Consider the following 144179-nt stretch of genomic DNA (forward strand, 5'->3'; position numbering starts at 1 on the left):
CATTTCTATAGTATGTGGCTGGCATTGCTCTATGCCTCTTACATGTATGAACTAAATTAGTCCTCATAACAATCCTATGAGGAGTTTACTATTATTATTCCCACTTTACAAATGAGGAAATTGAAGCAGAGGTTAAATTACTTGGCCCAAAACCCCATGGCTAGTAAGTGGCAGAGCTATGATTTGGACCTACACAATTTGACTGTAGAAACTTGTGTTTTTGATTATTACATGACACTGCCTCTTGCACTGATTTAATAGATTAGTGGATATGCAGATTCAAATTGCTCTGACCTGTAATTTCAATGTATCATAATGAGCTATTGGGAGATTAATTACAGTGATTAACACAAATGTGAAGAATACAGCAAAGTCAAACTCATGATCACACATAAGTAAAAGGAAAAATGTCTGCCAACCGTGAGGCACTGATGTTACCTGTCATTTTCAAGTTGCCTTTCTTTTTTCCTTTCTAAAATGCCCACTAAGACTGCAAGCACCATAGGGGTGGGACCCATCTTTCTTGTCTGTTTTTTCATAATAATCTCTGCATCTAGCATGGTACCTGGTACCTAGTGGGCACTCAAATATTTGACCTACTGCAGATTCAAGGGCCTCAGGGAATGCTCTTTCAAGGGGCCGTTTACTATCTTTGATTAAGTTAGTTATTTTTGGTCCTTTTTAAGACTACAGAAGACCTTCATAAATTCTCACTGTTAAAGATTTAAAAACATGTAAGTAGACACAATAAAACTTGAAAATTCACTTTCTAATCACCAACACATACTCTTTTCCAGTTGACAACTGTCCTGTTTGGTGTGATCTGAGTTCTCTTTCTATGCATCTACATGCACATATGCCAGTACACGTTTATATAAATATACAAATGTAACCACAAATACACATTTTTCTCCTGTCAGTTTCTCATGTCTCTATAAACCTACTTCATTTCTTTTAACAGTTATCTAGTATTTCGTAGTATGGCCATATTAAACTTTATGTAATTACTCCCTATTCATGGACGTTTACCTGGATTCTTACTAGTATCTATTAAAAACCATGCAGCAATGAACACTGCTGTGCAAATACTTGTAGACACGTAGCCTTACTGGGTAACACGGATCCTTGTTCACCGAAAAGCCAGTTAGTGGGTAGGTACCTTTTAGAACCCACTTAAACAGCGCTTCTTCTTCCCCCCTGCCTTTTTAAGAAGAGGTGGGTAGAGAGCCGGTGAGCGCAATATTAGCAGAGAAGTAAAATTCCTCGCTTAAGGTGTTCGTAAACTCCTCCTCTTGCACACGGCTTTTTTTCTCAAGAACAATCTGCATAAGGCGTGCAGAACAAGAGGTCGGACGGTGACTACCGGGAAGACGTAGGATAAACGGGCTTCTGGGAAGAAGCGCCTGGACGGCGACGTCCTAGAGAACCGCGTCTGCTGAGCCCCGACCCCATCAATTTTGCCCTTTTTAGGCTAGACTGAGGGAGCACTTCTCCTAGTATTAAAAATGGCCCGAAGATAGCAGAGCGAAATTGAAGGTATTGATGTGGCGTGAAAAGTGAACTGAACAGTGGCGAGGCCCAAACAGCAACGGGAGGACACCGCGAGGACCACCGCCGGCGCCGCGGCAGCCTCCTCGAGCCACCACGGAGGACTCACTTTCCCAGCGGCCCCCGCGACCCGCCGGGGCAACGAGCCCGGCCGGCCCTCGCGAGTGGGGGCGGGACTGAAGCCGGAAGTCACGTGCGGTTACAGCCGCCCGGGTGAGGCCGCCGTCGTCGCCAAGGCTGTTTGGGGCTGTGACTGTGGGAGGCACCGGAGTGATGGCCGTGGAGACTCTGTCCCCGGACTGGGAGTTCGACCGCGTTGACGACGGCTCACAGAGTAAGGGAGCGGCAGGCAAGGGTTGCGGGTGGACGCTCCCCGGCCCGCCTCAGCCCCGGCAGCGCTCCTGCGGGAGGGCTCTGCGTCGCTGTGGGCGCGCAGCCGTCCGCTTCGGGACATTTTCTGCGCCTCGGGGTGTGAGAGGGACGCGCTCGCGAACCTAACTTTCCGGGTTGGGATCCCCGGCGATGCTGGGTCAGTCCCGGCCACGGCTCGGCCTTCGGGGCGGTGACTGTCCTGGGGAGCCCGCTGTGGTCCTGGGGAGCCCGCTGTGGCCCGGGGGGGCGCGGCGTCCACTTCGTGCAGCCGGGGGCTCGGGCGGGGCGCGCCCGGGGAGGGCCCGCAGCCCGGGGAGCGGAGGCTGCCTTGTCTCTGGCCGCCCGGGGCTTTTGCCAGATCTTCAAAGCGTGCAGTGGTAGGTGAGGCTGAGGTCCAGGTTCCTGTTTCGGTTTCCTGTCTTTCTTCGTTTTCCTCCCAAACCAACTTTTGGAAGTTTGAGTGTTTTTACCTTCATATTCATATGCTTATCTTCTCTAGAAGATAGCGAAAAAGAACTCATTTCGCGGTAAAAAAATAAACACGTGAATGTCAAGTTTATCTCCTCCCATGCCTTTTATTTACGTTAAGTGGTATTTTTCAAAAGTGATGTCCTGTAGTTTCCAGCGCACCTAAAAAGAAATTACAGCAAATCTGCTTCCGATTTTACTTAATAAAATTGGATTGTCTCATTTTAACCTAGCAAATTCAGTTCCACGCAGCAAAATTTAGAGGCCAAACTATTTCAGTGAAACTTTACCTAAGATGAATGCAAATTGGTGATCTGTTTCTGACCTTTGGTGATATGAATCTGCGTAGGTGATATAAGAGAGATTGGAACATACTGCTTGTGAATTTGTTTTTTTAATGTAGTTTTCTCAAAAGGTGAATGTAATTTTTAAAAATTAGGGGTAGGGCTTCCCTGGTGGTGCAGTGGTTAAGAATCTGCCTGCCAATGCAGGGGACACTGGTTCCATCCCTGGTCCGGGAGGATCCCACATGCCGCAGAGCAACTAAGCCCGTGCGCCACAAGTACTGAGCCTGCGCTCCAGAGCCCGCGAGCCACAACTACTGAAGCCTGCGCGCCACAGCTATTGAAGCCCGCGCGCCTAGAGCCCGTGCTCTGTAGCAAGAGAAGCCACTGCAGTGAGAAGCCCACACACCGCAACGAAGAAGAGTAGCCCCCCGCTTGCTGCAACTAGAGAAAGCCTGCGCGCAGCAACGAAGACCCATTGCAGCCCAAAATAATAATAAAATAAATAAATTTATTCTAAAAAATTACGTGTAAATTTTGCATAATTTTACAAAAGACAGGCACATTAGATGTAATTAGGTTTTATTAGCCTCTCAAAGAAGCTTGAGCTTAATTCAGGATGGTTAGCAGTTTTTCACAAAACATTCCATAAGTTATAAGCTCCTATGCAGCATGAAAAAATGATCCTGGTGGTATTGAATCTTTCAACTTGTTTACAGAGAAGATAACTGTACTTACTGTTAAAGTGAACTGCACCTTGTCATGTATGAAGTTTTATGGACAGAGGTTCCCTACTTTAGTATCTGCAAAATATTGGAATGAAAATATGTTTTGGGTTTGAAAAATGGTTCAATCAGAATGATCTGATTCACTCAAAAGACTTTTTCCACATGCCAGGAACTGTGGTAGGTATTAGGGATACAAAGATAAAACAAGGAATTAAGTCTGTTGGAAGAGATAAGCATGTAAATAGGTTTTTGCATTTTTTACTCTTGAAGAATCATTATGGAGTTCTTATTTCAAATCTTTTTATTTTAACTTTTACCAACTTAAAAATTTATCAGCAAGGAATGTTAATGTTATTACAGGTGTTCTCTTGCCTGCTACTTTATGAATTTCCAAACAGACTAAATGAATAATTCATTGGCATGTTTTTCTAGCATTGCCATTAAGAACTCATTTGCTGTTTAAACGCAGCTTTGGTCATTTCCCACGTAACTGAAAATTAGACATGTACTTGGGATTTCGAGAATCTTAATGCAGTTTTAAAAATTTAAGCTGTAGGGAAGAGAGGACTTCTCTTCTCTGTGCCTTGTTTTCATTAATTTTTGGAATATGAATCATATCTAGACTAATTTTTTTCCAGAATTGCCTAGATTAATACTATAATGAGATGGGAACCATAATGAACTAATTGATCCACCTGATTTGGAGCATTAGTTGCAAAATAGTGGAGAATGTGAAGCTAGGTCTTTATCCTTAATGAGTTAGAACATACCTTATCTTAGAGTTGCTTGGCATTGCTAATTTGAGGAGAGAAAATTTTTACTTTTTTTTAGAAGACAGCGATGGAATAAAGTAATTCACATCAATAAAAGAAACTGAGTTGGAGTTGAATTTGCTGCCTTTGGAATGAGTAATGAATTCTTATGTTTAATTCTTTATGTTTAATTCTTATGTTTAAAACCTTATGTTTAAGGTGGAATATTTACTGTCATTAACTTCGCTGAGTAGGCAAACTTTTATTGTCCAGTTTATTCCAGTGAGTTCCTAGAGTCATCTATTAATGTGTAAATTCTGTAAATATCAGCACAGTATTCTGTACTCACTGTCCTTTAGTGGCTTTTCCAATTCTGTTATGATAGTTAAATAATTAAAACAAAATATCTTGGTAAATTTGAGGCATTACAGGAATAATATGATGAAGCAGGTCTAAAACCATTTAAAAAACAATATTTAGGTGTATTTTTAGATGTAGTTTACTGTGTAATTAAGCATTACATTTTAAAATTTTGCTTCTATGACAACACAGATTTTTGCACCTAAATCAGGTCATGATTTTTTTTTTTTTTTTGCACAAAAAAGTTGTTTATGACTGAAACATAGAATCAGGACATTGAATTGTCTAAGGCATTATTCACATATTTTAGATTTTGGAGTAAACGGTATAGTAACTTTTTCATAGTATTTTAAAGTTGCAGTTTTAAGATGATATCTCTAAGTGGTAACATCTACTGTTTTTTACAATTATCGTATCTGTTTGGAAAAGATTGAAAGTTCAGTTATTGTTTAACTTTAAAACTTTATTTTCAAGAAGTCCAGACATTCCGAAGTGATACATTAACAATGCTTAGTATCTACTTTGCTGTGACTTTTGAGATTATTTGAAGTAAATGTCTTGTAATTCATTACTTATACTTCTTACAAACTTTTAAAATTTAAATTTAGAAATTCATGCTGAAGTCCAGCTTAAGAATTATGGGAAATTTCTTGAGGAGTATACCTCTCAGTTGAGAAGAATTGAGGACGCACTGGATGATTCAATTGGAGATGTTTGGGATTTCAATCTTGATCCTATAGCATTAAAGGTTTGATTTTGTTTTATTTTTTAATTTATGTATACTTTTTAGAGGACATACTGTATCTTGAAAACAGTTTTCAAAATTGGGATATGTATTTTTATTATTTGGAATCTAAAAGAACTAAAATAAACTTGGAGAAGAATGGTTAATTTCCGTTTCTCTAAGCCATGCATGTGTTTTTGTTTTCCTTTTTAAAGAATGACACAAACTCAAAGTCTTCAGTGTCAAAGAATGACACGAACTCCAACTCTTTGAGCTAACTTGTTTTTCATTATCAAGAAAATGAAGAGGATTGGAATAGCATATTGAAGCTTTACTTGTTTTTTTTATTGAGGTTATTTTACATACAGTGAGAAGCATAGATTTAAAATACTGTTCAGTGAATTTTACCAAGCACCTATTCCCATGTATCTCATATCCCAATCAAGATACTGAATATTTCCATGATTTCCCAAAAGCTCCCTTATGCTATTTAGGGGACCTTAATATGGGAGTGATTTTTTTAAGATATAAGATAAGTCACTCCTGCTCTGTTCCATTTTGAGGTAGTTCTGTTTTATCTTTGAAACTGTTGGCGCTTAAGTCATAGCTAACATTTATTGAGTACTTATTATGTGCTAGACAACTGTCCTAAGTCGCATGTTGACTTACTTTAATAACAGCTTTCCTGAGATGTAATTCATATATCGTACAATTCTTTGGTTTTTACTGTATTCATAGAATTGTGTCACCATCACCAGAGTCAACTTTAGAACATTTTCACCAGCCCAAAAAGAAATCCCATAGCCATTAGCAGTCACTGCCCATCTGGTGTGGTGCTAGTGCTGAGTACAGGGTCGAACACAAATTTCCGTAGAAGAGAGATAGTCTCTCAGTTTGTGTATTTAGAATTTTCATGATTTTTTTCAAATTAAAAAGAAATTTTATTTTCCTTTGTTTCTATAGCTTTTGCCTTATGAACAGTCTTCCCTTTTGGAACTCATAAAGACTGAAAACAAGGTACAGATTCCTAAACCTAAAAATTTATTTTTAAAATGCTTTAGTTATCTGCTATAATTTACTTTTTTCCTTTTGTGTTTTTACTCATGAAACTAGGTCTTAAACAAAGTCATCACTGTTTATGCTGCACTTTGTTGTGAAATCAAGAAATTAAAATATGAGGTAATTATTTGTACTCTTAAGACCTTAAAAACATGATTTAAAAGCAAATATGTGCTTATATGTGTACAGTGTGCATAGATATTTAGTGAATGTTGAATGAACTGTATATTTATAATAGTAGTAATAATGAGTACCATTCACTGGGTGTTTACTGTGTACCAAACATCATGCTAACCCCGTTAATGCTAATAACCACCCAGGAGGTACGTGAGGAATAGATGAGGAAACCGAAGCTGAAAGAGTGTCACTCAACCTAACATTTTACTGGTAATAATGGTTTGAGTCTGGGTCTGCATTCCTTCTGTGTTACTTGTCATATATAATGACTTTCTGGATATAACTGATTTTTTTTTAAAGCTTTGCATTTTTAATATGTTCTGTGTTTCCTCACCCATGAGCCATTAAAACTCTGGTAGAAGATGGTAAACTTCATCTTTTTTTCTCTACCTTTTTGATACTATGTGGTTGCTTTTTCTCTCATGAACTAGTGGGAGGATGTGGGAAATTACAGAGTGGTCAGATAAGACAAAGTAAAGGCTAAAGAAATCAAGAAATAAGGTTGAGTATCAGTAAGATCTTTGGTACTCTAAAGATAAATTACATTTACCTATATTGCAAGCAGTTTTTGAATTTAAGTGAATTTATGTATGTGATGTAGTCATCTGCTTACTATTAAATAGGGATAACTAAGAGCTTAGGAATTTAAAAACAAAATAGCAACCTTATAAAATTATTTTAATTTTTTTTAAACAGGCTGAAACTAAATTTTACAATGGTCTCTTGTTTTATGGAGAAGGAGGTAAGTTTTAAAATTTCACATTGTAATGTTGTGATGCTTTTTTTTGCGATTGAAATGAACAAAAAGTTAACTGGCAATTCTAGGACTGTCATGATCATGTGAAGTATTAGTGTGAGAAAATTAACATTCAGATTTTTTGTCGGTTTATATTTTTGTTTGGTAAACAGGTAAAAAAAACCTCAGTGATGAAGCAGCAGCAAATTCTGTATGAAGTTTATTTTGATATTTTTATAAATTACAAAGCACTGTAGCTAGATGAGGATTTTCCTTGAATTCATTAAATAGTGAAACAGATGGTTACTTTTAATTGTGTGATTAATGATTGTTTCATTTTTCTCTTCAGTGTAAAAATTCTGTTTTCAATACTATGCAGATTAGGAGATGTCCTAATGAATAAAAATCACATTTTTTCTTTTGGTGTTGATTAAAATAAAAAATTGAAATATTCTTCATGTTGCCTTTTAAAGCTACAGATTCCAGCATGCTGGAAGGCGATTGCCAAATTCAGATGGGGAGATTTATTTCATTCTTACAGGTAAATGGTTTTTACTTTTTATTGAGCCTTTTCTTTGAAAAGTTTGAGTAAATCACACATAATCAGAAAAGAGTTATGAAACCTTCAAATGCTAAGAATGTGTACTGTGAGGGTAAGATACTTAGTTGGAGATGGATTAAATTGATAGTTAAGGAGATTGTAATTCCTGGAAGATTTTCATAGCATTTTTAGTAAGATAAGCTATCAAAATAAGTTTCTTTGTATAATTTCATTTATGGACAGTTTATCACCATGCCTTTTAAAATAATTTAAATTTTGTACCTGGTAGGAAAGGATACTTTATGTTCGAAAAAGTTGTTAATGGAGATCATTAAGCTGTTATGTGAGCTATGATGAGGTTTAAAAGCAGCAGCACATGATGCTTCTAACCAGATGTTTCAGTTTAGATATGCTTTTCATCACTGCAAAGTTTTAGTTATTCTAGGTCTTTTGGTTTATCAAAAGAATGAAATAACTTCTGTTTCTCTGTTATAAAAGCAATGCTTATATAATATGAAAAAGGCAAACATTGGAGATAAGGGAACAGTACTCATAATCTCACTTACCTTTTGATGGTTGGATATAAGATTTGATATATTTCATTGAATCACGCATGCTACTATATTCAAATCTTTTATATCTTTACTACTTTTTTTGGTCTTCTTACCTAACAGAGCCTTTTGTTGAAAGTATCCTCTATGATGGTTTGTGTCAGTCAGGGTTCAGTCCAGAAAACAAATCACATGAGGTAGGGGAGATTTAATAGAGCTACCATATGATCCAGCAATGCCACTCCTGGGCATATATTCTGAAAGACAAAAACTCTAATTCAAAAAGATACATGCACCCCAGTGATACAGCATTATTTATAATTGCCAAGTTATGAAAGCAACCTAAGTGTCCATCAACAGATGAATGGATAAAGAAGATGTGGTACATATATACAAAAATGGAATAATACTCATCCATAGAAAAGAGTGAAATAATGCCATTTGCAGCAACAGAGCTGGACCTAGAGATTTTCATACTAAGTGAAGTAAGTCAGACAGAGAGAGACAAATATTATGTGATATCACTTATATGTGGAACCTAAAAAATAATACAAATGAATTTGTTTACAAAACTGAAACAAACTCACAAACAGAAAACAAACTTATGGTTGCCAAAGGGGAAAGGTGGTGGGGAGCGATTAATTAGGAGCTTGGGATTAACAGATACACAATACTATACATAAAATAGGTAAACAACAAGGATTTACTGTATAGCACAGGGAACTATACTCAATCTTTTGTAATAACCTATAATGGAAGAGAATCTGAAAAAAATATATATAATTGAATCACTTTGCTGTACATCTGAAACTAACAGTATTATAAATCAACTATACTTCAATTAAAGAAAGAGAAAAAAAAAAGGAGGAGATTTAATATAGAGAATTGGTTCCATAAGAATTGGAGGGCTGAAAGAAAAAACAGTGAGGTAAGCCAGAGGAAGCAGATATCACCTCTACATCTAGGGTAAAAAAGGGAAAAGGTTCGGGTTGCCAGAGTCTGGGAGCTATAGGAGGAGGAGCCCTAGGGAATTAGTATCATACCTCTGAGGAAGCAGTGCTGCCTGGTTGCTGCTGGTAGAGTTTAAAATTGAAGATTGGTTCTGTAGTGCTGAAAGAAGGAGGAGCCTGGGGCAAGCTGCCATTGCTGGGGTGAACTGCTTCTGCCTGGATTATGTTGATAAAAACAGCAAGAAATAGGAAGGATGTCCATTTCCTGCCTTCTAGTCTGCTTTTAATACCACCTGTTGGCAGAACCTAACAGGAAGCCTGCTGGGCAGGAGTCTAAGAAATGTTAATTTACAAGGTTGAAGTGAATGTGTCAGTTTCTCTAGTTTTGTCAAATTTTGCATTTCTTATTTTGAGGATGTTTTATTTGGTGCATACAAGTTTATAATTGTTCATAATTTCCAGTAAATGGAATCTTTTATTGTGTGGTGATCTTCTTAAGCTGTGATAATAATTATGTAGGTAATATATAGTTACATATATGGTCATTAGCTATAGTAATGCTAATAAAATCTGTTTGATATTAATATCATTGCCCCAGCTCTGTTTTAGTTAGCATTTTTTTTAAAATTCTTTTTATTCTTTCAGCCTTTCAGTGTCATTATGTTTTAGTTGTGTTTCTTTAAAACTGCATCTATCTGGATTTTGCTTTTTTATATAATCTGAAAATTTCTGTGTTTTAATTGGTTAATTCTATTTCTATTTCTGTCTTATATAAATAGTGTATTATGTATCTGGACTTATTTCTGCCTTTTTGTTTTGTGCTTTCTATTTGTCCTGCATTTTCTGTTCTTTCCTCTGCTTTTATTAGACTTTTAGAAGTTTAATAAGAAATGTAAAACTAGAGCTGTTTAAATAAAATTGAAATGTATTATTTTCACTTTCAAAAAATTTAAACTGTGGATCTAACAGCTGCATATGATTCCATTTTTAAACATTCAACAAATGTTTTATGAGCCTAGCATATGTTAGAAACTGTTCTTGGTGCTTTGGATACTGCAGTGCACAAAACCAACAGAAATTTCTGCCCTCATAGAGCTTACAGTTTAGAGCAGCCATAAGTTTAATTAGGTTCTAAATATTTTAGGATAGATGTGAGTTAACTAATGACAAACATATTCCTGGGATAATTAATATTTCACTTGATGTGTGCCAAGCCTGTTCATAGATAAGGTTCAAGGTAATAAACGTTTGAAGTTATTTCAGAGTGACTTCTGAAGACCCCTTCCCCTCATTGTCATACTTTCTAAACTGGCAGCTTCTGAGCTTCTTCATTCATTCAGATGTTCACTCATTTATTCATTTAATAGGCAGACATTTATTGAGAAGCAGTTGAGGGTTAGCCACCATACTGGGCAGTGGCCATTCAAAGAAGGAATAAGACAGTCTCTGTCAGTTAGGAGTTATATGAGTAATGAAAACAAGACTTAAAATAGAAGGATGAATGAAATGCTGTAGGGGCAAAGAGGTAGAAATAACGTTGGGAGGTGAATTAAGAACTGATTGCTTGAAGGATGCTTGAAGTTGTCTTTCTGCAGGTTAACTGGAGATTTTTAGTAGAAAACTATTTTGTTTAGCATTGTTACCATAAAAATTCAGTCAGAAATAGTGACATTTACTCAACTTGTAACATATACTCAACTTGTCATTTCAGGAACTGTCTTGTTTTGTTACGAGGTGCTATGAAGTGGTGATGAATGTAGTCCATCAGTTGGCTGCCCTCTATATCAGTAACAAGTAATGGATTTTAGAAATGTTTTTACATTTTTAATAGAGATGCAGGAAATGTTTTTCTTAAACTAGCTAAATATCTGAAAGTTTTTCATTTGTTCACTCACTTATTCACTCATTCCTTCATTCACTTATTCAGCGTTCTTTGAACACTCATGATGTTTTAAACACTACTTGATGTGTGTAATCCATAGGTTAGTAAGACAGTTTCTGCCATGGTGAATGAGCCCATTATCTGTCTGAACGAGAATGTTGACAGAATAATCTTAAAGAAATCTGATTGTATAGAAAAGGCTAATATAGAATTAGTATATGTACCAAGTTGTCTCTACTTATTTCCTCTTTCCTTTACATTGAAGGGTCCTTGGATTAGAATCATGTGACACTTTTCTTAAACTACAGAATCTTGGGGAGTGGGGCTAGGTAATCTACCCTGAAAAATTTTTGTGAGTAATTCTAATGCTCTTCCAAGTTTGGAGACCACTGCCCTAAATCAAGAAAAAGACCACATTTTCATAGAGCCCTTAGTATTCTTAACCACCACAAAGTAATATCTTGCATTTGATTAAAACTGTATATTTAAAAATTTCCCCATTTATTACTTAATTATAATGTTACAAAACTTTGTTGAGGTATATGACTAGGGAGTCTCAATTATGAGAAGAGAGATAACTGAAGCCCAAAGGAATTATTTGCCAAGATTCCATAGCAAGTTAGGTACTGCTTTTTTGGTCACCAGTCCATTCATTGTTGTTCTTACTATACCATGCTGCATCTCAACTCTCTTTATAAAGTGAAAGACTGTGTTAACTGTTTCTCATTCTCATGTTTTTCCAGTCAGTCAGTTATTTATTTTATGTTCGTGCTCTCACTGAAGTTCTCCTCATGGCAGAAGCGAATGAGAGCACAGCTCCCCCCAACCCCTGCTGTACTTGGTGTGTAATTCAAAGAGACTCCCCACTACCACACTGCTGCCCTTGAAAGAGGAAATTTGTCTGAATTTTGTGTTTAATTTTTTAAATATTCTATCTTGTGGGATATTTATATATGCTTTGATAAGTATTAATTTATTTACTGTTGAGTAGATTGACTCTCTAGGAAGTAAAATTGAATTATCCTGGGGCTTTTGACTTTGGTATAATCCCATTTGTATGCATTGTTTTTTCAGTAGGAATGAGAATGCTAGCAATAAATCCAACTGAACAGAAGTCTAGTTCCCAAATGCCAGTTTGGGTGGGATAAAGATTCTAGTTGAAAATTGCGAAATTCTGATAGTTTAGAAAGAAATAAATACCAGTTTTGTTATTTCTTTAGCTCCATCCCAAGTTAGATCCTTTAGGTTTGAATGGCTAGGGGTTATTCATGGGCTGCCTATTGACATATACCTACCCACTGAGGAGTTGGGTGTAGGCAAGGAGAGCCCAGACTCTGTATGTACAAGTTATCTGCTTGGGAAAGTGGAATACGATAATAATTCTTTGGGTCGTGTAAATTTTAGTGACTAAAGCCTAAATAAAAATAAATACATATTAAAATTCCAAGAGCTTCTGCTGTTATGTGTTTTCCTTAAACATGAACTGTGACAAAAAAGGAGATTTTTTTTTTTTAACTTGGGTGTTATTTTATTACAGGATTGCACCCAAAATTATAGAGACAACTGGAGTTCATTTTCAGGTAAAAGTAATTTAACTTGACCTGTAAAATTGTAATTTTTAGTATATTTTACTTTGGAGTTTGTATGATTGGGGAGTACAACAATTATTGCAAGGCTCTTAAAGGAGTTCTTGTTTTTGCTTTTGTTCTCTTTTATCTGTGAAGTTGATGAGGCATTACTGACCCACTATCAGTGTAACTCTTCCTAGTATTGGCCCAATGCAGACTCTCCAGGTGGTCTCTTCAGAGAATCTACAGTATCACGATCAAGGATGAAATATTGGGTGAAGGGTTTCCCAATTTAAGGTTGATGGTTCCATCTGAGGATTAACAGTTTCATCTGTAGTTTAATTTACCCACTGCTTTAATTTAGTAATTAGCCCAAGTGTGTTTAACTTAAAAAATCCACATGAAGCTTAACTTCTAACTAGTGATTAAATGATAATCATTTAAGGTTTTTTAACAGACTATGTATGAGCACTTGGGAGAGCTGCTAACAGTTCTGCTTACCCTGGATGAAATTATTGACAATCATATCACACTGAAAGACCACTGGACTATGTACAAAAGGTGAGCCAATTAGAATGTTTAAAATACTCTTACTTTGTATAGGTAATGTATTAGTAAAAAATAAATAAATATAAATAGTACAGATCCGTTAGGAGACCTGAAGATCTGTACTTAGAAGGATCTCATGTCAGATTTTCTTTGAAGACAGTAACCATTCTTTTAATTTCAGGTAGGCTTTTTGAGCGTATGATATACTTGTACAAAGCATCCTAATTCTTAAAGTGTAGTTGTTAATTTGACTATCTTAGGACTCAGATTCATTTTTTCCTTGTTCTATACGAATGATAGTTGTTTATTCTCCGCTTGGTTTTATTTTATACTCCAGAACTTTTAAAAGTCAAGGCATTTTGTTTTATTCAATCTATAAGCATTCACTTAAATGTCTTATCTAGAGAGCACCAGATATCTGAATTTAAGATGATATAAAAAGGTATGATTAGAAAACTAAATATGTTAGGATTGTTTTTGTTCAAATTTTCAAATGTGTAGAGCCAAACAAGTGATACAAATATAAAACTTTGATTTCTGGGAATATTTTTAATACAATAATTTATTAGGCAAATCAAAGGTCTTTCTCCTACTTTTCTACAAGGTTACTGAAATCTGTCCATCACAACCCTTCAAAATTTGGAATTCAGGAAGAAAAACTAAAGCCATTTGAAAAGTTCTTGCTGAAGCTAGAAGGACAGTTACTTGATGGAATGATATTTCAGGTATGAGTGCTGTATCAGGCTATAGTAAATGGGCTTATATTAGTAGACCCATCTCAGAATTGTTGTGGGTCACTTTTATAGCATATTGTTGTGACTATATTTTTCTTTAAAAGTGCTTAGGCTTAAAACATGGTTAATGTACTAAAATATAGTTATATCAGTATCTAGTAGGAAATGAAATTAATAGTATACTGGTTGTATTTGTGATAAGGGTTTTTTAAATTACGTAAAAGGATAAAACTGTTCAAGGGTTAGTATCTGAGTAGTTGTGTCAAGCATTTTGTTTATTGTTAACCTCTAGATTCAGGTTTGTAAGACAGCCTTTTATAAGTCTGTTTTAATTTCCTACTCGGAATATAATTTGTATCTGCATAATCCAGGTAGCTTCTAACCACGTGTGGCTGTTTAAATGTAAATTAGTTAAAAAAAATAAAAATTCATTTCTTCTGCTACACTAGCAACATGTCAAATTCTTAATAGCTGCATGTAATCTCATTATCACACTGTGCACCTTAAACTTATATATGTTATATGCCAGTGATATCTCAGTAAAGCTGGGAGAAAAGCCAGCTGTGGCTAACAATCATATCAGACAGCACAGATATAAAACATTTTCATCATCACAGAAAGTTCTGTTGGATGGCACAGCTTTGGGTAGTATCCACCAGAAATTGCATTACAGTACCCTTGAACAATATGGGTTTGAACTGCACAGGTCCACTTAAATATGTATATTTTTCAATAGTAAACGCTATAGTATTACACAGTCCACGGTTGGCTGAATGCAAGTGTGCGGAGAAACCGTGGATGCAGAGGGCTAGCTCTAAATTATACGGGGATTAACCCCCACTTGTTCAAGGGTCAACTGTGTGTTCCATTTAAAATCTGATTCAAGGTTACCTTTAATTTATATTTTAGATGATCACAGTTTTTACAGAATGATCACAACTCTTGTTTATACCAACTTAACTGTTAATCTGTTAATTTCAGAAGAATTTTTTTGTTGATTCTTTTTCCAGGAGCCATTTCTACACATAATGTAATAAAGTGTTAGGAAAGTAATTGTAAACAGAAAAAGTCTCCTCTTAAAATTGCAAATTAAAATAATAAAGCATGCTTTCCCATGCTTCATCAGATACACCTTCTGTAATCACTTGTGTGTATCTCTTCATGTAGAATTATAGATTTTGGTTCAGTTTTATTACTTTCACATAAGGGGTACTCAAATATGTAAGTACATATACATTTCCCATTCAGAAGGATTTAGATATTAGGTTAAGGTTAAAAACCTGAGCCTCAGTGTTAGTAAAATCAAAATGATGAATGTAGGAGTTTATCACTCTATATTTAAATCTGTTTAAAGCATATTAAGTCATAATAGCTTATGAGAGTGTAAATTTCTCTAAATGTTTCCTGTCTAGGCCTGTATAGAACAGCAGTTTGATTCTCTCAATGGAGGAGTATCTGTGTCAAAAAATAGCACTTTTGCTGAAGAATTTGCACATAGTATTCGCTCAATTTTTGCAAATGTAGAAGCCAAACTTGGTAATGTAACATGCATTTTTTGGTTTTCATTTAAAAGTTTTCATTTCCTTTAAAGCAGAATTTTAAGTATATTCTGTTTTTCTCTCATGTTATTGTTTTATAAGGCGAACCTTCTGAAATTGACCAGAGAGACAAGTATGTAGGAATTTGTGGACTCTTTGTATTGCACTTTCAAATTTTTCGAACGGTTGATAAAAAGTTTTACAAGTCTTTATTGGACATTTGTAAGAAGGTAAGAACTTGGAACTTCTATTTTTTTCAATTTGAATAGATGGAAAAGATTTGGGATAAAATTGGGTATTTTAAAATGTATTTTATTCCTGCTTACAAAAATAATAATTTTTATAATATTTTGTAATAATAATTACAAAAATAATATCATAATATTCATTTTAAAGAATATTTAAAATATTTAAGCATTCCAGAAATAAGTAACATAGTAAATGAAAATACCCCATAATTCCACATTGTATAAATACATATTAGTGGATGCTTTTCCACATTTTTTCCTGTACATTAACTTGCTATTACTACTTTTTCCTCTTTCTTTTCCTTCGCTTTCTCTTCTTGCCACCCATTCTCATTATTGAAGTAGGAAGAAATTTAAAACAATTTTTTTCTCTGTCTTTGCTGTTTCCATGATGTGGCACCTGTTTTCAAAATTGAAAATTTAGATGGTTTATATAATCAAGTGATATATGACCATGAGAACCCAGCCATCTTGGATATTTATTTTGTATTTTTTCACTAAAATAGAGTGAAAGTAAAGGTCATGAAGACTCAAGTTTCTGTTTAATTTTTGCATATTTTTGTTCATCTGAAAATCTGTGAGAGTGTGTGTGTGTGTTGTTTAATATTTAGACAGAATAAAATTAGTGTCATGCTCCACACCAGATATAGGAATGCCTTTACTCTGTGCCACATTAACATAATTTATCTCATATTAATGAGTATCTTTTTATCATTATTTTTCTTGAAATAGGTTGTTTTCCATTGCATGTTGTAGGATTATTAAACAGTTTGTTGCTTAACCTGCATTTAATGATTTTCCTCCTCTTTCATTTCCTGTTTCAGGTACCAGCCATCACTCTGACTGCTAATATTATTTGGTTTCCTGACAATTTTTTGATCCAGAAAATACCAGCAGCTGCCAAACTTCTGGATAGAAAAAGTCTTCAAGCCATTAAAATCTACAGAGATACTTTCCTACAGCAGAAAGCTCAGTCCCTTACCAAGTAGGTTTTATAAGTACCCATAATGTAAATATTTAGATAGTTTATATTTTCAAATTTTATACTGATTCTAAATATGCAGAAAGTATTTGAATTATAAGATCAGACATAGTTACTCATTACCAGAGAAAACGTTGGGCAGTCTCAAGGAGATTTATTTTCTAGGAGTGTTTTTTGTTTTAAATGTTGTAGGCTTAAACTCAATTTAAGATGTAGGCAAATTATACTTTATGGAAACATAGATATGTGTGCATACATTCATATACTTTTTGTCAGGTGCATTAAATATTTTTGTGTGTAAAGTGAAGTCTCTGCAGTAGATGCCAGTTGATGACATTTAGAACATTGTGTGTACATGACTCAATGTTGATTTTTGCAGGAGTTGACTTCAGTTTAATGCACTCCTTTTTTTTATTTTTATGAAAGTAATGTATGCACATATTTAAGAAGTTAAGAAGTACTAAAGGTTCAGAGGAAAAAAATGATTGTCCTCTGCCCCATTCCCCCCTGTGCCTTCGTCCTGCTTCCTAAAAGAACACTTTTAACTCTTAGTTTCTTCTGATACTTACATCTTTTAGCTTATCTTACTGTGTAAAATTTCAGATATACACAAAATAGAGAAAATAGTATAATGAGCCCCCATGTTCTCATCACATAGCCTTAACAATTAAATTTACTGTACATTGTCACTTGAGTATACTGCTAAAATTTCACGTTGACTGGGATGAAGATTTTAAGTGAAGCGACACAGGACTCTGCCAGTGGCCCTGTACTGGACAGTTTTTAACTGTAACATGGTTAAAGGGTAATAGGGATATTTACCTACTTTCTGTTAATCTTGACTATTGAGGGGAAATTGGGTCACTCCTGTACAGTGGGGCAAAGAGGAGTATATCTGGAATATACGAGATCCCCTAAAGCACCTCTTAGTACTCCCAAGTCCTATAATTAAAGTAGGTGGAGAGTGACAAGTCAATTCAGGCAGGACTACTCATGGCAGAGATTTCAGGGCTCTCCAATACACTCTGAAACAGAGTTGAGGAGGGATAAAGACATAAGTTTGGATTTAGATTAAAGAGATGAGCTCAGTAGGATAGAGAGACAGGACCAGGCTTGGTAGCAGTGATTTTAAAAAAGATGTGTATGTTTTAGTTATCAGAGACTTCATATTCTTTAACAGTATGATGCAGTTGCTAAAACTGTCAGTTTGTACTTAGATTACATTAATAACTATACCCAAGTTATGGAAGCTAGTAGTTATAATATCTAGGCTAGGGGAATTGGTAGTTCCATTAAATTCTTATTGGTCAGATTATAATGAGTGTTTGGTGGTGCCACATTTTAAGAGTGTCACAAACGGTAGCATCTTCAGATGAACCTGATCAGGATGTTAGATCTGAGAACCATGACCTTTGAAGACTCACTGAAAAGTCTCTATATAGTTTGGCCTTTAAAAGAGAAATCTGAGGAATGATGTATTAGATTTCTTTAAATATTTGAAGGGCATTCAGGTTGAAGAGGGAACAGATTTGATCTCTGTTGGCTCCAGGAAGTTGAATTAGAACCAGAAGATGAATGTGACAGATATTAATAATAATTGCCAACATTATCAAGCTTGTAACTATGTAGTAGGCATTATGCTAAAGCTTTAAACACATTGTCTTTTGTAAACCCTGTAACAGTCTTCTCATACGGGAAATAACAAAGTCACAACTAGTATTTACCCTATGCTTTCTATAAGCCAATAACTATTCCAGGAACTTCATGTGTATCATCTTTTTTAATCATCAGAAAATCCTATGAGGTAGGTACTGTTGTCATGTCCATTTTATAGGTGAGAAAATTGAGACACAGAGGGATTGAACTTACCCAAATTGAAACAACTAATATGTGGCAGAGCTGGGAAGTCTAACTCTAGAGCACAAGCTCTTAACACTACCCTATAGTGTTTCTCTATATTTTTATCCCATTTTCAGGTAAGGAAAATGAGGTTTAGAGAAATGAACTTTGCCAGGTCACACAGCTGGGTACGTATCAGAGAAGGCATGCAAACCCACGCCCGTCCTACTCTAGAGCCTTTGCGACAGAGTTGTGTAGGCTGCCCTGAGAGGTAATGTACCCTTTCACTAGAGCTACGCAGGCAGAATAGAGATGACCATCAGTCCAGGGTGCTGGAGGAACTGAGTCTTATTATGTAAAAGATTGAATAAGTTGACTTTCAAAGACACCCCTCCCTCCCCCGTGTGATAACATTTCAATATTTCTAAATTCTTTAATTTCAAAAACATACCTCTCTGCAGTCACTATAGAGCTCCTTTGAGCTGAAGAGGGCAATGTCTTTTTCATTCTCCTCATTAACTTCCAAAGAAACCTAAAATTCACAACACTAAAATGCAACCCAGGAGAGAGGAGATGGTGTGATCAACATGAGCTTTGTCTGACATTTTAGAAGAAGTTGAGGAAGTGACTAAGGGCTGTCCCAGTCAGGCTCCAGAGTTCATTATGGAGGAAGAGGAAACAGTGGGGGACAGTTTTCCTGCCTCCGCACCATACATTAGACCCCACGTGGCCAAGTGCCCCCAGCCACCTCTTTGACTAGGGTCCAAGGTTTGTAGGTTGCTGCATTTTGCTTTTTGTTCACAACCATTTTGATGCTGGGGATACTGCCCTTGGAGGGTAGAGGTATGAACCTTTGTTTCAAACCCCCAGTTGACGTACAAGTGTTGACACTGTTGAGTGCTTTATATTAGGACAGGAGATTTGTTCTTTCTCCCTAGTGTTAGTCCTATTTGTACTTTGAAATGAAGCTGACAATCTGACAGGACCCTTTTTGGACTCACTTTGTCAATTAACTTGGCTTTTTAAAACTTGAAGCAGTTTCATTTTTATATATTTACAGGAGATAAAGATTATCTGGTGTCTGGATGTAGGAATGATGGGTGGAGTGACAGACCTCTGCTTTATCCCGTGTAGTGTGACCTAAAACTCAGTGATTCTTGACTGCCCTTGACTGTGTATTAGCCTTCTTAATGTTACTGACTGGATTGCCATCAACTTGATTGCTGTTGTAGGCCTCTTCCTTCTGTCTCTGCTTGTGACTTTACTGTTCCCTTCTGTACATGGTATCCCTGCTTGGGTCCTGATCACAGCCTCTTCCTTAACGTGCAGGCATTGCCCTAAGACTCTGCTCTTACTCTGCATTCCAGACTTCTAAATCAAATCATCCACAAGTCAAATAATACATTTTAGTGCCATTTGAGGCAAAGCCAGAAGTGCAGCTATTGGTTTCTTTTGTATAATGGAATCCTGGCTCAGAAGAAATAATTTTTATCAGATTTGATTGAATTAATTAAAATTAAACTTAATTTTTTTTTTTTTTTTTTTTTTTTGCGGTATGCGGGCTTCTCACTGCTGTGGCCCCTCCCGTCACGGAGCACAGTCTCCGGACACGCAGGCTCAGCGGCCATGGCCCATGGGCCCAGCCGCTCCGCGGCATGTGGGATCCTCCCGGACCGGGGCACGAACCCGTGTCCCCTGCATCGGCAGGCGGACTCCCAACCACTGCGCCGCCAGGGAAGCCCAAACTTAATTGTTTTTAAAATAAAAGAAGTATAGCTTAAACAGCTTGTGGGCTAAAAGTTCTCATCTTGAGTAATTTGAAATGCATTGATACAGTGATTTAGTGTTAGTAAGCAGCCTGCATAGTAGAATTATATTATTGATTTAGTTTTTCCACGATGGGAAAGCTTCCTAGGTTTGGGCTGAAGTCCTGGCTCGGCTGTGACCTAGTTATATGATGTTGGGCACATTACTTCTCTGTGTGTCAGTTTCCTCTTCTGTAAAATGGAGATCGTAATACTTAACCTCATAAGGTTAATGTGAGGATTTAATGAGTTAATTTGTGTAAAGTGCTTATAACAGTGGCTGGGCATATAGTAAGCATTCAGTAAATGTTAGCTTTTATATTCAGATTCTGACAGCTTCCATTCATCTCTGGTTCAAGCTGTCATCCCCTTTTTCCTGCATTATCACAGGAGCTTCCTAAGTGGTTTTCCTGCTTTTACCATTGTCCCCTTTATAGTTTATTTTCAACATACCAGTCAAAGTGATATTGATCCTCTTCAGAGTTAGAGTAGGTCACTCTGCCCAAATCCTCTAGAGGCTTTCCACTGAAGTCCTTACTGCCCTACCAGGCATTACACAAACCCCCTTTCCACTCTCCACTTTCCTATTCCTCCACCCCCGCCAACCCCTGTATCTCTCTGATCTTTTCTGTTCTCATCTCTGCCCTCTGTGCTCCTGTCATACTGACTTCTTTGTTATTACTTGAACATGCCAGACAGACTGCTGTTTTGGGATGATTGCATTTGTTATTTACTTTCCTAAAATTCTCCTATATATTTGCAATGGATTACTTATTCAACTTCAAATCTTGACTCAAAATCAGCTTTACAATAGGCCTACTTTGATCACTGTGTTTAAAATTGTACTTACCACCCCAGTGGCTCTTTTCCCTGCTATATTTTTTCCATAGCACATATCTGACATCTTACAGATTTCAGTTTCTGATTTCTTTATTATACAAGTCTCCTTTCTAGAATGTAAGCTTCGTGGGGGCAGAGATTTTTGTTTATTGTGTTTACTGCCCTTTTTTGTTTTTAGTACTGAGAAACAGTGCCTGGCATGTATAGGCATTCAGTAAATATTTGCTGCTTAAGTAAATTATATTTGTATATATGATATATGTATATATTGAAAGCCAGAAAGATGAAGTGGCTGCTGCAGAGAAATACTCCATCCAGTATGAAGAAATGGAAGTAAATTTTCTTTCCTATGCTGAATAACCTCAATATTTTCCTTTGTTAGAGATGTACAGTCTTACTACGTCTTTGTGAGCTCATGGATGATGAAAATGGAATCTATTTTATCTAAAGAGCAGAGAATGGATAAATTTGCTGAAGACCTTACCAATAGATGTAATGTTTTTATACAGGTAGTTGCATCTTCTTACTTAGAATATTGGGGGGGGGTCATTTCTTTGTTAATCCAGTGTACAGAAGGTGCACTTAGAAAAAACTGTAAAGGGTAGGATGTGTTTTTGTTTTTAAAACTGAAAATTGATTTGGTTATGTATGTTTGGATCTGTTTGACTTTAATTAATGAATTTAGATTTTCTAATATATGCATTTAAATCTCTACACTCCCTCCAAGGCATGACTTTTTTGCTGTATCCCATAAGTTTTTTTTTGTTTTTTTTTTATCCCATAAGTTTTGATGTGTTGTATTTTTATTATTCTTTAGTTCAGAATATTAAAAAACATTTATTGTGATTTTTACTTTGCTCTCTTGGTAATTTTGAAATAGAATTCTTAGTTTCTAAATGCATGAGGGTTTCCTAGTTATCTTTTTATTATTGATTTCTAGCAGTACTAAGATACTTGCAGTATTTTGAAGTTTGTTGAGGCCCATTGTGGCCCAGCCTATGGACAGCTTTGGCAAACATTTCATGTATACTTAAAAAGAATGTAATTTGCTTTTTGTTGGTTGTGGTGTTATATATATATCAAGTAGGGTCATGTTTGTTAATGATTTTGTCTGAATATTCTATCAGTTACTGAGACAGCTGGGTTAGAATCTCCCACTATTATTGTGGATTTTTCTATTTATCCTTCGTAGCTTTGTCAGCTTTTGTTTTATATATTTTGAGACGAAGTAAGTGCATAACATTTAGAATTGTTATAGTTTACTGGTGAGTCAAACCTTTTATCATTGTGACATGTCCCTTTTTATCTCTAGTAATGCTTTTTGTCATAGGTCTTTTGTGTGTGATAGTAACATAGCTGTACCAGTTTTCTTTTAATTAAGGTCTATATGGTCCATCTGTTGTCATCCTTTTACTTGCAGCCTGTTTGACTTCTTTATTTAATGTGTGTCTCCTATAAGCAGCCTGTATTTCTCCCCAATAAAACCGTTTTCTGTATATGTCAATACTGATATTTAGATTTTAAATTAGCACCTGATTAGTTGTTTTCTATTTGTCTCACTTGTTCTGTGTCCCTATCCTTTTCCTTTCTTGCTCTCTTTTGAATTATTTTTATTATTTCATTCTTCCTTCTATTGGTTTGTTAATTCAGTATTTTACTCTTTTTTTAGTGGTTAATGTAGAGATATTAAGATGCATTATTGAACATTCAACTCCAATATAAATTAGTAGTTTCACCACTTTCCAGACAGTATAAGGATCTTAAGCCACTTGAATTCTACTTATCCCTCTCTCACCTGTGCTGCTGCTGTGTATTTTGATTCTGTATATATTTTAAATCTTATAAGGCATTGTTGCTGTTGTTTTTAATAGTATTCATTTAGATTTACCCATGTATTTACCCATTCTGTTGTTTTTTATCCTTCATGCATCTCCTCATCTTTCTACTTGCAGTATATCTGTTAGTATTTCATTTAATTTTGTTTTTGTTGAGAAGTCAGCTGTCAGTTTTGTTGCTTTTTCAATATGTATCTTTGTGTAATTGCTTATAAGATTTACTTTTTGGTTTTTAGCGATATTATTACTTTGATGAACCTATGTGTGGTTTTCTTTGTGTTTGTGCTGCTTGGGATTTGTAGAGCTTCTGGAAAATTCTCAGTCATTAACTCTTTAAGTACTATTTCTGTTCTCTTTCTGTTCTAATTATTTTTTCAGTTACATCTAACCTGCTATTAAACCCATCTGCTGACTTATTTTTTTCTGAGTTCTTAATTTTAATTATTTTACTTTTCAGTTTGTTTCTTTTTTATAGTTTCCAGTTGTTTTCTGAAATAATTTTGTGTTTTATTTCTTCAGCATATTCAACATAACTATTTTGAAGCCCATGTCTAATAATTTCATTATCTAGGTCTTTCTGTTATCTATTTTTTGTTGTTGTTTGTTTTTGGATATGTCTTATATCTTTGTATGCCTTGTTATTTTTAATAACGCATGTTGTACATGGAAAAACTGTAGATATAATTGAGGATCTGGGTATTGTTTTTCTTCCTCCAGAGAGGATTTAATTTTTGCTTCTGATACACAGCTAGTCTAGGACAAGCAGCACCCAGATCACCTCAGCCCAGTCATAGATTGAGATGACTTAAAGTGGGACCTAAATTCTATGATGGCTGTCTTTTCTAGTTCATGCTTACTTTCTAGGGGGAGTTTTTAAGAACCCAACTCAGAGCCTAGGTGATTTGCCAGGACCCCGTCCCCTCCTTGATGGGCCATGGACTCATATTTTTACCCTCCTTCCCTTGTGGGTTTGGCTTCTGTCTTTACTACTCTCTTTGGGAATGGGCAGATGCCTCTGTGGGAAAGCAGCCACAAATGGCAGGCTCTTATCTTTGGGTTTCTGTCTTCTCCCAGGTCTTGGCCTTGTATTTTCTTATTTTCTTGATAGCTCTTTGATGCTTTTCAAGAGATTTTAAAAATGTTTTGCCCAGATTTCCTAGTTGTTTTCTGTGGAAAGGTTGGTCCAAATTATTCTGCAGTTAACGGAAACAGACCCCAGACCTTCCCGCTCCCCATTTAGATGTTTAAAATACATCTTTTGTCAATGTCCTTCACAAATTAATGACCATCAAGGAATGGTGTGGTATTGGCCCGTGAGTTCTCTGCCCCCTTTCCCCCACAAAAAAGAAACTCTCTTTTTTTTTTTACCTGCCTTAGAGTTATACTTTTGCTGTTCCTTGTCTCTGCTTTTTAACTTTTCCCAGTGCTGCGCTAGGGCAGAGTCTGGTGTAATAGTCCTGTAGCTGACAAGGTAAGACTTGTGGCTCTTTCCTGCATGTATGCCCCAAGCTTTGGTCTTATTGTCACCTCTTAGGATGCTACCTTCTCTCTCATTTCTTAGTTCTCTTAATTTTATCACATCTCTTCACCACAGAGCTATTGCTGGTTCACAAAAATCCCCTCTCCCCCCATTGGGTATCACTCCTTTAGTGAGCCATTGTTACTGATGGTAGAGCAGGAGAAAAAGGTTGAGAATCACTGGCATATAGCTTCTGCCCTGGCTCATTGGATATATTCACAATAACGTAGTTCATCTCTAAACCGTACATGTATCTTTTTTTGGTCCTTCTTTATAAACCTAAAGAATCTCCATCGTTATGTTTCTCTGTGTCCTTTTTGGATCTAAATGAAAATATATGTGAGAGGTAATACCGTTTTTCCTGTTTTGTATTCTATACTGTTTCCCTGGGTTTACTAGCACTAAATTTTTTTTTTTAAACCTTAGAAGACCTGTGGCTTCCTTCATAAATAGAAGGATAGGAGAGAATCTGTTCTTATTGGGCTGGAAAGAGAGAAAGACTGAATAGCACCAGCATAGCAGGGACATGGTAGCAGATGGCTAGTAGGGATTGTCCTGGGTGAAAAAGAAACGGGGATTCGCTTGGAACTGAGAAATACTGTTGGATATCTGTACTGGCCAGAGAGCAGCTCTCTTTCTCCTTCTCATTTTTCAATTCCTACTTCCTTAGAGTCCTCAGCTCTTGTCTTAAGCTGCAGCAGATAGGAGTCTTTATCCTCTTGCCTGGCAGGTAAGATAAGGATGAATAGATATCTTCCTGACATCCAAATCGTTCCTCTGAAAGTCTTGTTTTAATGGAAAGATTCTTTAACTGTGGTTATATGCTGTAATGTCAACCTTACTAAACTTCTGGTAAGTGATAGGTTACATAACTTTTAAGGGCTGCTTTGAAACTTAACAACCATGTATAACATTGTGTAAGAAAGAATATTTCAAAATCTTAAGAGCTGACTTTAAAATGAACTTTAAAAACACTAGTTATTGGCAAGTTGAAGAATTATTATTACATAGAGAATGAACTCTTGAAGAAATGAAACCTTTTCTTGTGATTATAATCAATGTTTTATATTATTTTTTATAGGGCTTTTTATATGCATACAGTATTAGTACCATTATTAAAACCACAATGAATCTCTACATGTCCATGCAAAAGCCAATGACCAAAACATCAGTTAAGGCATTATGCAGGCTTGTTGAACTTCTCAAGGTAGGTTTTAGATTATTTTACCTTGCCATTATAATTGAGAAATGACCCGAGCTTAAAGCAGGATTTTTTCTTTTGGTTAAGATTTGACTTCTTGATTATGAAAATAAAAAAATTATGGAAAAGTGTACTCATCTCTCAGTTGGATAACAGAACTAGCCACTGAAAGAAATTTCTGAGTAGTTTTCTATGAATGGCCAATAAACTTTATTAAAAGTTAACATGTAGTGAAAGAGAAAAGAAGGAAAATGAAAAGGTATTAGCCTAAGTATTGGTAAAGTTTTACTCACGGAAGTTTTAAGCATGTTGCATGAGTTTTAAAAATACATGAGACAGGCTTCCCTGGTGGCGCAGTGGTTGAGAGTCCGCCTGCCGATGCAGGGGACGCGGGTTCGTGCCCCAGTCCGGGAAGATCCCACATGCCGCGGAGCGGCTGGGCCCGTGAGCCATGGCTGCTGAGCCTGCGCGTCCGGAGCCTGTGCTCCGCAACGGGAGAGGCCACAACAGTGAGAGGCCTGCATACCGCAAAGAAAAGAAAAAAAAACATGAGACGTTAATATTATTCTATAGTATTCTAATGCATATGAGGCTAGTCAGCAGAGGCTGTTTATTTTGTAATTTAGAGAAAGTGTTATAATTTTGGGATTTGAATACTTTTGAAAATGTGGTAAAATGCTTCTTAGCATACTCTGTATAAATAAAAAAAAGAAACTCCTTACAGGCAGGAGAGCCCACTTTTAACCTTTTGTAAAAACTGAAATAAAGATTTGCTAGTAAATTTCTGCTAATAGTGGCTTTAGATTTGCTTAGGAAATAAAGATAGTTTGGAGATTGTGTGTTTAGATTTTTAGCATTTTTTCTTTAAGGTATTACCAGTTATATTTATTTTTTATGAAATACAAATACAGAAGTATATATATGTATAGATGCATATATATCTTATATCTAATATATAAGCATAATTTTAAAAATAATAAACACTTAAAAACCTATCATCCCACTTAGGAAATAGAATGTTACCAGTATTTTCAAAGCCCCTGTGTTGTCCCTCCCTGATCGCATCCTATCCTACCTCCTCAGAGGAACCACAGTCCTGAATTTTATCATTCCCTTGTTTCTTTTTAGTTTGCCACATATGAATGAATCTGTCAACCATTCATTGTTTAGTTATGTTTTTGAAATTTGTATCAATGTATTCTTCATGTATTCTTTGGCTTGGTTCATTTTACTCAAAATTTTTTATTTGAACTTAACCATGTTGGGATGAATAGCTGTAGTTCATTAATTTTCTTTACTGTGTAGCTTTCCTGGGGATGGACTTTTGGGTTTTTTTTCCAGTTTTTGCTATTATAAAAATGTTGCCATTTTTGTATATGTCTCTTGGTGTAATTGTGCAGAAGTTTTTCTGAAGTATTGTATATCTGTGAGTGGATTGCTGGGTTCTGTGATATGTACATAATCAGCTTTTCAAGATGATGCCAGATTGTTTTCCCAAGTAGTTCTATCAGTTTACACACCTTCCACAATATATTAGACTTCCCATTGTTCCCTAACTGACCAACATTAGTATCATCGGCCTTTTGTGTGTGTGTGCACGTGCACATTGGTGTTTATAAATGATTTTATACTTAACATTCATTTCTCTGATTGTAAATGATGGTATCTTGTCTAATACTGTTAACTGTGTTTCTTTTGTGAAAAATATATTCATGTCTTTTGTTCAGTTATCTATTGAAATTTTTGCCTTTTTTAAAAAAAAGTGTTTAATTTGTTTGGTGTCTTTACATATTCTGTGTACTAATCCCTTGTGTGTGGCAGATATTTTCTCATACGTTGGCTTGTCTTTTAATTTTCTTTATAGTGACTTTTGATAAATAGAAATCATTAATTTAATATAGTTGAATTTACCAGTCTTATCCTTTATGGTAGTGCTTTTTGCATCTCATTTACAAATGTCTTACCTAGCTCAAGGTTATAAAGATATGCTATAATTTTACCTAAACGTTTTGAGTTGATTTTCATAAAATCACTTGTGATTCTTTTTAGGCAATAGAACATATGTTCTACAGGAGAAGCCTGGTTGTGGCTGATTCAGTCTCACATATAACACAGCACCTTCAGCATCAGGCTCTTAATTCTATTTCCGTGGCCAAGGTATGAAAGTTCGTATGTATTCAGCATAATTATATCATCTTTCTATTTTGCCCTTCCTGTTGTTTTATTTGTGTTTTCTAGTTAAACCTGTGTACTCCATTTCTTCAAACACAGTATTCTTGGTTATTATCTCCATGGTATTTTATGATTTTACTTAGAGTGAGCAGGGTTATCTTTACTCTGAACTTGTAGCATTAATACAGTTCTATTAAAAAATGACATATTATGCATTTTTAAAATATGATGCATCTTCTTTTAAGAAATGATTTTGTTATTACATCAATACGGTAATTTTGAAGTATGCCTAGTAATTTGCTGTCCCTGACAGTGATCAGCGATAATGTTATGGCAGTAAAGCATCTAACATTATCACAAGAAGCTGAACGGGGAAAGTATTTGTCTAAGTGCTCTTAAATTGAATCATGGAAAAGATAACTGAGAAATTTTTCTTCTGCATCTTTTGTTATTGCCTCGGATTTAAAGCTGATATTTCCTGTTTTCTTTTATCTTTAAGAAAAGAGTAATTTCTGACAAAAAATATAGTGAACAGCGTCTTGATGTGCTCTCTGCTCTAGTTTTGGCTGAAAACACTCTAAATGGACCAAGCACAAAGCAACGACGACTTATTGTTTCTTTGGCACTAAGTGTTGGCACACAAATGGTAAGTGTATTGCTATTATTTATGGAATAAAAGTGAGATCTGAGGTTTCACACTTCCCTTATTACTGACCTAAGAAACCTGTCTTACAAGTGCAATTTCTCTGCCTTTTTCCCCTCCCTGATAGAAAACATTTAAAGATGAAGAACTCTTTCCACTTCAAGTAGTCATGAAAAAGCTGGATCTTATCAGTGAACTTAGAGAAAGGTAAGTAGGTATATGTAATGATACTCAAAAGATAGGGGTAATGGAAACATCAGGGCTTTTTTTTTTTTTTAAGGATAGCAAGACAAGGAATATAACTTAGGTAGACCATTAGTTCCTTTTCATAACTTCTTTAGCGTGACTAAAAGTAGACTGTGACAAGCGATCATATTTCTTTAACTTTGCTTCTACAGTAAGGATGTAGCTTTTGGAAGAACTCACATGAGAAAATATGATATAGCCCTTAGAGCATCTGGTAGACCCTGGAACATTATTGTGATTGTTGTGATGTGTATCTGTGATGGACTTAAAATTGCTGCTTTATAACAAGACTTCATCTATTTGTGAGAGACTTAGAGCCATCTGACATAGTCTTCTGTAATTTTATTTGGGGCATGAATTTGAATTACATTGTTGGGTAGCCAATCACTAAGATGAATTAGGTTTTGGAAGCGTTATTTATATAGCTCCTGTGGCTTTATTGTTTTCTTTTTATTAAGCAAGCAGTAAGTTTCTTAATGGGAAAGTGGGTCTTCTGAATTTTGATTCCCAGCCGAATTAAGGTTTCAGCACAATTTGTATTTAATGCTCATATTTGTAACATGATGTTTTTGTTGTTCTGAGAAGCTCAGATTTTTGTAGTTAGTGGCATTTAACTTTCCACCCTTGGTAGAAATACTGAGCCTTCTTTACTCTAAGATACTTAATGATCATTTTGTTGCCTGATAATGTGTGAGATAGTCACTTAGCACAGATTATAGACAGGTTGAGTGCGACTGGTTTTTGTTGTTGTTGTCATTGTTTTGGTCACAGTTTTTTGAAAAGTCTCCGTTTCAGCTTTGAGACAGGTGCATGTGATGCAGGTCTTGTAAGTCTAGTCATATCAAATAATATTGAAAATAAATTTATTTTAAACTCAAAGTTATCTGTATATATTTTTTAATACCTTTATTGGAGTATAATTGCTTTATAATGTTGTGTTAGTTTCTGCTGCACAACAAAGTGAAAGAGCTGTAAGTATACATATATCTCCATATCCCCTCCCTCTTTAGCCTCCCTCCCACTCTCCCTATCCCACCCTATATTGTTTCTTAAGTATGCTTTAAAACTGAAGTGTATTTGCAGAATTCTGACAGTGTCGGGTATTGGAGTGTTTTGTTACTGTTGTTCAATTTGAAAAATACTTATTTTGTGGCTTTTCTATACTAATTTTGGGTTAAATGATGTAAGGAAAACAAAAGAGTAAGACAGAGCTTTTACCCTTATGATACATAATGTCATTCCTCTTATTATTTTTTGGGGTTACTTCAATTTTGGTACCACTAATTATTACTTTACATTGTAGAGTACAAACACAATGTGACTGTTGTTTTTTATACTGGCATCGAGCTGTCTTCCCAATTTATTTAGACGATGTATATGAAAATGCTGTTGATGCAGCCAGATTACATGTAAGTAAAGAATAATGTAAAGAATAAACCCATCATTTTTTTTGTCACTGTGTAAACCACTTTAATTAATTTTAAAATAGATCATTTAATAAACTGTTTTAAAACTGCTGATGCTGTTTTTTAATAGTGCTATGCATATTCAATAAAATTTATATAGTCTTAGATAAATTTTATATTACTACTAATGAATTAATATATATTTCACTCTTCTCATATTCCTAATCATTCTCATTGCACTGGGTTTTAGTTTGTGTCAAAATAATATGACTTATTTGTCAGTAAGTTATATGTTGTTCAGATCTTTCCATTTCTTTATGGAAATGAGTGTATTTGAATGATCAAGGTAGGAAAAGGATAAGTTAATGTGCATTTTTTGTATACTTAAAGTATATGCTTCTGAGAATAAAATTCAACTCTTACTTAGGAAAGTAAGATAGTCATGTGTAAAAAAGCCTTCAGATTGAGGTTTTGTCTTTTAAGGCAGGTGATTAACCTTTGTAATATAATTTAGAAATGTAATTTTTCTAAATTCATGTACATTCTACTTTTCATCTTAGTACATGTTCAGTGCTTTACGTGACTGTGTACCTGCTATGATGCATGCAAGGCATTTAGAGTCCTATGAAGTACTTCTGGATTGCTATGACAAGGAAATCATGGAAATTTTAAATGAGGTAACATATTTTGAGATTGAAAAGCTTAAAACATGTCTAGAATGCAATGTTTAGAAAAACTTTTTGGATTGAAGCAGGCTTTCACAAATTTAAGATTATTATTGTAAATCACAAAGGAACTATCACTATTGTGCTAAATTGGTCTTTAATTCCTAATTTTTAATATAGAAATCCAGGAATTTGGAAAACTTTTTTTTACTTTAGTAAGTAGTATATTTGAATTTAAAGTTCTGTTTGTTAGAAGAATACAAATGGAAAAGTTGGTTTGACTATTGTCTGCAGCTAATGGTCATATAGTTAAGGTAACTTAACTATTAATGTTTTATTGAATTTCATTTGGAAAGCTAATGACTGAAATATTTTATCTTTAAAAGTATAAAGCCTATTACTTGTGTAACAGATAATTTGCAATATAGTACATCCGTCCCTGTTTTAATGAAGTGTGTATTATAAACACTGATATCTTTAAAATTAAATTTCCAACTAGCAGTATTTTTATATGGAGGGAGGAATTAAAAATGAGTAAACTTCACAATATAAACCTTATATAGGTTTGATAAAATTGTGCAATTTTTAAATATAATTTCTCATATTAAATACTTGTATTTAGAAAATAAGATACATGTCTGGCCAGTACTTAGAACCCCGTGGTACACCAGAAAAAATGATTAATTTCATTGCCTTTAGCTCAATGAGTTTTGTGATTTTTTTTTTAATGATTATTACAAGGAAGCTTTAAAAAATTTTTCTCTCTTGCATATTCTCAGGACCTTTCCTCCTTTGTTGCCAGTTTCTATAAATTTTTTGCTTTAAATTGTATATTCATGTTCCTTGTAATGAAGCCATCCGACGTTAGCTTTTGATTTCTTTTTCAAGGGTGTTATACTTAAAATACTAATGAATTCATTAGAACTCATCTAACTGCTCCCTGGTCAAAAATAATCATTGATTTCAATAGATAGCAAAATAATTTCACTCTCCCAATAAAATAATATTTTACCATAGAGTATTTAGACTCTTAAACCAGTTTGACACATTTTTTCATCATTGCACAGATATTAAAGCTCTAACAGTGAGAACATAGACACCTAGAAGAATAATACAATTATAATATTAACTTTGAAAAATTAAGATAGCAATTCTTTTGTGAATAGCATTTGCTGGACAAGTTGTGCAAAGAAATAGAGAAGGACCTGCGACTTTCTGTGCATACTCATTTAAAGCTGGATGACAGAAACCCTTTCAAAGTTGGCATGAAAGACCTGGCCCTTTTTTTCTCTCTGAATCCAATTCGGTTTTTCAATCGTTTCATTGACATTCGAGGTGAGTGTTCTGGTTTCCTTCTTAGGGTCATATTCTGTATCTGTTTGCCCTGTTAAAGAGCAAATAACAAAAACGAAACCTTGAGAAAATCTTTCTTTGTATTAGTGCATTTATTCTTGAATTCCTTTTTGTTTCTTCATTTTTATTTTCCTAGCACCTTATTTTAAAGGAAGAAATTTAATGTTCAAAGACAGGTTGTTTCCTTTTTAGTTTCATTTCTCTTCCTTTCCTGCTGTTCATGAATCAGAAAAGTTTTGATTGGTTTTTTTTTTTAAGCTTATGTAACTCACTACCTAGACAAGACTTTCTACAATCTAACGACAGTAGCTCTTCACGACTGGGCCACTTACAGTGAAATGAGAAATTTAGCTACTCAGCGTTATGGATTGGTTATGACCGAGGCACATCTTCCTAGTCAGACTTTGGAACAGGTACAGTATAAACTGTTCTTGGTATAGTCTGATTGTAGCATGGTAACAGTATTTCTCTAAGAAAAATTCTTTCTTTTTACTTTATTTAGTACATGTTTATATTCCAAGAAAAAACCTCACACTTGAGAAGAATAAAAAATTAGATGGTGCTAAATTGCTTTATGAAAGAATTTACCACAGCCTTCCAAATGTTTATACTTTTCCTTTTGTTGAAAATTTGAAATATACATAGATTTATATACAGCTTTTCGGAAATGTGTCGGGATAGTGAAGTGACTTCTGCCGAATTTTAAAAAGTTTAATCAAGGTGACAGTTAAGGATTTTAAACCTAAATACAATATATAAGCTTTAATGTCTTAGAAAATTGGTTAAACTTATGTAATTGTATTTGTCTTAAAATGAGGAGTGCAAACAAGTATTTAGGTTTACTAATTCAATAAGCTGATTTACAGTATGGCAGTATCTCATGAGTGCAAAGGTTTGTTTTCAGTTAATGTGCATGTAATTCTTTCTAAGATAATCCAGATAATATTTACCAAGAAATCGTAATTCAGTTCCAAAAGTTGAAGATCATAATTTTTCATTCATCTTACTGCATATATAGGGACCAATTGCAGGATCAGTTTGTATATCCTTTCATTCATTTATTTATAAATTTAATATTTACTGAAAACATGCTAGACACTGAACTACATTTAGGGATACAAAAATAAATAAAAACAGTCTCAGCTCATGTGGGAGAAAAAAAATGAGTAAATGAATTTTTAGATTAAAACATGAGAAAATTTATAATAAAAGCTTAATCAAAGGGGTATTGTGATATTACTTTGACCCCCAATTAGAAAAGCTGTGGAACAGTTTGTATGATACCATTAGGTATTAGAGTAATAACTGAAGAAAGAAGGATTCTTGTTAGGTAACTTGTATATTAAAAGTGGTCTAGTATGATTAAAAGAAGCATAAGGATTTGGAATTAGATTTTTTTAAATCCCTGGGTTCTGCCTCTTCCTAGTTTCCTTGCGGAACTCCCTTAGCTTCATTTTCTTCAGCTGTGGAATTAAGAATAATACCTTATATTGGCGAATTCCATATAAAGAACCTTGCACAATGCCTGAAAAATAGTATATATTTTATAAATGTATACTGTTTATATATAATACACATATTCTGGCTATTATATATAGAATAATAGCCAGAATCTGGCTGTTATTTTAGAATCTTTTAGAATCTAAAATAGAATTCTAAAATAATTAGAATTCTAAAATAGAATTTTAAAATAATTAGAATTCTAAAATAGAATTCTAAAATTCTAAAATCTAAAATAGATTCTAAAATCTATTTTTATAATCTGGCCGTTAGTTTACTTTGCAAAAAATATAGAAAAGATCCTTGGGAAGACAAATATTCTCAAGAGTGGTGGCAAAATGATTGTGAGTCATGGATCTTTGAAATTTTAAATTTAACTGTTCCTGTCTACACAAAAGGAATAAGATAACAAGCAGTCAGATTTCCCCAAGCAGATAGTCCTAACTGTACATGTCTGAAGGCTCTTTTTAACCTTTGGTTGTACTTTTTGTATAGTTGTTCTTTAAAATAATTTTAAAATATTGGGAGACTTGGTATAAGCAGTAAGTCACTATGTTGATATGTCTGATTACTTTAAACTAATAATAATAGAACTTCTTTGTGGATTGTTTTGTAGGGCCTGGATGTCTTGGAAATTATGAGAAACATTCATATATTTGTGTCTCGATACCTCTATAATCTCAACAATCAAGTGAGTGAGTTTCAGAAAAAAATTTTTTTATATCTTTATTGGAGTATAATTGCTTTACAATGTTGTGTTAGTTTCTGCTATACAGCAAAGTCAATCAGCTATGTGTATACATATATCCCCATATCCCCTCCCTCTTTAGCCTCCCTCCCACCCTCCCTATCCCACCCCTCTAGGTTGTCACAAAGCATTGAGGTGATCTCCCTGTGCTATGCACCAGCTTCCCACTAGCCATCCATTTTACATTTGGTAGTGTATATATGTCAGTGCTACTCTCTCACTTTGTCCCAGCTTCCCCTTCCCCCCACACCCATGTCCTCAAGTCCATTCTCTACGTCTGTGTCTTTATTCCTGCCCTGCCACTAGGTTCATCAGTACCATTTTTTTAGATTCCATATATGTGCATTGGCATATGCTATTTGTTTTTCTCTTTCTGACTGACTTCACTTTGTATGACAGAGTCTAGGTCCACCCACCTCATTACAAATAACCCAGTTTTGTTCCTTTTTACAACTGAATAATAGTCCATTGTATAAATGTGCCACATCTTCTTTATCTATTCATCTGTTGATGGAGATTTAGGTTGCTTCCATGACCTGGCTATTGTAAATAGTGCTGCAGTGAGCATTGTGGTACATGACTCTTTTTGAATTACGGTTTTCTCAGGGTATATGCCCAGTACTGGGATTGCTGGGTCATATGGTAGTTCTACTTTTAATTTTTTAAGGAACCTCCATACTGTTCTCCATAGTGGCTGTATCAATTTACATTCCCACCAACAGTGCAGGAGAGTTCCCTCCCTTTTCTCCACACCCTCTCCAGCATTTTTTGTTTGTAGATTTTTTGATGATGGCCATTCTGACTGGTGTGAGGTGATACCTCACTGTGGTTTTGATTAGCATTTCTCTAATGATTAGTGATGTTGAGCATTCTTTCATGTGTGTGTTGGCAATCTGTATGTCTTCTTTAGAGAAATGTCTGTTTAGGTCTTCTACCCATTTTTGGATTTGGTTGTTTGTTTTTTTGATATTGAGCTGCATGAGCTGCTTGTATATTTTGGAGATTAATCCTTTGTCAGTTGCTTTGTTTGCAAATATTTTCTCCCATTCTGCGGGTTGTCTTTTTGTCTTGTTTATGGTTTCGTTTGCGGTGCAAAAGCTTTTAAGTTTCATTAGGTCCCATTTGTTTATTTTTGGTTTTGTTTCCATTACTCTAGGAGGTGGGTCAAAAAGGATCTTGCTGTGATTTATGTCACAGAGTGTTTTCCTCTACGAGTTTTATAGTGTCTGGCCTTACATTTAGGTCTTTAATCCATTTTTGGATTTTTGTTTATTTTTGTGTATGGTGTTAGGAAGTGTTCTAATTTCATTCTTTTACATGTAGCTGCACCACTTATTGAAGAGGCTGTCTTTTCTCCATTGTGTATTCTTGCCTCCTTTGTCAAGGATAAGGTGACCATAATGTGCGTGCAAGAAAAATTTTTTTAATGTAGAAAGGCTGAGGAGCAAAGAATTGATTCTCAATAGTGCAAGTTAGTAAAATAAAGAATACAAAAAATAATTGTTTAGAGATCATCTTGTTTATTCTTTTGCTTTGACTGTATTATCATTTTGAATGACTTTTCAATTATCTTTAATAAAATAAAATTGTAAAATTCTTGGGTTAACTGGCCAGTGTTTGCTACTGATTGTGTTTGTTTCATTACAGATTTTTATTGAACGAACAAGCAATAACAAACATTTGAACACTATTAACATTCGGCATATTGCTAATTCAATTCGAACACATGGCACAGGAATCATGAATACAACAGTAAGAACCTTCTGGGAGGGAGGTTGTGTGGGTAATAGACCCCTGTTGAATTTGGTAGTTTGAAAAGTAGTTTTTTTCATCAAATATTCTGGTAAATATACATTATTGCTTGTTTATATTATACCTTAATCTCCATTTTTCTGTTTGGTATAATTAAAATGTCTGTCACTGAAATTGTGTTAGATGTCATGGAAGCTTTGTAATTCAAAAGGCACCTTAGGGACTTCCTTGGCGGGCCAGTGGCTAAGACTTCTCCTTCCAATGCAGGTGGTGTGAGTTTGATCCCTGGTCGGGGAGCTAAGATGCCACATGCCTCGCAGCCAAAAAATCCAAAACATAAAACAGAAGCAGTATTGTAACAAATTCAATAAAGACTTTAAAAATGGTCCACATCAAAAAAATCTTAAAAACAAAAAAAGGCACTTTAGAATGTTTTACTGTCTTAAGATCATCATTATAAATAACATTGGAGATTTGAGGACATCAGCATTAAGTATATATCTGGGTGGATTGTTTGATATTTTCTGTAAGTTGCTTCTGAAAGCAAATCATTGATAGTTTATTTAACATCAGTCATGTTCTTTTTTTGGGAGGGCGTTTACTAGTTATTTGATATCTATAAAAATAGCAATTTTCTGAAAAAATATCTTGAATCTTCTTAGAAATGGGCATTCAGTCACTTGCAAGAATCATTTGAGCTTATATGCTATGTTTCCTTCAATGGGAAAAGAGAAGTCTTTAAATTTACCTGGTTTTCAGGCCACAGTTTCTCCTTGAGGAAAGAAGAATGCAAATGTTTAAACAGTAAAGTGTTCTTAAGCATATTTGAGTAAGGGAATAGGAAGAAGTTACATGACTGGAAAGTTACATAGGGACCATTTTAGTGTAGTGGGGAAGCCATTGAAGTCTTTGAGCTGATAAGTAATGTGATTGGAGCTCTGTTAGTGGTTATCAATAGAGGAAGGGGCCATAGGTAGTCAGAGTTTCAAATTTAAAACAAGGAGTTATCCATGTAGAGATGTCTGAGCCTTTCAGGATGAATAAACTCTGAACCTTTAAGGATCAAACTCTTCTTTGACCTCATCTGTCAAACACTCATTCATGTAACAGATATAATTATGCTCATATTTTATGTGTCTCAGGCACTGTGCTGGGCACTGGGATAAGAAAAACAGACATTTCCTGCTGTCATAGTAATTGTACTCTAGCAGGAAAAACAGTTGTTAATCAGTTAACCACACTAATGAATGTAAATTCCTGATGTCTGGTGATGATGAGGTGAGCATAGAAGAAATAAGAGTTACCTGGCAGAGTTACCCACTCTTAAGAATGGAAAGGGTATGGGCTTCCCTGGTGGCACAGTGCTTAAGAATCTGCCTGCCAGTGCAGGAGACACGGGTTCGAGCCCTGGTCTGGGAAGATCCCACATGCCGCGGAGCAACTAAGCCCGTGCACCACAACTACTGAAGCCCGTGCACAACTACTGAAGCCCGTGCACCACAACTAGTGAAGCCCACGCACCATAGAGCCCGTGCTCGGCAACAAGAGAAGCCACCACAATGAGAAGCCTGCGCACCACAACGAAGCGTAGCCCCCGTTCGCCGCAACTAGAGAGAGCCCGTGCAGCAACAAAGACCCAACGCAGCCATGAATGAATAAATAAAGAAGTGTATGGAAAAGAATGGAAAGGGTAAAGAAGAGACTACTAAGACTACTACTGCTGAGGAGATCAAGAAAAAGCAATGTTTAAGCCACAAGAAAAGTTCTGAGAAAGCACGCATTTATATAACTGGGTGATGAAGACTTAAAAAGGGCATACTTGTGCAAAAATAATTAGTAATATTTGAGGGTGGTGGGGATGGAAATTAGTACAAGGCTTTCATCTATAGGTCAGAATTAATCTTGTTATTTTGACTTTAATCTCAGCTCCAATCCTACTTTTTCCAGTGTTTTCTGAGTCTAGGTCAGGGCCTTTTAACCCATTCTCAGAACACCTATACTTCTCATTTTAGAAATTATTGCAGTTGAGATATAATAGTTTATTTAACATATACTTGTCTTAAAATGCCTGTCCTGCTAGAATATACACTTCATGATGATGACCATGTCTAGCATGAGAGCAGGTACATTGCCTTGTACATAAGAGGTGCTCAAAATATTTATGGATAAATAATTGAATGTTTACCCTCTTCCTTCAGGAAAGGTCTCTTGCACCATGTTTCTTACTTTAGTATCGTTTTAGACATGTAGATTAGTAATAAGTAATCTTATGAATGGTGGAACATAGAAGCTTCTGAGTGTGGTTTATGACTTGAAAACTAGAGCGTCAAATCTGGTTTATGATTCTCACTATAGCTCTTAGTCTTATGAAAGTATTTTCCATTTTTTTAATTTCTTTTTTCCTTTTGTGTCATAAAAATAAGGGGAGCTTTTAGAAAGCTCTGTAAACTTGGGCAAAAAAAACTTCATTTATTTAAATAATTCAGGTCCAACATGAATTAGACTTTATAAATAGATTATTTTATTCAGTAATATTGATTTGAAATTAATTTTCATAACATTCTCCAATTTTTGAAATTTTAATTTTATAGGTTAATTTCACCTACCAGTTTTTGAAAAAGAAGTTCTATATATTTAGCCAATTTATGTATGATGAACATATCAAATCCAGATTGATTAAAGATATTCGGTTTTTCAGGGAAATCAAGGACCAAAATGATCATAAGGTATTTTTACGTCTTCTTTTTAAGGTAGTTTGATTTAACTGTTGAGTATATAAGCATACCTTATATTACTGTGCTCTGCTTTATTGTGCTTCTCAGATACTGCCTTTCTTACAAATTTGTTTGTGGCAAACCTGTGTTTTCAGATGATGGTTAGCATTTTTTAGTAATAAAGTATTTTTAAATTAAGGCATGTACATTTTTTTACACATAATGGTATTGCACACTTAATAGACTGCAGTGCAATGTAAACATAACTTTTATATGCACTGGGAAACCAAAAAATTCATGTTACTTTATTGCGATATTTGCTTCATTGTGGTGGTCTTGAACCAAACCTGCAGTATCTCCAAGGTTTGCCTGTATGGCAAATGTTTATGCTAAAATTCATTTTGGGTTTTTCTTCTCTTGGGTTTTTTTCTTTATTATTTTTCACATAACGTCTCCTTGATTTGGCTTCCTATTTTCTATATTTTCCCTTGCAATTTCTTACTCTTTGCATTCACTGTAAACAAAAGTGTAAGGAAAAATTAAATGATCAATGTAGTCAGGTGTTACCTTTCTTTCTTTTAAAATAATACACAAGCAGAACATACTCATTTTGAAACATTTAGGCAATATAGAGTGCATAAACTAAATCTCCTCCTTCATTTCTCTTTCCTTCCAGTTCCATTTTCTGGAGGCAGTTGCTATTAACAGTGTCATGTGATGCCCTCCAGATGTCTGTGTGATAAACATGTATTTGTGCATTACAAATACTGCTTTTTTTTCTTAACAAAAATGGACTAAAACTAAACATACTGTTTTGCGGTGTGCTTATCACATGTCAGTACCTATAGGTGTACCTCATTCTTTTAAAGAGTTGATAGTAAAGATGTATACTGTAACTCCTTTAACCTTCTCCTACTGAGTGGATATTTAGTTTTTTCTGTGTTACAAATGGTGCTACACATAACATCTTCGAACATTTATCTGTGTGTTCAAATATTTTTGAAAGATTCCTTGAAGAGGAAAAGGGCAAAGAATATGAGTATTTAGAATTCTGATACATATTGCCAAGTACTCTAAAAATACTGTACCAACTGACAGTCCCATCTATAATTTATAAGAATGTCATTTTCCCTTCACCCTCAGGGCTAAGTTTTCCCATAGTGAAATGAAGAATTGCAAGTGGTAACAGTACAGAGGCATATAGCCATGTGGATGGAGAACCAACAGGCTTAGATGGATCTTAACGTTTGATGTGCCGCATCCAGAACTGTCTTAAGCATCACCTAGTTCCAGCCCTTTTATACACTAGTTTAGTTCTTTTCAGTGTCAGAGCGGCAAAATATTACTTTCTGGTGAAATAATTATTAAAATTACAGATTACAGTTATCAGTACAAAATTATATTCACTCATCTTTATTGGAACAGAAGTTACTAGTGTTTAGAGAAATAAATAATAATACTGTTGTTGGATAAGTATTGTTTCCATTTTTTATTAATATAAAATGATTAATTTTCTAAATCTTTTAATGGGCTAAGACTTGAAAAATTATAAATCCCTGATACTTCTCAGGCCATGGAAACTTGGTCACACATTTCTGAACAAATGTTTCTAGGAGGAATTGATTTCTTTTATCTATCTGACAGAGTTGTTGGGTCTAGGGAGACAAATAATGTTGGTGGAAAACCTAAAGTTGGTGGCATTAATAATTATTCTCCTTATTTAATTTGTATTTACCTTGAATATTGGTAGTTTTTGTGCTATAAATTTTTTGTCATTAGACTTCAGTGACTTTTTTTAAGCACAATGGAAATACAAAATTAGAAAGGACAGTGGTATTGTCATGGTAGGCATTTTATGTTTTAGGGGTCTTTGTTAATAATGGTAGTCTTCAAATTATCTCTCTAGTATCCTTTTGAAAGAGCAGAAAAATTCAATCGAGGCATCAGAAAACTTGGAATAACCCCAGAGGGACAAAGCTACCTTGATCAGTTCAGGCAGCTCATCAGCCAGATTGGTAAGTTATTGTAAAAGTGTTGTTGGGAAATAAAGTACAAACCCCAAGAATCTATCGCATATTTTAAGTATCTCATACGAATAAACTTCAGTATGTGAGTGCCTGAGTTCAGCTTTATTCCACTAATAATGTCCTTTTCTTACTAAAAGTTTTTCAAGTATGATTAGACTGTTGGTGCATAATAATTAAGAGATTGTGGATTAATTTAAATGAAATATTTATAAATAAAATAATATAAATATTTTTGTGGATAAGTTCTTCAGTTAAATTAAAAATATAATAACTAACTCATCTCAAAGGCCATACTCATGGTAAATAGTCAACTGGTAACTATTTATTGGGTACCTACTCTGTTCAAGGCACTGTTTTAGACTTTTAAAAGTTAAGCCTAAATGCAAAGGTGTAAAATGTTTATGTGAAAAGTTAACTAATAATTTTTCTATGCTACATCATTTCATATTTATATATAATTTCTTGAGTTGTCCTTCTGCTTACAAGTAGAACTTGTCTTCTGAAATGTGTAATACTATATTTAAAAACAAGAACTGCATTTAAAAATAATCCTAGATTAAAAAAACTTTATGCTTACTAGAGCTTTTCACATGTATTATCTCTATTAATATCCACACAGTAACCCTTGAGATTGGCACGTAGTCATGTTTTTAAAGATGAAAAAAGAGAAACACAAGAGAGATAAGTGGCTTTGCTGGGACGTTTTTGGCTCCAAGTCCAAAGGTGTTTTGTATTCTTCACAGTTGCAGACACCAAGCAGTTAGTAAATTCTTACTGACTATAATTTGGTAAAATTGTGCCTCCTGAGATTCATTCATTCATTTATCAAACATTTATAAAGGCTCTGTTATACCAGATATTTTTCTAGATGCTGAGAATACAAATAGCCTTTGTTCTAAGGGGCTTTAAGTTTACTAGTGGGAAGGGTGTTATAAGCATTTAGTTAGGTAGTAAAGTCAGTGAGCACTAGCTTAAGTTTTATAAATTAATTGGTTTACATATTAGGCCTTTCTATTTTGTATTAGTACAAGAACTTAGAGAATTTTACCTTAGTAAATTTTTAATTTTAAACAATTTAATAATGAAGTATTTTTCAAATAAGTACTTTTTTATTCATAGTAATATTTGATGACATATTAGATTGTAAATGCTTGGAGCAATAGTTTTTAACCCTTTCTGAGAATCTGATGAAAACTCTGGATTGATTTTTGTTTTTCCCAGAACAATGCCCATATGCACGTCACGTACATTTTTGAGTATAGTATACTGGAGTTCAGATGCTCAAAGTCAGAGTCCATGGGCCTCAAATTAAGAGCTGTTTTTCTGGAGCAGTGTTGCTTAAAACTTCACTTAATTCATACACCAGTATGAGTTTTTTCCCCAATGTGAATACTGCCTGGTTGGATTCTGGCTACATTTTGAAGGTAGAGCCAACATAATTTGCCCATTGATTAGATATAAAGTGTGAGAGAAGGGAAAGAGTCAGGGATGACTTCAGCGCATTTGGCCTGAGCTACTGGAAGGATAGAATTGTCAGTTTCTAAGGTAGAAAATATAATTGGGGGTGAAGATCTTGAGTTTGAGTTGAACTTACTAAATTAAAATTTCTCTTAGACATGTAGGTGTAGGCATTGGATAAAAAAGCCTAGAGGAGTAGCCCAGGTTGGAGATATTAGTTTGGGAGGCATCAAATAAGGATTTCTGAATATCACTTCCATCTGTGTGTGTGTATGAGAGTGAGAGAGAGACACACACACATACTTAGTGTGAGTGAAGAAATTATTGATATAGTAATAAAGTGATTTTTTAAAATGTAGTCAGCATTTAATGACTTTACAAGTGAAAGTTACATTTATTTTAAAAATATTTAATATAGATGTATATATATACCTTTATATTTTAAGTGCACAAATATGTAAGTTTTATTTTTATGGAGCAAAAACTGAAGTGTAAAATACAGCAAAATTTCTTGCTACTTAGGAGTGGAAACCTTGTAATTGCTATAAATAACTGTATTCCTGATTATTAGAACTTAGAGTTATTTGTATAAACATCTGATTTTTTTTGTGTGTGGTTTTTAAGGTAATGCTATGGGCTACGTACGGATGATAAGATCTGGTGGGCTTCATTGTAGCAGCAATGCCATTAGGTATGGATGCAAACATATTTTTGCCTTGTTTATGCCATTTAGAAATTTTATGTCATTTAAATATGTCTTTTTTATAAGTAATATTGTAGAGAGGGTTTTTTCCTTTTCTGTTGATACATTTTGAGGTCAAATATGGAAGAAAATCATTAGTTGTACTAGTTAAATTTTTTCTCAAATTTTAAGACTACAGCAGACCGTTGAAAAGCTTTATTTAGTTAACTTATAAATAAAGCTTATAGTTAACTTAAAGTTATAATTTCTTTTATTGGTACAGTTTGTGAGTGGTTCTATAGATTACATGATTTTTAAGGATAATTTGATTATTCATATATCTAAAATTCAATTGTGGAACTAAAGTGGTTATATTAATAATATAACTGAAATGCAAAATTCTTTACAAAGATACAGTTGAAAAATTTAGAGTCTTATGGTACTGCTTTCATATCTGTGTCAGTTGCACATATTTAACTTAATAAATTCCTTCCCAAATTCTTATGTAGATTTGTACCTGATCTTGAAGATATTGTAAATTTTGAAGAACTAGTAAAAGAAGAAGGTCTTGCAGAAGAAACATTAAAAGCAGCTAGGTAATCTAATTTTGGAATAATTTAAATTTGGAGATTTGAAAAGTATATGTTCATTTAAATGTTAAAGACAAGACTAGAGGGTAATATATAAACTTATATGTCAGTGTTTTTACTCTGCAAGTAATGGTCTCAGTTTATGAAATATAATTTTTTCAAAACTACAGTATTCTGATGCCTTTCCAACTTCCCTAAAAGGAATCTTCTAGACCATGGGTTTCTAATACATGTGACTGTTGAACACTTGACACCTGGCTAGTCCGAATTGAAATGTGCTAAAGTGTAAAGTTCATAACTGATTTTGACGATTTAGTGTTTAAAAAAGAATGCCAAATATCTCATTAATAAAATTTATTTCACTTATTTCTTTTTACTCTTTTTAAATATTTCTATTTGCCAACTAGTATTTCTAGAATACTAGTCCTTCCTTTCATGTAATCTGTAGCAGCAGTGTCCAGTACAGTAGTCACTACCACATGTAGCTGTTGAATACTGGAAATAGGGCTAATGGGACTAGGGAACTGAATTAAAATTTTTATTTCATTTAAATTTAAATAGCTAATGACTATCTTATTGGACAGTGCAGATCTACAGACTTGAGTAAATGGTGATTTTGGAAAACAATTTAAAACTTGAGAGAGGCATGCAGAATTGTTAAGAAAGTCTTTAGAAAACTAAGTTATAGTATTAATAATTGTAACACTTATTGAGTCAGGCATGAAAGAGCACCCCTGGGCAAAGTGGAGACAATTTGAATATCAAAAAGAATAATGGTAGAAATTGCTTATAATACATTGAATTTAAAAAAGAAACCGTGAGTATAGTGATAATAAGAAAAGTTGGAGAAGCAGAGGGAAAGTTCCTTTTTACAGTGCTAGCCAGCTAGTAAATACAGAAGGGATGAGAAAATTTAGGAAAAAAAACAGTTTTGCAACCATCACTGTAATACTTGAAATGAGACAAATCGTCAGTGGGTTCTCAAACATTTTTGGAGAACAGAGTAGTCATTCACTATGAAAAAATTATCTCAGAAATTGATTATTAATCACAAAGGGAAAAAACATCTTCACAATGCAGAGACTGATGTATTCCACCTTAACCAAGTGATCAAACTTAGCATCACCAGTAACAGGACATGCTGACATTATAGGGCCCCCTGATGTAATGTAATGGCAAGTACCTATTTTGTATTCTCGCCCAAAATATTTACTCATCAAGTGAAGGAAAGTTCATGGCAGGTGAAGTCATGGAGTTATGAGGTTATGATAATGAATTGATTATCTAAGTGGACATTAAGTCTTCCAGAATGATGAGGAGAACTGGAGTAGGTCTCATAGTCCAAGATAAACACATGTAGAGCAGTGGTTAAAACTGTTATAGATGCCTGCTTTCAGGAGGGGGTAGTTGGATATAGTTGGATCATGAGTCTCAAAGGTGAGATTTCTAAGACCGTCTAGTGGTGGGGGAATAATAATTTGAAAGTGGTAATAGCTATACATAAGGGATGTAGGAGAAAAAGCAGTTAATGTTTCTGAAGGTTAAGTGGGAAGCTAAGTTCTTCAAAAGGAGATGGGTTTCAGTTGAGGTAAGGAGGTATAGAAGAAGTGTTAGTGAAGAGATTTAAGATGAAAACGAACTTATTCACAATGAAATGGAATTCTACAGGGCTTATTGTGAGAAGAAGAAATAGAAAATTCTATAAAGTTCCAAGAGGCCCTACATATTCTGTTTTAGGGACTAAGTTAATTAAATCATTGATTAGCCTCTGTCCATAAAAAAATGAGTTCATTCTGAACCCCAAGGAAGTTTACTTAGAGATGTCTTATATTTCACATTTTTGAGTGCTCTCATCTAAACTAATGAGAAGTGGATTTTAAAAGCCACATCTTCTTTTGAGAAAGGAACCAAGTAAATAATTTTTTTGCATTTTAGGCATTTGGATTCCGTCCTCAGTGATCACACACGAAATTCTGCCGAAGGCACAGAGTATTTCAAAATGCTTGTGGATGTTTTTGCTCCAGAATTTCGAAGGCCGAAGAATATACATCTCCGAAATTTCTATATCATTGTTCCACCTCTGGTGAGTATTTTTAGTACCCAAAATGAATTTTTTGAAAAAGTATTAATAAATAGATCCAGTTTTTATTACAGCAGGAAATGCAAACAGACTATATTGTTGACTTTCTGGTTGTAGATAAAACTAAATGTGGTCTCAGTGAATGCGGCCTAGAATTTTTACTTATTAGCTATGTAGAATGAGACTTATTCATAGTTCAGATAGATTCTTATTTGTTCATAACAGCCAGAGAAATCCTAGTGTGATTTAAATTACTTGAGCATACACTATTTTACACACACACACACACACAACACACACACACACACATATAATCTTTGGGCTGAATTATACCATATAGTCATTTTAAGTGATTAGTGTAGACTGTTACAATATGAAGTATTTCTTAAAAGCATACTATTTGAGGACAACTTCTTTCTTTTTGGTAGTAAATATGAACATCTAAGCTAAAATTTTAGTGCTTTCTTGTTGTAGTATATGGTATGTTTTGCTCTAATTCTGTAGTTGGCATCTTAAAAATAGCTCAAGTTAACCAAAATCGCAATATAAAAACAATTGTCACAGTGGGGAAAATGGAGTTAAGAGATGAGAGAGGTATATATAGCAATAAGAGTTATTTTTCTATAAAGGTTTCTATAACAAAGCTCTTGCTTAAAAAATTTGTAAATGGATAGCTCTAAAATCTAAATATCACTGAGCAGGCGTAGCTTTTGATTACATCTAACTTTGATCTAGTTATAACTTCACGTTGCTGCCTGAATTAACACATATGTTCTAACATATTTGAACCATTATTATCCATTGAAAGCAGCTGATGGTCTATGGACAGCTTTTTTCTTCACGCATTTTCCTTTCTACTGTTCTTTTTATACGTTAATTGTTAATGCTCTCTTATAATAATTGTTACGTAGCAAAAATGTCCACAGTTATCTGATAGGCATTATCTTTTCATCTTCAGATATGAATAGAAGTGTCAGATTGGAGGCGAGTCTATCTTAGTTATACTTTGATAATAGTAGTTAACTCATGGTGAGTTCTCACCATCTTTCTTTAATTTGAAGTCATGGTAAACAGCAATGGCAAACCGTTGTGGGATTGAGGAAGAGTCTAGTTTTGCAGAGCTGCTGTCAGATTTCAGTTAGTGATGGAGAAAACAAGAGGGATTACGAACACTACAAAGAAGAGAAGTATAGGACACTATTCTTGTGTCCTTGAGTTTATAATCTAATTCCAGAAAGAAGACAAACAAATGAGATATCTAAAGATTTAAGTAACAGTTGACAAAGATTTTATAAAATGTCATTAATTGCCAAGTAAGTTTTACAGGCAAAATAAGTGGAACTTGATAATCTTGTTTACAGTGTAGGCTATTATAGTACTTACCACACTGTACCATAATTATTTTTAAACAGGTCTCTCTATATCCCAGTGCTGTGCTATCCTTTTGTAGCCCCTAATGGCTACTTAAATGTAAATTAGTTAAAATTTTATGAAGAAATTCAGTTCAGTTCCTAAGTTTTACCATACACATTTCAAGTGCACAGTGGCCATATGTGGCTGGTGGCTTACTGTATCGGACAGTGTAGATACACAGCATTTCTGTCATTGCCAGGAGTGCTGCTCTGTAGAGTGTGAACTCTTTGATGGTATTCATTTTTTTTATTGTAATTATTTAATAATGCCTGGTATTATTATTAAGTTTCAGTAAATATTTGTTGAATAAATGCTATGATTAGATAAGGTATTTCAGAGGAGCTAAACTTTTAGGGAAGTGCTATTTTTGGGGGGAATTTGTTTATCCAAATGACTACTAAGCCTTTTAAACTGAGAATATGGTAAGAACTACTATTGTAAAATGAATTGGGTGGGCAGAAGTAAGGACTGCCATGCTTAAGAGTGCTTAAGCTTTTAAGTAAAGCAGGCCTACTTTTCTGACTACAACCTTGATTTAGAGTATGACTTTAGGCAAGTTACTAAACCACTCAAGTCTCAGTGCCTTCATTTGTTAAATGTGCATAATATTTTAGAATGAACCATACACAAAAGCGCTGTGCTTGGGTTAAGTGGTGATTGAGGGAGTGCTCATATTTAAAGGACTTGGAAAGAAGAGCCATTAAGAGATACTTACACAGATTATGACCTCACCAAGAGGCTATTTATACGAGGGAAATGTTTCAAATCAAAAGGACAGGAGCTTAGAAGAGATCCTGTTTATAATTTTTGAAATGTCTGTTTTAGGAACTGAAGATTTTTTAGCACAATTCTTTCTCTAATATGTTGTTATATCTTTTTAGACCCTCAACTTCGTAGAGCATTCCATTAGTTGCAAGGAGAAATTGAATAAAAAAAATAAAATTGGAGCTGCCTTTACTGATGATGGCTTTGCCATGGGTAAGCTTAGTGGAATTGTTTTCTCATGAATTTTATGTTTACCTTACAATGGATTTTTCAGAATGTTTGCTTGAGAATAGAGCTGTGTGCTCTTTGTAGATTTGTTTTTCATGAGCAGTGTTTACTGTATTTTTTGGCTGGGTCATCTGACTGACCATTATTTATACTGTTGTTCATGCTCCTTTGGTATTGCTAATCACTTAGAGTGGTTGGACCTAATTATTTAGGCTTTGTTTTTGTTGTGGTTTTATTTACAGTTTGAGCATCTTGTATTTAGTTTCCTGTAGCTTCCTAGTTGTTGTCTATTCAGCAGTGGAAGTTTTTCCCCACCTTTACAGCCATATGTTATCTCCAGGTGATTTTCATAGTCATGTTATTTCTTCTTTTTTTTTTTTTTTGTTTTTTTTTTTTTTTTTTAATAAGAGACGGGGTCTCGCTATGTTGCCCAGGTTGGAGTGCAGTGGCTATTCACAGGCGCGATCCCACTACTGATCAGCACGGGAGTTTTGACCTGCTCCGTTTCCGACCTGGGCCGGTTCACCCCTCCTTAGGCAACCTGGTGGTCCCCCGCTCCCGGGAGGTCACCATATTGATGCCGAACTTAGTGCGGACACCCGATCAGCATAGCGCACTACAGCCCAGAACTCCTGGGCTCAAGCGATCCTCCTGCCTCAGCCTCCCGAGTAGCTGGGACTACAGGCACGCGCCACCGCGCCTGGCTATTTCTTCTTGATTGGCCTTTGTTTTAGTTCTTTATATGTTTTTAAGGAGGAATTAAGCCATGTTGCTAAACTTATTCATTTGTGCTGTAAAATGTAATTTGAAAGAGGATTAATTCAAAATGGTTAGCTTAATTTTAGGAATTATTGGTGGAGTAGAATATAACTTGTCTACACATTGTAATTTCGTTTTGGTTTTGCTGGTGACTCTAGGTGTGGCTTACATTCTGAAGCTTTTGGATCAGTACCAGGAATTTGACTCACTTCACTGGTTCCAGTCTGTTAGAGAGAAGTACCTGAAGGAGATAAGAGCAGTTGCTAAGCAACAGAATGTGCAGTCAACTAGTCAGGATGAAAAACTACTACAAACCATGAATCTCACTCAGAAGCGACTGGATGTTTATCTACAGGTAGACGAGAGTAACAGATCTGCTTTGACTTTTTTTTTTTTTTTTGCTTTGACTTTTTAATATCCATTACTTGATCATTGAAGAAACATAAATCATATTGAAACTCCCATTTTAACAAGTGAGATGAATAGTGGTCATAAGAGTATATTTTTAAATGAATGGTATTTGGAAGCCATTTGACTCATATCTTAAAAAATGGGTGGATTACACAGTTCAGTTTCTGTATTTGCGATTTGCACTCACTAGAGCTTTTTAGAAATGATGAGATATTAAATATAAATTTGATGTTTTACTAAAGTATTTTCAGCTTTTATTTCTAATTTTTTTAATTTACTTAGGAATTTGAATTGCTCTGTTTCTCACTGAGCAGTGCAAGAATTTTCTTCAGAGCTGACAAGACTGCAGCTGAAGAAAACCAAGAAAAGAAAGAGAAAGAAGGTCAGTGAGTGGCTTAAATTTGGAAAGACCAATAAATCTGTCTTTAGTAGTAGACACGAATACCCCATTTTATCTAGTCAGACTTTTACTTTTGAAAAATAATATAGACCTAGAAATGTCTTTTTAAAGAAGTAAAGCCTAAGGGGATCATTTGTGAAACTGAAAAGAAATTTAACATAGATTATGCATTTCATTCTGAGATAACTCTTTATTCAGTTCATCTCTTAATTAAAAAAAATTTACCAAGTTTAGGGTTTTTTCTTTCACCCTTCAACTGTATCAGATAAGAAGGAACAAATTAGAGGAGGAGACTAAATGTTGGCTTAAGTCAGAGCTGCTGATGACTAGACACTGACTGAATGTATGGGACAGGTGATTAAGGAGACATAAAATAGTCAGGGCCATTTTAGTGTCACAGTAATAGCCTCCTGTGCTCCTCCATAGCCATGCCTTGGAGAATTAGAGAGCAGTAGAGCCATAATAGCTGATAGTCATTAAGGAGAGGATTCTGTCCGTTATATTCTTTGTGGGTGTAAATCGTTCAGCATTTCATATTTAAGGGACCCTCATGGTACATTTCTCTCAAATTTGAAATTTAGCAACAATTGTCTTCCCTGAAGAATGGATATTTCCTTTTTTCTGTTATGGAAATTATGTAACTTAGGTTTCCTCTTTGGAAGCTTAAAACTAGGTACAGCAACATGACAGGTTTCATGTTTGCTCTTTTTCCTTTTTCTTACTTGTATTTCACAAATCAAGAATAAAAGATACTTCATAAAACGTGATGTTTTTATTAATCTTATTTTGCCAGTTAGATTTTAAAATAAATATGTTTTTCACACTGAATAGAGGTGATTCATTTGGGTAGACCACTTATATCAGTTACCCTATTCCCTGTTGATAATGTTCCATCAGTATTACTTATTAGCATGTGCAGGCATTTTTGGAATCTAGACTGAATAATAATCGTGTTCTTGAAGAATGACTGCCAGCTGTTACCTGGAAGATACTAAATATTTATTAAATAAAAAAATATATGTGTTATGTTTGGGTTCATTTAAAAATAATATTTAGCAAAGCCATCTGGAAGAATCTGAGTCAGTATAATCTAAATTGTGAAGAAACTGAGTTATTGCTTACGTTCTGCTCAGGCCTTTCATGATGCCAGAACCTTGTCTCCAGCCTAGGTAACTGGGAATATTCTGCAGGTGGATTGGCCATTTACTTTAAGGCCTAAAGCATTAAGACAAAACAGACATTTCAGTCTTAGTGGAGCTCCTTGCTTTGGACTGCTGTTCTTAAGGAGCTTTCTAGGGTTTTGGGTAGTATATGTCACCCACGTGCCTGATGCTGGGTGGTGGTTCTGTTTTAGGACTCTATTTTAGCTAAAGTTTGCTCAGAGATGTTGTCAAAGTTGCTGAAAACATTAGTTTTTCTCTGTTAATGAAATATATATATATGACATTTTTCACAAAAGGCAGAAATTCATTTTATCACAGTCATAATAAAAACTGCATTTAAAAGTAAATTATAAATACAGTTGGAAAGTTATTCATTCTGGACAATTTTATATGTGAATTTGTAACCATGTTTCTATCAATAATAGCACTACAATTTCTTGGCCCAGCTGGGGGAAGGTGCAGTGTGAAACCCACCTCAGATGCAGTTTTGCTATCTCACAATTCTCTACCACTATTACAAACCAGTCAAAACAATTACATTTGCAATATTTAGCCTAGATTTCTAAAAAATTAAGGTAAATAAACTACATATAATTTGTGATATTAGAGAAGCATTTGGTGGATGTAGCATTTTCTTAATTTGAAATTTAGCAGTATAGTCCTTCTTAATTTTTTTTTTAGTCCTTCTTATTTACTTAATTCACTTTTTAAAATGAACATAAATATGTCCATTATTTTCACTCATGCTTCCAGAAGAGACTAAAACAAGCAACGGAGACCTGTCCGACAGCACTGTGTCTGCAGATCCTGTTGTCAAATGATACTGATGGTATGCGTTGCCCCTATGAAATCAGAATTGTATATGAAATGGATGTTAATAAGCTAATAACCAAGTGTTTCCTGGGTCACATCTCTGGGAAATATTTAGATGCTGCAACTCTCTAAGGCAGTGCTCTAAAGTTAAGTCCATTCTTCTTCTGAAGGCTCTACTTTTCAAAGGTTGAGAATGAGATTTTAAAATCAGATTTTTGTCTGGACTTTGGCTAGATGTGCCTGGGAACAGTTATTTGAAATGAAGTTTTAGAAGGGTTAACTTAAATTCCTAAACTGCCACCTCAGACCTCTTGTAATCTACATGAATGTTTATAATTTGTATTTGTATAGGTCTTTGATCCATATTTGTCTCAGTCATTGGAAATTCAGTGCATATACTATGTACAGCCAGTAATGTTTAAACAAAAGGAATTGAGCCTGAAATTCATGAAGCATACATATCAATATTCTTATAAAAGGGATATATGAAGATGGTTTTGATACTAGAGGTGAGGCATAAGTGTTATGTACCCTTTTTGTACAGTATGAACTGATTCATTGTTAATTTCATGTGGCTCACTAGAGCTGCTGCTGTCTGTGGTGAGATATTTTATTACTAGTTTACATTGCTTTGAGAACATTTAACCTCCAAAAACTGCTTTAAATTTAAGATTTACTTAATACTCAAGGGGGAAGAAAATACAGATAAAGCCATAGAGTCCTGCTTGAAGCTTTACTTTTGGCTGAAGGCATTATGTATGATAGCAGAGAAAATTGAATGAATTCTTATTTCTACATCCAAACTCAGGTTTCTTCTACATTAGGTTGAACTGAAGTCTTGATGATGGTTTGGGCAGACTTTTTCTTTAAACCAAGTATAATCTAAGAAATCAGATTAAGCACTGTGCAGGCTTTTAAAAAATTACCACTGTGAGAATAAAGTTCTAATAAACTAAACCACTTACTGATTTAAAAGGTACAGAAAGATTTTGAGTAAATTTAGTTCCTGGCAAGCTATTAGCTTTATTTTTGTAAAAATTATATCAGTTAAATGGTTAATCATGGCCTATAATCTTTTAATATAATACAGTGATACCTTTACAGTGAAAACAAAAAAGTTTAAAACTTTATGTGTAATACTAACATCATTTTAGGAAATACTTGATTTTTCCATTGCACTTGCCTATTAAGCATTTCTTTGGGTAAATCCTGCAAGTAATTCTAACATTGTTGTTTGATTTCCAGCTTTTGGAACGGGTGTACAGTGCCCTGTCTGTATTCATTGATCACAGTCAGGGTAACTTTCCCAGCTCAAGATAACACTTTCACTGTTAAAATTCAGAAGAAACAGAATAGGTAGGAAGTGTTTTTTGTTTATTATGTAAACATGATTTACAGAGTTATGTACAATGGATGGATTAAAGGCATTTAATATTTGTAATATGTACTAACTGTAGAAATGGCCCTAAAGCATGCTGCATAATTAATAATTTATATTTTCATTATTGTAAATGTTTATATTAATGATCTTGCATTTGATTGTATCAAATTGGTCACCATTTCATAGCAACAGTATTGTTTTTTCTGTTTTTCTTCTCTAACTTCCCTAAAATCATCTCCTTTAATAGAGATAGAAATTCTAAATAGAAGAGAATCAGATGTCTCTGTCATTATCCCCACACATGTCAGTTATTTTATCAATACTAGATAGAGTTCACATGCTGACTGCATGGATACCTACAATTGAGAAAAATGTGACAGATTATTATTTTGCCTTTAGTTCAAAATAATGTCACTGCAGTCTGGATGAGGTATAATAAGTTTACTTATTTGAAATAAAATCTCTGAAAAGATTAAGCATATTTAAATGCTGTTAAAAGTGCAGAGCAACAGGGCTTGAGTGTTTTACACCTAAGTTGATGTACACATTTAGATGACAGTTTTCCTTGCTGATGTATTGTTAATATTCTCATTTTTTTCAGACATACTGCAGTTTAAAAATCAGTGTGAGCATTTGTTGTAAACTCACAGAAAACTTAATGTTCAAATTCTCAGGAATTAAGGACTAACCATAACATTGTCAGTTCTAATTAAATTTTATAAAAGATGGCAAGTTTGTTATCTCCGTTAAGTGGGGCTTTCCTCTTCCCCAGTTCTAAGAGAATACAATATGCATTGATATAATAGAACATTAATAAATATAATTTCAAAAATTTACTTCCTCTGGATGTTTATGTTCAAAATTGAATGTCTTAACCCCAGTAGTTCTTTTTATCTAATAGTGTGTGGAATCTCTTTAAAAATATACTTGCGTGCACATAGGCAAAATTTCAAGTATAAAACTGGTACTGGCTCCTCTTTGTGTATCCCAGGTGGACTTTCGTTTTCTTTCCTTTTTATATTCTTAATCTTTCTATTGCTTGCTATTTTCAAATAAAAGAACCCACATGAATGTTTAATTTTAAATCTTAATCCTGGGAAGGGATCTTTAGTTTGCAATGCTGTAGTGCCATTTGCAGTCATGACTTGAACTGAAACAGTCGTAATAAAGGAAAGCCTTTTAAATACTGTGCTGGAGAAAAATGTTCTTGCTCAGAAAGTCTGATTGCTGCTCCTTCTGAGGAGAAAAGTTTGTAAGGTTGTGGGAAAGATGAGACAATACCATCACATACATTGTCACGTTACTCTTTTCTGTTGGATTGGCCAAACGTAAAAGGTAGACTTTAACCAATTTTAATAATTTTAGTTCTTCTTCCAGCTTAAGGTGCAGAAGTTTCAGACTGATGGTATACCTTTTCTTAACAGAGACTTAATGCTACAGTTTTTTGTTTTTAGATATTAGGAACAATTTAACAGGTTGTCAAAGACTTCAGTTTTAAAAAAGGAATCCAGAATAAGTGGGTCTATAGAGATTACATGAAGTCATAGGACTGTGCAGTGAACTCAGAGATGGTGACAGCAAAAGGAGAGTTTGGTTTATACGAGAAGTTCTTATATACTGTATGAAAGGTCGATTTGGACAAGTATATGGGTATTTCCCTCTATTGTAATAGTTTGGTTCTTCTTTACCACCTAGTTTACCGGATAGCGCCGGTTGTTCCTATGAGTGGAGACATACTCAGGAAAGTAGATGAAATTTATCTCCCAATCAGTGCAGATCTGATGTCGTAATTCTGGGACCACCTTTAAGGACTGTACATTCTGTAGTGCAGGTAAGATCTGTGTGTATTGACACATTCTTTGGTAGTGCCCTCATTGTTATTAACGTGAGGGAAAAAAAGTTAGCACTTCTGTACCCGGAAGCACCAACTATATAAAATTAGTATTACAGTAATCATTTCAGAATGTGTACAAAAGGTAATAAGGCATTAAAGATGCACTTTTAAGTTGATGTGATTACTGAATATCAGAATAATCTTCAAAGATTAATGTATTGAGAGAAGCATTTGGAGATGGCTTTGTCTCTGGTTTTCTCTGTGTGCTAGTAGTGTAGCACATAGTGGTTAGAAGTGTAGATTTTGGAGCCAGACTGATTTGAATCCTGATTTGCTGCTTACAAGGTTACTTAACCTTTCTGTGCTTCATTTCCTCAGGCATAAAATGGTGTAATAATATAGCTCACAGATTGTTTGAGGATTTAATTTGTATAAAGTACTTTATTAGGAAACTACTATAAATATTAGCTATTATTATGATTGCTCTTACAAGCAGAAATACACTTGGCATATAATTATTAGCTGTTAAAAAGTTTGAAGATAAACTGTCTGTATTTGAGTTGGTCTCATAAAAACTATTTCTTTTTAAATGGCTCAGCTAAGTGTTGACAATGTAAGGCAGGTCCTGCTCTTCCCTAACGGTAATTCTGACAGGTGGCTAAACAACCAAAGGCAATGCTGGGAAATGAAAATTGGTGAGGCTAGCTTATTTATCCCAGGGATGCAAGGATTCTTCAATATATGCAAATCAGTCAATGTGATACACCATATTAACAAACTGAAGGAATAAAAACCATATGATCATCTCAATAGATGCAGAAAAAGCTTCTGACAAAATTCAATACCCATTTATGATAAAAACTCTCCAGAAAATGGGCAAAGAGGGAACCTAAACATAATAAAGGCCGTATATGACAAACCCACAGCAAGCGTAATATTCAGTGGTGAAAAACTGGAAGCATGTCCACTAAGATCAGGAACAAGACAAGGATGTCCACTTTCACCATTCTTATTCAACATAGGTTTGGAAGTCCCCTAGCCACAGCAATCAGAAGAAAAAAATAAAAGGAATACAAATTGGAAAAGAAGAACTGTCACTGTTTGCAGATGACATGATACCATACATAGACAATCCTAAAGATGCCACCAGAAAACTACTAGAACTAATCAATGAATTTGGTAAAGTTGCAGGATACAAAATTAATGCACAGAAATCTGGCATTCCTATACACCAACAATGAAAAATCAGAAAGAGAAATTAAGGAAACACTCCCATTTACCATTGCAACAAAAAGAATAAAATACCTAGGAATAAACCTGCCTAAGGAGGCAAAAGACTTGTACTCAGAAAACTATAAAACGCTGATGAAAGAAATCAAAGATGACATAAACAGATGGAGAAATATACCATGTTCTTGGATTGGAAGAATCAATATTGTGAAAATGACTATACTACCCAAAGCAATCTACAGATTCAATGCAACCCCTATCAAACTACCAATGGCATTCTTCACAGAATTAGAACAAAAAAATTTCCAATTCATATGGAAACACGAAAGACACCCCAAATAGCCAGAGCAATCTTGTGAAAGAAAAACGGAGTTGGAGGAATCAGGCTCCCTGACTTCAAACTATACCACAAAGCTACAGTAATCAAGACAGCATGGTACTGGCACAAAAACAGAAATATAGATCAATGGTACAGGATAGAAAGCCCAGAGATAAACCCACACACGTATGGGCACCTAATTTACAACAAAGGAGGCAAGAACATACAATGGAGAAAAAACTGAGTCTTCAATAAGTGGTGCTGGGAAAACTGGACCAGCTACATGTAAAAGAATGAAATTAGAACACTCCCTAACACCATACACAAAAATAAATTCCAAATGGATTAAAGACTTAAATATAAGACCAGACACTATAAAACTCTTAATTAGAGGAAAGCATAGGAAGAACACTCTTTGACATAAATCACAGCAGCGAGATCTTTTTTGATCCACCTCCTAGAGTAATGGAAATAAAAACAAAAATAAACAAATGGGACTTAGTTAAACTTAAAATCTTTTGCACAGCAAAAGAAACCATAAACAAGACAAAAACACAACCCTCAGAATGGGAGGAAATGTTTGCAAATGAAACAATAGACAAAGGATTAATCTCCAAAATATACAAACAGCTCATGGAGCTCAATATCAAAAAAACAAAAAATCCAGTTAAAAAACAGGCAGAGGACCTAAATAGACATTTCACCAAGGAAGACACAAAGATGGCCAAGAGGCACATGAAAAGATGCTCAACATCACTTATTACTAGTGAAATGCAAATCAAAACTACCATGAGGTATTACCTCATGTCGGTCGGAATGGCCATTATCAAAAAATCTAGAAACAATAAATGCTGGAAAGGGTGTGGTGAAAAGGGAACCCTCCTGCACTGTTGGTGGGAATGTAAATTGATACAGCCACTTTGGAAAACAGTATGGAGGTTCCTTATAAAAACTAGAAATAGAACTACCATATGACCCAGCAGTCCCACTACTGGGCATACACCCTGAGAAAACCATAACTGAAAAAGAGTCACGTACCACAATGTCCGTGCAGCACTATTTACAATAGCCAGGACATGGAAATGACCTAAATGTCCACCAACAGATGAATGGATAAAGAAGATGTGGCACATATATACAATGGAATATTACTCAGCCATAAAAAGAAACGAAATTGAGTTATTTGTAGTGAGGTGGATGGACCTAGAGTCTGTACAGAGTGAAGTCAGTCAGAAAGAGAAAAACAAATACCGTATGCTAACACATATATATGGAATCTAAAAAAAAAAGGCTCTGATGAACCTAGGGGCAGGACAGGAATAAAGGGGTAGACGTAGAGAATGGACTTGAGGACATGGGGAGTGGGAAGGGGAAGCTGGGGCGAAGTGAGAGGGTAGCACTGACATACATACACTACCAAATGTAAAATGAATGGCTAGCGGGAAGCTGGTGCATAGCAGAGGGAGATCAGCTCCGTGCTTTGTGATGACCTAGAGGGGTGGGATAGGGAGGGTGGGAGGGAGGGAGGCTCGAGGGAGGAGATATGGGGACGTGTGTGCATATGGCTGATTTCGCTTTGTTGTGCAACAGAAACTAACAGTATTGTGAAGCAATTATACTCCAATAAAGAAAGATCTATTAAAAATAAAATGCATGCTTAAGTCTTCAAAAAAAAATCTCATTTTCCACCCTCCCACCTTTCATTTACATGGCACTTATTTTCAGAGGGGCTTAATGTGCATTAACACACATTTCAGTTAAGTTGAAAGTCACCCACTCTTTCTAAACTTAAAAATTTTATTTAAAAACATGATGCATGTACAAGAGTATATAATATGTATGTACTGTTTAGTGAATGAAAATAGAATGCTTGTGTAGACACCAGGTAGGTTAAGAGCTTATTGCTACCACCTTAGGTGCTCCCATCATTCCTCCTCAGGTCTCGGCTCCCCTTTCTACTGCAGAGGAAACCACAGTGCACTGGGCTTTTCTTGGGGGTTACAACCATCTATATTTTTAAAAACAATATGATGGTGGTTTGCATGTTTTTGTAAAGTTACTATAAATGTATTGACTTCTTTAATTCATTGTCATTTTTTAAATTCATCAGTGTTGATGCATATAGCTATATAGTTTATTTAGCTTTATTTCCCTCATATTGTGTTACATGAATACACAGATATTTAGTCTGTAGGTAAGATTTGGGTTATTTCCAAATTTGGAATACTATGAATAGTGCTGCTGTAATCGTCATTGTACATGTCTCTGGGTACGTGTGTTGAGTTTCTGCAGTGTGTGTCACAAGTGAATCTCCTAGGTGGTAGGGCCAGGTGTACCTGCAAGGTCGTTGGAGAGAATGCAAAACTGTGCTCCCATCCCAGCGGTAGGTGAGGTTATTCCTCATTGTTCCATCCCTACCAGCAGCTTAATTTCTGCAGTCTGTAGTCAGTATCTGTGTGGTTTTAATTTGCATTTCCTTGATTTTTATGATTGAACATATTTCTGTTTAAGAGCCTTTTTTATTCTATAAAATGCCTTCATGACTTCTATTTTTCTTTCAATTTCTTTTTCTTACTAATTGTAGGAATATTTTGTATATTCTGGATACTAATTTTTGTTGGTCATATGTGCTTGCTGAATATGCTCAGTTAATTTTGTGTTTTCATTCTGTGTTTTTTTGTGAAGTTAGTTTTAACGTATTGGATTTCAGTCTTTTGGTTTTTCATGATTTGCAGGCTTTGTGGCTTAGTTAAGCCACAGTTTTGTTTTTTTTGGTAATACAGTCGATTTACAATATTGTGCTAGTTTCAGGTGTACAGCGAAGTGATTCATTTATATATATCAATTTTTTTCAAATTATTTTCCATTATAGGTTATTACAAGGTATTGAATATAGTTCCCTGTGCTATACAGTAAATCCTTGCTTATCTATTTTACATATAGTAGTTATATATATATATACTAGTATTTGTTATTCCCATATTCCTAATTTGTCTACCCCACCCCGCCTTCCCCTTTGGTAAAGTTTGTTTTCTTGTCTTAGTCTTTTTCTGTTTATAGATTTATTTATTTTTTAGATTCCACATGTAAGTGATACCATATGATATTTGTCTTTCTCTGACTGACTTCACTAAGTATAATATTGTCTGGGTCCATCCATGTTGCTGCAAATGCCAATATTTCGTTCTTTTTTATGTCCGAATAATATTCCACTGTGTGTGTGTATTTATATATATGCACACCACATCTTTCTAAGCCAGTTGTCTGTTGATGGCACCTGGGTTGTTTCCATGTCTTGGCTATTGAAAATAGTGCTGGCTGCATGTACCTTCTAAAATTAGTTTCCATCTTTTCCAGATATATACCCAGGAGTGGGATTGCTGGATCATCTGGTAGCTCTGTTTGTTTAGTCTTTTTGTTTTCCATAGGCCACACATTATTAAAATTTTTTTAATTAAAAAAACTGATTGTAGTTTCTAACAATGTTGTTCTCCTCCCATCCTGAACAATCCTAAGCAAGAAATCAGGGGACTGTGGCTCTTGAAGCCTGTCAGAACTTACTGATCTACTATGATTACGATATAGAAATTTATAAGATATTAGTTAACACCGAACTGATGATTTTATGGTGTATAATTTCATACTGTTTTGACTAGCTCACTGTGTCTCTGACAGTGCACACATTATAGAAGTGGATTCCTTTAACCTAATTTTGAGTTGCAAAAGTTATTAATCCACCATTTTAAGAGCAGCGCCTTTTAAAAACTTGGCATTGAGATCACGTTATTCCACTCATGTTGCATAGTACATCCCCTCTGCTGTGATTTCATTATGATGTCCTGGTTTTCTTTTGGGAATTAACTGTTAAAGGTACAGAACCAACTTTAGTTTTTTTTCAGGGATGTTCTAGAAAATAACCACAGAAAGCAAAAGAAACAGAAAGATAGTTTTTATTTGCTAGCTTTTATTGCTAGGTTAATTTATTACAAAGAAAGTGATATTACTGTTGAACTTCGTTATAATTAAACATACTGTACCAATTAAAGATCATTATACTTGTTTCCTAGTGGGCTGGGATGCCTGGAACCGTCTATGTCAGGATGGAAATTGGAACTTTTATACCAAGCCCCATGGCCAGCTGTGCTTCAAGTGAGTTTTAAAGTTAATTGATCCCTTCTTTAAGGGGGGTCTGGCTCAGAAGAAACAGGAATTGGTAGAGCTGCACCCTGTCCATGGTGATCCACCCCTAAAAACAGTATCTAAAGGACCATGAACTTCTGAATGCTGGTTCATTAAGGTTCCACTGTAAAACTAAACATCTTTTGTGGTACTCATCTGCTTGTCTTTTTATTGCATGATGTTTGGACAGTTACCAAAACTAGACCTGCATTTCTGCTAGTGCTTGAGCCTCAAAGCACAGGGCTCATCACCTAACTGCACAAATTAATGCTGTTAGGTGCAATTATGAGACAAACTTGATTATAAATATACAATTTTCAGAATGACAGGCACTTAAAGCTCATTAAGTAAAATACAAAAATAGATTATATTAATAGGAAATATTTAGTGTTTATCAAATTATAAATCTAGGCTTTTACCATTTTTTGAAAAGATACTGGAAACTGAAAAGAGATGACACTGAAATAAAGTGAACAATGCATTTTTCCCATAGCTTTCATTCTGAGCGCTGAACAATGCAATCTAAGAAAAGGACTTACCACAAAGCACCTAAAATAACATTTGTAGATGGGTATGTTGTTAACCATTTCTTACTGTTTCCCTCCCAAGTCTCAGTATCAAGGCATCAATAGTACGTTCCACAAGCAGCTGTCAGCATTCTGAAACCAAGTGGTGTGCCTGTATCAGAGAAGTTGAAAACCCTTAAGGAGGTAGCTCTCCTTCCTGGGTGCTCTTCACCCAAAGGCGCAAGAAGGTTATGCTTCAGATTCTGCGCCTCTATTTTCACTTGGACTTCCATCATTGTCATCTGGTTGATCGTTTAACAGTACATATTTTCCATCATTGGTTAGTGGTATGGACAGCATTAATTGAGCCAATGCTTCTGGATCCTGAAGTTACGGGAGTTTAAGAAGGAGAAAAGAAAATGCTTAAAATGCACTTAAAACCCCTTTGGCTTGGCTGTCATTATGTTCTGTAATCTAGCCTCATTCCTTCTGACTCGTCTATGTGCGCCTTCAGGTGGGTCTCCTTGAATCTCTATAAAGAAACCCTCAGTTGAATTACTTCCTCCAGAAACTAGGCCAAGTTTCTACCTCTCAGCCAAAATATCATTACAGAGCCAACTCAGAATCATCTTTCTGGAAAGAGTCCAGAGAGGAACTTCCCTCACAACTTTGACCTTGTCTTTAAACTCCTTTTTTTCCTTTTACTCTATACCAAGAGTTGGCAAACTATGGCCATTTGGCTCACCGCCTGTTTTTATAAATGAAGTTTTACTGGAACATAGCCATGCCAATTCATTTACATACTATGGCAGCTTTTGTGTTAACAACAGCAGAGTAGAGTAGTTGGCAACAGAGACAGTAAGCTGAGAAAGGTTTATTATCTGGCCCTTTACAGAAAGTTTGCCAACTCTGATCTACACCATAAAGTACAAACTTGCAGGGCTTGCTGTGTTTTCATTATGTTGGTCTTAGTCCTTGATCTGTCTGCCCCTCCCTGATAGATTAGAACTGCACAAGTATGATACCCACTAGCTATTCAATACATGTTACTATTTACATTAACTAAAAATTTAAAATCCAGTTCCTTAGTCACACTAGCCACATTTCAATCTGCATATTAAATAGATCCTTTCCATTACTGCAGAAAGTTCTACTGGACAGTGCTGAACCAGAAGCCCCCTGTTCACTGCTGTAATTCCAGGGGTTTTCTTACACAAAATTTAATCTCAAAAATTAGTTGGGTAAATGAAAGATTGCAAACTGCTGATAGACAGGTCTGAGAGTCTTCATTTCCAATAAGCTTCCAGGTAACGTCTCAGTGTTGCTGGGCCTGTGACCACTCTGAGGAGGAAGGCCTTAGAGCGTGTGGTAGATACTGAGGTTTGTACCAGCTTCATTTGAAAGAAAGGAAATCTAGCCAACAACAACAGCAACAAAAAAACTGATAAAACAGTAGGAGGTGCAGCAGTGATACTTACTAAGAACTCTACGTGTTACCAGTGACCATGGAACTAGCTGATCAAAAATGCCTGGTAGTTAGAAGGCTTAAAAGGAAATCCCAAACTTGGCCACCCTGCCTAGTGAGCACCATTTCTCTTTTTGAGAGCTATCTAGGTGTAAAGATAGCCTTTGAGTTGTTGTTAAACCAGCACTAAAATGCACCTTACCTTCTGAACCTCAATGATTTCTTTTCCCAAGTTAATAGCATAACATATCTGCAAAAGACAAGAAAAGTAGTGTTTGGCAAAGGCAGAAAAGGATAAAGAATTTCAGAAAGAAATGTGATTATGAGAGTACAACGAGGTCACTGTCTGCTCACGTCAGCATGGGGACAAAGGACCTGGCTGTAGGAGACTCATCACACAGGGCTCTGAACACTAGCGTCCGCCCGTCCTGGTCTCCTGTTGCCGGTTTGTGCGTACAAAGAATATCCAGGTTAAGTGAAAACTGAAGGTATTAAATCGTTTAAAGTTCTTACCGGGATACTTTTTTCCTTTCTCTCTTAACCATATTTAACCACTGCACGTTCATACACAGTGGTAAACAGATACTTCCTGAAAGAAGGGTTGATTCATTTTGATTAATTCTAAGTAGTGAATGCAGTTTTTCACACTGAAGAACAGTTTAGATATACTTTCCTGACGTCTGCTTCCTTGGTTTGCTCTCTGAGAATAGATTTTCTCCATTGTAACTTTTGCTTTAATTTTTTAAAAAAGAATAAATTTGAGGGGAACTGCTTTAAACATTTCCGGATAGCTCTACTAAACACTTATATTTCACCATTAAGTTCTTCATTCACTCTATTTTGGTTGATATGTATTTTCCACAAGGAAATTATACTCCAGTTTTCTTTCGGTGGGGCCTTACTAGGAGGTATTATTATCTAAACTACTCAATGGGGACCTGAAGAATAGTCAACTAAATATCCAAGGAGGTTGTGTAAAATAACCCTTTAAGTATCTTTGTTTGGGCTGAAATATTATGGAATCTTAAGATGAAGAAAATAACAAGACCTTTTCGCCTTCTGAGTTGCTTTCAAAAACATATGTGCTCAGGGACTCTCCGCCTGTGGATTCGGGCATGCGGACCACAAAGCCAACCAGTCTCTTGTTTTCTTGATGAGCAGCAAACTGGGTGACACTGGTGAGTTCAAACTAGAAAAAAATAGGAATAGACCTAATATCACACAACAAACTGGAATTAAAAAAGACAAGATCATTTTCCATGGCAAAAGTCATGAAAAAAGTACACTATTAGTGACATTTAATTTGGCAAATAAAATTTACTAAGTGCCTACTTTGTATTTCAGGTGGCTACAAAGGTGAATTAAGGAGTAATCACTAAAATTAGCATGCATGAGGGTACTTACATTGGCCCTTGTTACTTGAGTCTGAGGATCTATCAACCTGAAATTTTAAGAGATTCACTGTATCACAAATGTTGGATAAAATTATATCCTTAGATGAGTTTGTACAAGTTCAGAATAAAATCACACAAAACCCCTCGAAATATGAAAATATAAGACCTAGTTGAGGGCGAGGTGAGATCGCTCCATGTGACGATCCAAAGGGAGCATGTGCCATGATTTCTGCCTTTGTTGAACCTGTGTAGTTAAACCTCAGGGTATCTTTAATGGAAGATTATAGCAAATAGAGAATTTCACAGTATTTTAGTGCTTAGCCAAAAAGACTGCATTATAATTCTCTAGAAAATTCTCCAGAAAATTAATGTGGATGGATCTTATTCCATATAGCCTCCATCTCAGCACTTACTATCAGTCTGTTTCCCTTAAAGTACTGGATAAATGGATACTGTTAAGTTTAACAATTTTTTTTTAAACATGGGGTAGAGGTGAGACAACAGTGAAGGGATTTTAACAAAACTATTCCCTATCAGTTTGGGTGTAGGAGGAGTAACTTTAAGAAGGTATTCTAGATAAATTCTTTAACAACATTTTAAGCATCATCAGTGTCTCTGAGAAAATTAACTGCATTAGAGAATTTACTGCTATTTTATATATAGATAAAAATTTCTACTTTCTAACACATGATATTGTGTATATAAATTATTATTGATTTGCTGTAAGTTTCGTAAGTGAAAGCAAAAAATCTGTTAAAAAGATGGTTATAATTCTGTTTAAATGAAATGTCCAGAATAGGCAAATCTATAGAAACAGCAAGATTAGTGGCTAGGGCTGAGCAGGTTGCAGGGGAAAAGGGAATGACTACTAACAGGTATGGGTTTTCTTCGGGGGGATGATGAAAATGTTCTAAAACTGTTCGTGGTGATGGTTGCACAAATCTGAATATACTAAAAAACACTCTAAAGGGGCAAATTGTACAGTATGTAAGTTATATCTCAATAAAGCTGTCCCCCTCCAAATGGTTACAATTTGAAAGGTATGCAGTTATACTTGTTAAAGCATGGTGTATTTTATAATCAGAGGGCTTAAGACTGAATTCCAACCTGGCTACTTATTTATGATCTTGTGTAAGTCACCCTGACTTCTCTCAACTGCTTTGTAAAATTGGGATAAGAACCTCCATATTTCAAAGAGGTGGTTAAGAAAACGAGAAAATGTGTATGGAATTTTAAGCTACAAAGCTAAATAAATAAATTTTTATGTCCCTATAAATGAGTATGAATTTAATGAGTTTTAAAATTTACATCATCAACAATTTCTCTCGAGTTGGGATAACTTTAAATATTTTGTAAAATTTTTCTATAAATGAAGATTTAAACCATATCATATTTTGTGAGTAACTTTTAAGTTTGCTGTCTACATCAGGTAACCTGGATTTGCTTAAGATCTGATTTTCTGTGTGACTTCTAAATTGTCTCAAAACATGAATTCCCATACAAGGATATGTATGGTAAAATTTACCATTGTTGATATTTAACACATCACAACGTTGTACAACCATCACCACTATCTAGTTCCAGAACACCTTCAGCACCTCAAAGGGAAATTCCATCCCTGTTACAGCATCGCTTCCCATTCAGCTTTCTTCTCAGCCCTTGGCAGCTTCTCACTGATATGCTTTGTCTCTATAGATCTGCCTGTTCTAGATATTTCATATAAATGACCGTACAATATGTGGCTTTTTGTGTCTGTCTTTCAATTAGCATAATGTTTTAAAGGCTCATCCATGTTGTAATATGTACCAGTACTTCATTCCTTTTTAAGGCTGAATAATATCCCACTGTATGTATATACCACATTTTGTTTATCTATTCATCTTTTGATGGACGTTTGGATTATTTCTACCTTTTGGCTACTGCGAATAGTATTATTATATGAACACTTGTTTTCAATTCTTTTGGGTATCTACCCAGGAATGGAATTCTATGTTTAAGTTACAGAGGAACTGCCAGATTATTTCCCACAGTGGCTGAACAATGTTATATGCCCACCAGCAATGAGTTCCAATTTCTCCACATCCTTGCTAACACCTGTTACTTTCTTTAAAAAAAAAAAAATCCATAGCCATCCTAGTGGGTGTGAAGTGGTTCTGGATTTGATTTGCATGCCCTAGTGACTCATGACACTGAGCATCTTTCCATGTGCTTGTCGGCCAATTATATATCTTCGGAGGAATGTCAACTCAAGTAGACATTCTTCCATTTCTTACCTGGGTTCTTTCTTTGTTGATTTGTGAGCGTTCTTTATACTAGGTACTATACCTTTATTAGACAAATGATTTGCAGATGTTTTCTCCCATTCTGTGGGTTGTCTTTGCACTTTTTGGGATAGTGTTGTTTGATGTACTATGGTTTTTCACATTGCTTTTACATATATTTACTCTGATCTTTTTGGTGGTGATTTTAAGAAAGATTATCATAAGCTTTGTAGCTTATGAAAGCTTTCAATGCCTATGAAAGGTCCAGGACATACTTAGAGAAAATCTTTAAATAAATATAAGGCTTTATTCATAAGAACCTCATTCTCAGTAAAAGGTTTATAACAAATGAAAAGGACTGATTTTAATGAATGGAAGAAACTATATTCTGATTTTTGCCAAACTGCTGATTAACTTTTTTGAAACTATCATTTATTACTTTCTGTGTGCCCATCACAGCTGTAAGTGTTTTACATGAATTAACTCACTTATTCCTCATGACAATACTATGGGGTGTGGATATGGTTGTTTTCATTTTATAGCTGAAGAAACCGAGGCACAAAGGTTAAGTAACTTGCTCAAGTTCATACAGCTAATAAATGCCAAAGTCAGGAATAAGGCTCTAAAGCAGTGCTGCTCTGCTGTCCCACAGAAATTTAGTGTAAGCCTCATATGTAATTTAAAAATTTCTAGCAGCCACATCAAAAAAAGTGAAAACAGCTGAAATTAATACCCTTTAATAGGTTGAAAATATTACCAGCTAGGTGCATTATTAATTTAAAAATTATTTTGCATTCTTTTTTGGGGGGATAGTATGAGATCTTAAATGTTTGGTATGTGTTTTACACTTAAAACACTTCTCAATTCAGATGAGTTAGGTTTCAAGTGTTACATGTAGCTACAGTATTGTACAGCGCAGGTCTTAATGCCCATGGCAGCCACAGCTTGACTGTCATTTGCCATCATTCATATGGATCTTATTACTTGAAACCACAAATCATGTAGCTAACATGACTTGGCTCCTTTATTTTCAGCCCAACAAACATTAATCAGATTTTCCTTGTGGTGGTCTAGTTATCTCAGGCAGGCTCATGTTCTGTTTTCATAGTTTTTAATTTTTATAAATAGTACTCTTAGAGATGGAAGAGAAAAAACAAAAACCCTTCCACTTGCAACCTCTAAGATACAGAGAGTAACTCTCGAGTGATGGCGTCTTTACGCCCAACAGGGTAGAATTCACTCACCACTAAAGATACCAGTTGCTAAAAATATCAGCTCTTGTCTTTAAGGGCACTTCGTCTAGCCAATGTATCTTATAAAACCAAAATGTAAAAAACAGCAGAAACATGAGTAGCATCTTTACTTACTATGAACATTCTAGATGGTTAAACGTGCTTTCAAAGGGGAATCAGTCGAAGCTGTAAGAAAATCTGAAAACGAAACTGAATGTACCTCAGAGCTTGACTGGTGACCATCAGATGGGATTCTGTCATACGGAAGATGTTATGAATAGCCCGAGCAGCCAATACTTGTCTCATCGCTTCGTAAATCACTTCAGTAGTGTTGTCTGTTTTAACTGCCATTGATCCCAAAAACCGAACTATAAACATCTGTTGCAAAAGAGAATCTGCAAGAGAGCATTTTCTGCTCAGGATCATTTCACTTCCTGCCTGTCGATGCGCATACCAGAAGCACATGTGCTGGTCTGAGAACAGGCTGAAGACCTAGGGTTTGCCTTGCTTTCTGGAGGGCTTTCTACCAAAACTTCTGAATACTCTGCTTTTATATAAGCCACAAATTGCCAAAGCTCTGAATCTCCTATTGTCCATATTTTGTCTGTTTGGAACTATTCATTAGACTAGAAAAGCACCTCTTTTTCTTCATCTATAAAATGAAACCACATGAACATCCTTCTAGCATGAAAACTCTAGGTTGACTACACGTAAGTGGCAGTATATGCATCTTACTTTTTCTCTGAAAATAAGAGCTTTTCCACTAGACAATAGAAAATTCATTCATTACTTTGGCCTGCTGTAAAGTCCTCTTACAGAAGAAAATGTATTTGAAGAAATAAGACCTGATGTTGGGTTTCATTCAAATCATGCACATCATTTATTACTGAAGGGCAGTGATGACGTTCCATAAACTAATGGAGATTGCAGAACTATTAGCTTATTTGATGCTAATGAGCTGGCAGTATTGGCTTCTTGATAATGGCACGTAACCTGACAAACTGAGTAACAGCAGCCACACCTGGAAGATCATGAAGAAGGTTTAAAAGATCCTTTTTTTTTTTTTCTGTAAGAACAGTAATTCACTTATCCACCATTTGAAACTAAGAACCTACTTTTTCTTCACTTGTCCTCCCTATGAGTATCCTTGCCCCTAAAAAATAAGGGTTAAAAAAACTTATTAGGAAAATATAACTGATATGTTGTAAATGGTTACTCCCATATGAAGCTAGTTTTTACAAGTCAGAAAGTTTTTTATGTAGACAGTTAAGAAACTGGACTGTGTGAGAAGTCAGCTAGATAGAGAGTCAGATTAGATGCAGAGCCTATTAACATCATTTTTTCTTTTTTTACCTAAAGCTGTAAGGAATGCCAGTTCTCAAGTCCTACTTTTAAATTTAAATAAGTGGCATTTCATTCCAATGACATTCTCAGGCTTCAGTCAAGGGCTGTGTTAAAATGAGGTCTTGCCCGCACTTCTAAATTGCCTTGGCTGGGAAGTGTAGCTCTTGGGAGTAGCAGGTTTTGGTCAGTGTAGCTCTTGGGAGTAGCAGGTTTTGGTCAGCTCTACTGAGTATGTTCTTATGTACCTTGTAAGAATGTAAATCAAACACCAAAAATCAGAATCTGAATTTGAACAAATTAAATACCATTTTTTTTCATGTCATCTTCAAATTTAAGAATGAGTTATTTGTGTTTTTGGTTTTCTAAAATGAAATAGCAAGTCTGTGACTCACCCAGATTTTATCCTCTTGGACTTTGTTTTGCAGTAATGTTATAGCAAATTTAGATTTGGCAGCATTTCTCTGCAGGAGCTACAAAAAGGGCATGGATGTGGCTGATGGTACGACAGCTGCAGGAAATCCGTCAGCCTCCCCTTAGTGTTTATGCCAGGGTGGCCCTAACTGCATGTGTCCTAGTGAGTCTGCACAGAGAACACACATCTGTGGATCATAATTTCAATTCATATTTCAAGTCAAAGCTCTTTAGAACATGACTTCACATCTTATTTCAACGGCCCTGGTCATTTTGTGCCGGGGAAAGAATAAGTACACAGAACTAGCCACTTACCTTCTGTTTCTGGAAACGTCTCATCCTCAGTTTCACCAAAAGGGTTGATACGCCTAGGGGAATAGCCAGAGTCAAACATCCTGACAGTTTCAGCTAAAGGGACACGTGACACTTGAACTCTAAGTCAGAAGGTGATAGTCTCTGGAGGTGGGTAGGGACACGAGATGTTAAATTTATTTTCAGTTCTCCCAGAGATAAACCCCCTTAGCCCATACCTGCTCCCTCTGTTCTGATCAAGGAATTCTGTAGCAGGAAGTACAATGTCAAACTGAATAGGTGTTCCAGGTGCAATTAGTTGTTCAGCTTCAGGTATGACTGCTGCTTTGGGAACAATCTTGTCATTTTCCACCTCTGAATTTTTCATGTTCTGGCTGGAGTACAAAATAGGAAAAAAAAATTTTTTTAAATCCCTTTTAACCTTAAGCTTTTACAATCAAATGAATACTTGTTGAATGCCGATGTCACTTTTACAAGTAGATAAGGGAGAAGATTTAACCCACTCTACCAATAAATCTTCGTAAAATGTCGTTCACGTCCATGGTTAAAATCCCTCAGATCTCCACATTACCTATAGCTTGTTCTGGTGCACAGCATTCTGCATTGTTAAGACTACTTATTATATTACCTGTTAATTTCCTGTTTGTATCTTTCTCTCGTTGAGACAGGTTTTTGAGGGTGGGAGCTATATAGCTAAATCATATTTATTACTTGGTACGTAGTAGGCACTCAAAACCGTTAGCTGAATGAATAATACATCTTGGCCTAGCATTCAACCACCTGGCTGTCCTTTCTCCTGAAGGTCTCCCTCTCCCCTCCCTTAATGCATCCTCCACTAGAGCTACACCAAACACCCACGTGCTTCTCATTTCCAGCTCCATCGCAGGTCTGCTGCTCACTCACTCTCTCCTGCACTTCAAACACCAGCTCAAATCGCCACTCATCCACTAGGCCTTTCAAGCCAGCCTGACCCTCTCCTTCCTCTGCAGTCCTGTGGTTCTTCTCAGTAAGCCACGAGGACAGTCTTGGATCTCTATGTGCCTCCTGAGCTTAGCAGCACTGTGCCCACATGTACTGTTTTGAGACTGTGGCACGTAAAAGGAGAGCACGGGTTTCTTTTCCAGTGTCAGAATGCTGTAATTTAACCTTTCATGTTTATAATCTTTTCTCCCCAGCTAGAGTGTAAAAACCTTTGAGGGGCAAATCATGTAAAAGTATTTTGATTTCTTACATTGTTTGAACCATAAGAAGACTCTCAATATCTTTCCATTCATTTGATATTTTGTATATCAGTATTGCAAATTTCTCAAGTATGTCAATAAGTAAATAGGTTGTATGGGGCTTCCCTGGTGGCACAGTGGTTGGGAATCCGCCTGGCAACGCAGGGGACACGGGTTCGAGCCCTGGTCCAGGAGGATCCCACATGCCGCAGAGTGGCTGAGCCCATGTGCCACAACTACTGAGCCTGCGCTCTAGAGCCTACGAGCCACGACTACTGAGCCCACGTGCTGCAACTGCTGAAGCCCGTGCGCCTAGAGCCTGTGCTCCACAACAAGAGAGGCTACTGCAACGAGAAGCCGGCACACCACAACGAAGAGTAGCCCCCGCTCGCCACAACCAGAGAAAGCCCATGCGCGGCGGCGAAGACCCACTGCAGCCAAAATAAATAAATAAATTAAAAAAAATAGGTTGTATGGAACTGTTATAGTATCAGCTGACGAATGAGCATAATGAATGGAAAATGGATACAAGCACAATAGACAGAATGGTAGATGGTCACTGCAAGGAGAGATGCTTAGTTTTAACCTCCGTTATTAACAGAAAAGGAAACAGGCCTCTAGAGAAGTTGAGTGGTAATCCTGGAGGCACTCAGTTATCCGGTGGGTCAGCTAGATTAGGAACTGAGGTCTCCTCACTGCCAGCACAGCGCTCTCCCACAGTGTCACACTGCCTCAGTAACCAAAATCAATCACATCTGCTCTATGATCCAGTCTTTAAGAGAGGAGTATGATACAGTAAGTGAAGCACTGGAGGAAGGGGTGAGTAGAAGCTTCAAGGGAAGGAAGCGAGTCCCAAGATTTTGGCTCCCTAGTGGGTATGAGGGGAGATCACACAAGGAAGACAGGACGGTGCCGGGCTGTTAATACCATCGGGTGAGGTCTAACTTGACTCTGCATGTAGGCGGCCACTGAAGACTCTTCGAACAGAGGAGTGAAATGATAGAAATTAAAGCATCACGTGTGATCTGCATGTCACCAACTCGAATGGACACTTTGGGATCATCATCCCGTTTGATCTCCCGAAGCATCTAACATAACTGACCTCTCCTCCGTGAGATTCTCCTTCTTGGTTTGTGCTGATGCCACACGTTATAGGTTTTCCTCCTACTCTTCTGCTGTTCCTGAAGTGTTTTTTGCAGGCTCCTCCTCTAATCCACATGTTGGAGCTCTTTAGACTTCTGTCCCAGGCTCCACTTCCCTCCCTCTACACTCTCCCTAGCTGACCTCTTCTACCACCACTTCCATGCTGATGGGCTCCCAATTCAGACTCAGCCCAGACATTTTCTTTGCCCTCCAGACATATATCAGTTGACTACTTGACAATTCACTGGAATGTCTCACAAGCCTCTCAAACTTCTGTCATAAACCGAACTCCTGATACTGACTACCAACTCTTCATGTCTTCATGGTGGTGTCATATCGCCACCAACTGCCAAGGTGTTCAACCCAGACTGTGGTCATCCTTTGTTTGTTCCTTTCTTTCCACTCCACATCTCACATAACAAACGTCCTACAGATTCTGCCTTCAAAGTAAGTCCCCAATCCACCTACTTTTCATCTCCTCTGCCATGATCCGTTTAAGACACCATCGTGTTCTCCTGGACTATTGCTACAGACTCCTCACTGGACACCTGCTTGCCCAGCTCTGCCTTGTGTGTCCTCCACAGCAGCCAGAGCTGACCTTGGAAAATGTAAAGTGGATCATCTCTCTTTCTCTCACTCTCTCACACACACACCCCTACCTCTAAAACCCTTCCAGAGCTCCCCAAACCCCTGCCCTGACTTCCTTCATGATCTGTCCCTACCCGCCTCCCTCCCAACCTCGTCTTGCTCTATGACCTCCCTCTGCCGACCACTGTCTAGTTACAGTGATCTCCTTTCAGTTCCTGAAAGACACCAAGCTCTTCTCTGCCATTCAGGCTCCACAGCTGGGATCAGGAATGCACTACCTCTGGCTCTTTGCAAGAGAGGCTACTTCTCATCTCTTACTTCTCAATTTAATTATCTCTACAGACAGGCCCTAAATAGGTCTCCTCCTCATTCTCCATGGCAGCACCCTCATCTTTAACATAATAGTGCTTTCCTGTATTTTAACTCAGTATTTGTTTACCTTTTGCCTGTCTTCTCCTACAAGTCTGTAAGTTTCACGATCTAGCTCAGCGCCTGGAAACATACATCTGTTGAACAGCTGGATAAGTGAATGAATATTACATATAAGTAACCGCAGAACGAGGGAAGGCCACGTAGGAAATCTGCTTGGAAGTGAACGGCAGTTTGTTCCCAAGAACAGAGTTTCTCTGCTTCATTCTCCCAGTCATCAAAACACCTCTTTATTCCTAATGAGCTGACCCTAAGAGAGATGCTAGCCCGGCCCTCCACTGCTCTGGGGCCATCATCTGGCAGCCACATCTGTCACCCTTCCGATCTTTGCATTGATTCAGCTGTCTGGCTACAGTCATTTTTTTTTCCTAGGGATTCTTCTGTATCCCTTCTATGGGTTCCTTTCTAAGAATGTGATTTACTTATTCTATTGTAGAACAGAGGAGAAAAATCAGTTACTGAATAAATAAATCTGAGCTGCAGACTGTTTTTTTAGAAAACCAATCACACCTTCTGATTACACCCCAGAAAGACAGCATTTTAGAGCTGGAAGAGGCCTTGGAGGTGGTCTGATTTCTCTCATCTTATATCACAAAGTTGAGGAGACAGAGGCCCAGAGTGCTGACGACCCACTCAAGGACATCTAGCTGTGTTCAGAGCTGTTATTAAGACCATGTCGCCTAACTCCAAGTCTAGTGCAGGGTTCTCCACTATGTCCCTTTAACACTTGTGTGGCTTTACAGAGAGAAGACAGACACATTTAGCCAGTACAATGCTCACAGGTTAGCCCCACTGGCCAGATCTGTATTTCCATTTCCATTTATAAAGTGCTTTCCTTAAAGCTGCACTTAGTAAACATGCTACTTTTGTGTAAACTGTTACCCTTAAATTATGGCACTGGAGTGTTCTCAGACTTGTTGCCTCGTCCCCATTTTTATTCCCTTTGCTCAGGTTCTCATGTTCTGTTTCACAGCTACTATCACAGGGACATCCCGTGGGGCCTCACTGCCCTCCCTTCTCCCGCCCCACCCGCTCTCTCCCAGAAGGTGCCGCCCAGCAGTCTTTCCAGCCGGTTCTGACTATGCCTCCCCTCTTGTCAAAGCCTGCAGTTCTGTTCCCCTGCCTGTGGCTCCTCAGCAGGGCACCTAGCTCTTTCACCATCGGACTCAGCCTATTCTCTGCTTTCTCTCGGGCCGTTCCTCCTGGCGTCCCAGGGCTGGGTGTGCGAGCGCTGGCTCCACACTGCACCGCACTGAGACCCTGGGAAGTTACTCAACCACTCTGAGCTTTCTGACAACTTTCTTCTGGAGTCATTAGACAGTATCTGTAAAACATGTAATGGGATTCTTTCTACCATGCCACTAAAGATGGAGGCCTAATACAGTCATGATTTCAACTTGCACTGTGATGCCATGCTTTCATTAGCATAACAGATAATACAGCCTTCTATTATTTAATCAAATGGAAACTCCCATTAAGATGGCATTCCTGGAATAAATCCTAAAGCAGTATTCAAAACGAGGAAAGCTGTATGTGTGAAAATGCTCACTATAAACGACAAGAGCAAACAAAGGAAGGGGAAGCAAACTAAATATTCAAATAGTCAATAATAATAAATGATGGATAGTGTGTAAAGGAACAATTACGAAAAATGTGAAAATATGAAAAATATATATGTGAAACAAATGCACATATGATAAGGCCTGCACCATAACATGGACACACAAAAGGTGATTTTCTTCCTTATTTAAAAAAAATTTTGTTTTGGTTTCATGATTTTGTTGATGCTGATACGAAATGTGGGGAGAACTCCTGACTAGCAGGATACTCAGTGCATGTCCTATGTGCTCAGGCTGCAGCTGCATGGTCCAGGGGAAGGAGGTGGACATGGAAAGCAGACAGCTTTGAATTCTGACTCGGCCCCTCATCTGTGGTGTGAACATGGGCAAAGTATTTACCCTTTCCTGGTCAGAGTTACTGCTTCTGTACAACAGGGCTGAACACCACGGTGCTGTAAAGATGAAATTCCTAGTACAGGTGAAATCCCTACTACACAGTTTGGCTTCATGAAAGCTAGTTTTTTTCTGTCCTTTAGTTACCTGGGGCAAGGGCTTTCTTGTTTTTTTGCAAAACTTGTAATTGGAGTCACTGCTTGCAGAGCCGTCTGATTCAACTTGATGGCGACTGCCTAAAAATCCAGAGGAAGACAGGCTCAGTTCCAAGAGGTGGACGCTTACCTTTCACATTGAGAAAAGAGCTGAGACGCATGTAGGGCAGCTGTGAATTACCTCTGGGTTGTCAGTCAGGTAGATCTGTCTGGAGATGTTGTTGATTGCACATATCCACTGTAGATGACATTAAAAAAACGTGCTGAATCCCAAAGTCACCCACTATACTAGAACAGAAGTGAAACAAACAAACCCTTTACCTCTTCGTTTTCCTTTCTGCTTTCCGCCTGGAGGATTATTCCCCTGAAATAAAGTACATCTAAGTAAGTGCTTCCTGGACCTCAGTGACTGAATATCTGCATGCAGCGGGCCAGGAATAAGATACAAATAATTCTGCTCTACTTCTGCGAAGGCGTCACTCTTAAAGGGACTCCACACCTGCCAGTCCCTTTGTTCCTCATCTCATCTGTGGGAGGTGGGGAACATGGATTTTATCCCTATTTCTTATCTGAGGGAACCAAGGCCCAGAGGAGTTAAGTAACTGCCTGGGACTGTGACTCGAATCCAGAAGCTTCGTTCCCAGGTCATTTGCCATCACCCAGAGAGGAAGGATGATGTCTAAAAATGCTCTGCCATTCTGGGAGAAGAGATGGTCTACATCATACCAACGCTGCCCCCTCCCCATGAATGTGCTATTGTTCAAATAAAATCTCAACTCAGAAGCCCAACAGAGAAAGCAAACGCAAGCAGAGCAGCTCTGACTGAGAACAGGGCCACTCCTCTCCCTCAAGCAGGTGAAGCCTGGAGCACTTCATGGGGCTCCAAACTCCTTGGAGCAGTTTGAAACCACTGCTCTAAGTGAGAGGGGGTCCCACTGGGATGGGATCTACTGTGATGACACACGGCTGCCATTCTGCAAACATGGCCTCTCCTGGGCCCAAGGTGCACGGCAGATGTGGGGACAGAGTGCTGATGAATAACTCTGCTGCAGCGGCATGTCCTGTTCACATCTCCTGTGTCAGCTGGGGAAGCGGACTCCTCAGGCAGGCACCCACTCTCCCCGTCAGCCCCCAGACCCCGTGATGTGGACACAAAGGCTTGTCTAGAACAGACGAGGAGCGGCTATGGCCCCACCCCTCTCTGAGTCTCCGCTGACAAACAGCTCCTATCGCCGTCTTACACATGGAGGTCACCTCTTCTCCATAGCCACAGACAAATCCTCTCTGGGACCTCTTAGATAAGGCAGGCTGGATTCCATATGGTCCTGTGTGTTTGCTTAAAGAGGACATAAAACCACCCTCCCGAAAGGTCAACACCACCCAGAACGGGTCCTCCCCTGTGGAGGGCTGGCACAGAGGAGTGACCTAGGAGGCCCTTGGCAGAAGTGGGGTCACTGCACCTGTTTCCTCCCACATAGAACCCGTGTGGCCTACGCTTTTCCATTGGGAGTGGTGATCTGGAAGCAGTATCGTCGGTCTTCACAGTCCACCGCCATCACTGAGCAGTTGTCCAGGTCCTGGATCAAGCCTCCAGCCACGGCGCCCCTGGGCTGACACATGAGATTCCCGCCTTGGGTGAAGAAGTAGAGTCTCTCCCAGGTGGTGGTGACCAGCCCTGTTTTACTGTAAGAATTGTGTTGTGAAAAGCTCATTAGTCCTAGGAAGCATAAGAGGCACCTCAGTCTTGCTGCCTCTTTATGGGTATTGGTAGCATTTTAGAAATAATGTGTTGCTTTACATTAAAGCAAAACTTCTCTGAAAAGAATTCAAGTGCAAAGAGTAGCAGGAGAGGCACAGGTTAGCTTGAATGAGCTGGGAGCTGATGGGCTCTGCTCAGACGGGAAAGGCTGGTCCACAGCCAACTCCAGGGTGGGGGCAGGGGGCGCCCACCCCCACTGCAGCCAGTCTCTGGCTTCTAAAGCCGGGATCTGGAAACAGAATTAGTCCATCACCATCGGGAACTGAAAACCTGGAAGATCATTTCTCTAAGACACAGAGCTGAACTGCTCTAAGTCTAGTTAGAGTGACCAGGGTTACCCCGGCCACAGCGCACACCCCAGAATCCTGGGCACTTTATACCAGATTGGGTTCTGCTCCAGCTACATGTTATGCTTCTTCTGCGGGCTGTTTACAAGAGAAAAATCTAGTTCCTGGCAAATAAAACCAGAACCTTGTGGAGTTTTCTATCTGTACAGAACGAAAGGAGACCTCTGGCTTGTGATCTCAACGCGCTTTACAGACCTCTGAAAGGCTCTAACCTGGTAAGAAAACAGCTGGCAATTCCTCTTCACACATCCTCCACTTGGGGGATATCAAATATATTTATTTGATTCGGTATTTACTGAGTAGCGACCATGTATGGGGCACTAGGTTTCCTGCCTCAATAATGGTAACAGCTAACATTTGAGTACTTATACCTGCTAGGAATTACCTCACTCAATCTTTGAGACAACTTTATGAAGGAGGTGCAATCTTCAGCTCTATTTTACAGATGAAATGCCGGGGCAGCGGGGCCCAGCTGGGCCAGGATGTCTGACCAAAGTCAGAGCTCACCACCACACCTGACAACAACCCCACCTGCTCTCAGACACAGTCAAACCTGGGCACCTCTTTAATTCATAGTGAACATCTGAAACCTGAGGGTTAAACATGGGGTTCAGTCTATATGAACCTAGAGGATTCTGGAAGCTTCCTGGCCCTCAGACTCTGGCCTCAGTGCTGCATCACTGGCACACTGCTCTCACCCATCAGGGGGTCTGGGGAAGGGTCTCAATGGTCTAGGATGGTGACAGTTAAGAGCAGTCTATGTCAAACGGCCACGGTGACCAGGGAGGGGCGGCCTGTGGTGTCTTGGGAGTCTACGCACTGACTGGGTTCTTACTCACACGACTGTTTCAAGCCCCATCTCTCAGTGCAGTTTGGGACCTGGGCCCAGACACTTCCTATGTCCCAGGCAGGAGGGGCGCTGTGGCGGGAGCTATAACCCAACCTCACACACCCCCGCCCTCTGATGGGGTACTTAACAGGTGCTTTTTAGCCACTCCCAGGGAACACAGATTTTAGAAAAGGAGGCAGGCAATGAACTCTCACTTTCTAAGGTTAAGGTAACCAGCCTTCTGGATGAGGTTCCTGTTGATCTGGGGTGCAGCCACATCGAAATCTGGAGTGTAAACAGCTTCCTCAAGAGAAAGTAATTCTTGCTGGGATGCCTGCATCTTCTCTGCTTCCGCTTCCAGTTCCACCTGGATGCTTGAGACAGAAGGTGTCAGGTGAGTCACTTGTCACAGCAGATGGTGGAGCCTCCCCATGGCTTCCTGCCTCACACAGGGGGGCACGACACTCCACCTCCGAGGCTCTGAAAGCTGGAGATCACAGGGACTCCGGTCTGTGCTACCAAATTGTTTATATGAATGTTGTTTTCAAACAGAGCATAACGAATACCACTGGACGATGCCTGAACCCAGCTAAATAATTTCTCTGTTGACACAGTGGTATCCAGTCTCAGACTTGTCGATGCAAGTTTTAGAAGATGAACCCATCCTCAGGAGCCGCGTGTGCTGGCAGCCTGTGAAAGAGCCAGAAAGGCAAGAAGGAAATGGCAGTCATTTGTGGCCCCCACCCCCAGGTTTAGGCAGGAATGGTGGGGACGGCCACTGGAGACCGGAAGGTGACCAGGAGGTGGTACCAAGGCGCGACAGCAAAGCCAAGAGCAATGCTTTTCCTTATATGAGAGCCTCACAACTGCCCTGAGGCGGTGCAGGCTGGCTGGCCCGTCTGCCCATGGTCTGAGGCGTGGAAAAGCTGGAAGCTTTAGCTTGAAATAAGCAGCTGCCCTTTCTCCCCATAACGTGAGGCCTCAACAGCTACCCCACCCAGGGGTGACAGCCTGGGTGACAGTCCTAAACATAGTCTGCCAAAATGCGCCCTCCATCTGAGAAAACAAACTCTAGAGGCGTTGTTCCACTTCTCCACTGTGTAAAGGAGGTAGGACTGAATTCCGATGTTGAAATCGGGAGGCACCCTAGGGGCTAGCGAGTCTAGTGTTTTACAGAGTGAGCTCCTCAGCATTTCCTTTCAAAAGCGTTCTGTAGGTGAGTGAGATTGGGCTTGTGTGTTCCAGATGCTCCTCTTAGAGGTTCACAGTGTATACCACCTGTATCCTGTTTAGTGCGACCCTAAGGCAAGCCGTCAGTCCAAGTTAATTTTGGCTATTTTGATGTTTGAATGGAACGATCTGGGGCTCCACCAACAAACTTCATTAGTTTAACAGGGTTGTCATTGCCAAGGCTGAGAATGGAATGGGAAAAAAGAAGTTAAGCTGTACAGAGGTGGACGGAGGGAGCCAGAAGTATACAGAACCGCTTAGGTCCTTCAGCTTTTGTGAGGAGCCTCTTTGAAGATCTGATGAAAGGTAAGGATTGTCTCCCCCAGAAAAGCCCTCATGTGAACCAACGTGACACCATGCACACAACTCCAGGGAGTTTTTAGTAACTGTACCCCCTCTGCTCCCCGATCCATACAGGGAGGCTCAAAAACTGAGCTAGGGCTTCCCTGGTGGCGCAGTGGTTGAGAGTCCGCCTGCCGATGCAGGGGACGTGGGTTCGTGCCCCGGTCCGGGAAGATCCCACATGCCGCGGAGCGGCTGGGCCCGTGAGCCATGGCCGCCGAACCTGGGCGTCCGGAGCCTGTGCTCCGCAACGGGAGAGGCCACAATAGTGAGAGGCCCGCGTACCAAAAAAAAAACAAAAAAAACAAAAACTCTGAGCTAATCCAAGCCTCCCAGAACTCAAAGAACAGGGTAGAAAAGTGACTCCATTCAATTAAAAAAAAGTGTGTGTGTGTGTGTGTGCGTGCGTGCGTGCGTGCGTGCGTGCGTGCGTGTGTGTGTGTGTGTGTGAGAAGGAGCCAAGAAAAAAGCCTGAAGTGTATCACTGTGAAGTAGGGACTGAAAGGAAAGCCCCTGGAACTGTGGGGTGGTGTGAAAGGCCACCCATCTGGGTTTAGGCTGGGTTCTGAATCCTCTCACACCCTGACGCAGTGAGACCAGGCATCCACCTCCCGGGGAAGGACTGCAGAGCCCAGAGCCACCACTAGACGTTGTTCCTTGGCCACTCGGGCTGGCTGGCTGCTGATGCCCAGCAATGTGGCAGCAAGACCCCACCTAGTGGCACAGGCGCAGCAGTATTTATCTACTCACCAGGGTACAACGTAAGGGATAAGAAAACTAGAATTCTTAGCTGAATGCTTCAGCCGTTTGAACCAGGAGGTTCCTGTGCTCCCAGGTTCCACTGGGAGCTCTGCCTGCTGCCCCTGTAACAAGATGTGCCTGGTCAGGCAGCAGAAGCACGACTCACAGAACTAGACCCGGCCCTCGGGAGCAGGCTGTGTGGCCGGGGCGTTCAACGCCAGTCACAGAACTGTGGAAACAGCCGGTGCTGCACTTTGGTGGCCTAGTAACGGCTCAGAGAGACACTGACAAGGAGAGAGGACACAGGCTGCAGGATGTGTGGAAAGATACACACTGCAGCATCTCGGAAACGGGCACGAATGTCCTGCCACCAGTTAATAAAAAAATCTAGTACATGAAAAAAATTTGAAGCACAGGTAGTTCTCTCAGAAACAAAAACCATGGGATTCTGAGAGTTAAGGAAGGTAAGAGAAAGACAGTGAGAGACAAGGGAGAGAGGGTTTTTAAATGACAATTTAATAGGCTCCCTTCTCTCACTTTCTCCTAACCCTCCAGGGGCTAACAATCAAATTAAAAGGCAGGAAACTGAGCTCGGATTTCACAAATTGCCTTCTAGCATAATTATAAATCTAACCTGCATCCAACGATCAGGAAGAAAACAGCTCAGGGACTTTCAGGAAGGAATATATGCTTTCCTAAACCACAACTCTCCCCTCGTGCCTGTATGATGCTCAGCACTGGTCTTCCTTGGGATTCATTCTCTATCTTCAGCATTTTACGGAAACTTCTGTCTGAATAAATTTACTGCTTGGCCTCCTTAAGGTATTTTGAAATGCAACATCCTCAAGAAAATGAACAACTTTCTCTTCATTTTTCCACACAAAATCCTATACTTATACTTGTTTTGTATATTTACCTATCAACTACACACATATATACAGAGAGACGTTATTTCTATACTTCAGGAATCATGAGGAGTACTCAAGGAACCACACGTCTGCGCTGTTAATGAAATAAGCCTGGTGCTGGCAGCGCCTGGGCGCCTCCCGCGAGCTCAGTACCGCAGACGCTGATGACACGAAGCAAGAAGACTCAGGGCAGCCCCAGCCTTAATTAAACGTGGGCAGGACAGTCTGCAGAGATGACACTGTATTTGTTAAAAATAAACATTTGCAAGGCTGAAGTGCAGTTTGTTAAATTAATTCAAAAAAAGGCTTAAGGCCTTATTTATCTATTATAAATCAATGTGATGTTAAGTTTCCTGAAAAGTTGCAGCACTTCTGGCCGCTAACCCCATTAGCTCTCAAAGAAAAAAGCAAGCATCTCTTCTAAACTGGACTCAGGCTTATAGCATGTGAAATGTGAATATTAACAAAAGGAGATCCTAAGAATAGGAACTTGGACTTAATGGGAAAGTACTCCTGCGGACATTATAATCTTTTATTTAGTCTTTTAATGTAGTAGATAGGACTCTGGCTCCACACGGGTCAAGAACTGCAGAAATCATGACTTTTCAACCACACCAAGAGCAGCAGCTAAGAGGAGGGCGCTGTTCTGAGCGTTCATGGAGTGGAGGGGGCAGGGGGCTCTCTGGGGCCCTCCCCCCACCTCCCAGAGAGACTGATTCAGCAGGAGAGGCAAAAGGCACACGAGATGTAAACCGGAGCGCAGCATTACCTTTGAACCATGTCTGCAACGGAGGCTAAGAAGCTGTCCATACTTTGGGAAAACATCTCTGCTCCCTTCTTAAAAAAGTTAATCTGAAAGATATAATTATGATATTCTGAAAATTGTCTAAGAAAGGTGATCAATGAATTCATGACGTGTGAGACTAACAGCACAGGGGCAGCAGACACTGGCTGGCCCCGCCTCACGCACTTGCTGCCTCTCTGCTGAGCCCCACCTCACTGGCTGAGATTGACTCCCAAAGCCCCTGGTGTATCTGTAGAGGGAGGAGGGTGAAGCCTCCTAACTTGCTGCAAGGCAGTAAAGACCAGGGATAATATAAGTGCTTGGTACATACCACCTCATCCATAATTACTACTGATAATTATTTTGATATTATCATCAGCAGCCTTTTTCCTGTGTGAATTCTAGACAGTAAACGGTTTCTTGAGGGCAAGGATTAGGTCTTGTTCACCTTTGCATCTCCAGGGGCTAAACTGGTGACCAATGACATGCACAGCACCAGCAAGGAGCAGACAAGCAGCGTGCGGCTCTCAGCGAAGTGAAGGCCACCACCGACTGCCCCTGCTCATCGAGCCACGTGCGGCTCTGAACACAGGCTGTGTGGATGGCTGCGATCTTGCAGAGGGAAGACCGGGCAGAAGATCCTTAAAAGGCTCTTCCAACCCAGACATCAACTTCAAAGTGACTGTGTATGAGAAGGACACAGCAGGACTGCACAGGTGCTGGACACGGGGGACAAGGCCCCTGCTGCTCCCCAGCATTCTGATCTGGAAGCAGCCCTGGCCCTGGGTGGTGGGCATGGAGATCGACCTCTCACCTCTAGAAGGCTAGTAGGTGTCATCAGCACAGTCTGACTCCTTACACCTGGCTCCCCAGACACCCTGGGGAAGTATGTACACCAAGGTACTTAGTTTTCACAGTACAGAAACACGATGATCATGATTATCCTAATGCAAGGTATACCTGCAGGGAGATGTTCTGGCCCCATGATCTTTGAACCATACAGAGATCAACACTGTAAATGCCATCCTGAGTCCCTGAAATGTTGAATATCAAGGTCTGTTAAATAAGCATTCTACATTTCTAAGTGCACAACATCAAGGTGGCTTTTTCTCTCCTTCCCCTCCCTGAACTCCTTGGAATTTATACTCTAAGTCCATGTCTTAGCTCCTCTACTACTCTGTAAATGCCTAGGGCAGGGGCTCATGCAATCCCTAAAAAAAACCTGATGAATGAACGGATGAAGGAAGGGATACGACACTGGCTTCTACAGCCACATTATGTAGTACTTACCCTGTAAATATGACACTAGAGTTCATTTTTGTGTTCTCATGAACCTGTACACAGATAACAAAACCTCAGTTTGTATGAAGGCCTGACGAATGAATCATGGTCTAACTGGAAACCTCTTTAATGAGGGCCACGGAAGGAAGAAATGGAGTCAAACCACCTCCACTAAGGTGGGTGGTGCTGAGAAGTCTCGTTCAGTGCAACATCATCCAAAGACCTAAGTTCATGGCCCTTTGTGAACAGCAGGAAGTACTATGGTCATATGACCATCAACTGACAAAGTAGATGCTCAATGGGCATTGGTTAAAGAGGGCTGATGAGGCAGTAGGACAGCAAATGCTTTAGAATCATCCCAAAGATTCATGGTGTCAGACAACAACCTGGTCTTTAGGAAGGAACTATAGTTTTCATCAGGATTAAAAAGTCTGCAGGGTGAGATTTTTATTTGGTCTTCTGTCTTGAAATCTGCATACTTTTCATATGAAAAATGAAACATGCCATCCTCGGTCCTCAAAAATGCTGCTGCCACCACCCAACAATGACGGTGTGCTCTGTTCTGACTTCCTAGGCACGGGGGCTACACTGGTGCTAATGCACCCAATGTCTTGTCCTCCCCACTGTGTCCAGGCTGGGAGAGGTGGTGGAGTCCTTGGCCATGGAAGCGAGTGAAACCAGCCAGTATCAAACCCATCCTTTAGGACTTGTGAAGACCCTCCTCTAAACAACCAAGCTCCCTAAGCACTGATCCATCAGGCCTGGAGCAGTTCATCCTTCTGAGATGCTGAGTCCAGGTCCCTCCCTGACTCAGGGTCTCCAACTGAGCAGGAATTACTGCTTCAAAGGCAAGAAATGTCAATCAGGGAGGACAGATGTGAAAGGAGGTATTAATCACAGAGAGCAAAGGAGTACTGGCATTCTCTAACAAAGCAAGGACATCGGCAGGGGCACAGGTGCAACAGGAGAGGGGAGGGTGACAGAGAGTGAGCGAGTATACACGTGTGGACACAGTGCCCATTATGAGGAAGCAGGGGAAGCTCCCAAGGATTTGCTGAGGACTGAAGCCCACAGCTGCACAGTGCTAGTTTTTGGTTTAATCCAGCTTTACTCAGCTGACACAGAAAGATTTTATTGCTCTAGTTAAATACTACCTCTAAAGACACCAAGCTGACCTTAGTGTCCCTATCACTCAACAATAAAATAACCATATGAAGAAGACAGACAGCTGAGCTTAGATGTTTAAAGATCCTCTCTTGTTCTCCTTTTCCCTGAATGAAACTGTATTCTTTTGTAATATATGTATTTTTAAAATGTATTTAAAAAAATAGATGCTCACATGTGGGTTTTTTTAAGTTGCTTTTTTTCTTCTCAACATTTTGCTTCCTCACATTCCTTTCTGTTCCTAGATTGTCAACTGAGAGAAGGTTCCCAGCTGTGTTTCTCACATGCCCAAGTGAGGTTTTGGAGTCAACCTAAGTGGGGCTAAAGCAGGGCAGGGATGGAGGGTGAGGGCTAGTGCCGCACGGTCAAGGGCCCATCCCAAAACTGGAGCCTCCCTGCAAACAAACGTTCAGTAGCCCACAAAATGGGAGGAAGAAGCCAGATAAATATTCTACAGAGACTTCATCAGGCAATGGCAACATTTCCCCACGCCCCAGATGCCCAGGTGCCAGCAGTAACCTCAGCAACGTATCTTTAAAGAACAGCCCAGCTGAGGGTGACCCTTACCACACCGAGCAGCAAAGGATCGTGCGGAGTCCTGGGTTGTAGGCCTAGCTCCACCAACCTGGGAGTCAGCTGCTTCTCAGGAAACTGGACCAGGCCTGGCTTTATCTGAATCCGACACAAAGGGTCATGCCAGCTCCTCCCCATAGGAGTCTTGAGATCAAAGCCATCATTTCCTGCACGTATAGCCTAGTAAGTCCAACTAATGATGACCCAGCCCCTCTGGAAGCTCTCCAAGTGCTGAATCTCAGAAATTTCTAGGGAGGCTGTGCACCTGTGTTTCCTTCTCTGATGATGCCTCAGTATCTCCTAAGGGCTACGTCAGCAGAATGCTATGCTGTTCTCCACAGCTGGCTTAGGTCTGACGCCTCAGGGAAAGGGATCACCCTACCTGTCCGTGGGCAAAGCCTAGCATGGGCTCCATCATGGCCACTCGCTTTCTGTACTGCAGCGCGTTGAGAGCACAGTAGTACTGAAGGGATGAAAGATGCTGTTTCCGCCGGGCAGCTGCCACCTCCTTTACAATTTCAGTCTTCACCTGGTTAAAAGGGGAAAGGAAAACAAACATCAAGTTGTCCAAAGCAAGTGGCAATTCTGTAAGAGCATGCAACTTCAAAACATGTTTGTTTATTCATTAGAACAATTTTTGTGACAAATAAAAAACAGATGAGATTCCACCTCAAGTTTTTAAAAATTCCAAATTAAAAATACCAAATTAATGGCATCTCGGCGTTTGTGAGGCTGCACTGGGGTGAAGACAATACTTTCTGCTGGTAGCACTACAAAGAGCTACAGTCCTTTAGGAAAACAATATGGCAGCGTGCATTCGAAGCCATAAATATTTTGGTTCACTCATAAGATTGTACTCTCAGGAAATCATGGAACAGAAGTAAAAGCTATATGCCTGAAAATATTCGATATTATCTATAGCAGCTAAAAAGCTAGAGAGCATGAGTTAAAAAATCAGAGTCAACATTCAGGGCAAGGAGTTCAAGTGCCCAAGTATATGTGAGTCAGATAACCATATGAGCTATCAAGCTTAAGTTAGAATCATTATGTGATTATCATTTTACAATGGTTCCAAGTTGACATTTAATAAACCAGTTTGAAAAAAGCTAGAACAGAGAAGAAGTCTACTTATGAGATTTGGAATAAATATTTTAAAAATCCAGGGACTTCCCTGGTGGCAGAGTGGTTAAGAATCTGCCTGCCAATGCAGGGGACACAGATTCGATCCCTGGTCCGGGAAGATCCCACATGCCACGGAGCAACTAAGCTCGTGTGCCACAACTACTGAGCCTGTGCCCCAGAGACCGCAAGCCACAACTACTGAGCCTGCGTGCTGCAATTACTGAAGCCTGTACGCCTAAAGCCCATACTCCACAAAAAGAGAAGCCACCACAATGAGAAGCCCATGCACCACAACCAAGAGTAGCCCCTGCTCGCCGCAACTAGAGAAAGCCCATGCGCAGCACCGAAGACCCAACGCAACCAAAAATAAATATATTATTTTTTTAAATCCATGTACAGGAGAAAAAAAAGAATTCATCAGGACACCCTCAATGCCACAAATTCACAATAGGGAAACATAAAAGAAGCTTAAGTAAATGAAGTGAAAAATGGAAGGTAGGTATTCGTACCTTTTCATTCTCCTTTTTTTTAGGAAGCCTGCTATATTTTGCCATTGAGAGGTCATGCTCTAAAAATAAAGAGATATTTTAGCACCTAGATGGGCTGAAAGGCAAGAACATTCATTCAGCATCTCCTCCCACAGACATACTAAACTCACATACCAAGAACAGAGAAGATGCTTACCATTGCTGGCGAGTCCAAAAAGATCCTTTAAAGTGCTTACTTCTGAACAAGAGAAAAGAAACATCTTAAAGCAAAGAAAAATAAAATATGCTAACCTGGAGCTCTGTGCTTTCCCAAGAAAATAAAGGTATGTGCGTGGAAGGGGGAACCTCCGCCAGCACCCTCGGGTCCTGGTGCCTGGGGATGCTTGTTTTAATGAAAGAAATCTGAAGCAATCTAGTATACTGTACTTGCGACAAGCCAACACCAATAAATATTACTCCATGTGGGTGCCACACCCATCATGCACAAAGACGGCTTAACAAAGTCTAAGACCAAAAAAACAAAAAGTTAGTGAGAGCAATGACTGTCCAAGGTTAAAAATTTAAAAACACAGAGATATTTAAAAGGAAGTGACACTTTCTTCGATTCTAAAACAATCCATTTTTACTTTGTCAAACAGAGCAAAGCATTTTTCACATCTTCTACATTGTTTTTCGATCTGTTTCAAAACTGCCTCCAGCTTTTAAATTTCTCTTCACATTTTTCTTACTCTTTCTGATAGGGGGCTGCTTTCTGCCTTTCTCTTCTTTAATTTTTCATTTCTTTCTCATCTTCTACTTCCTGATGGAGCAGTTTTAGAGTTTCTTCCTCATCAATTTTAAATAGCTTCCTAAATAACTCTTGTATTCTCTTCATTCAGATTATGTACTTATATTGGTGGGTAAATGAAAAAGGCAACAAAATGTAAAATAAAACACCACTCCCACTACTGGGCATATACCCCGAGAAAACCATAATTCAAAAAGAGTCTTGGGGCTTCCCTGGTGGCGCAATGGTTGGGAGTCCGCCTGCCGATGCGGGGGACGTGGGTTCGTGCCCCGGTCCGGGAGGATCCCACATGCTGTGGAGCGGCTGGGCCCGTGAGCCATGGCCGCTGAGCCTGTGCTCTGCAACGGGAGGGGCCACAGTGGTGAGAGGCCCACGTACAGCAAAAAAAAAAAACCCCAAAAACCCAAAAAAAACCAAAAAGAGTCATGTACCACATGTTCACTGCAGCTCTATTTACAATAGCCAGGACATGGAAGCAACCTAAGTGTCCATCGACAGATGAGTGGATAAAGAAGTGGCACATAAATACAATGGAATATTACTCAGCCATAAAAAAGAAACGAAATTGAGCTATTTGTAATGAGTCTGTCATACAGAGTGAAGTTAAGTCAGAAAGAGAAAAACAAATACTGTATGCTAACACATATATATGGAATCTTAAAAAAAAAAAATGGTGCTGGGTCCTGGCCTAGGGGCAGGCCAGGAATAAAGACGCAGACATAGAGAATGGACTTGAGGACACGGGGAGGGGGAAGGGTAAGCTGGGATGAAGTAAGAGAGTAGCACTGACATATATACACTACCAAATGTAAAATCGATAGCTAGTGGGAAGCAGCTGCATAACACAGGGAGATCAGTTTGGTGCTTTGTGACCATCTAGAGGGGTGGGATAGGGAGGGTGGGAGGGAGGGAGATGCAAGAGGGAGGAGATATGGGGATATATGTACATATACAGCTGATTCACTTTGTTATAACGCAGAAACTAACACACCATTGTAAAGCAATTATACTCCAATAAAGATGTTAAAAAACAAAAGCAAAACAAACAAAAAAAACCACCACTAAGCAGAGGGGATGCCAGATTCTAATTTGGTTCTGATTCTGACTCAGGTATGACCCAAGCCAGATACTTATAATTTCTGTCTTGGTGTCAGCAGAAAAGTATACCTTGATTAACTTTTTTCATAGATACTAAGAGCTTCTCCTTTTACTACTACTAGATAGTTTTATTTTCTTAAAAAAAAAAATCATCATCCTGGGTAAATATTACTGATACTACTAATCCACAAGTTGAGCCCTTTTGGACGAACAAAGGCCACATCATCAACACGACTGGGCATTCTCAATCCTAGGTTCCTATAAACAAACCTGAAAGACATCAATCTGACAATACAAGTCTTAGGGGGTAATTATTTTGTTTCTAAAAGACTTGGAGTTTGTTTTTTAAATGATATCCCCACACATTTCTAATGTTTTCATTTAGAGAAAATCTTTTTTAAAAATGCACGCAATGAGGCTTTCAGTTACTACTGGATAATCAGCACATGACCGCATTTAAGTTTGGGTTTTACATGCAATTACAGACGAGTAACACTAAAAAACACTAAAAGCCCTGCTCAATCAAGGTTTCTCTTTATACAAGGTTACATATTATTTATTATTTTTTATTTATCAAGTGTTAGTGCTATCGCTCTGCCCTTGGGTAGAGTTTATGCCAGTTCTGCTATTTCCCCCATAGGCTGCAGATGACATGATCACAGGGGATCTCAAAGTGAGGGGAAAAAAAGCTTCATATTTAAGATTTGGCCTTCCATTTACTGCATCTTTTCTGCCTAAAAAGAAAGTTTTAAACTTCCTGTTTTTAAACAGGAAGTACTATACTGAACAACAGATATTTCAGCACTCAGGTTTAGACTTTTTTGGTCAGCAATGTTTTATAATCAGTGTTCTAGAAAATACAATTCTTTATTCTCTATGCAATGAATATTTTCAATGACATAAGAAAGGACTAAAGGACTAGAAAATCTGCATTCCCTTTTGTAATATCAACTAAGTTTTTTCAAGATTATTTATTTATTTATTTTTTTGCGGTATGCGGGCCTCTCACTGTTGTGGCCTCTCCCATTGCGAAGCATAGGCTCCGGACGCGCAGGCTCAGCGGCCATGGCTCACAGGCCCAGCTGCCCCACGGCATGTGGGATCTTCCCGGACCAGGGCACGAACCCGTGTCCCCTGCATCGGCAGGCGGACTCTCAACCACTGCGCCACCAGGGAAGCCCTTATTTATTCTTTATATTTAGTTTTTGACTACCTTGATTTCAAATGATATAAAATTATTTTAAAGTTTTATTTTAGTTGAAGAATCAAAATTAATCCAGAAGATCAACTAGGCTCTCTGAACTAGTCACAGATACTCCCACTCACTAAAATGGAGCTCCATCAGAACAGGGAGCTCCTATCTACCTTGTTCACAGCTGTACCCCCAGAGTCTCGCAGAGATAAAGCATGGTCCCCACTCTGTCCTTTCTTCTCCAAGCCTCCCACTTTACATTCCAAAGTGTTCATGGCTCCTCAAGAACAGCACGCCTTTACAAATGTCCCCTAACCTGTAATATAAGCCTGCCGTCTTTGTCTACTTAGTAAACATTTATTTATCAAAACACAGCTCAGAGATCTTCTTCTCTGGGAAGCCTTCCCTGGCACCTCATCCTCAAAGGGTAATCACGCCTCACTGTGTGCCATTTCTATTCCTTGTACATCTCTGTCCTGCTGCCCTCATCACATAATATTACAGTTGTCTGCTTCCAAGTCTGTTTTCTTATTGGCCTGTGACTTCCTTTAGGTGAGCCAAGAACATAGTGAAGATTTAATAAAAGCTGAAAAAGAGGGCATTTCTCAATGATGCACACAGTTAAACAAATAATTGCAGTAAAAATTACTATTAAATGAATTAATATTCTTAAATTATATGGCACTGAACTCAGTTACTTTACCTGTAAGGTCCTTTTCTCGAAACTGTATAATAGGTAGAACCATTGTGTCTGCCAACTGTTTAGCCAGCTCTGTATGGAGAACATTAAGCTGAAAGAAAGAGAAATCTACTGAAGAAAATTATACCCACTATTACTGACACTGTCTTATTTCACTGAGGGATCACACTGAACACATCCATGTGGTTAAAGAGCTCAGTTACACTTCCTTAGCAAATAAATACCCTTCACAAAGCAGTAAATGACATAAGCTAAGAGGTATTAAAAACTAAATGCAAGTTTCCAGCTGACCGGGGCATCAGTTAAGTTTGCTAAGAGTCTCCGAGCCCACAGTTATTGTTTGTTAACTGTGCAAGATGTGGCCCTGTGCTCTTGATGTGAGCCACACCCACCTAGACAGGGAGAAAGCTCTGATGTGCTGGCAGCACAGGTCAGCACTTTGCTGGGCCTCTGTGTGCTCCCACCTAAGAGGGGGCTGAAGTCACCCCTGAAAGACAGGCCTGCTGGGAACCTACTAACCCTGCAACTACAGACACTGGGGGCCCGGGAATTGCCGTGGAGAAAGAATGTTCCCCGCAGAAATAACTCAGCCAGATTTCAGACATCTGACCTTTCTGAGCACAAGGAAGCTGTATTCAAATGTGCTCCTCCTCACTAGATAATTTTAACAGCCCTTGATTCTTTCTCCCCTTCTACCTCAAGGCCTTAACTAAATCCGCCTTTGTAAATCGTCTACGAGAAATAAAAATGATCGCCATCAGCACTACCACTTTTGAGCTCTTTCTGTGTGCCGCCTCTACATGCTTTATACCACTCAGTTCCCACCTACTCTGTTAGATGGCTGTTAGTTATTATCCTCATTTTTACAGGAGGGCAAATAAATCGCCAAATCCAGCGAGCAACTAAGTGACACACCTGGGATTTTAATCCTGGGCTACTGGGATCCAAAATCCATGCTCTTTCCAACACACTGTGTGGGATACAGAGTATGTCTTTCATGCTCACAAAGCTGCCACAACTTTAAACACGTGGTAGTCAGTAATGAACACAGTGCAAGGCCCAGACTTCCGGATATTGTGAGGGTGCTCTGGGATTCCTGCTGGGTATATAAGGGGAGGTCACCCAGCAGTCATCTTGTGGAGTAAACATTTGGCAAAGTTTTCTTTCGGCAGCGATAGCAGTCACGTGTCTGAATCCCCCTTCTGCACACGGATCTCCCCGCAACAGATCTGGTCCTTCAGGGTTGTGCTTGCACAGGCTGCTCTGACAAGCTTAAAGACTGGCTTCAGGTCAACCATCTGTCGGGCCAGGGAGTGACAGGCCAAGAAGTCAATGCTCTCCCTATCTTTCAATCAAGCCAAAGAATGGCAGCTTTTTCTGAGGGGAACACATGAAGACAGCCATGCCAAAACATGCATTAGGATATAATGTGTTAACTACTTTTCCTGAATAGCTTCAATAAGAAATGTACTGTTTTTTGTTTGTTTTTTTTTACTAACAGTTAATTAGATGAATTGGCTCTGCGCCGAATGCTCTGATATAATTATTTAATTTAACCTTTATAACAGCCTAATTTTGTAAAAAATTGTAAAAAACAAATTTTGTAAAAAATTGTAAAAAAACAAAACTCAGAGAGGTTAAATGGTTTTCTTTCCAGTGGTTATGCACTTCAAGAATGGCAAACTTCCTAGCTACTCTACTACTGCTTCTTAAGGATCAAGTGGTCCGTGTCACCAACTTTTTGCCTTGGGGCTCTGAGAGGTAAGGGATGATCACTTCCAAACACAGCACCTTTGCTGAGGAGAGTGCGAAGAGCACAGACCACCTCTTGGCACTTCAGTATCGTCACACAGAAAATGGGCATAACAGCATCTTCCTTGCATGGCTCTTTTGACGATAAAACAAAACATGAATAGGAAACACTCAGAGCAGAGGGCCTGACGCATAGTGGGCAATGAAATCCATAATGTCAAAGATTTCCTGTCTCAGATGCACTAAAAGGAAGTAATCTAGAAACCTTGCTTTTGGTACAATCACCAAGGATAAAAAAATCTCTGTATGCCTAGGACATTGAATACCTGAATCTAATGCATTCTATTAAATATAAGCAACACAAATCTCTACTTTTAGTTGGATTTTTCAATTTCTGAGTCAAGTTACTTCTCTTGAAAAATTTTCAACCTGATGCAGGCCACCTCAAACCACCTCAAAAGCTACTCCACTCTTCCCACCTGAGTTAACTGCTTTCCCTGGCTTAGGTCTTGACATCAAGAGGCTTGTTTAAAAACTCACAGTGTTAAGCTTCCAGGAGGCCATGACACTGCCTTTAAACCACAATTCTAGGCTTCCATCCTTCTGGAATGATTCACCCCCCACTAAAGGAACTGTCATTAGCTAATAGGCAAATGAAAAGATGCTCGACATAGCTAATTGTTAGAGAAATGCAAATCACAACTACAATGAGGTACCACCTCACACCGGTCAGAATGGCCATCATTAAAAAGTCTACAAACACTAAATGCTGGAGAGGGTGTGGAGAAAAGGGAACCCTCCTACACTATTGGTGGGAACGTAAATTGGTGCAGCCACTAAAGAAATCAGTATGGAGGTTCCTTAAAAAACTTAAAAACAGAGTTACCATATGACCTAGAAATCCCAATCCTGGGCATATATCCACAGAAAACTCTAATTCGAAAAGATACATGCACCCCAATGTTCACAGCAGCACTATTTACATGGCCAAGACACGGAAGCAACCTAAGTGTCCATTGACAGATGAATGGATAAAGATGTGGTGTGTATACATACACACACACACACACACACACACAAAATGGACTACTACTCAGCCATAAAAAAGAATGAAATAATGCCATCTGCAGCAACATGGATGGACCTGGAGATTATCATATTAAGTGAAGTTAAGTCAGAGAGAGAAAGACAAATATCATATGATATTACTTATATATGGAATCTAAAACATGATACAAATGAACTTATTAACAAAACAGAAACAGACTCACAGACATAGAAAGCAAACTTATAGTTTCCAAAGGGGAAGAGGGGAGGAATAAATTAGGAGTTTGGGATTAGCAGATACAGCCTACTATATATAAAGTAGATAAACAACATGGTCCTACTGTATAGCACAGGGAACTATATTCAATATCGTGTACTAAACTATAACAGAAAAGAATATGAAAAAAAGATACATATATCTGAATCACTTTGCTGTACACCAGAAACTAACATTGTAAATCAACTATATTTCAATAAAAAATTAATTCAAAAAAAAGAATCATCATTCCCACTTATGAAAATACAGCTCTGAGTAAATATCTTAAAGTAGAAATCCTGGTTTAGGGTTTTGACAACTAATCACATCTCCTGAGCAAATCTCCTCTAGTCAAGAAAACACATAACTTCAGTGGGTGTAGACTACTGCTTCTCCCCCTGGGTTATTCATTCACTGTTAATTAAGAAAAATTCTTCTCCCCACCTTCAAAAAAATTTACTTTCTGCTCCTCTCTAATTCCATTCTCCATTCATCCTCCTCCTCTTCTGGAATAGATATGCATCCATATTATCACACACTTCAAAGAGCCACAGCAGTGGGACAGAGGACAAAGTTCACAAGGAAGTGGACAGTTTGTATCTATATCCCCGTTGCCTAGAATTGCATCTGCTAGATAGCAGGTGGTCAGTAAATGTTTGTTGAATGAATAATGCCTCGGTGAACGGATCTGTTGAATGAATGAACAGGCATCTGGTACAATTTCATATGAACGTTAATTTCTCATTTTATGAACTGAAGATAGCATTACGTTCGTATCAATGATTGCACAGTGAAATGGCACCTGTACATTGCCTTTTTTGCTTATTCTCTACGGTGATATTCTACTGTAGGTACTACACACTCCTTGGAAGGTGAAACAGTTCATACCTACCTAATTTGGCAGAGGGTTCTGCCCAACACCTGTAGCATCTGAGCTCATGTCTTTTACAATTACGATTTATGTACTTTTTCTATAACAATACCTGCTTTTCACAAATATTCCAAATGTATTATACAATACAGCTACAAAAACAGTTGTAAGAAATCTCTCTTTAGTGGGTTCAATCGCACTCCCCCCAAAGATATGTTTATACCAAACACCATGTGAATATCTGGGAAAAGGGTCTTTGCAGATTCAATAAAAGATCTCAAAAAAAGACCACCCTAGGTTATCCTGGTGGGCCCTAAATCCACTGACAAGAGCTCTTATAAGAAGAAAAGACACAGACAGAAGAGAAAAAACACGAGGGTGGCGTGGGGAGAGAAGGCCATGTGAAGTCAGGGGCAGAGACTGGAGTTATGCTGCCACAAGCCAAGGAACACCCAGAGTCACCAGATGTTGGAAGAAGCAACGAAGGATTCTCCCCTAGATCTTTGGAGGGAACGTGGCACTGCCAACAACTTGATTTCATACTTCAGGCCTCCAGAACTGTGAGAGAATAAACTTCTATTGTTTTAGGCCACCTACTTGTAATTTTATTACAGCAGCTCTGAGAAACTAATTCTCCCTATTTAGGAAACTGAATTCTTAGAAGTCTTTCTTTCAGTCTATTGTTCATATATATACCAAAGCCTTTCCCCTCAAACCAGAAACAAATGGAACAGCATACAACCTCTTTTATGAAATGAACCTTGGAAGATAAGGTTGAGATACCTTCTCAGATATTTAAGTAGATATCTAAAAATAAAAAGTGGGCCAAAATAAAGATGAAAGAAAGTTCAAAAAAGAATCAAATAAAATGTTGCCATGTGGCTATCTTACCTCATCCACCACTTTGGAAAAGTAGTGGAGTGTAGAAATTACTTCTTCATCGCCTTTGCCAAGAGCAAAATTCTACCGCCAAAGAAGAAAAGCAGCAGGTGTTAACTGAATGCTAGGGAATTCAGCACCATAGCATTACCCCACAATACCCTGCCCTCCACCTCGACTTCCTCTCTTCTCCCAAGAGCACATCATGTCAGAGCGTCTGCGGAGAACTAGAGCTCTCCCCTTGTTCTGCCCCAGCCACACAGTCAACCGCCCTTCCCAGGCTATTCCTTTGTCGGTCAGCACCCTTCTGTTGAGATATAACGGTATCTTTCAGTTTATTTCCTGGAATTCTTAGTGTTGATTCACTTGTATTCCCTCGGAAAATATGAACCCTCAGGGCAGTTGATTACTTCTGTAGGCTAATAAGAATACATCATAAAAACTTTGGGATAATCATCAGAATTTATCAGTGGATAGGAAAAGGCAAGACAAAAGAAAAAATGGAAATTGCCTATGGAAAAAAAGAAAGGAAGGAAGGAAGGTCTCTAAAGGTTGCCTCTAGAGAATTCCTTTATAAGAACTCCGCTTGAGTCCTAAGCACAGCATTATATGCCACATATATATCAAGTTACCTGTTTTTCATATGCCAGCAGTTGCTTAGAAAGCTGTTGAGTAGCCAGGCACATTTCATTCTGTAGGGAGAAGAGAAAAACAAGTAAGATTTGTCCAGTGCATACACAGTCACTGAAAAATGCCACCTCAGAGACTCACTTAAACATAATATATATGTATCTGTAAAATAATAAAATATTTTGTTCAGAAATTATTTGGAAAACAAGACCAAAACAAATTAAAAGGTTAAAGCTTGCTTTTTCCTCCCCATCATTTATAAACTGACGTTCCTTCTGGTCATTCAGTCAGTAAACAAATGTAGTGAACAACTAACATGTGCCAAACCTCCAGCAAAGACGTGGTCCCTGCCCTCATGGGGTTTACTGGGGAAGCAGACACTAAAAAATAGTTACAAGCATGAGAACCACAAAGGAAATACTGCGTGCAGTAGGAGGCTCTGACTGGAGGATCTGCATGGTCCTCAAGAAGACCATGGAAGAGATGTTCTAAGCAGACCCCTGGAGAAAGACCAGGAGCTAGCCATGGGGATGAGCTTTCCCCATGGGACAAGGGACAAGCATGTAGTAAAAGCAACCTGCCTGTCTGAAGAGCTGTAAAGCAGGGCATAGCTGGAACATGGGGTGCAAGGCGTGGAAATGAGACAAGCCTGGCAACATAGGCAGAGCAACGGCATGTGGGGCTCCATGGCCCAGTTGCAGACTTTAAGTGCAGTGGGAATTTAAGCAACATTATGACACAGTCAGATTCTACCAAACTTATAGCACTAGGTCAGTAATGATGGATGGTAACACAGAAGCACAGCTACAATGCCTGGGAAGGCCCTTTTTGTGCTGTTTTTCACTGACCAATACTGTCCACTTTCTTCTTCTCATATTTATCCCTCTGATCTCTGGCTACACAGCAGCTGTCTACCACTATCCTCCCATCATCAATACATCCAGCCTAGAAAACGTGTCTTATGTTTCTAAAGCTCAGTTAAGGATTCTTTTTCAGTTCAGGGTGTATTCCTAAGAGAGGGAGGGAGCTACTGGGTCTGACCTGGAGCAGATAAGGGGAGGGCACTGGCCAGCCTTGGCCTCCACTTCCTTTCTAATTCCCCTGGGTTTGCTGTTCCTTAGGGGTAAGGCCTGAACTCTGCTGGAGCTTGTTTTATTTTTCATGGGCCTCCTTTGCAAGACCCATCAGAGCCTAATCCTATGTTTTTTGAGCCTTCTTTGCAGATAACTGGTCAGCCTGTTCCCTGACTTCCTTCATCTGCCCCAAGAAACAGCCATCAGTAGACCCTGAAACGTGGTGCTCTCTCTTCTCCCCCAGAATAAAGTCAGGCAAACATAATGATAACTCCTGGCTTTGGCACCCTACTGGGGTGCCACCACTTTGAAAACTAACCAGAGCTGGCAGTCACAAAGCCAAGAGGAGGGCAAACAAACAAGTCCAGAAGTACTATGTCCTGGATCTAGACAAGAGCATGCAACCATTACCTAGCACAGAGCAGGCACTCCACAAATGTTTGATGAATGAAGGAACAAACAAGGTTAGAAGATTCATATAAATTTCAAGTTTTTAAACAATACCTGGAATCATAGTGTGAGGGGAGAAATACTTCCTAACCCTGTAAGGCAACATCACAAATGGGAAATAAAATACAGAGTGGACCGGCATAAAGCAGTCAGCCAGGAAACAGCCAGTTGACCATCTTTAGCAGTGCTGCTTTGAAGATCAGGGCGCATGGGAACAAGGGTCTTAGCCCATTCACTGAGCTGCTACCCTGCTGTATCAGAAAATCCCCATCTCCTCTTCTCTGAGTTAGCAGCAGTGCGTTTAAGATGGATTTGTTCAAGTTACCTTGGCATCTGCCTCCCCAAGCAGCCCCAAGTAGACTATGATTTGCAGACCCACAGAATCATCCTAACAGTAGCAGCTAACATTTACACAGCACTTAATTCATGCCAGATACCAACTAACTGCAATCCAGGCATTATGTCATTTAATTCTGACAACCCTGTCAGGCATGTTCTAATTAGTAACTCAATCTTACAGAAGAAATGGAGGCACAGAGATGTTAGGCCACCTGCCCAAGGTCACACAGCTAGTTAGTAGCAGGGCTGGGATGTGAATTCATGTCTGTCTAAAATCCACACTCTTAAACACTACTCTCTAAGATCCCAAGTCCTGCTAAGAGAAAAGACCTGAGAAGGCCATTGCCTTAGGCTAGAGTTGACAAACTTCTCCTGTAAAAGGCTAGAGAGCAATTATTTTTGGCTTATGGGATATACCGTCTCTGTCACAACACAAGAGCAGCCATAAATAATTCATGAACAAATGAGTATGGCTTCGTTCCAATAAAACTTTATTTACAAAAATAAGAGGCCAGTCCAAGGGCTGTAAAGTACTGATCCTGCTTTAGACAGTAACTGTCTCAAAAGAGCTGTCCTCTGCCACAGCTCCCTCAGGAGGCTCTCCATGAAGCTACAATCCTTCAGATTCAAGAAGGATTGAATTCTTACTCTTCTACTCTTCTAGTTTCTACTCTTCTAGTCCATTCTTTTCTTTATTTTAGCTAAGTCTAAAATATTACTCCCCCATATCTGTATTCTTTAGAGACCGGTCAACAGATACGATAACCGCCCTCCGTGCTTTCTTAACAAGCAAGTGCCACAGGCTACTTGAATTCTTCTCTCCTTTAGAAGGTACTGGCAAGCACCCACGTGTAGTGGACACACCTGCCAGGGAGCTGCTGGCATCCGACTGTGCCCAGGTCAATGGCGGGCACTCGTGTGCCATGCGCACAACTCCACTGAGGCCAGGAAGAAGGGGCACAGCACACAACAGACAACTGCTCCCAAAATTCCTGTGTACAGTGGACTCTGCCGGGTCTCCCCTAGAAATACTTTCTGAAAGTGCTATGTATTTCAGATGTGTGTGATTTCAGGCAGCAAGATTCTGTTCTACCAGCATGATTCCACTGGGTACAAACAATACATGTACAAAATGGCCTGTCATCTGCCCTGAAAAGAAATGAACCTCTCCTATACAGAGCACTTGACATGAAAAGTCTTTTAAACTAGACCAACTTTAATCTTACTCACTGTAAGATTCTACTGTACACAAAGGTTTTATGAAATGCTTTACCTAATTAATACACACCCTGTGAGGTAAGCCTGCTTAATTATCTCTTCAATAAGACTTGCAAAACTGGAACTTGCGTGAAGAGTAAATATTAGCAGTAACAATAATAAAGATAGCTGCTAACATTTACTGAGTCTTTTTTAGGACCTGACATTGCTGTTAAGCACTTTTTATATATTATTACATTTAATTCTTACAAGGCACTTATGAGGCAGGGTATATTCTTACCCTCATTTTACAAATGAGGAGAAAAAGGTTCAGAAAGGATAATACCTTTCTATAATTACACAACTAGTAACTGGCAAGGCAACGATTCAACTCAGATCTGTCAGACTCAAAATCTAAAGTCCAAGTGCTTAACACCATACTATTCTGATCTGAAGTCCAAAACTGTATTTAATAGTACTGTACTCAGTGAGCAGGCCTCACAGGCACTACAGATACCAGCATAAATCCCATACTTTTCTAGCTGTAGTCCAGCAAAAGTGGTGGCGTAAAATGTAGATTCTAAATGGAGTTCTGCGAGTAAGAGTCCGACACCCTGGAAAAGCTCTCTGGTTACTATCTATGCTATTGGGTACCTCACAGGAAGCCTTAAGAGATGACCTGACGAAGGGTTTACCGACAGAATATCCTATGTCCATCAGAACTTCCCAAGGCTGGCGCCAAGGCAGAAAGACCAGTGGTTAACAAACCCGGAAGGAAAACTGAGCTCTGGGCAAAGGAATGTTTACCTTATGGTGGCACAGAGCGCTCGCTAACTCCAACTGTCACCTGAAACTACCCAAAGGCCTCTGGGCAGGAATGGAGAGGCCAGGAGCAGGGGCAGAGGAAATCCACTAGAGTCCGAGTCACAGTGTAGGCACTGCTTTGATCTAGGCTAAACAACTGGCCAGAAATGTTACCTAAAGCCAAGTGGCTGAGAGTCTGATTCATCACAGCACTACCCCAAAGCTGGGGTCAGGGGGTCGCACTGGATCAGGAGCCCCGGGGGGGGGGGGGCTGTGCACAGAGGGAGTGGCGAGGAATGTAGCAAGGACAGAGGCTGGAGAGCTGTGTTTGGGGCAGGCCGTGTGGGGATGCTTGCTGAGGACTCTGACATTATTCTGCCAGCACCAGGGAAGCCCCAAGGAACTTTGGCAGGAGAATGACAAGGTCAGATGTGAGCAGAAGAAAAATCATGAATGGCTGTGGTGGAAAAAGAGGATGACGTGAGGGTCAGGAGACCACCTGAAGTCGAGTGAGAGAGAAAGAAGGCTGAGCCCAAGCCAGAAAGTAGCAGAGATATGCCTGGTATCGCTGAGGCAAAAACAACAGGCTAGAGTGAATGAGGAAGGAGGGGGAGTCCAAGACGAATGGACCCTAGACTGGATGACCCATGATGGCAGTGCACCGAGCTAAGGTGCTGACAACGGGACACAGATCTGGGAGGGACAATAAATCGCACAGAGGGGGTGTGCCGACGGTCTGGTCGAGGTGGCCCGGATGCAGTCTTTCATTTAACACCTATTTATCAAACACTGAGCGGGGCCACGGAAGGCGCTGGCCATTGGAGACAAAGACAATCTGCTCTCAGAGCTCACAGTGCACAGGGAGGAAAGAAAATCCCCCACTGTCCCTCAGTGCTCTGACCAACAAGAGTGCAGGGCATCTGGGCACACGGGTGAAGGGTGCTTTCGTCCGAAGGGAGAAAAGGAAGAAAGAAAAGGTGTCAGACACCTCGGACCTGAGGTCAGTCTTAAAAGCCATTTGCTGGGAAGGCCATTTGCCAGGGCAAGGGGTCCATGTGGAGTCCTGGAAGCAGGAAGGGCATAGCAAAGTCTCGAGATGTGCAGAGGGCCTGGCACATTCTGGAACAGCCAAAGACGAAGCTAGAGGAGTAGGCTGAAACTCAGCTCATGAAGAGCTTTGCGTGCCTTGATGAGGAGTTTTTACCTCTGCCTGTGGTTACAGGGAGCCACAGAAGCAGGTGAAGACAGGGAGGGAAGGGAGGTTTGCATGTGGTAGCTCGAGAGTAAAGGATGGATTGAAGGGGAAAACAAGCCCCTGACGACAGGAAGACTGCTTAGGACGGTGCTGCAATAGCCCAGGTAAGAGCTGAAAACTCACTCTCCACAGTGACAATAGGCAAAAGTCGTTTGGAATAAGGACCTTGAGACGAGGGCTAGAAATAGATTCTGAATGGCCAGGCTTTGCTGAAGAAGTGACCTTGCCCAGGAAACGAGTAGAGACTAACCAGAGAAGGACTCCTGTGGAATTTTGGAGAACACCAAGACTTGAGGGGCAGGCAGCATAAGGGCGCCAGGAAAGGAGGAAAATCAAGACTGGTGGGTAGAGACTGGGACAGACACTGTCACAGGAACCAAAGAAGGACAGTTTCGAGGGGGTCATTGTTAATAGCATCTGGTGCTACCTGGGATGGAGGGTGGAGAGAGGCTATGAACCAGGCATTAAGTAGCCTGTGCTGCCAGTGGGGGATCGAGCCCAGACTGAGGTACCTGAGGAGCAAATATCAACTACACAGTGAGGAAGTGAGCAATGTACAGACTGCTCCTTCAGGAAGGTCAAGATCAGAGGACCAAGCTTCTATTTAACCCAACTAGCAGTCCCAGGGTACAGTGCTATCATAACTACTATTATTCTAAGGCTTAGAAGGTGGTTACGTTAACAGTGAGCACTTCGTGCCAGGGACTGATCTTATACTTTACAGGTATTAGTTCTAATAACAACCTATGAGGTGGGTATTATTATGGCCTGTTTAACCAACAAGGAAACTCAGGCAATCACGTGACTTGCCCAAGGTCACACAGCAAGTGGCCAAGTCAAGACTGGAACTCAGATCTGATGCATCTAAGGTCACATACTTAACCTCATACCTAATGAATGAGCCTGGCCCAGAATAGTCTTCCATACTAATCTGAAAGCCTTCAATGGCAGAATGAGGGAAGGCTGTAGATCCCACATGCAAATCAAGTGCAGAAACTCAGGTCTCTGAAGGTGCTTCCAGAAACCACTCAGGGGCTCTCTACTCCCAAATGCCTTAAGCTACACACATATTTCTCTGTCCCTGTCACAGAAACCTCAATTTGACTGTTTTTGAGAGCTGTTAAAATGCACTGATTGAAACCATTATGGATAAAAACCAATTAAACAAGGGAAGTTACTCTGGGATACAAAAAGGAGCTGGCTCCCACCCATAACACACTACAAAGCTGTTAGGCTGATAAGTGTGGGTGTTCTATGGTGACAAGAACAACCTTTGAAGACTCCCACTTCCTTAGCCTCTGCTGCCATTTCTAGAGACCAGTATGTCAAAAGAGTACAGCAAAGGGGTTCAGAGTGACAGTGGAGGTTTTGGAGTCAAAGACCTGAGTTCAAATTCTGTTCCTGCCACTCATCAGCTGTGTGACCACAGGCGAGTTACATAACCTCTCTTATATAATAATACCTCTCCTTTATTGTGAAAGCTAAATGAGATTATACACAGGTGGTGCCTTGCCTAGTGTGTGGTATGTTTATGTGCCTAATAATATTTTTATTATTAAAATACACAGTTCTGATCCTGTCTGCCTCCCAAATCCTTCTCTCTCCCCTATCACAAGCTCACACTCCTGGATGCCCACTACTCTGTTTCCCAAGAGGAACATTAACTTATTTAGCTTGATATCTATATATATTATCATTTCTAAAGAAAAATATTTTCTTCTTTATAATACCAAATGTATGCATATCTTCCCTTCAAGGTATTTTACTCCTATCCCCTCCCACAGTCTCACCCCAGTTTGAAAAGATACTACTCCCAACTCCAATGCGGGCTTTTACATTTCAGGATCAGGAGTTCTGCACTCCCAAAGGTCTGGTTCAGAGCAGCTGCAGAGATGAGACTGTGTTTGTGTAAGCCTGCTTTGCTGAAAGGAAGTGAGAGAGCCTGAACCACGGTTCTCACTTCGAAAAATTCCATCCAAAATGTACTTAAAAAAAAAAAAAAATCAACAAAACAAACACAAAATTCCATCCAGACTGAAGGCACCAACTACAGAGGCTTGTCATCTTTTGGAGGAGAAAGACAGGTTCCAGGAGATGCCAGGTTTCACTAGTACTGCTAGGAACATCATTTGACCTTCCCGTTTTCTCAATACAATGTCTGAGAGGAGAAGTAAGAAATTTACGTAAGTAAATTTCATTGTAAAACCCTAAAAAATCCATTTCGAAAAGATTTTTTAAAATTTTAACCTCTCTAGGAAAGAAACAAAATCACGGTAGATATACAGAATCAAAACAAGTATACCAAATGTATTAAATGCAAAATTTGAGCAGATTTTACTGAATAAGTATACCCATGCATCTATTCAGACACTATAGAAGTTTTAAATTTAGTCAATAGTTTGAAAGATAGCAGAGCTTTCTAAGTAACCCGTCTCTTGCTGCATGAGAAGTGTGTACGGCTTCCTTCATTCAGATGACCCATGATGGAGTACTCAGTTCCCCCATGTGCAAAGGCACATCTGACAATTAGGAGACCAGATGTGACCAGGGACTGCTGTAAAATGCTGAAAACAGCTTATAGCCTATAGCTTCATTCTACTGCTTAAGCCAAATAAAATTTAAAATCTCCCCCAAACTAGCCAAAATCAGCAAAACTGTTTGTTCACAGAACTTTCCTCTAGTTCTTTTTACTCTTCCTCTTTCTAAAACTAAGGTCCAAATAGTATTCACTATATCAGAATCCAGAAACTTACTATGTGGCCTGATTTTAAGTATCTTTTATGAACATTTATCATTTATCAGTAGCATAAATCTGGTTTAAAAAATATAATAATGAAAAACAACATCTTACTAAGTGCCTCTGTTTTTAAAAATGAAATTATAAAACTCTATTAATGCAATTTAACACAACTAGGTGTAAAATATTTAAGGAAGAATGTTAAATAAAAGCAGGTAAACATAACTTTGGGGAAAAAAGTTGAATGAAAACATTGGTAACTCTTTTCTTTCTTTCTTTCTTTCTTTCTCTTTCTTCCCACCCTCATACATATAAACAAACTGATCAAAGAGGAGTTAGAAAGTTTTCTTTTTAATTTAATTGAAAAGAAACAAAACAAAACATGTTCAAATGAACCTGAAAAACAACTGACCCTGACCCAGCCGACCTGAATGCCACTGACCACTGCTTGTATCTGTCACTGAGTGGGCAGCACTAGCCAGACGTTCTTGCTAGCTTCTGCTGCAGGAAATGCCGAGGCAGAAGGAAGGGCTTCTGCCAGTAACCCATGTGATGATCATGTGATGTGAAGTAAAAGCTGGTTACAGCCTCTTGGAATGCAAGACCCACTTAATTTTGGCAAAATGCAGTTTTCTGGCTCAAAAGAAAAAAACGCATAAGAGAGCATCTGGACATCTCCAAGTAAATGATTCTGACAGACATGGAAAGGCAGAACAGAGACTCTTGGGAGTGGTGGAGTCACAGTCCGTAAGTCTTGGGACTCTTAAACATGAGAAAAATCATTTAATAACAATATTCAAACTACTAAAGAGCAGGTATAAGCTCAGTAAAAAATTTTCTGTTCTCTTAAATTTTGAATAGTTAGGGAAAAATACAAAAACATGTAATAGAAATAAATAGGGCTTTAAAAAATCGACAAAGTATGTCCCAGTTTTTAAATGTTTTACCTAAACAAACGAGCAAAATCACAAATGTGCACATGATTCTTTTGGTCGTTAAAATTAGTTCCAATTAATCAAGTTACACTTCTATAATACAGTAGTTTGCAAATATCTATCTCCAGCCTGAACTCTGGACCTGAACTTTCAACAAGATCTCTTTCCCCACTCTTATGTCCCATGGACACCTCAAAATCAGCCTCTCAAGAAAGAATTAAGGGGAATTCCCTGGCGGTTCAGTGATTAGGACTCTGCACTTTCACTGCCAAGGGCCCAGGTTCAATCCCTGGTCAGGGAACTAAGATCCTGCAAGCCATGGTGCGACCAAAAAAAAGGAAAGAATTAAGATTGACATCCCTGCCATTCCTGCCACTGCCACACACACACACACACCCTGCTCCTCTTCCTGTATTCTCCCAACTATGCACCCTGTTATTGAAGTCAAAGACGTGGGCATCATTCTTGATTCATCCTTCACCCATCCAACCCCTTCACATAGAATCAGTCACCAATCCACTTCTTCCCAATTCCACTGCCGCTTCCCTAGCTCAGGCTACCACCCTTATGCTTAGTAGTTAATTGTTTGGGCTTTGGCTTCAGGTTGACTTGCTCTACCATGTATTAATGGGGTGGAATTGGAAAGTCCTTCATCATCAGAATCCTTAAATCTCCTGACCTATAAAATGAAGATATAATAACAACAGCCACCTCAGAGTTGTTAGGGAATTGAAGTGAACTGATTACATGTAAAAGCCCCTGAAACTGCACCTGGAACCTATGAAGTATTCAATAAGTCTCAACTATCATAATCATCCTCCTTTTGGGTGCCCAGCACAATTCCTCCAGGTTAGGTGACCCTTCTCTCCTAGCACCTCTAACACTCTTTGGTAATTATTTTTGTCTGTCTCCCAACCCAGTTGTAAGCTCCCTAATGGCAAGAGCTGAGTTTTTTCCCCATATAGGATATGAATGAATGATTAATAAAACCATGATAATAATAAATGATTATATATGAATATTAAGAGCTATGTAAAATAAATGAGTATACATGATTATTGATATATTATATTATTATTATACACTGAATGTGGTATTTATTTAGAGATCGTCAATGAGAAAAAGGAACATATTAACAGATACAGGCTTAAGTCAGCAAGGAATCAATAATGAAAAGTATCGGTTGCCATAATATTTTGATGTGTAACATAACAAATTTTATTTTTAAGTAACTCACAAGTTTTCTCTTAGAAAGTAACATACATGGGCATTTCTTGATCTTAAAAAGATCCACTTTTGCTACTCAGCAATTTATTTTCCATGGTTTTGCAAGGCAGAGATATTTGTTCCTCAAAACAAAGAAGCCACCCAACAGTTCCAGAACTGTGACTCAAGTCTTTTCAGAGGAAGCCCTTGAAAAAACATCTCTACTCGCCTGCACTGACATCTAAGACTGACCATTTATGAGAAAGACAAAGAGCCATGCCTTAGAATACTGAACCCACTCATTCACAAGTAGGAAGAGGAGACTCAAATGTTTCCCTTTGGAGTAGAATTTTTTAAAAATTAAAAAGCAGTTATGTGGTACCTTTCTACTGGGTCTACTAGTTACAGAAAAATTACCCTATTTCTTAACCTGTGAAAATGAACTGTCCTCAGTTTTTTGAGGTGAACAGAAGAGAAAAACAATTGTGATTTTATTTCAAAAGTTTAAATGGTGGTGTTCTGACTCAAATCTCTCAACCTCCTGAGAGAAGTTCAAGGTGGGCAGAGGGCTCCCACTCTGTTCCTCTCCAGGTGAGGGGGCAGGAGGATACCTGGGCTCCATAGACGCGTTGCATCGCCTGGAGCAGCTGGTTGGTATAATCCGTGAGAGTGCCAGCATCTTCTTCAAATACACTCAGTAAAGAGCGAGTCTGCAAGAAAAGAGGTCAATTTTATTTCTAAGTGGAGAAGTTACAATGGAGGTAAAACAAACACACGCACACAGAGATATGGGGAGGGAAGATGTCTGTTGTCTGGCTTTACTTTTTTATTGCTAATACTAATATAAGCTGATTCCTAGAGCTTTAATTCAGAACTTCTTTTCTAATCCTTTAGACTACATTGCGAGGGCAAACTGAATACAGTTTGAGTACTGGGGCCAGGGAAAGAAAGCCAATTTTTAAAGGGTTAAGAAGACTCAAGGGCTATTATGTGTCTTGACGTTAGCCTCTACCTAAGTACCAGTAAAGTCCATCCAATAAAATAAGTGTTAAAAAGGGCAGTCTCTCCCTTCAAGCCCATAAACTGAACTCAATGTCTGGCCTGTCTGTATACCTGGGGTGTGGTCACCCAGCACTGCATCATCACAGCAGTTAACCATCTGTCCGGTTTTCTGCAATCCTGGAAGTCTTGCAGGGGTGTGTCATTCTTTCCACTTAAGATACTACAGTCAGGCTCCATGTCTTTCGTCATATTCTATTCAACCAATTTTCAAACTCATGACCAGGAAATTTCATGTACCATGGGCCCACCAGTGGAAGCTCTGGGCACAAAACTCAAATAGCAACTTAAGAATGCTAGCTCAGTTCCTTTGGGAAGACTACTCAGTGCTTCGAGAGCAGCTGAGCAATGTCTTAGATGAAAGGTATTTCCTCTCATTTTCATGCGTAGTGCCTGATACGCTGAGCACTAAAGAAATATTTATATATTGGACGGTGCCTAAAGAAGTATCAAGGGACCACATAAGAGACCATATCTATTCAAGGGACTTTTGTTAATGTGTCCAGCACAGTGGGAATTTAAAATACTACATTAGTGATAATGGGATCTACATTTCAGAAAATAACCCATTAGGCATAGAACGGAGAGTAAGCTAGAGAAATGTCTTTAATGAGATGATACCAAAGGCACCTTACAAAGAACAATCCATTAAGGTTCGTTATTTTCCTGCAAATGAATTTCAATTCCTTCTTTCTTTTTCTAACCTATCTCAGGTAAGAGAATAATAACTGACCCAAAAGCACCCCCAATAAACTGGAAGAGGAACCCCGACGTTTGAATCATTCTACCTTTGATTTTGTTGACAAACTCTGGTGGACTTCACAGTAGTACATGCTTATCCTGGTTTTGCCCGAGGTCTTTAAGGCTAAAAATACCTGCTCTCAGACCAATGTACTCTCTTCAGTACGAATTCTTATCAACAGAAGGATCAGAACAAACAAAACAAAAATCATGGATGTGACCCACTGGATCTCATAACCCATTAATGGATGTCAATGAGTAGGTGAAAAACATTGGTTTAGAATTCTTTATTACATCTCTTTAAAATACACTACTTGAAAAACAAAGATTGTTAAAAGACGTTTTGAGAACCTACAGTGATTGGTCTATCACTCTACATTCATTCATGTATATACTTCTGCCTTCATCCAATATTTGATGAAACGTTGTGTTGGGATCTGAGATTCAAAGGTGATCAGAACCAACTCTGTCTTCCAGGAGCTTACAGTCTACTGGGGCCTCTCAAAGGATCTGGGATCCCCTTGGGACCGTGTCAATCCTGGGTCCAAATTTAGGCTCTAACACTAATTTGCAGGGAACACTAGAGGTAATGAATTACATAAAGTGCCTACCAGTGCCTAATACACAGATGATGCTGATTATGAAGAAGATAATGAACTTTGCTTATAACATGTTGGACACTAAGGGTTTCACATGTTACGATTTCATTTCAACACTAAAGCAACACTATTATCTACACAGTTATCTATAAATGTCATCTAATAGGAGAGAATCTTTTGGTATTTGTGGTGCCAATGCTGGAGAAGTCGTTCAATGTTTATGATGATTCTCGTTCCTTTCTTTGCTATAACAGTATATCTAAGAGAATGAAAAAGAGTGATACAACTGGATTGAGGATATTTAATTTTTTAAATACTACTGATGTCCATTTAGTTGAGTCCTATTTATTGTTTTTAATACTCTTAGAAATAAAATACATAGAATGGAAAATGAGCCACAGGATGAAAAGAGAGGGCTTGTATAAATGTCCTCCATAAAGAGAGTAGAAAGAAAACTAAAACTACCATTTACTCTGTACTTCCTATGTGTCCGACACTGTGCTGAGCACTAAATATTACTTCATTTAATCCTTCCGACAATTTTATGAGGTAGACACCACAGTTACATTAATCCCATTTTAGAGATGATGAAACTGAGGCTCATCAAGGTTAAGAAACTTGCTCAACCTCCCACAGCTGGGAAGCAGCAGGGTTGCAATGTAAACCCAGGTCTGGCTGGTACCAATGGCCATGCTTTCTCCACCGCAGGAGGCTGCATCCACCACCTAGCAAAGGTGGGTCTCATCAGTGGGCATGCTCTTTGGCCCACAGCCCACCATTCTGTCTGGAGGCAGGATGCTGACTGCTTGGAGCTGACTTCTCTTGGGTCATCCTACTATCATGCTCTCACCTGTGATAACTGCCAAAACTACATCACAAGTTTTTTTTTCTTTATATTCTGAACATGTTTACCATGACATCCATTGGAACTGACAAAAACACTCCCGTCTTCCCTTTCTAACTTAACTAGGCCATGATCATCCTTGAAAAAAAATATACCCAGCTATCTCAGACACTGTTTTAATATCCACATTTATCAGCTCCGCATCTGCTTAAACATATTTGGAAGAACAAGAATGTTCGGAGACCTAAAGAAGGAATAAGACCAAGGACCAGGCAGGTATACCAGTTGCTCGAAAGTTCCACAAAAAAAATCCGAAAGACTGGTGCATATCACTTATAAAGACAATAACAGCAATCATTTATGGAGTTACTATAATATGCAGGCATGAAGATACTTTACATATGTTATTTATTCTTCATAAGAATTAAGCAACTATTTTTATTCTAATTTTACCCATGTTGAAACACAAGCGGTTGTGTTTGAGTAACCTGCAGAATCAAGATTTAAATTCCATCCTTTTTCTACTACCCTACACTCTCAAGAGTATGCATGGACAGAAAAACGAAACCAAACACCTTAGCCTTAGCTCCACATTACCCTCTATCTTAGAATAAAGAAACTGGGTGTCATCTAATAAACTAGTTCTAGACATTTTTCACTCCTAAGAATAGCATCTAGTTATATAATGGCACAATTTTAACAGCTGTGATTGTAAAATATACACACGCACACACACGTGTATATTTTATATATATTTAAATATATTTTAAATGTTTTAATATTTATCATATATAAGTATATTATACATATATATATTTTTTAAGGTAAAAACAATTAAAACTCTTATTCCCATAGTGTGGGAGAGGGAGAGAAATGTCTCAGTAGAACCAAGCCTACTGAAAGGAAAATGTATCATAAACAAAGAGTACAGCAGGACAAAAGCCCTCCACAATGAAGACAAAACCACTAGGTAATGTTTTGAGGCATCCTGCTTGAGTTAAAAAAGGCCTGTCTGCAGCAGCTCAAAGCAGCATTTGTGTTCCTATCACAGCAGCATTCACACAGTACTGCAACTGCTGCTTTCCTTATCTGTCTCCCAGAACAGACTGTGAACCAGCGGAGGGAAGGCATTCTTATCTTATTTGTCATTACATTCCCAGCATCTAGCAGCACCTAGCGAGGAGCAGAGGCTCGCAAACAGCAATGGAGACAAGTAGCTTAATCCCTAAAACATTTCATCTTTCATACACCAGAGGTAACCAGAAATAATACATGTATGCACAAAGACTTGTCTTATAATACACTGTGCAGCACTGTGAACTTAAAAGGGCATGAATAGATGTGTATAAGGTCAGTCAACTGCTATTCAGCTCTTCTTGGGTCACTGAGCTCAAATATAAAAGCTTTTGTGTTCATTTAATGAATCCTGTGCAACCAGGTTACTGGAGCAACCCTCATAAATACTCTACATAAAACAAGAGGAAACAATAGATGGTTTCTTAAGATCACTTCCTTTTAGTGAAACATTTTAGGTCACTGATGACAGAAAAGCCAGGTGCTAGGTAGCTGGGCTAACTTGAACAACATAGGCCGACTGCCTGGGTTCCAATCCCGGCTCTGCCACTTGATAATGTATAATCTTGGGAGCAAGTTATTTAACTTCTCAGCTCCTTGGTAATTTTAATACAGTACCTACTTCAAAAGACTGTTGAAAGGATTAGCTAAGTTAACATATGTAAAGCACTGAGAACAGGGCCTGGCACATAAAAATGCATGTATGACACAGGTGTTTGCTATTGCTTTTATTCTTTACAGATAAAACTAAGGAGTTGGATTAGATTCCTTCCAGTTACAAGTCTATGAATCTCCTTGGCAGTAAAGCTGCATTAGGCACATACCCCATACAAAAGAGCTAAATATGTTTTGATGGTTATCAAGGACCTTCCTGGAAGTTTGCTTCCATTCAAACCTCACCAAGAACCCTCACAGGGTGACACCCACGTCTCAAAAGCAATGACAAATTCCCTACATAAAGAGGAACATTAAATAGAAATGACAATGCCTCTTAACCTCTTCTTCCTCATACAAGCTCAGTTATAAATCTTGCAGATATGTTAGACTTGTAAGCCCCTTAAATATTATCTGCTCTGTGACCCTCATTCTGCAGATGAGAAAACCCAGCCAGTCACAGGATGAGGATGAGTGACTTGCCCAAATCAAATGATAAGTTAGTGTTAGAGCCACAATTAGGACCCAAGTGGCCTGACTCGCTTGCCAGTCCGCTGTCTCGTACCTCATTGCTGAGCACATTCTATAAACAACTCAGAACCAGTGCCAATTCACTGATGTGAGAGCCAAAAATTCCAAATGTAACTCCTCTGTGAAGGCAACATGGAGAATCAGTTAGTGCCACTTCTTTAACCTGGCTCAGCCATCACCATGTCCAGTTAGGAAAGCAGTATATCTTTGCACCTCAGTTTCTCCAACTACAAACCAAGTGGAAACCCCTGTTCAAAATGATATCATTAGAAATTCCACAATATTATCTTCAGATCGCACGCAACAGGTGTGAGGATGGACAAAATGACTTCTACCCAGGGTTTTGATCCCATTAAAATGCCAGAAGTTTAGAGGCTTCAGAGAGGCCTTTGAGAAGTCAATCAGACCAGCGGATAACAATTAAAAAAAAGAAAAAAATCACAGCTTGCTTACACTTTCTTACTTGCCTATGTAAAGAAGATCACAAAGAAATGGGCACAAGGCAACTAAGCACACAGTCCTTTTGACTACTAATTCTGAACTGGAGAGATGCAGAGTGGGTGTAGGTAAGTCCATCAGAGGATCATCCCGGGGAGGCACAATTCACTAAGAAGAAAATGGAAAGGAAGCACAAAGGGATGAGAAACGGTGAAAGGAAAAGAGGTTACTCTTACTCTAATTTTTCAAGAGTTGAGATACTAGGGAATAAAGAGAGGTATTTAAATAACCCAAGGATGCAGAGCCTCTAGGGCAGATATGAAGCTGGGGAAATGTTAATGAAGAACAAAGGTTCCCTGGGGAAAGGTGCACTGACTTATGAAGTAATGTCATTCTGCATACATTTACTACATTTGCACACCAGCTTTCATCTGCAGAGCTCAAAGGGCTTGATTCTCATCTCGGGTGCGCTAATGAAGTTCCCCTGTGCGGCAAATAGGGCAGGTATTGTAATTTCCTCTTCACGAATGGGAAAACAGGGCCAAAGGGAGGTCTGACACCGCTGGGGAAGAGGTCTAGGCTCTCTGTATCCCACTCCTGTCCTAAATCCACCAGGTCCCATCATATCAGTAGTAGTAATAATAAGTAAGACTGACTTCTTATTTTGTACCAGACATTGCCCGCGAACAACTTGACAGGCGTTTCCTTATTTAATTCTAACAACTCTAGGAGGCAGGCACAATTATTCCTATCTTACGACAAAGCTGAGGCAAAAAAAAGATTATTTGCCCGGGGCACTTGGTGGAGCCCAAGCGTAGGCCGAGCAGCCTCGGTTTCAGCTGAGTTTGGAAAGGGGTCGGGACACAAAGACTCCGGCCGCGGGGGGCTTTCCCGACGTCTCCAGCCCTTTCTGAGGGATGCCGGCTCCCGGAGCATCCCGGACTCAAGACACAGGGCCGGGCCCGCCCCCTCTTCGCCCCCGAGGGGGCCCGGCGTACTCCCAGCCTCCACCCCGGGGCTGGTAGGGCCTCCTCGGCCTCAAGCCCTCGGGCGAGGGGGACCCGGGCGGCGGGAGGTACCTGGGGGCTGTCCTGCAACGCCTCCTCTAGCAGGAGCTTGTCCACGGCGGGCATGGTGCCGCGCGGCGGGGCCGAGGGCCGGACGAAAGCACGGAGGGCAGGTGACGCGGCGGCCGAGAGTGCTCGAGGATCAGGCGACGAGGCGGACGACGTTCTGTGCCCAGGGCGGCCCCGCGTGCGCCCACGCCTGGCCAGTGAGTGACCGCCGCCCGCCCGCCGGCCCTCCTCTCCGCCCAGCCCTCAGCGGAGCCGGATCAACAGGAAGTGTGGCGAGCGCCCGACCCGGACACCGGAAGTGTGGCGGCCCCGCTTTCCCCCCGCGCCCACCTCTCGCGGGAAACCGCAGACCCCCACGGGTCAGCCAGGCGCCAAGTGAACGTCTAGGGTGTTAGGCTCAGCAGTTAAGGGGCCGAATCTTATGCCGGTCAATGCATCTAAAGCCCAGAAGGGGGAACTCAAGAGCGGAAAGATAAGGTTTTATCTACTTGTGGCTATCCAGATTTTTTGAGTCAGGGAGATAGGAGCTAACAGTTTTGCTGATTTGAAAATCTGTGAAATGCTGTGTGAAAATCCCGCGCTTCCCGCACCACTTTTTCTACGTAAATCTCAGTGCCCTCGTAACAGCTCTAAGAGCAGAGAGATCAACTAGTTCTAGGGGAAAAAAAGGGGATAACTGAATCATCTGTGATATTTAGAAGTAACTTTTTGGGAAACCACAGCTATTTAATTTGGCCAATATGATTAGGGCTCGTCCTCGTCGATTGCTGTGTTTTGTCATTTTGGAAAGTTTCATAATCAAGTTTTTAGAAGTGGAAGGGATAGATAATCTAGTTCAGTGTTGTCATTTAGAGATTAAATAATAATAATAATCAGCGACCCAAAGAATGAAGTGATTTGGTCAGAGTCAGTTAACGAAAGAAAGCTAAAGAAAGAAGAGAAGGAGGGAAGAAGGGGAAGTACTTGACATCTTTTAACACCAAAGGCAAGGGTTTCAGAATCTCCTTCTTTAGGAATCTGTAAGATTTGCGTAATAGGACACGCAACCAAAAACAAACAAAAACGGTCAGAATATGGTAAAATAATACAAATTCTGTGTTTTATAGAAACACTTAGGTATATTAAGGCACAATCTGAATTGCCAACACCTCTGAAAGTCTGATCACATGCTGCCTGATCACTTGAAAACTCCAAGGCCATTCATTATTCCCTGTCTGGCTCTAGATCAGCACTAACCTTTCCTGAGCCATCGTGTAGGCTCCATGGGGAAATCATCCAGCATCCTTTCCCCACCATATTCTTTCTTATTCTTGGGTAGAACCATGCTCACACCGTGTTTCATCCTTTTTCTGTATTTTATTTATTTATTTTTTTTGCGATACGCGGGCCCCTCACTGCCGTGGCCTCTCCCGTCGCGGAGCACAGGCTCCGGACGCGCAGGCTCAGCGGCCATGGTCCACGGGCCCAGCCGCTGCGCGGCATGTGGGATCCTCCCTCACCGGGGCACAAACCCGTGTCCCCTGCATCGGCAGGCGGACTCTCAACCACTGCGCCACCAGAGAAGCCCCTTTTTCTGTATTTTCTATCAAGTACCATTCAGTTAATTTCACCTCATATACTCTCCCAGCTCTTTTCTCACTGAAATCCTCTTGCACAAGGTCAGACCCAAGCACTTCCTGCTCCCTTCCTGGCCCCAAAGATCACTGAACAGGCATCGCCTTGATTGTCATCCAACATGACTTACCCAGTAGTGCTTTTTCTTTCTACGTGTGGGTCTTACTTCCTGTATAAATAGTAAGCCTCTCTGTGTCACCTTCCTTCTATTCTGAATACTGAGACACATAATAACAAATACAAGTTTGCTGTTTATGACATGTTCATTTCTTCCAACTCTTTTCCAATACTTAAGAGAAATTTCCCTCGACCTTCCATCTTGCTTTGTTCCTACCCTTCCATCCAACTGGAAACTCAACATTTGTTAATTGCCTACCAAGCAAACAATAATGATCATGCTGATAAGAATAGTATAAGACTGTGCCAAGGGAGAGAAATGCATGCATTTTTATTTGAAAATAGATGTAAAAAGGAAACAGTAGGGCTTCCCTGGTGGCACAGTGGTTGAGAATCTGCCTGCTAATGCAGGGGACATGGGTTCGAGCCCTTGTCTGGGAGGATCCCACATGCCATGGAGCAACTAGGCCCGTGAGCCACAACTACTGAGCCTGCGCGTGTGGAGCCTGTGCTCCGCAACAAGAGACGCTGCGATAGTGAGAGGCCCACGCACCGCGATGAAGAGTGGCCCCCACTTGCCACAACTAGAGAAAGCCCTCGCACAGAAACGAAGACTCAACACAGCAAAAATAAATTAATTAATTAATAAACTCCTACCCCCAACATCTTCTTAAAAAAAAAAAAAAAAGGAGATAGTACCCTCCAGAACACTTGAAAGGTCTCAGAAGTCCCCTTTGGAATTACCACATTTTTCATGCACCACCTCATCTCCTAATTAAAGTTACTTTTCCTCAATCACCAGTATTCCAAATTGTTTAAACCGCATTCTGACACAATGCCATTACTTTTCTACATTTTATTGCTACACTATTGGCTAAACAGCCTTAGTGGGATTTCTTGGCACTTAAGTACCATTTATAAAATTGTTTCCGTGGGAAAATGCATCCCAAATTCAAACCAACTAAGTTACAAAACCAATTCTGGGAATACAACACATTTGCAAACTTAATTTAATTAATTTCATTCATTAATTCATCCATTTAATAAATATATTAAATAATATAAATATATAAATAAATATATATTTATATATAAATAAATATAATTTATAAATATTATTCATTTATTTATTTATATAAATAGAAATTTATATATAAATAAATATTCATCCAATTATTCATTCATTTAAATATATAAATATATTTTTTAAATATAATATTTTTTAAAAAAATATGCTCGATGTTAAGCACTGTATCTCTCACTCATTTTACTGTCTTTATTATGACCCTCATTTAAATTCTGAAGCCAAATATTCTCCTCTTCAACAGATAATCTGTGCAAAACTATGTAAGAGGAATTTTCATGTAAACATGAGAAATTTTAAAAAATGTTTCATACATCTTTATTTCTTTAACACCAAGCTCAGGACCTGGCTTTTAATTGACTTTCAATGAAAATTTGCTCAGTGAGTGAAGGAATTCAGTAACGGTATCAGTTAGGGTTAGATTTGGCTGTAACTAATAAGAAAAAGATAATAGTGTCAAGCACCATAGAAGTTTATGTCTCTTCCGTATTTAAAAAGCCCAAGGGGGTAGCATGGCCTTCCATGGTGTCAGTCACAGATTCCTCTATCCTGTCCTCTGGCTTTCCTTCCCAAAGTCACTCCATGGCCCAAGATGGCTGCTGGCCTTCCAGTCATTAAGTCCACCTTCCAAACCAGAAGGTTGGAGAAAGCGACAGAGGACATGTTTCAACCAGAAACTGCACATACCACTTCTGCTTACATCCCATCGTATAAGCCAGAAATTAGTTGTGTGGCCATATATAACTACAAGGGAAGCTGGAAAATTGACCTCTTCCCAGGCTTAGTATGCCCAGCTAAAAACCAAGGATTCTCCTCATATACTGCTGGTGGGAATGTAAAATGGCACAGCCACTGTGGAAAATAGTTTGGCAGCTCTTCAAAATGTTAAAGTTATCATATGACCCAGCAACTCCCTCCTGGTGTAAACCCAAGAGAATTGAAAACATCTGTCCACACAAAAACTTGTACATGAATGTTCAGGGTAGCATTATTCATAATAGTCAAAAAGTGGGAAACAATCCAAATGTCCATCGACTATAGATGGATAAACAAAATATGGTATTATGGTATACCCATACTATGGAATATTATTTGCCAATAAAAAGGAATGAAGTACTTATGCATGCTACAATGTGAATGAACCTTAAAAACATACTAAATAAAAGAAGCCAGACACTAAAGATCACCTAATATAAGATTCCAACTATAGGAAATGTTCAGAATAGGAAAATCCATACAGATAGAAAATAGATTAATGGCTGCCAGAGAGGATGGAGGGAGGAGAGAATGGGGAGCAACTGCTAATGGGCATGGGGTTTATTTGGGGGGTAATGAAATAATTTGGAATTAGATAGTGATGAGGGTTGCACAACCTTGTGAATCTACTAAAAATATTGAGTTGTATACTTTAAAACACTGAGTTTTATGATATGTGCATTCTATCTCAATAAAAATAAATAAAAATTTTTAAAAATTCAGGGGTTCTATTATTAAAAGAAAAGAGAAGGGGGTAATAATTTGGGGACAATGGTTTCTGCCACAATTCCCTAGAATGAGTTAGTCAGAAAAGATTCTCTTTAGGCTACGTTTAGGTTAATGGAATAGAAGGAAAAGAAAGTTCTATAAAGAAGAGTATGTGCCACCTCACACCAGTCAGAATGGCCATCCTCAAAAAGTCTACAAATAGGGCTTCCCTGGTGGTGCAGTGGTTAAGAATCCGCCTGCCAGTGCAGGGGACACGGGTTCAATCCCTGGTCCAGGAAGAGCCCACATGCCACGGAGCAACTAAGCCTGTGTGCCACAATTACTGAGCCCGCGTTCTCGAGCTGCACACCGCAACTAGAGAAAGCCCGTGCACAGCAACGAAGACCCGATGCAGCCAAAAATAAAATAAATTTATTTTTTAAAAAGTCTACAAATAATAAACGCTGGAGAGGGTGTGGAGAAAAGGTAACCCTCCTACACTGTTGGTGGGAATGTAAGTTGGTGCAGCCAATATGGAAAACACTATGGAGGTTCCTCAAAAAGCTAAAAATATTTACCACATGATCCAGTAATCCCACACCTGGGATTGGAATTATATATAATGGAATATTACTCAGCTGTAAAAAAAAAAGAATGAAATAATGTCATTTGCAGCAACATGGATGGACCTAGAGATTATCATACTAAATGAAGTAAGTCAGACAAAGACAATTATTATGATATAACTTATATGTGGAATCTAAAAAAAATGATACAAATCAACTTATTTACAAAACAGAAACAGACTGACAGACATAGGAAACAAACTTATGGTTACCACAGGGGAAAGGGGAGGCGAAGGATAAATTAGAAGTTTGGGATTAACAGATACACACCAGTGTATATAAAATAAAAAACAAGGACCTACTGTATAGCACAGGGAACTATATTCTTCTGCCCTCGTATAATTTCTAAGTGTTCTTCAGGAGAGAGGAATGTCACGAAGTCTCCGTATTAGAGAACTCTTACTCATACAGAGCTGATTTCCCCCATGTTCTCCTAGCTGAGATGAAAGAAGGCAGAGGGAGAAGTACTGCATAGATCCAGGCATGAAGAGGCTACCCCCTCTCCCGCAGACCACACTTCCCCTTCAACCCATCCCTCCTCCCTCACCATCCCATACTCACTCTTTCTTCTATTCCACGTCTCAGTGAATGACTTCACCCAGGTGCTGAAGCCAGAAGTCTGCAGTCAAGCTATCTTCCTCTCCCCCATGGAATGACTTATCCAGCCCTAGAACTCTGCCCATGAATTCCTCACACTTCTACCCCTTTCTCCCCATCCCCCTGCCCTGCCCTAGCACAGACCGTACCATCCTTTGCCAGTGTGACCATGATAACGGATCTTCTTTCTCCTTGTTGTGCCTCCCTCTGTATTAACTTCCACACTCTGCTGAGAGTTATTTTTCTAAAGTAACAGTCTTGTCATGTTTCTTCCCTGCTCAGGATTTTTTTAATGGCTCTCCACCAAGGCCAGCTACATACTTTGTGGAGCCTGGTGCAAAATGTTCAGAAAGCAAGGGAAAAGTGCCATTAAGTTTACTAAAATATAAAGTTTCTTCCCTTTTTTGGCAGTCTGTCTCTCAACATGTCATGATATTTTTATTTATCACTTGATGTCCTAAGGAAAGAAAAATTCAAATTAAATGATTAGCGTGAACTTTACTGTCCATCTTTATATTGTTCAATGCCCATTTTAAATGCAAACGTGAGTGTTTAACTCATATGAGGAATCACTGAAATGATACAATTTGTTTTTTATAGCCCATTGTACAAAACTAGCCGAACTGTTTTCTCTCACTTCTTAAAATGCACATAGTCTATCAACACTCAGTGGGTGCTGATGCCTTCCATAATATGCTTACCTTGTACTAGCTTTGAGTCACTAAACTCCCACATGTAGTAGGCCCACTGGAGTTCTGTGCTCATGGAGCATCACAGACACTACATGTGAATGAAGCAGCAGGTAATGCAGATGTGCACCTTGCGTATACCTCCTCTGCTTGTGTGTATGCTCCATTGTCTTATTGGCCTTCACTTACAAAACACAAGTTCAAAGATAAAATTATTTCCATCAACAGGCGAATGGACAAAGAGGATGTGGCATATACATATACAATGGAATACTACTCAGCCATAAAAAAGGATGAAATTTTGCCATTTGTAACAACATGGATAGATTTAGAGGGTATTATGCTAAGTGAAACAAGTCAGACAGAGAAAGACAAATACCATGTATCTCACTTACGTGTGGACTCTAAAAACACAACAAACCAGTGAGTATAACAAAAAAGAAGCAGACTCCCAGACACAGAGAACAACTTAGTGGTTACCAGTGGGGACAGGGAAGGGGGGAGGAGCAACATAGGGGTAGGGGATTAAGAGGTACAAACTACTATGTATAAGGTAAGCTACAAAGATACATTGTACAGCACAGGGAATATAACCAATATTTTATAATAACTGTAAATGGAGTATAACCTTTAAAAATTGTGAATCACTATATTGTACACCTATGACTTACATAATATTGTACATCAACTGTACTTCAATTTTAAAAATAAAATAAAGTAAGAAAAATAAAATTATTGAGAATTTCAAGACAGCCGACAGCAGAGCATTAAACCAATGGGTGAGTTCAAGCTGCTTTAAATGAAATACCAGACCCTTTATAATCAATTAGGCTGAAGCCTCCTTTCTTTCCTTTCTCCATTCACTCTCCCACTTATTTGCCCCACAGAATTTATTCTCCTCCAAGGATGAACTTATCATTTTCTCTCACACCAACCTCATTGCCTGAAATGTCTGAGATTCTCCATGCATCTTAAGTCTCAGTTCAAAGGCTGCCTCCTCTGTGAAGACTGCCTTGACTCTCCCAGGAAGATTAAGACCTCATCTACTTTTGCCTGCACTCTGATATAGCCTGTGGTCATTATATATTGCATCGCCATTGCCTGTGGGTCCATGTCGCCAAGACTGTAAGCTCTTTGAAGGCAGGAACTGTCTCTTTTCTTTTTTGAATTCACAGCATCCAGCAGAGTGTCTGGCAAATGACAGGAGCTCACACAGTAAAATATTTGTAAATTGAATGAAAGAATGAGACAATGCCTGGCATACAGTAGGTATTCATTAATTAATTGATTCTTTCAAAAGTAGTTACTGGATGCCACTATATAATGGACTCTGTGCCATATCTGTCCCTCCTTCAACAAATAGTGAGTGTCTATTGCATGTCAGGGCCTATGATAGAAGCTGGGAACACACTGGTGAACAAGATAGGCAGGCCCCCTTCTTTCTAAGACCTTATATTCCAGTTAGCCCTCGAGAAATGTGATTTCACTTCCTCTCTCTTCCTCTGCACCTCCCAAGAGGTAACCAAATCAGTCCTACATATTTTAAGACTTTCTCTGCTTCCACCTTCTGCTGGGGATTCTCTTTCTCTGCTTTGCTCTCAGGTACCAAGAGATGGATGCTTGATCTTGCCAGAGCTGTTTCGTTTTGTTCTGTTTTGTTTTTTTCAACCACTGCAGAGATCAGCTCTTTGGCCCCTGCACCAGCTCAGGCCTTCTCACTAAATTACTCCAGAGGTAATTCCCCTTAGGCTCAAGGAGATCACTCAGTGCAGACCAATGTTTTCAATCTCTTCTCCTCCCCTAATTGTTTCTCTTACAAATTAGAGGTTTATTTCCTCGTAGCATATATCATGTCTGGTAATCAAAACTGTGTGTGTCTCGTTTGGAGTGCAGTTGGCTCCAGAGCTCAGCTCAGGCTAAGGAGCGAGAGAACAGAACTGTTTGGATGCTTGAGTTCTGGGTGACATAGGCCAATTTTCCATCCTCCCTTCACTTCTCTGTGACCTTCTGCCCTCGTGTAATTTCTAAGTGTTCTTCAAGAGAGAGGAATGTCACGAAGTGTCTGTATTAGAGAACTCTTACTCATACAGAGCTGATTTTCCCCATGTTCTCCTAGCTGAGATGAAATGTTTCACACTTCATCATGGCTAAAAAACAAATTTTGGGGAAGTCTGACCAGTCTCACTTTCAGCAGCTATTTATGACTTAGAGAATTGTGGAACTGTTTAAGTGATGAACTCTCGTAAGGGTCATACTAGGGACCCAGTAAGGCACCCTCCCCCATTCATATGTTGAAGCCCTGACCCTCAGTGTGATGGTATTTGGAGATGGGCCCTTTGGGATGTCATTAGACTTAGATAAGGTGGGGGTGGGACCCTAATGATGGGGTTAGTGGCTTTATAAGAAGAAGAGAGAGAGGTCGCTCCCTCCCCACCATGTGAGGACACAGTGAGAAGACGGCCTTCTGCAAGTCAGGAAGAGGGCTCACACCAGGAATTAGCCAGTACTTTGATCTTGGACTTCCTAGTCTCCGGAAGTCATAATTAATTTCCACACACCTCTGTTAAGTGCTAGTCACTGTTGAATAGTTTTGGTCCCTCCAGGGCATATTAGAGGCTAGACTGAGCACATCAACTGCCTCAGCCTCTCACTGCGCTTTTTTTTTTTTTTTTTTTTTGCGGTACGCGGGCCTCTCACTATTGGGGCCTCTTCCGCTGCGGAGCACAGGCTCCGGACGCGCAGGCTCAGCGGCCATGGCTCACGGGCCCAGCCGCTCCGCGGCATGTGGGATCTTCCCAGACCAGGGCATGAACCTGTGTCTCCTACATCGGCAGGCGGACTCTCAACCACTGCGCCACCAGGGAAGCCCCTCTCTCACTGCACTTTTTAAATTCAACTGATGACCCCAGCTGAACTCTGACAACTTGGAAGTGGCAGTGGGTTGCTGGATCCAATGACCACTTGCAATCATTCCCAATCCATGAATAGGATGTCATGGAATTCTTGTTCCTGAATAAACTGCTGTTAAATCATTATTTTTGACACTGGAGGACGCAGAATCCTCACTGGAGAATCTCGACATGGAGGACTCAACTCTCAGTCACAGCACTTTGGCGCACTCTGCTCTCCAGGAGGTCACTGAAGACTTAAATGAGGCAGATGGGCTGGTCCATCTCCAGCTTGAGACTGCCCTGTTGTAATGGGGAAGAGCCAAATCTGACTACATGCTGGATCTGTTTCTTTTACTTTAACCTTTGCTTCCCATTGCTTTTGTTCACTGAAAGGATACTGTCTGTACATAATGGCCTGCCTCTGGGAACCCTGCCCCTCTGCCTGAAGGTTAAACCAAAATGCCTTTGTTCAGGGAAACATCCGGACCCTGTCCACCTGTGGATGGTTACAAGAAAGAAGAAATTAACACGTCCCCTCCCCGAGGCCGGCCATTCCAGGGGATATTTGCAAAACTTATGGCCTTTTTACTTTACTTCCTCATCTCCTCCCTCTCTCTGTTCTAGAAAAGAAACTGGCATCCAAACCCCAATAAGATGGCTCTTTTGAGACACTAGTCCGCCATCTTCTCTGCCTGCCGGCTTTCCGAATCAAGTCGTATTCCTTGCCTCAGCACCTCATCTCCCGATTCATTGGCCTGTGGTGGGGCAAGCAGAGTGAGCTTGGACTCGGTAACACTAGAGCAACTTCACTTATCAAATAGAATATTTTGGAATACCTGGAACGACAGCAACAATAATAGATAATGATAGGTCCCATAAATGGAGGCCTAATATATGTCAGATGGTGTGCTAATACTTTAAAATATATTACATGTAATTGAGGTCTCACAGCATCCATGCAAGCTATGTACCATTATTCCTGTCTTATGTATTTGGAAAGAGAGGCCCACATAGCTAGCTTGGAGGTAGAACTAGGATTTGGACTCAGGTCCACCTGACTCCAATGCATTTGCTTTGCTCACCACACTGCACTCCCACTCCCACCCTGCAAATCAAAAATGTGATTCTATACCTCAGCCTTACTTTCTGGGAAAATCTATAATTGACTCAGAGTTTGATAGTTAGAAAAGTCCAATCCTCTGGTCCAGGAACCAGTGAAGAGGTGTCTTGAAGTGGGACTCTTCTTGCAAAGGTTCCTTTGATCTAGCATTTTAGGAACAGGGTGTGCTTCCCATGTCATTGAATTGTCAGTTTGTTATTAAGAGAAAACTTTTTTGAGGAGGGTCAAAAATCTTGGGAAAAAAAAAGAGACTTTGATCTTCTTTGCCTTATTAAACAGAGTAGATTGGACATAACTAATTCCACTCTTGGTATGTCAAGACCATTTTTTATATAAGCATGAAATGTGAGCATCTAACATAAATAGTGTCATCCCTGGGGCTACTGCAAGCTGCTTTGTAGGGAGCTCTTGCTTCTATATTAACTGGCATGAGTTTTTGGTTTTGTTTCATTTCTTTTTTTGTTTTGTTTCATTTTTTGTTTTGTTTCATTTCTGTTTCTTGTTTCTCCTTCCTCTTAGGCAGTAACCTGTCACTTTTTCTGAAGTCAAAGGGACTTGTTCTGGTAGTACCTCCCCACTCCCCCAGTTTCCAATTTCCTTTATCGAATCTGTTATTCTTTGAAAACCATCTTGAGTTAATTGAATTGGGAAGTTTAGTTTTCAAAAAATTTCAGTCAACTGTGGGTAAGGGTGTGTGGCCACCTCTTGACTCTCCCTGTAGCCAACGCGTGTGGATTCATGATGGTGCTGATTCTTATCACTGTCTCTTTTGTTTTATTCTGGGTTTGTGACAATGCTTTAGGTATCATAGCTTCTTGTGAGTCTGCTCTTTGAACAAGATGGCATTACTCATATAGCAATGATGGATGCTATTACTTCCAAGGAAGAGACAGCCTTACTCCAACTGGCTTAAATAATAAGGAAATGTATCATCTCACATGACACTAAGTCCAGAGATGGGGCAGACTTCAGGGTTGCTTGATTTTAATAGCTCAACAGCATTATCAGCGACCCAGACTTTCCATCTCTTGGTTTTGCTGTGTCTAGAACAGCTCATTGTTATAAGATGGCTATTAGCAGCAGCTGAGGCACCATCTGAGAGCAGTGAGGGAATCATTGTTATAAGCTTGAAATATGAATTCTTCTCTTTAATCTGATGGTCTAATGTAAGCAACAAGCCCACCTCTGGAACAATGCCATCTGCCAGGGGAATTCAATGCTCTGATTGGCTTAGACCAGGGGTCAGCAAACTTCTTCCGTAAAGGACCAGGCAGTAAATATTTTAGATTTTGCCAGCCATACAGTCTCTGTAACTCAACTCTGTTGTTGTATCACAAAAGCAGCCACAGGAAATGATGAGTGTGGCTGTTTTCATATAAATGTTATTTACAAAAACAGGTAGCAGGACCACTGGTAGTTCACCAGTCTCTGTAGACTAACCAGCATCCACCCCTGAACCTACTGATGAATCCGCATCTCCAGAGTCATGCGGGATAGGAGTGGACCTGTGTGAAGAACGAGGAAACGTGGTCTGTTAGGAAGGAAGGGGGATGGATGCTAGTTGCAGACAATGTGATTCACTGCATTGTTTTTGGAAAGAGGGGAGTTTGAAACCACCGCCTTTTTCAAATACCATGAAAAGCAAAGGAAGGAACTCCGAACGCCTATCAACCAAAAAAATGTAAATTTTTTACAGCTTTTCACAAAGCTGATCACTTCAAGTGCTACTCTCTTTCCTTACACCTGGGCTCCAGCCTTTCTAAGAAAGCACAATTCCTGGAAGGCGACAGGTTCTCTTGAGCCTTGGCACTTGCGCTTCCCTTCCTTAGGCGCGTACACTCCCATCTTTGTCACTTGTTCCTAGTCATCCTTCCTGCTCTAGTCTTGGAGATCTTCACTGACCCTAAGGTGGGATGCTTCTCACTGTGCATACCTCCATGATAGTGTGTGGCACCCTGCACTGTAAAGATCTGTTTACAGATGGGTATCCCACCTAATAGCGCCATCCTGGAGGGTTCCTTCCTCCGCGTGTCCCAGTCCCTGCTCAGCAAAGCCACTGCACATGGTAGTCCCTCAGTACCTATTTTTTTTTTGCGGTACGCGGGCCTCTCACTGTTGCGGCCCCTCCCGCTGCGGAGCACAGGCTCCGGACGCGCAGGCTCAGCGGCCATGGCTCACGGGCCCAGCCGCTCCGCGGCATGTGGGATCTTCCCAGAACGGGGCACGAACCCGTGTCCCCTGCATCGGCAGGCGGACTCTCAACCACTGCGCCACCAGGGAAACCCCGTATTTCTTGAATGAATGAGCATTTGTGCCTTGGATGATGAAAGGAATCACTGTCAACGGAAAAAAAACAAGAAGCACAACGTGAGAGGTGTGAGTTAAGTTCTTTGGGGGCAAAATGAGGACTATACCCCGGGAGACAGCATCTCAGATAGCTCTGAGGAACCTCTCCAAAGAGGTGTTGGGACAAGGTCAGTATTATAGACGATTTTAGTGAAGGGGCGGGGGGGACATGCAGTCAAACACACATTTTGGCAGAGGCCTGTGGCTGGTCACGAGGAGCAGATGTCACTGTGAATGATTTTAGTGTTTTCCTAGATATGCGAAGATAAAAGAATTGGGCTCATAAAATCTTCTCCTGAAAATATCTAACTATCGGAAAGACTGTTTTGCCAGTTTTTCCCAGAACACAGAGTGCCTCATTCCTAATCTCCACCCTGAACTCCTTTCAGGGTATGTTAAAGGTCGGTGACTACAGCGGCTAGTGACCTAATCCTTGTAGAGGTAGATGGCAAGTGACAATTTTTAGTTGGCATTACTCTTTCAGTATGCTTGGGGTGTTAACCCCTGTGGTCAGAGTAGCAAAAGGTAGAAATCATTTTTTCCTGAATGCCTTTCTTGTTGAATATGAGTTTCAGGCATTTGACCCTCTAATCTTTAAATATGGAGCTGATTTGATGTTTTTTTCTGCGTGCCTGTGTCATTCTGACTTCAGACTTCATTTCCAAATGAAGCAGCAAAATGCAATACAATATCTGTCTGTGCTGTGAGACCCCCTCAATCCCGCATTCACCTCCCACTCCCCCCACCAATTTACTCACGAAGAGGTGAGTGTCTCTGGCCTCTGGCTCTCTCTAGAGAGGTCAGCAGATGGATTCCTCGCTCTTCAGTTTTCTCTGGATCTCTCCCGGGAGTGTATCCAGGTCACCTTACTGATAGCAGAATTTCACTCCTGGAATTCTTGGTATTTGCATTGGTGCTCAATGGATTTGCAAATAAAGATCTCTGGTGGGCGGGTGGAGGAAGGGTCTCTCCTCAGCCCCTCGTGCAGCAAGTATCCAGTGAATACATGGGCTTAGAGGGATGACTGCCTTGCCTTGGTTACCGGCCAGCTGTTTACTTAGCTTCTCTAATCTACAACTTCCTCGCTGATAGGGAGACGATAATAAAAGTCCCTACATCATAAGCTTTTTAAAATAATTAAATAAAATTATACATCTAAAGTGTAGCATTGAATCTGGCATACGGTAAGCTCAATAACAAAAGCTAATTGATGTCCCAAATGCATGTGGGTGTATAATTGATGATATAATAAATTTAATTTTCTAGTCTAGAGATTCTAGATATGATTCATCTAAACCTCTGGGGGAAGGTTTCTAGATATTATTACAAAACACGCCAACCTGGAAGCAGCAAAATGCAATACAATATCAGGATTAGGTTCAGCGGTGAGTAACAAAGACCTCAAATCACCATGGCTTAAACAATTTAGAAATTTCTCCTTTACATAAAAGCTCAGAATTGGCAGTCTAGGGCCGGGATAGCATTTTACTCTGTGAGGTCCTCAGGGATCTAGGTTCTCTCTAATTCCCACCCCCAGCTTTATTGCGGTATAATTGACAAAATTATATATATTTAAATTGTACAACTTGATTATTTAATATATGTATACATTGTGAAATGAGTAACACAATCAAGTTAATTAATACATTCATCATGTCACACAGTTACTTTTTTTTTTTTGGTAAGAACACTTGAGATATATTTTCTTTTTTTTTTTAACTTTATTTATTTTTGGCTGTATTGGGTCTTCGTTGCTGAGCATGGGCTTTCTCTAGTTGCGGTAAGCGGGGGCTACTTTTCGTTGAGGCATGAGGGCTTCTCATTGCATTGGCTTCTCTTGTTGCAGAGCACGGGCTCTAGGCACGCGGGCTTCAGTAGTTGTGGTTAGTGGGCTCTAGAGCTCAGGCTCAGTAGTTGTGGCGCACGGGCTTAGTTGCTCCACGGCATGTGGGATCTTCCCGGACCAGGGCTCGAACCCGTGTCCCCTGCATTGGCAGATGGATTCTTAACGACTGCGCCACCAGGGAAGTTCGAGATATATTTTCTTAGCATATTTCAAGTATACAGTACATTATTATTAACTATAGTCACTGTGAAGTATATTAGATCCTCAGAACCTATTCATCTTATAACTAAGTTTGTACCCTTGAACCAACATCTCCCCATTTACCCCATCCCCAGCCTTTGACAACCACCATTCTCCTCTGTTTCTATGAGTTTGACTTTTTTTCTTAAGATTCCATATGTGAGTGGAATGTACAGTATTTGTCCTTATCTGGCTTATTTCACTTAGCATAATGCCCTCCAGGTTCATCCATGTTGTCACAAATGGCAGGATTTCATTCTTTTTTAAGTGAAAAATATATCTTTAACTATTTCACATTTACTTTATCCATTCATCCATCCACAGACAGACACTTAGGTTTTTCCTCTATCTTGATGCTTCACCATACAGAGACTCCAAAGGTCACTTCATGATCCAAGAGGGCTTCTCAGCTCCATCCATCAAATCTAAATTCCAGGCAGGAGGAAGTAAAAAAGGGGCAAAGAGGAAAGAGTAAATGGTGCAAGCCTGCATTCTTTTAAGGAGGATTCCTGGAAGCTGTCACATGACACTTCCACTTAGATCTCATTGGCCAGAACTGAGTCACAGGGCCTTACCCAGCAGCAAAGGAGGCTGAGGAACCCAGCCTTTCTTCTGCATTGCCATATGCCCAGCCACAAATCAGGTGGTCTATTACAATGGAGGAAAGGGAAAATGAAGATTGAAAACAATCTCTGCCATGAAAACCTACCTTTCTCCTCATGATATTTATTATAATCAGGGACATGAAGTGAGGTCCCTAAAACTTCACTGTATTATTTTTAATAAATTCAATAATAAATCCCAACATTATGCTTGGCACTGATATACATGCCATAAATCTTGGCACGGGGGATACAGAGACAAATAGGGAAGAGTTCCTCCCCAAATAAAAAAGAGTACAATGTTTTACGTGCTGTACCAGTGGTGGTTACAAAGTGTCACTGGATTTGGAGGAAGGAATGATTAAACCTTCTGGGGAAGAGTGTCACGGGGGATGTCCTGAGGAGGCCTCATAGAAAACAACTTTTGTTTGGGAACTTCATAGATAAAGAAACTTTAGATAAAGAGGATAGGATAAAAAAAACCTTTAGATAAAGAGGATATCCTCTTTATCTTTAGATAAAGAGGATAAAAACCTTTATCTATCTCATAGATAAAGAGAGCAGATACAAGCCCAAAGCCAACTGCTGGGAGCATTCGCCACTGTAGGCAAGGGATGCTTGGCTCAAGAAACTGCATTCAAGCAAAGAGTTAGAGAGAAAGGGAATGGATAAGGAGAACCCTCCCCCTCCCTGTTTTGTGCACCCCACGGAACCAGAAGGAAAGAGTGGAATACAATGATCATTCCTTACTTTCAATGATGAAACTTGGCTAGACCACTTATGGCCCTAGCCCAATTTTTTCCCCCTGAAATATTGGATACTTTTCACAGAGAGCTAATTTATCATAATGTGAATGGGGCGGAGAGATCCTTCTTAGAGACAGATTAAAAGTATTACATTGCAGGCTTAGCTGATGGATGCACAATAGGAAATTTCTGCTGAAATAATAGAAAATAATCTCATTGAGAGAGTAATCAAAGCTCTGGGGGAAAAGCTTCAATGATGGCAATGAAACCAATCTCAGTTTATAATTACCAATGGGGAAATGGATTGATAAGCTTAGCTAGCTTTCCCAAATCATGGGGCTTTATCGTGGAAGGAACTCAGATTTTCTCATTCCTGGCAATGTTGGGTTCCCTCAGTTACTAAGCCTCTTTTGAATATAGACATGGAGTTTTCTATACTGCATACATGGGATGACAAATTGAAATAATAATATATAATAATTATAACAATTGTATAATAATATATAATAATTATATATATAATAAATAATATGTAATAATAATAATACTCCATTATGGAGTAATCACAGTTCGGGCAGACAGAAATGGAACTGGGCGACCATTGAGGATCTGGTCTCAGATACGTCTCTGTACCACCGAAAACTTGAACTTTCTTTGTACTATACCAGACCCAAGGACACCACCGGCCATATTCAGAACACCACCTGACAGCTACAACCTTATGGTCTCAAGGTCTCCCCTTGTATCAATGCAACCATTTCAGACCCCAACAAATCTTTACTTAACAAACACCCTTGCTTCTTGCCAGCTCCAATTATAATTCTTGGTGAATAACTCATGTAACTAACTGTAACCTTGTGATTTTTGCCTTTGTAAGCCTCCCCCATTTTGTAGTCTGGCAGAACACAATTCAAGTGCTTCTTGAATCTGTGTCCTGGGCTGCAGTCCCAGCAAACCCCACATAAACACCTTTTTATTTCAATCAGGTCTCTGTGTCTAAAATTCTGGTTAACCCATATGACGTTTCAAATTCCAATTTGTTTTCTATTTTGTTCCAGCATGCATACATTCTAACATAAGCTCACATGTACAAGCTGAAAAAAGACCTATAGTTAACTGTGAAAAATGTCTTGATAAAGCTTTCATCATGCATCTGGGTAACAAATTAGCATAGATTGTGATGCTACAAAACCATCACTATAAACGTAGAAGCCATCACATGTCAAAACTGGATTCAAAATAATTTGAAGACACTTCTTTCTAAAAGAGCACAGAATGACTCCATTTCATTAGAATCTAGGGAAGAAGAGAAAAAGTATTCAGCCATCCAAGGCACTGCTAAGTGTGACATAACCCTCCCTGCGGTTGGGGTGGGAGCCTTTGAGAAACCCGGAGTCCATCCAAGAGAAAGATACAAGGTGCCGTGTGCAAAATATGCTGCTCTCAGCAGGAAAAATAAGGGCAAAGTAAAATTAAAGTAGCGATGGTGTTAGGCTGTTTTGTTCCATGTGAAGGAGGTTTTTTTTTTTTTTAGTGCTAATAAACTTGAATGGCCTATTGTGAAATAATTTCACTATGTAATTGTCAAGGAAATGCAATAAAAGTTACCCAAACATTAAATGTCACCTTTAACTTATAAAACTTCTTGTTGCCCAGTGGTTTTGTATTCTAGATGGTTTAATTCTCTTTCTCTATCTTTTAACTTACTTTTAATTCCCTTCTGCTTTTGCATTTTTTTTTTTTTTTTTTTTTTTTGCGGTACGCGGGCCTCTCACTGCCGTGGCCTCTCCCGTTGCGGAGCACAGGCTCCGGACGCGTAGGCCCAGGGGCCATGGTTCACGGGCCCAGCCGCTCCGCGACATGTGGGATCTTCCCGGACTGGGGCACGAACCGCTGTCCCCTGCATCGGCAGGCGGACTCTCAACCACTGCGCCACCAGGGAAGCCCTGCTTTTGCATTTTTGAGAGAACGATTGCCATCCCATAAATCAGATACAATTTTACTCTCACTCTTTTGGACTTTCCTTGGGAACTTTTGTTTTTGACTCTTAAGAACCCACCAACCTCCTGGCCAGGGTCTTCCTCTAGCTGAGCCACACCTGGGTTTCCAGCACAAGAGGTTGAGAGGTGGCAGACTCAGTTAGCCTGAGGGGCTGTGTGTTATTAAGCATGCAGATCCTGGGTTTGAATACTGGCCCTGCCACTTTCTAGCTGTGTGACTTTGGACAGATTATTTAACCTCTCTGTGTCTCAGTTGCCTACCTCCAAAGGTTACTGAGAGGATTAAATGAGTGCCTAGTGCATAGTGAGTGCTCAAAGAAATGTTAGCTATTATCATTATTGTGTTCTAATACTCCATCAAGATATTTATGTTTGATGCAAATGCTTCTTTAATGTTTTCTTTAATATAATATGTCCTGAAGTGGAGAGTCCAGTTATTGAAGTCAAAAGATCTTGGTTTGAAGTTCAGCATTGTCACATTCTAAATGTATGACTTTGGGCAAATCAGATTTTTGTTTTGTTTTTGTTCCTCAGTTTTCTCAACCATAAAATGTAAAGGGGGATGGAGAACGGGATGATTTCTCAGTCATTCATTTAACAAAGTCATTCATTTAGCGCTTTATATTCATCTCCAAAATCCATGTGATTGCTTTAAGCATTTTATATTTTGTGTCTGCCTAATATTATCCCAGGTATTACTTTTTCAAGTGGAGTCATTCATCAAGGGTTCTCCCACACCACCTCCTTCCCCCATCTCATATCAGCTTTCCCAAATGCTGAGCATTACCTCATAAGACTGAAGCCTGCCCTCCCAGGAGTTCTTAACCCTCCCCATGACACTCCCATGTACTAAGGAAATTTTTAGGTCCCTTGAGTTTAGCTTCAATTCCATTCCTTTCTCTCTTACTAAAGAAAGCACTTTGGAAAACAAGTGAAAATGCAGTTATTAGAAGGATAATCTTGAATCTTTTAAAATTTAAAAACATAAGGGTAAATCATTAGAAAACTTGGTCATCTCTCAAATGACACAAGATAAATGAGATTGAGAACCACTGGCTTTCATGGCATACTGAGCAAAAAAGGGATTGAAAATGAAATGAAGAAGAAAGCCTTGAGCGGTAACTTCTGTGGTGCCAGGCTATAGTTGATGATATTACCTGGAGTCTGGTCCCAGAGAGGAATCTTTCCTGACTTCTATCCAGGAAGTTACACTGTCTACCAAAAGTAATGGAATTGGATCTCTTCCCCTCCACAGGGAAAGTGCCAAACTTCCTGAGCAGTTGACTGAAAACTGTATCTAAGATAATGCTTGAAAATGTCCATTAGCAGAGATCAAGAATAAGTAGCCCATAAACCCAAAGCTATCAGAAAAAAGGAACTAATAAATATTAGTGCAGAGAGAAACCAAATTGGGGATAGAAAAATGTTAGAGAAAATCAACAAAACCAAGAGCTGGGTCTTTGAAAAGATCACCAAAATTGGCAAACCTTTAGCTAGATTGATAAAGAAAAAGAGAAGAATGAAATAACTAAAATCAGAAAAGAAAAAGTGGACATTACTACTGATCTTACAGAAATAAAAAAGATTATAAGGGAGTACTATGAACAACTGTACATCAACAAGTTGGATAACTGAAATGAAATAGAAAAGCTCCTAGAAACACACAAACTACAAAGACCAACTCATGAAGAAATATAAAATCTGAACAGACCTATAACTGATAAAGAGATTGAATCAGTAATCAAAACCCTCACAAAAAAGAAAAGCCTAGGACCAAATGACTTCACTGTTGTATTCCACCAAACACTAAAAGAAGAATAAATACCAGTCCTCCTCAATGTCTTGCAAAAAATCGAAGAGGAGGGAACACTTCCAAACTCGTTTAATAAGGCCATTACTCTTATACCAAAGCCAAACAAAAATGTTACAAGAAAGCTACAAATGGATATCCCATATGAATATTTATGCAAATATATTCAAAAATACTAGCGAAAATAATTCAATAGAATATTAAAAGGATTATATACTATGAGTAAATGGAATTTATTCCTGCAATGCAAGGATGGTTCAACAAATGTAAGTCAATCAATGTATTACACCACAGAAACAGACTGAAAGGATAAAAAAAACTTGAAAAATTCAACATATTTTCATGATACAATAACTCAACAAACTACTTCAACATAATAAAGTCCATATATGAAAAGCCCACAGCTAACATCATACTCAATGGTGAAAGAATGAAAACGTTTTCTCTAAGAGCAGGAACAAGACAAGGATACCTGCTCTCGCTACAATTATTTAACATAGTATTGGCAGTCTTAACCAGAGAAATTAGTCAAGAAACAAAAATAAAAGGCAAGGGCTTTCCTGGTGGCGCAGTGGTTGAGAGTCTGCCTGCCGATGCAGGGGACACGGGTTCGTGCCCCGGTCTGGGAAGATCCCACATGCCGCGGAGCGGCTGGGCCTGTGAGCCATGGCCGCTGAGCCTGCGCGTCCGGAGCCTGTGCTCCGCAACGGGAGAGGCCACAACAGTGAGAGGCCCACGTACAGCAAAAATAAATAAATAAATTAAAATAAATAAATAAAAGGCAAATTGGATAGGAAGAAGTAAAATTATCTCTCTTCCAGTTTACATAATGTTACATGCAGAAAACTAAAGATTACACATACACACACACAACTGTTAGAACTAATAAACGAATTAAGCAAAGTTGCAGGATACAAAGTCAATGCACAGAAATCAGTTGTGTTTCTTTGCACTAACGATAAATAATCCAAAAAAGAATTAAGGAAAATAATTCAATTTACAATAACATCAAACTACATATTATTTACATATGGTACCCAAGGTCTTACACCCTATTTTCTTCGGAGAAATGACCAGAAAATCTGAAGTTTAATGCTTTCCACTTACAAGCTTACCTAAGCCCTACTAAAACGGGGCTGAGATTTCTGAATTGCTTCTCTGCTTTGACAGAGCTTTGATTTTTAATCCCGGTCTGTTTGGTTCCAAAGTTCATGCATTTTCTTTTATATCAAATACCTATCTAGTTGGCTGCAAAACTGGAAAAAAAAAAAAACCCTTTCATCTTTTCTGATACTCATATGATGAATGTTGCTGGTGTATCAGGACCAAGGAATAGGAAATTCATAACCAGCAGATGTTCATGGCCAGCAGTAATCAATTCTAAAGTGCTTGAAACTGGTTGGGAGAAATTTTCATAATCTAACAAAACTTTTCACCTACCTCCTTTACCCTTTCTAGTCACTTTTGAGTTCCCTAAGATAAATGTTTAAGATATAAAAAACATTCTTTATTCATTGTATTTGCTTTTATATTTACTTTCATTACCATCACTGAAACATCTTGCTCCCGCAATTTTTCCTGCAAATAGAATTTGAACAACACCAAGGCATAAATAAGTCTCTGGGGGTTGATCTGGGAGCCCTACCCTTTAGAAATTGTTTCTATGAGAAAACATGTTCCAATTCTAAACAAACAAATTGGAACACAATTCTTTTGTACATTGGACGTGGCTGATTTGTGCCAGGTTAAAAGCATGGATTGGAAGTAGGATTAATTGAATTCTAAATGCTGGCTCTGCTTCCACCTGGGTTTGTCATCTTGAGCAAGCTTCTAAACCACTCTGAACCTCTGTTTCCTCTTTTCTAACATGGGGAAATAATAGTACCTACTGCAAAGGGTTGCTGAAAGATAAGAATGATATAATGTATGTAAAGCACATTGTAAAAACTCAAAAATATTAGCTATTATGATCATGTTCTTAAGGTGCCCTTTAGACCCCAGACTACACAAGTTGGGAACTAGAAAGATCAGGGCTCAGGCCCAAAGTCCCTTCTAGCATGAAATCCAGTGGTTTATTACAGAGAGATTACTCTCTGTAATATTAATAATAATACTCACTATTACTGGTGAGGATTCCTTGTATCAATATAACCCTGGAAAGTTTCACAATATTCTGTACCTGTGTTTTCTTCTTTAGGATAGAGGTAAGTAATAACAAAACCTGCCTCTCCTTTTTTTTCCCTCCAGTTTTATTGGGATATAATTGACAGGTAACATTGTGTAAGTTTAAGGTGTACAACATGATCATTTGATACATGGATATATTGTAAAACAGTTAACATAATAAGGTTAGTTAACCCCTCCATCACCTCACATAGTTACCTTTTGTGTGTGTGTGATGATTACATTTAAGATCTACTCTCTTAGCAACTTGCAGATATATAATACACTTTTGTTAACTATCATCACCAGGCTGCACGTTAGATCCACAGAACCTATTCATCTCGTAACGGAATTTTGGACGGTTTCACCAACATCTCCCCCTTTCCCCCACTCTCAGCCCCTGGCAACCACCTGTCTATTCTATTGCCTATTTCTATGAGTTCAAAAACCCACCTCTCCTTAACTCACAGAACTACTGAGAAAATGAAGGAGATGATCTTTGCTCTCAAGGTCTTTGAACTAAACAATGCCATGAATAAGGTGCCACGAATCTCAGACTTGTGCAACTTTACACATACAGTCCTTTTTCTTTGGTGGGTAAAAAGGTGGGAGACCAGACTAATTCACAAGCTTCGGTTGCATTGAAGAACTTGGGAAACAGATTGACTTGAGGTCTGGTCGTAGCTCTGACCCTTGCCTGCTATGTGACTTTGAGTGAGTCACTTAATTGCTTAGGGGTAATATCAGTATTTACCTCAGAGGACCACGCTGAAGATGAAATGAGATGTTACACATGGCACACTTAACACAGTGTCTGACACAGGCTCGGTGGTCAGAACATTAGAGATGATGAAGATGGTGATGATGATGGTCGTGATTATGATGACAATAATGATGGTGAGGATGATGGTGGTGATGTTACTGATGATGATGGTGGTGATGGTGGTAATGAGGATGGTGATGGTGATGGTGACGATGATGATTTTGTTGATTTACTGCTTAAAATGATCTACACTGACATATCACAGCTGTTCATTTTTCTTTTCAGAGGTGCTGTTGCAGCCACAGGTGCTTAAAATACAGACCTGAACTCTCCAAAGGTACTCCCTTCTCTATTTTCTAACATACTCTTTTTGAAATTGTTGCCCTGGTCAAATTACCTTGTTGGTTCCATATCTACTTTTTGTCCTATAAGCCACATAATTAGAGAGAGAGAGAGATGATGCTAGACATATCTTTCTACATTTTCTTTTTTCATTTAGTTTAATGAATTTTCTGCTTGTTTTAAAGAAGTAATGATGTTAGCACAGTGTGCAGATTGTCATTTTGATGGATCTGTGTAGTATTTGACAAGATTTGACAAAGAGTTTTCAAAAATTGTTAGGTTTGTCAAAATTCTAGTCTGTACTTTGTCAAGACCCATCATCATTTATTATAAATCAGAGACTGGTCGGATAAAAGCACTGTCATAGCAGAGGTTGTCAGTCTGTGCTCCTCAGGGCCCCTGTACCACCTTCAACCTAAACAGCCACAATTTTATATCCTGGAATTCCAGATAAGATTTCATTTGAAAAGAGGTTGCACAGCTAAAATGTTCGTGCTTTTTTACATGCATGTCTTCCTGTAGACTTAGACAGGAAATATATTTTCAGACAAGAAGAAAATTATAATTAGTCATCTTAGTGTGTCAGAAAGGTAATGGAAGAGTGACGAGAAGTATAAGGGAAAAAGGGAGGTAAATAAAGACAGGTAGACAAGGCACATTTGATTAGGAAAGTGAATTTTAAAAACATTTTTTGTTTGATATAAGGTTAACATATCCATGAGATCTGAGTTCAACCACCAGCTCCTTGAGGATACGAGCTGGGTTTTAAATTGGGTTTTGTACATCATTAGGAATTGCAGAGTTCAGGTATGGCCAGATCCAGGAGCTCAAAAACTGATTACTTACTGGTCTCTTTCTTTTCGTCACTCTGCTTTCCTATGTTGACTTCATGTTCAGACAGGATTTTGCCAGCATCAGTGATGACTGCTGCCATGGTCCCTAGCTAGTGATCCTGGGGGTGGGGGGTTAAGGTGTGGAAAAGTACTCTACTAGAGCTTGACCCTCATTAGCCTGACTTGAGTCATGTGCCCATATCTTAGCCAATCACTGTGGTTAGGGGAATGAAGTAATCTCATTGGCCATTTCTGGGTCATGTTCATTGCTAGAGCTAGGGCCAGGAGGTAAATTCTATTTGATGTATGTGGACCTGAGAGTAAGGAAGGGGTGTGATCCCAGAGGAAAATTAGGGTGCTCTTCCCAAGAGGCAAAGCAGTTGATATATATTACACCCCTGAGGCTACCTCACCTCTCTCCTCTGGTTCACTCCCCAAATTCTCAAAAGCAAATATTGTAAATATTGTAAAGTTAAGATACCAGTTTTGAAGTAAGACATCCTGTGTTTAAATTCTGTTACTGCCACTTACTAACTTGGTGTGTCCCTGGACAAATGACTTAACTTCTTTGAGCTTCATTGGTTGCTGAGGTTAAATGAGATAAGGCTAAAGCAACACTGGGATGCTTGGGCCTAGTAAGAACACAACCAATGTTATATTTCACAGAAGCTCTGTTAACCGCCATCTACCTAATTCATCCATCTGATTAAACTTCACTCTCCATTCTCTCTTAAAACATACAGATAGACACCCAGGACACACCTATGGCTTTCTGGACACTTCTGTTCCCACCTTTTGAGTTGCAATTGTTCCTAAACCAAACCTGTATATCCCACTTGTGCTTGTTATAATAATCACATATTTATTACTAAACCACTGCCATAGAAGTACAAAAAGAGAGTTGTCTCTGTGAAATGTCTTTTGAATGCTTTATGAATGCTCTGGAGAGATTTGATAGAAGTGAATTACTAAAAAGACTTGCTACAAAATCAGAGATGGGCAAAACTAGTGTAAAAGATTGGGAAAAATGGTAAAGTTCTAGAAGGATTCTGCCCACAAAATGGTTTATGAGTGTGGTTTATTCAAGAAACATGACACAGAACTCTAATCACAGACCTTTCCTTTACTCAAGTAAAAATTTTGGCTATAGTGTATCAGTTGACTGTTGACTGTATACACAGTTACGTGTTTTAAATTCAGATAATGCCTAAGGCATCTATGAACTATTTTTCTTTTTTTTCTTTGCGGTACGCGGGCCTCTCACTGTTGGGGCCTCTCCCGTTGCGGAGCACAGGCTCCGGACGCGCAGGCTCAGCGGCCATGGCTCACGGGCCCAGCTGCTCCGTGGCACGTGGGATCTTCCCGGACTGGGGCACGAACCCGTGTCCCCTGCATCGGCAGACGGACTCTCAACCACTGCGCCACCAGGGAAGCCCTCTATGAACTAATTTTTATGATTCCATGCTTCAGTTATTTTTTTAACTGACTAAACAATAACCAGCTCTAATTGCTTTATATAGTTAGAAAATGGCATCTGCTGTATAATTATTATCACTAGGACTACTACTTCACTCATTGTCATCGCTTTTTTTTTAACATCTTTATTCGAGTATGATTGCTTTACAATGTTGTCTTAATTTCTGCTGTATAACAAAGTGAATCAGCTGTATGTATACATATAACCCCATATCCCCTCCCTCTTGCGTCTCCCTCCCGCCCTCCCTATCCCACCCCTCTAGGTGGTCACAAAGCACCGAGCTGATCTCCCTGTGCTATGCGGCTGCTTCCCACTACCTATCTATTTTACATTTTGTCATCACTTTTTAACCTCCCATTCACTCCTCAACCATTTACAATCTGGCACCTATACCTATCACTCTCCTGGAACTCTTGTCTAAGAAATTTGTAAATGCAATTCTTTACTTATTCTTTAAACATTACAGTTTCTCGGAATTCTGCCTCCTCTGAAATATTCAGACTCCAGGGGACTATTTCCAAATGCCTCAAGAAGCTGAAGAACTAGAAAATCTAATCAGTCTATTTAGGATCCAATTTTCTGTATTATCAGTACCACCACTGATGGCCCACCTGGGTCATGGGGGTCCTTGTCCGCTGCTGTAGGACACCTCTGTTGTCCCAAGTACCTGCACAGGCTTCTTTCATGGTCTCCAACATTCCAGGTCCCAGACTCACACTCACATACTCTGTCTCCATTCCTGCAGCATGTCCACCATGCCAGGGGTCTCCAGAGCAGAGGGACCGCTCCTGCCACATGCCGGGACCAACACCCTAGACCTGGCTGTTGAGCCTATGTCTCCTGTTCCCTCTGGAGAGCTCTTCCTTGGGCCTTTGTTGCTTTTCTCTCAGTACTGAATTCAGTCAGGACAGTCCCAGTGTCCTAGAGTTTTGTAGGGAAAATTGTCAAAGTCATTAAGATGAACCAAAAGAGTACTATTTGTCTTCAGTGAAAAACAAGGTGTTTCTGGCACATCTTTCTGGATTATCTGATTGTATGGGAGCTCTGTGTCTTCTGCTGTCTTTAAGGGATTTTATAACTGTAATCTGAAGACAGCTAATAGCAATGTAAACTATACTTTTCCATGGATAAAGGCAAATTCTCTCTGCTGTAAGGACAATTGTTTCCCCTTCCTCACCCAAAGAAGCCTGTTTTGCACCTATTTCTAAGTTTATCTTTGCACTCATGATTGACCTATGTAAGTGGGATACTTTGAATTCTCTTCTGAACTGATTGCAATATCTTATGGCTACTTCATTAATTAATGAGTTAACTAAAATCTTTGACAAATGTTCATTATACGTTTGTATAAGAGTCATGATTATACCATCTTTAAAAAATTATTCATTCTTTAACAGTTTTTAGTACCCTTGATCCTCCAAAGGGTAGCCCTTGTCAGACCAGAGTCCTGTTACACCCTCCCCCAGGACAACAGTTAACAACTTTCCTTCCATTTACACTGGTAGGAGAAGCCACTTACATAGTTCTTCCCAGAGCTGAGAAACTCTGCACCAAGATGATTTGCTGTTTCCATTTGGAGAAGCAGCTGACAGCTCTTACATGGCAACTTCTCTCTCTCAGTTTCCTTCTAACCGGGCTCCTCCCTACAGGAGTTCACAAACTCATTTTTCACGTTCTGCATGAACCTGTTCGTCTGTATCCTTGTGTCATCCACCTCCATCCACCCACTTTCTAGATCTTTTGGAGTGAGGACATGTCTTTTTCATCTTTGTAGTCTCCACAGTGTCTAAAATTGTGCCTTGCATATAGTAGGTGTTCAGAAAATGTTTGCTGAATTTATATTATATTATAGGATGGAGAGAAGTAAAGTGGCAGTCAGTTAGAGCAAGGATCTTAAAGTATAATATTAGGCTGATAGAATTTTAGAATTAAAAGGAACCTTAACCATCTTCTAGTGGATATGAGGAGAGGAAAACTAAAGTGGGAGTAGTAGCTGTCTATAGACAGTCGCTTCAGGTGCACCTTCATAATGCCAAGGTCACTGGCTCCCTCCCTGCTCTAAGGGACCAACGTGCCCCTACAGGCCTATGGGGCTTTTACTGCCTTTGAATAAAGAATAGGCCTTTACACAAACAAGGCCAAAACTTTGTATCATTTCAAATCTGGGACATACTGAACTAACAAGGACAGAGTGATTACGAGCCAAATAATAACCTGGCACTTGCCATGCAGGGAATTCTAGATAAAGAGAAAAGTATTCTGTAATACCTTGAGATTCCTTCTTAGCCAGCACTCAGTGATCCCAGAGGAGATTAAAAATACCACCAAGATTTTTTTTCATGAAACTAACCCACAATGTCATCAATTTAATGTAGAACACACAGCCTTAGACATTCTTCTGAAATTGATTTTTACAACAGCAAAATTTAAGAACAGTGCTGTACGTGGGCATACCAATAAGGTTTGGTCTTCATATATTTGTAAATGAAATAATATAGAATAAATTAATGAGCTCCATTCATCTCTGGGAGTGTCAAGTTCAGAATCACAGACTTTCAGAACCATAGAGCTAAGACTATCTTGGATTTTCCAATTTAACACCCATGAGAAACACAGTGTTTACCTTTTGTAAGCATGTTCCAACATCACAAGAGGAAGAGAAACTGACTCTCCAAAATAATAACTATCGTTAATTGAGCACCGTCAACATCCTTTAGCCAAAGGAGCTTCTTCAGTCCATCGGGAACACACCTGTGGTTGAACAGGCTGGGTTTACTGCTCATGGCAGCCAGGGACAATGCACACCATGGAAACCATGGGGCATCTCAGTAAGGGGTATTAGAAAGAAACTATGACAGGATTTGGGTGTTGGTTGGGTAATCTTGGGGAGGGTCTGATAAAGCAAGAGCCCACTCTAGATTGGGTGCTATCAGGAAGCAGGGACAATACCACGATTGGGCATTTCAATAAATCTTATCTCTAGGCAAGGCAGGCCAGAGTCGGGGATGAAGCTGTATGGTAATTGGCAAGGAAGTAGCAGTCACTGATTTTAGCAGAGACGGGGGATGTTTGGTATTTTGTGGGCTACATGCAACCTTCATTTATCTTGCTTTATCATGGTCTCAGAGTGGCCTTGTCTGATGTTAATATCCTGTGAGATGGTTTATGTCCAGCAGGAGAGCACACCAGTGCCTGGATATCAAAGGCTGCTTTGTCAGCATTAACTACGCATTGAGTGCTTCACACACATTATTTCACTTAAACCCTACAATTCTATTAGGCAGATATTATGAGTCTCATATTACAAATGAGACATTAGAGATTTGGAGAAATTAACGTTAGCGGTGAGTAAACGGCAGGCAGAGTCAGGACTGATATAAGCTGGGTGGATGGAGGTGCCAGTAGTGAAGGTTGGGAGATTGGGACTTGGGAAGGATGAGTGTTCCTCAGCTCTGCATCTGCCCAGGGCTCTTTGGAATCTCTGTAAACCAAAGAAACCCTTCCTTTCAGGTGGGTGAAGGCACTTGGTCATTAACTAACAAAGATTAATTTCACAAGAAGCCCATATAAGTAACCAATAATTTACTAGTGCGTTTTAAATTGGGTGTGTCTTTAAAATGTAAAAAGGCAAACATTAACTCTCAAATCTACTATGCTGTACCACTTCTGGCTCCTTGAGAAGTCGTTACTTATTTATTAAGAAATACTCTCTACTGCCAGCCGCATTCTTTAATTTTCTTTCGAAAATAGCAACCAACATATGCTGCTTTCAGTTGTTGGAATGAATTAGTGTCGATTTACAGACTCAGTCATGGGAACCGTTCCAGGGTTACTCACTCTAAATAATCTATTAAAGGTAGGTAAGAAATGAAATGAAAGTTGATTTTTAGAAGTTCAGCCAGAAAAATGAAAAATTAGTCTCTCTGATAATTTTTAATTTGAAAAATACTTTCAATACTCTCCCTCCAATAATTCTTGAAATTACTCTGTCGATCTCAAAAGTATCCCCTACTTCTAAATACTACAGATGCTTTGCTTTAGAAACACACTAATCTATATAATAAAGGATATGAATATGAATCTACTATGCTTAAAAAGCTAGAAAACAATTTCAGAACAGTCATCAATGCTTTCCCTGAACTAATGTAACAAACTCTAGAGAAAAAAATTAAATGATTCTCAGTATCCTGAAAAAGAGAAAAATTTACTTTTACATTTTGGCTGATGACTGATTGCAAATTTCTCTAACATCTATCTGGTTCTAGGTACTCCTTCTTTTTACTCAGTTGTTAAAAAAATGCTCGTTTCAGCAAATGAATTTTAAAGAAAGAGCAAAGCAAACACTAGAGAAGGCGGGTGTTTCTTTTCTGAACTCTAAAAGGAAAAAGCACCATTTTCACTGCTGGTGATCACATTCTGAGAAACCCAGGGTTGAAACCTGCTCTTCGCTTTTGATATTTTTATTTTTCTTCCTTGATTTTCATCATGTACCTTCACTGCTCAAAACCTTATTTGAAAAGCTGTATTTTTTTAAACGAGATTTTTAAAAAAATTTATTTTAGTTTATTTATTTATTTTTGGCTGCATTGGGTCTTCGTTGCTGCGCAGGATTTCTCTAGGCGAGCCAGGGCTTCTCTTCATTATGGTGCGCGGGCTTCTCATTGCGGTGGCTTCTCTTTTTGCGGAGCCCGGGTTCTAGGTGCGTGGGCTGCAGTAGTTGTGGCACGCGGGCTCAGTAGTTGTGGCTCGCGGGCTCAGTAGTTGTGGCTCGCGGGCTCTAGAGCGCAGGCTCAGTAGTTGTGGCGCACTGGCTTAGTCGCTCCACAGCATGTGGGATCTTCCCGGACCAGGGATAGAACCCGTGTCCCCTGCATTGGCAGGCGGATTCTTAACCACTGTGCCACCAGGGAAGTCCCTAAATGACATTTTAAAGTCATAAAGAACAAAAAGGTATACAATACAGAGAAATATCTTCCCCAGTCACTTAATTCCCCTTCTCAGAGTCAATCCATGTTTTCAGTTGGTTGTGTATCCCTGCTTCCAGATGTTTTATGCGTTCACACATAAATATATATTTGTATGTGTACATGTATCAATTTCTTCTTAAAAATAACTTTATATTTTGAACTAGTTTATGAATCACAAGAAGCTTCAAAAATGGTATAGAGAGTTCCTACGTACACTTTACCCAGCTTTCCCCCCAAAACATCTAGTATAAGCATAGCATATGCTCAAAACCAAGAAAAATGACATTAATATCATTGATCTAATACTACCAACTTAGATACAGACCTTATTCCATCCATTTGTTTTTATCCATCCTATTTTCATATAACTGCATATTCTAATTGCATTACTATATTATAATAATATAGCATTATTTTAGCATAACAGCATTTATACATTCTATTTAGCATCTTGCTTTTCTACGTTTAACAATATAACTTGGAAATTGTCTCATATCAATACATAAAGCACTTTTTCATTCTTTTTAAAAGACCGTAGGGTGTTACTATGTGGAAAATCAGTTTAACCAGATTTCTCTGGTACGCTTTCAGGTCGTTCTCAATCTTTTTACAATTACCAACATTTCTATAATGAATAATCAATACATATGTTAATTGCACATGTGTGATTATATCTGTAGGAAGAATATTCAGGAATAAGATGAGGGGATAAAAGGCTATGTGGATATGTAATTTTGATATTGCCAGATTCGTCTCCAGGAAGATTTATCCATTTACATTCTCTCCAGTTTTGTGGTAGAAAATTCTTCTTTCCTGAAACCCTCACTAAGATAGTTTACTAATCTGATAGAGGAAAAAGTATATCCCAATGTGGATGTGATTTTTACGTTTTAGGTTTAGCATATTTTTGTATGTCT

At 38.9% G+C, this 144179-nt stretch overlaps 2 protein-coding genes across 7 annotated transcripts; one reads left to right on the forward strand and one right to left on the reverse strand.

The window, feature by feature from the left end:
- Window positions 1-1722: 1722 nt before the first annotated feature.
- Window positions 1723-53995, forward strand: WASHC4 (WASH complex subunit 4). Of its 4 annotated transcripts, none has more exons than XR_004483091.2 (34): window positions 1723-1882; window positions 5121-5260; window positions 6200-6253; window positions 6350-6415; window positions 7169-7214; window positions 7682-7749; window positions 10962-11044; window positions 12670-12712; window positions 13158-13261; window positions 13854-13974; window positions 15396-15519; window positions 15624-15751; window positions 16594-16754; window positions 21618-21744; window positions 25671-25796; window positions 27840-27947; window positions 28462-28608; window positions 28733-28812; window positions 30155-30260; window positions 30818-30934; window positions 32089-32257; window positions 32534-32688; window positions 34392-34466; window positions 36171-36275; window positions 38867-39001; window positions 40896-41004; window positions 43099-43165; window positions 43666-43752; window positions 45682-45829; window positions 48121-48217; window positions 49150-49346; window positions 49685-49784; window positions 51719-52287; window positions 53024-53995. XR_004483091.2 is itself a non-coding variant. In XM_033427571.2 (34 exons), exons 1-33 carry the CDS (start codon window positions 1822-1824, stop codon window positions 51784-51786), a joined length of 3522 nt encoding a protein of 1173 aa, XP_033283462.2. In that variant the 5' UTR covers window positions 1723-1821; the 3' UTR covers window positions 51787-51794; window positions 52130-53995. The 4 variants fall into 4 exon arrangements, 3 of the variants coding, with proteins under 3 accessions (XP_033283462.2, XP_033283463.2, XP_004269478.2); XM_033427571.2 differs by having other exon boundaries at window positions 51719-51794; window positions 52130-53995; XM_033427572.2 differs by having other exon boundaries at window positions 51719-51794.
- Window positions 53996-60476: 6481 nt separating this feature from the next.
- Window positions 60477-113203, reverse strand: APPL2 (adaptor protein, phosphotyrosine interacting with PH domain and leucine zipper 2). 3 transcript variants are annotated; one of them, XM_004269429.3, is made up of 21 exons: window positions 112929-113203; window positions 106521-106619; window positions 95916-95975; window positions 95296-95367; window positions 90482-90569; window positions 86898-86939; window positions 86723-86781; window positions 85474-85620; window positions 82059-82141; window positions 78284-78442; window positions 76628-76816; window positions 75455-75497; window positions 75315-75371; window positions 75126-75214; window positions 69865-70020; window positions 69650-69702; window positions 67800-67974; window positions 64097-64133; window positions 63741-63881; window positions 62895-62942; window positions 60477-61611 (listed from the first exon to the last, which is right to left on the reverse strand). In XM_004269429.3, the coding sequence occupies exons 1-21, from the start codon at window positions 112980-112982 to the stop codon at window positions 61477-61479; spliced, it is 1986 nt and encodes a 661-aa protein (XP_004269477.1). In that variant the 5' UTR covers window positions 112983-113203; the 3' UTR covers window positions 60477-61476. The 3 variants fall into 3 exon arrangements, with proteins under 3 accessions (XP_004269477.1, XP_049550876.1, XP_049550877.1); XM_049694919.1 differs by lacking the exons at window positions 106521-106619; window positions 112929-113203 and having other exon boundaries at window positions 95296-95372; window positions 95914-95929; XM_049694920.1 differs by lacking the exons at window positions 90482-90569; window positions 95296-95367; window positions 95916-95975; window positions 106521-106619; window positions 112929-113203 and adding an exon at window positions 87430-87667 and having other exon boundaries at window positions 86898-87205.
- Window positions 113204-144179: the final 30976 nt, after the last annotated feature.

This window comes from Orcinus orca, chromosome 11 (assembly GCF_937001465.1).
Source record: "Orcinus orca chromosome 11, mOrcOrc1.1, whole genome shotgun sequence".
In the NCBI taxonomy this organism is placed as follows: domain Eukaryota; kingdom Metazoa; phylum Chordata; class Mammalia; order Artiodactyla; family Delphinidae; genus Orcinus; species Orcinus orca.

Excerpts from the sequence above, each read along its gene's own strand:
- WASHC4 (XM_004269430.4), top strand. The coding sequence starts at position 1,822 with ATGGCCGTGGAGACTCTGTCCCCGGACTGGGAGTTCGACCGCGTTGAC. Across the intron at positions 7,750-10,961 it reads GATTTATTTCATTCTTACAG|GAACTGTCTTGTTTTGTTAC; the intron begins GTAAATGGTTTT and ends TTGTCATTTCAG. Across the intron at positions 15,520-15,623 it reads AAATGTAGAAGCCAAACTTG|GCGAACCTTCTGAAATTGAC; the intron begins GTAATGTAACAT and ends TTGTTTTATAAG.
- APPL2 (XM_004269429.3), bottom strand. The coding sequence starts at position 112,982 with ATGCCCGCCGTGGACAAGCTCCTGCTAGAGGAGGCGTTGCAGGACAGC. Across the intron at positions 70,021-75,125 it reads CAAGAAAGCCCTTGCCCCAG|CCAGAACATGAAAAATTCAG; the intron begins GTAACTAAAGGA and ends TTTGTACTCCAG. Across the intron at positions 69,703-69,864 it reads GATCAGAACAGAGGGAGCAG|GCGTATCAACCCTTTTGGTG; the intron begins GTATGGGCTAAG and ends CTATTCCCCTAG.